A 124,218-nucleotide genomic window follows, 5' to 3' on the forward strand; every position below is an offset into this window, starting at 1 on the left:
ATAAAATGCACATTCAACTTTTTGTCTTTGTTATGCTATGAATTTCAACATCAAAGGTGCCTGCCTAATTTTGTAATTCAAGAAAATAATTCAAATTGGATTAATTTTAGATAAATAAATTCTTCAATTTTTTTTTCAAGATTCAAATTTTGGCAATGAGATATTTTGAAAGTCATGTAATTGCCCTTTCTCATACGAAAAACTCGGTACCCAATGTCCCAATGTATATATATATATATATATATTTCGAGTGGCAGGCATGATTATATACAAGAAAACGCAGCGCGGCACACACAGAAGTAAGAAAAGGGAAAAAAAGCGGTCAAACAGATGATCACTAGCCTTATATAACATTGGATTTCCGGCCAGGCGCCAATTCAATACACGTGTGACCTTTGACACCTTTTGAAGGGTAAAAGTATCACTTTCATTTAATACGTAGTACTGATGGCGCATTATTTTTACAAAGGGATTCATTAAACCGAAAGTGGAATTGGATCACGGAATAAGAGAATATTTTAGAATGAAGTTACTATGGGCTAAATTAAGATAAAATCTTGGAAATTAATTAAATTAAAATATCATTACATATATATATATATATGATTACTTTTTATGATATTCATTATCACTTTCACTTTAATTTTAACAAGTGATGTGTTCATCTTTCATTATCTTCACCATCAATCAACATGATCAGAATAATTTTATAAAGAAACATCCAGCCAAAAAAAAAAAAAAAAGAAAAAGAAAAATAGACAGAAGGAAGTTCTAGATCAGTGTTAAAGAGAAAGTAAAAATGCATCTCTTTAGACAAACTTAAATGAAAGGGAAATTGACGATGACTCATTTTCCGCTTTTTTGTATACCAATAAACAAACATTCAAAACTCTATCTTCTTCTTTTGTCTAAAATTTCCATATTTGGTGACATCCCTATCAGATTAATAGTTCATAATCACAATATATAAGGTTGATTCTTCAGTGACTGTGCAATGCATCGTTTTTGGACAGCCAAATTCAACATTCCTAATCTCACGTAAGGAAAATGAAGTCCATCGGTTTTATTCCGATTCTGACTGTGTTCTGTTTAATATTCGTTTTCGGTAAGATATTTTCTTACTTATTTTATTCATTTTGTATTGTATTAATATTGCACTGTATTTATTTTTGTACATGCATGTATTTATTTTTGTACATGCATGTATTTATTTTTTAATGGCTTCTTCTTTTTTGTATTAAACTCAACAGCTTTAAAATCTCTGAGACGATTTCAAAATATATTATTATATTAATTCTGCTAGTTTTCATGACGTTTGTCTTCAGTGAAGTATTTTATTTTATTACATCATCGAATTTTGTATTTAATAAGCGAATTTCGAACTGTCAGATTATGTAATTATTATTTTGATTTTAGTTAAAGTAATAAAGATTCCTTCACTTCAATTTGAAGCATTTTTGCAACTCCGTATCTAATTTTGAACATTATTTTACTTAAAAAGAGATTTTTTGCAAGCCAGAATATATTTAAAATAATGAATTGCATTATAAAATATTGAATTAAAAGTGAAAAAAAATGGCATTTATGTTTGAAGATTTGAGTGATAAGAATAAATATTAAAGTTACATGTTATTAAATTTGGTGAATATTTTAAGAATTGGCAATTAATTCAGCTAATATTTACCGATTGAGCTTTTTCTATGAAAAAGACGTTGGTAGAATTAACAAGAGTTTAAAATAAAATTCAAGAAATTAATCATAGTTGATGGAGTAGAACAGATTTTTTCTACGAAAACTACTATTCTAACGATCAACTACTATCGGTAGTTGATCGTCGTTTTGAGGATCATTATTTTCAATCAAAATAATTTAAGATATGAATGCATTAATCTGGGGCATTCTTCTTGACGTTTATTTTCAGTAAGAGTTCAATTTTGTCTCTACTGAATTTTTAAAAAAATTGTATTTCTGAGTTTCAAATCTCGCAGACGTTTTCTTAACTCATTATCATTGAGTGAATTTTAGCACTTTGCTGTTAAATATCCTCAGGTGATTTTCAGACATTATAATTACATTAAGATATGGTAAAACATTCATTACTGAGTTTATGATGATGTCGAGTCCGCGTTACCACTGAAAGGGGGTGCAGTAGCTTCTGAGGGTAAATACACCTGAGCACTCGAGAGCAGAAGTCTGACTTCTAGCTCATAGGAAGATGAAACTCACACACATTCGCAAACACAACCCCTTTTTACAGGGGGCACATTCACACACAGAACAGATAAAGAACAGCCATGCCCGAACCGGGACTCGAACCCAGGACGTCCAGATCAACTGGAAGACGCGGTACCCCTAAGCCAGGACGCCGGCGTACTGAGTTTATAAATTTTTGGATAAAATGTAAGTAATATTTAATAGCTTTAGATTGTTTATTTCAAATAATATTTTAAATATTCATTAATTCTTCGTAAGGCAATGCAATCACTTAGATTTCATGCTGTTTTAATTTATTTACAGCGTCTTGCTTGATTTAGATATTTATTTGTTTGAATTCCGACCAATGCACTTTTCCTTAACCTGAGTGTGAAATAAAGCTTTGTGAAAATTTTGGAAATTTAGCTAAAAAAGAGTTTAAATTCTGTAGAAACCTTTTAGAATTCATTCATAAAAGTCCCAGTCTTCTCAGAAAGCATATTTCAGCAATATTATTCCACAAATAAAATTTATTTTCAGACCTTTTTTTACAACTTAAAAAAAAAAATAACAATTTTTAAAACTTTAATTCACAAATTAATTATTCACTGAAATGGACATTTTAAGATTTAATTTCATGACTATTTGATTTTTGATGACTTACCGTCATTGTAAGGAAATTACTTCTGTGTTAATCGCGCTTATAATTTCGATGAAATTTGCTATTTTTCTGTAAACATTTGATGAATCCTTAGATTAAAAATGTTTACAAATCCAGTGCTATCTATCTTGATCAAGGTCCAAATTTTAGAACCGTTAGTAAAAAAAAAGGATCACATCGTTATTAAAGAGCATGCAAAAGACCACTCTCTCTAATTTTTTTTTTTTTTTTTTTCATATTTGTTAGCGAAGAATTTTTAGGGTCTAAAAGTAAAATAATAAGAATGAAAATAAAATTATAGTATATCTGTACAAATCGGAATTATTTGAATATTAAATTTTGTATACTAAATGTACTGTTAGAAAAATATTTGCTTATTATTTGTCTAAGTCGATTCATGAGAATTTGCATAATTTGCTTCTGTTTAAATTTGCGATAAGCCACTTTCTGTTTAGAAATGAAAATATATCAGCAAATTTTGTAGATAGAAGATGAAATTTTATGTGTTTGAGTGCATGAAGAACATTTTAGGAAAGTACAAATATTTGTTTTAAATTTTTATTATCAACTTTCAAAAAGCCAAGCTGCTTTCAGAAAATTGTCCAAATTATTTAATGAAGCTATGTAAACAAGGCATCTATATTTAAGGAAATAAATGCTTGTTCTATTTTGTGTAAGAGTTTTCTGTACACATTTAATTGAATTTTCATTTTTTTTATTTGATTACAGTGCTTTCTTTCTTTTTTTCACAGATTCATGCCAAGGAAAAGCTATTAATGTGAGTAAAATAAAAACTTTATATATATATATTATTTCTTTTAAAAAAGGAGTTTAGATGAGCTAAAATAAAAATGATTTCATTATTAAATAGTGTTTTACATAAAAAAGACATTACTGGAGCAAGCAAATCAAAATATTTGTTTTAAATGTTTCTTTTTCTTCTTCTTCTTCTTCTTCAGAATTTAACTCTGACTTTCCTAAAAATGACTTTTTGCGAGAAAATTTTTAAATATTTTATAATTTTCAGTTTCTTTGATGTGAGTGGCAACACTGGCAAATGACTAAAAACATTCCTTAAAATATGAGCTTAAATTGCCTAATTTTGAAATTTTTTTCCTATCTGTTTCTCTTAATGCTAATCGACACTTTTGTAAAATTTTATAAACTATTTTTTTTCAAAAAAAAAAAAAAAAAGATATATTTAAATAATTTTTTAAAATGAAAAACATTTTCAATCTTTTCAAATATCATCAATGTAATTGCATTTGGTCATTTCTAACTTTGATGACCTGAATAAAAAAATTAGTTCTTCAATTTGTAGTACAGTAAATAAATGAGAATAATTAAATTTATCTTTTATTCATGCTCACGCTTGCAAAATATTAAATTTAAAATCATTGTGAATTAATGGGACTGTAAAATTATAAATTTGTAAAATTGTTCCTCACGCTAACATTAATAGTTTTTTTAATAAAGTGTAATCATTGTAAAATCAATAAAAATTTATGTCTTAAAAAATTTATTTGCTAAATTGAGCAAATTTTTTTTTCAGCCAAACTCTCTGTTCAGAGGGAATGAAGCTCCGAATGTAAACAAACCGTTGAGTCTTCTTCCTGATCTGGATTTGGGCAATATGAAAAAAGATCCATGGGTAAATCTTTCGATTATTGTAAATGTTGCCACCCAGCGTGGAATTTTTATGAATTTGTTCGAAAAAACGTATTTCAGACATTAGTGTTTTTAAATATCATGAAAGACATTGAATGCCATTTTTTTTATATCATCATGTGAGAACGTGATGTTGTTTTGGTTTGAGATTTTTGAAGCCACAAAATGCACGAGCAGAAAATTGACAATTTATCGCTTTTAGCATTATTAGAAAATGATAAAGAAGGTTGTCACATTTGGTGACTTATCGTCAACAAAAAGTTACAACTTGACGTGAAAGTCCGCCATGTGCCCGATTCGCCTGTCTGGCCAATAAAGGGCACGGTTGTAAGAAGTTATCGCTCGAAGAAGCACGGAGAAAAAAGTGGGAATGGATGCAAAACAGCGAGATTTTTAATAAACAACGAATTACATAATTTTAAATCCAACAATTGTACAATAAAACTTCGAAATGAGTAATGCAATTTGATCCAACATGTATAAAGCTTTCAATAAGGCATTTTTTTATTGCTTTTTTTTTATTGATTATAGTGTATAACAATGAAATCCTTCAGTGCATTAAGAGCTGTAGAAAATAATGTCTTATGATCTGCGAGAGCATATGGTTCGTACATATTTAATGAAATAAAAAAGTTCAGAAATAAAAACATTTTTTTATAAATTTCAATTTTTACTTCGAATTTATCAAAATAATTTCGAATATGAACAATATTTTGATATTATGTAAATAAGAAATTCAAGTAAGTTGCGGAAAAAATCGAATCATATTCAAAATTTAAGAATATAAAGAAAAAATCTTTTCAGAACCCCAAAAATCAAATTAGTGTTATGCAAGTTTTTAAAAATCCTTTCTAGTTTAAACACAAATTAAAATCAGCTTGAATGTTCTAAACACAATTTTCTCGCATTCTTTTTAATAACAGTGATATCCACCTCTCCTCCCCACATAAAAACAGAACACATACCAAATTGCATCTGTCCAGCTTAAAGCGGTCTTGAACTATCGAGTTTAGAGACATAATTCCAAATATCTATTTTCAGGATTCACAGAGGTCTTAAAGATGGGGACTCGCCGACTTTTTCGATAATTACCATCTATTCTCTTTGTCTATTTTGTATTCGAAAAAATAAAAATATTTTTTTTCTTTTTAGACCTTGGATTGACAATATTTTGTGATCGAATTTCTCCATACATACTTTAGCCATAAATACTTAGTTTGCAAGAAACTTAAAAATAGAAGATACATGCATCTAATGACTATCTTTTTTGTAATTTTGTCTTTCAGCCCAACAAGGTTGATCTAAATGTAGGACACAACTCCCTTAAAGGGATCATTGGTGGCACAATCTGGGAGGACAAAAACAAAGGCTTAAGTCTGGATCTAGATCTGAAGCCTGGCGTTAGATTTGAGGGTCGAAATTCAGCGCCAGTTCCTAACTTCAACGCATTAGGCACTCTCAAGTGGGGATTCTGGTAATGCTGCAAGCATTAGAAAGAAAATATTTCTTTTATGGTGTATATTGTATGTATTTCAGAAAGCATATTTCTGTTAATGTATTTCTCTTCAGTGCCAAGGTTCTTTTAATGATAAATAAAGAGATTTATATCCTATTTGTGATGTCATCAATGAACCAATTTTGAATGCTATTATTATTATTACGGAAAATTTATATTAAATGCTCACTAAGGAGAAAACTCAATTTATAGAATGCATTACAAAATAAACATTAAACACACACAAAATAAAAGTTGCATGTAGCGATCGATAAGAAAATAAATACACATAATGAAACATAATAGTATGTAATATGTGTATAGAGTCGAGCCAAAACTGTTAAAAATCAGACTTAAAATTAAAAAAAGCTGTAAAGTAAATTAAAAGTTGTTAGGCCTAGAACTGTTACGAATTTAAGAAAATTATTATATTTTTTTTCTCAAATGAAAGTTTTCAGAATATTTTTTAAAAATGTTTCTGTTTAAATCTGAGAGAATGTATCGAACCTGATCTTAGGTCTTGTTTAAGGATACAAGATCAGTTTTTAAAAATTTAAATTCAAATTGATTATCTGATTATTAATAAATTGAAAAGGCCAAAGTTATGTATGAACAAATTACATTAAAAATGAAAAGAAAAAAAAAGTCAGGATATATTTAAATATATATATATATATATATATATAAATAGATACACCAAAATAAGATTTCATTTCGTGTGATTTTTCTTTACTAGACATTGACGTTTTTTGTTTTTTTCTTCTTCTTTTTTAATTTTTTTTAATTTGTTCCTAATTTGAAACATGGTAAAAAAAAAAGTTGTGCAAGTTGTCTAGAAACCAGAGCAGCTAATAATGTTTCCATATGGGCCCGTGACTCATAAGGCCAACTCTGGCCTTCAGAAGTAATATAATTTCGTGTAGTGATTCCTCCTACAAACAACACGGGTATTTAGCAGGATCCAATTTTGGGCAGCGATATTTTCATAAATTATCACGAAGAAATGCTATAATCTCGCTAGTTTATTATTTAATATTTCAAAAAAAAAATTGCTTTAAATTGCTTATAGTATAGATGTAAACTATGTAAGTAATTCACATTCATAAGCTGCATTATGATTGAGGTTTCAGTGAAATTAAATTCATTTATGCTCTACCATAATGTCCAAATCTTGGAAGTTTTGAAACAGCTTATTTACTTACAGTTCATTGATTTTTCAGACATCTGTAGAACCACTAACGATGCTCACAATGAATTTAATTAAAATTTCTTTGCTGTTTAATAAATATCAAATGTTGTTCTTTTATCAACGCTTGAATTAGTTCATATAATAATAATAATAATAATGCGTAATAAGGTAAATATTGATATCATAGCTTAATTGATAATAGAAATTGTCTTAGATTTTGTGTAGTTTTAGACTTTTATTTAATTTGACTTGTTTCGTTTTATAAAGAGGGAATTTTGTAATTTATTTTTCACTCATTTTCTGATGAATATTAAAATTAAGTATTAAAATTTTGAGTATTTATATATTCTTGATGACACTATTTTAATATTTGCAGTATTTAATATTTCAATTGATTAATTTTATTTTTATATGTGGCGTCACCTAATATTACGTATTCGAAAGAAAAAAAAAGATTTTAAGATACTATGATAAGTATAATAATGAATTATAAATTAAAGACTAAAATGGAAAAAAAAAATAATTAAGAAACGATGTTTTTTTTTTATTACTTTAATAAAAGCGTTTAAAAAACTTTTTCTAAAATTTATTTGAAATATTAATAAATAAGCATTTGTAGAAAGATCACATAAATTCCCTAAATAGATAATAGCGTTAGATGTATATACACATCAATCTAGCTTCATTTTGAGGCGATTGATATGTAATTTTTTATCTATTAAAATTAAAATCTTATTCACTTTGTTAAGATTTTCTGCAAAATTTATTGAGCTCCCATTGTATTGCGTTCGGCGTTTATATTTACGCTTGACTTTAAAAAATAAACTTCTTAATTAACTGAAGAAAAAAAAAAATTCATGAAATGATATATTTTGGGAAGAAAAAAAAATTCCTCCCCGGCGGGGAATCGAACCCCGGTCTCCCGCGTGACAGTCGAGGATACTTACCACTATACTACCGAGGATAGGAGTGCTTGCCGAAACCCGGGATCGAACCAGGGACCTTTAGATCTTCAGTCTAACGCTCTCCCAACTGAGCTATTTCGGCACGTCTTGCAATTCTAAGATAAGTTTCAACTACACAAAGCTCCTTTTTCAGGATTGATAATTATAGTTTGAACGCGAGGAAGTTGATTTTCAGATATGGACCTTTCCACATTCTAATATATCAATGCTAGTAAATAAAAATCAAAAGATGATAATTTTCTTTTTAATTTTTTAATTCTTAACAGCAAGTTTTAGAATGATGAACTGCTTAAAAATTCATTGTATGAATATTCATATACATTATTGATTATTTATTAATTTAATATCCTTTTATTCATTTGAATTGTTTTTACTATTAAAAAATATATTGAAATTTAAAAACAGTATTGTAAAAAAAAATCAGGTGTGAATTAATTTCTTAAATAATATTTAACTTCATTATTGAAAATAATATAATAGTAAGAATGCAAAATGTGTTTCTAAAAATGATTAAGTGAATATTGAAGACTCTTAGAGGTGAATCCATGGATTTGCGGAAAACATCACACATATAAAATACAATTTAACTTATTAGTCATCACACTTCAAAATTATATAATTCATTCAACATTTGTATGCCTGTAATTCATTAATCATTGTAATAATATTTTTATTAATAACTAGCTTATATACACATTGTTGATCAAAAGTGAAATATTTTCATGTTTAATATTTTTAATGTACAAGCTATTTTTCTGTAATATTAATATACAAAACTTCTTTATTGCCTGAAATGATTTTTTTACAGTTAAAATGAGAATATCAATTGAACCAAACGATTTTTGAAAACAACCAATAGTTAATTTTCTCCGTAAGTTATTAATATTTATTATATCAGTATTTCAAATTTGGATCACAAGTACCACCTACATGTGACAAATACTGAAATATAAGAATTCGTTTTAAAGCAGTTAATTAGGTAGATATTTTTTCATTAATAAAAAAACATGAAAAATACCAGTTACATTAAAATACCAGTTGTGCCTGATAAAAGCAGATGATTAGCAGAAGAATTGTTTTAAAACCCTTAATTAGGTAGATATTTTTTCATTAATAAGAAAACATGAAAATTACCAGTTACATTAAAATACCAGTTGTGCCTGATAAAAGCAGATGATTAGCAGTTTTTATGAGGCACAACTGGCATTTTAATTAATTTTTGTGTTTTTTTATTAATGAAAAATTACCTACCTAATCGCTTGCTTTTAAACTTTCGTTTTCTTTAATTATTACTTCAGATTTCTCACTACAGGAAGTAATTTTTTTAAGTAATTAAATAAAGAGTTAAATTTTTACCAAAAACCATTAAAAATCTTTGTCAAACAAATCAACTAAAAAAAAATAACTTTTATATTAAAAAATAAATTGAACAAAAATGTCAAAAATAGAGTAGTTGAAAAGTCTCGTTACTTAACAGAAGAGTATCTGTAAATTTATTCATAATCGTGTGCCTTTATGCAATTATTAAACCTTTTAAAACTATTGATAATTGCACAAAAAATTAGTTTAATTAAAAAAGAATTTTGACATGGTATAAAAATATTTGTTGCGGGATAATTGGAAAAAATTGAACGATTTTTTCTGTTGTTTTAACTAATAAATATAAAAATTTTCCTAAATTCGCCCCAGTTAGTTTGAATATACGGAATAGATAAACGGCCACAATGATTTTTATTTATGCTAATTTTAATTTATTATTGCGTATTATTTATTTTTTATGAAATTAATTATTTTTTTTACTAACTGATATGCTTTAATTTCAGTAATTCAATCAGTTTATCTGAATTCACAGCAAAAATATTTACATAAGAATTATCGGAAGAAATCAGAATTCGTTCTAAAAGAATGCAATTGTAATTTCCCTAATTATTACTATCGAACGAATGACTATTACATTCTACATAATCAATCACTAAAACTGACTGATTTATGAAAATTTGAATATCCCTATTCAATAAAATCGGGTGATTTTACACTATTCATAAAACGTCTCAAAGATCAGTGTCCAGGGTTTCTCACGATTGATTAACCTAAGCTTATGGAAATGTTGGTTGTTCTAAACTATTCTATTCAAAACTTCACAAATTGATCAGATTCGATAGTAGAAGATAGAAACGTTAATTTTTTATTTATTTAAAAGTTAAAGTGTCAAGAATCGCAGAATATGATTCCTTAGGACCAAAAAGACTGCATAAAATTTAGACTTCATAATTTTTTGAAGCATGTTTATTGACCGAAACAAAATAAAATATTATTATTGAAGTCATTTAAATCCTATAGAAAGGTAAAACTAAAAACTGAATTTTATAATGAATAAGAGAAATTTTTGTTGAATAATTCTTTGAGATATTACATAAATTATGAAAGATATTTTGTAGATATTTACAAAAATATTGAAAGATGTTTTGCACATAAGATTTAAATACTGAAAACGCTGTTTTCAGTATTCATTTAAAAAAATGCTTGGGCTCAGGAAAAAGTGTGTTTTTTTAAATATTAATTGCAGTTCGATCATTTCCACTTTAATTTGAAATTTTGCAGGAGCTGACAGAAATTAAGAGAGATACATAGCACGAGGAAGGGAATGGTTTAAGATTTTTATGATAGTATGAAAGAGTTATATGACTTTCAAAATTTGAAACTCAAAAATATTTTTCTGAAGAAGCTATTAGGAGGCCAAATTATATAAAATATTTAATTGAAAATTTTAGCGAGCATTAATGCTAAAATTGTTAATCTGTGTCAAATTAATACCAGGAATTACATACCAAATTTTATCCATCTATTTCGTTATACAGTTTTGAATGATTTTATTTAGATATTGAAAGAAAGGCAGATCGTCTTATTTCCTGATTGGTTTCTAACATCTGATAAAATCTCCATGCTTGCTATAAAGACCACTTATCAAATTACAGTCTTCTGGCTTGATGAGTTTTTTAGTTATTCTATTGATATACATAAGAAGAAACAGTGACTGATAGATTTCATTTTATTGATTATTTTGCTAAAACATACATATGGAGAAAGAGAGCCTGACAGTTTTCATTTTATTATTTTGCTAAAACTATGAGAGAAGATTATGATAGACTACATTTACACATACCAAATTTCTGCCTTATAACTGGCTGTATTTTGGAGTTATTTTTCAGATGTATCAGAAATGCATATAGGCGTTATTTTAAAAATATAGGTTTCAGGAGCAAATAGATTTAATATTCGAGGTTTCTTCAAAATTACGAGACAGATTTTTTTTTTTGACAGTTGAATTACTTTTTGTTTTTATACTTCATTTACATGAAAATAAATATATAGTGAGCTATAAAATACTTTTTTTTCAAATTAAACTATAATATTTTATCGAAAAGCGCATAATTGATGGCTTTAATAGAATGTTTTTCCTTCTTAATTCCACATTATTCATGAAATAAAAAAATCCCTTTTCCAACAAAAAAAATTATACAAACTTATTTTAAAAGAGAATAATAAATGACTGAGCACATTTCAAATGAAAAAAGTTAATTAATATATTAAATGAATATATTGACTAGAGATAAAATCATAATTTTAATATCAGGCGAACGCAATTTCTTTTTGGGTTGCGATTCTCATGTTATTAGAGTTCATATGGAATCTGATTTTGAAGCAAACCGTAGAAATGTAAATTTGTTTATAATTATTCTTATAATTGCCAAGATTATAAAAATGTAAATAATCATAATCACAAAATAAATTATTTCATTATTTTTATTCTGTCTTGAAAAGTTGATATTATTCCTCATTAAGTTCATTTGATTCCGATGTACAAATTTATTAGCCCGAAAAAAATTTACTGGAATATCCCAACTTAAACAATATGGCTTTATTTTTAAAATCTCAGCTAAATTCTTTGTTCTCCAAAACCTTTTGGTAATTCACCCATTCTTCTTAGAAAATGCATGCAACTTTAGAGTTTCACTTTCAAACAAGAAACATAAACAAAAGGAAATTCGACGACATTTTCAATCCATAAAGCTGAAAACAAACAATTAGGAATCATGAAATCCAAACAATACTTCAGCTGGTGGGACTGCCTACTGGGGAAAATCCCGTCTTTTCATAGGGAAGAACTAAAATTCCCCATTTGCCCTGTTGCCGCACAGCATCGAAAATGGGCGCTTTCTTTGAATTCACCTGTATAAAAGGAGCATCTGTTTCATTCGATGCATAAAGAGTTCTACAGTAGAATCTGTTGAAGTTTACAAATTCAATTTATCCGATCATGAAGGGCTTTGGTATCATCTGTCTGCTAGTTGTTTCTTCGGTGTTTGTCGTTGGTAAGTCATTTTAAATTTGTTTCAAGATTTACTAAAGAATTTTTTTCATCGAAATATAATTATAGTGACATGCAGCCTTATTATTTCGCGATATAAAGCTGGCAAAAAATATGATAAAGTCAATTAATGAATCTTCCTCTTTCTTTTGTACTTGTAATACGTGTTGATTAGTAAGAACATGGATGGGCTGTACTATCATTTCTGAGATGTCTTAATTGAAAATGGACAAAACAGGGAAAGGCCATTTTTCATCTTCGATCTCTTAAATTATTCGATAGACATTTGTATCAAAAACATTGTAAGCTAAAATTTAACATTTGTGTTAAGTAATTCTGTAAGACTTAATTACTACGAATACGAATCTTAAATGATTCTTACAGAATCAATTAATGTTCTTATAATTGTTAGACTTTTTCACCCTTTACATTTCTCTCTAAGCAGAAAAATTTAATTCTGCTTATTCGATATATATCAACTGGATAAAATTCATTTATTATTTTTATCTTAAATTAATTCTTTATTCGTTCTTATGGTCTCAGTCTAGTATTATTTGAGTTCGCCACATTTCGTTTCATAATATGATAATTTGAAAATACTTATAAGAAAATGGAAGATGTTTTATATGAGACAAAATCTCAATTGCAATTTAGAAAAATATTCTGAATCGTAAATTCCAATACCGTGAAGTATGTTTTAAAAAAGTGCTCTAGAAGTAATGATATCCAGCACATCGTAAGAGATAAATTTATGAGATGTGCGAAAACTTAATCGGGTCTTCTTAATAGTAGTCTTTTCACAAGGTAGATTTTTATGTTCAAAGATATTATCTTATGAATGAAGTAAAGGAATTAACTTAGTATGAAAATAAATTTTAATTATTTTGTCATTTAATAAATTCAATTCATTCATAAATTAATTTATTTAATAAATAATCACATTAGTTATATATATATATACATTGATCTTTTTACTTTCTGCTTCATTTACTTTGAAAATATCTGAAAAGAACAGAATCCAAGAATTCCATTTCTATAGCATATAATTTTCTACTTTTTCGTTGTATTTCCTTCTACCGAGTTACAATTAAATAATCGGCATATCTGATAAAAGCAGAAATGAAAAACTGTCATATAAATTATATGGTGATTGCAAAGTAATTTTACTTTTCTGCAAATTTTTTCAAGAATTAATAGAAAAAAAAAATATTTTTTTTTATTAAGAATTTTATGATTTTGTCGGCTATACTGTAGTAATTGTAGCTAAAGAACGAAACTGCGAATTTGAAAATAACTGTGCAACATTTCATCAGGTTTCTAAAGAACATCTTTCCAAAACGCTGTTATTAGCGCTATTTGTTGTGTAATTATTTCACCTAATACCCCGGCAACTTGCTTTTTGGGTTCTTAAAAGCAATTCTGAAATGAAAACCCTTAATTAATTTTCCTTCTAATTTCTTAGTTGGATAATCTTATAATTTCTTCAACAAAAAACTCAATTCTAAAATGATTCAATTTATGTATTTTCTGATATATTTTAAACGAATTTATTTAACATGTTTGTTTCATGTTTTTAAAAACAGAGTTTTATACTCGCTCATTTTCTGATGCTTTAAAGTTTTAAAATTTTGTAAACTTATAAATTTTTTACTAACAGTACCCATTTCAATATTTATAGAGCTTAATTACTAGTTTACCTAATAATTTAATTAAATTTTGATTGCACATAAGTGGAGCCACCTGAGTGATAATTTTTAGAAAAATTAGTTCCCAGAATTCCCAACGTTTATAAAAATAAATTACAAATAGAAGGCTAAAAAATAGAAAATTAAAATAAAATACATTATTAAACTTTTTGGTACACCGATAATGTTTTAGAAAGTTACAGTTTTAATTAAATTTGTTTAATGTTTAAACAAGCTTTAAAATATTCTCGATATTATAATTTTTATTTTAAGAAATAAATAATAAAGGAACTAAAAGTATAGTATTTATTTTTTCATTTTGTATATTTTCTTTTTAGTACAATGTGAAGAAAAGAAGCCAGAACCTAAAGTTGGTGAGGTAAGTAACAGACATAACGATTTTTCCACCCAAATACATTGTGTATGTATTATACATTTTGTCAGTCAGGGATCTGAAATTTCTAAATATAATGAAAAAAATTATTAAGATTTTTACACTAGTAACAAATTATCGTAAAATGAAATTTAATATAATTTTAATTCGTCTATTTTCTTACTGCAGCCACAATTCAGTTTAAATGCTGCTGGTGGTGGAAACAACGCTCGCAACTTCAACGCTGGATATAACGCAGGGGTCGGAACCAGGGTCTGGGAGAGCAAGAATAAGGACATGAGCCTGGACCTCGGGGTCAATTACGGACGAGGGTACGCGAGAGTCGACGGACACACCTTCAAGTCACCACCCCAGTACGGAATCGGAGGTACCTTCAGATGGGGAAGGAAGTGATGGAGAACACCTCTTTTGAAATGATTTCACTGAATGGTGCTATATTTATGTGTTGTAGTAAATAAATAAATTTTTATTGAATTATGAAGTTTTGTAATGTTTTTATTTCTGCTTTATAGAGTTGTTTTATACGATTAAGATCAATTTGTAGGTAATTAATAAGCTAATTCGGAAAGATGTTCTTTCTTTTACCAAGAAAATTGCAACTTACTTTTTGAGCGCATCGTTAAAAAAAAATGAAAATAAAGGTAAAGGTAATAATTTAAATGAATGATTATAAATATTTTTAATATAATCTTACAAAATATCATACCCATTATTATTTTTTTTTTAAAAAAATGATATTATATAAAAGTTGAGGTATACAAATTTTTAAAAATTTCTTTGCAGCTATTTCATTATTTATATCTTCCTTTAAATGTTCTTTAATATTAATGTGATAAATTAAGATCTGGCTACATTTCTAAAAGCAACCTTTTGCTATAAATTCGACATATTTAATAGTTACAACAATTCTAAATCATTATTTTATAATATTCTGAATGCAAACAAACTGTACTACAGTTAGTACTTTCACTCCTACATTCACATCAGTGGTGGATTTTAGATTAGACAAGTCTTTTTTTTTAAAAAAAAAGATGTTTTTTTTCATAGCACGAAATAAATAAATTCGTAAAAATGAAATAAATTCTTTGTATAAAATATTAGAAAAATATCAAGACCTTGCTGAGTATAATTGCTCAAGTTCTTATATGTTTCATTATATTCACTTACTTTTTATAATATTTATAGACGCCGAGTATCAGCTTAAATATAAATTTGTACAACGTAGACATCGAATAGTCATGAGTCAAAATAAGTAAATAAAAGTATATAAATTTTCACAAAGTTATACTAAAATAGAAAATAAATAGCCCAAAATAAATCATTAACATGTTGAATAAGTTTAAAATGTGAAACTAAATTTTTCCAATTTGTTGAATGAGGATTCTTCATATTGTACATTACTTAGAACTGCAAAATGACTAAATTTGTCACTAATTCACACCAAGCTTACTGGAAGTACTCAAGTAATGGAAATCTTGGCGCCACTTTTTTATTATTCTAAATCCTACACTAGATATTTTTTTTTATTGATTTTGATTTTCTATTAGAGTAATTTCATGCAGAAAATTCTGATAAATTGACAAAACATTTAACTATGGATTCCTTTTCAAAAGAATTGATTTCAGTATTTCGCATATAAAAAAATTCAAGATTCAATTTTTAAAAAAATTGGATATATTCTAAGTACTACCTAATTATAAAATTGAGTATTTTTTTAAATTAAAAGGCAACATATTCTTTTAGAGTTTTTAAATAACAAAATATAAAAACTCGGAAGACATGATTAATTAAATATTGAAGAAATGTTTTGACATTTAAACGTATGAGATTTGAATATGATTTATGAAAATTGGACATATTCTAGTACTACTTAATTACATAATTGAATATTTTTTAAATTAAAAAGCAACATATTCTTTCAGATTTTTTTTAAACAACAAAATATAAAACTAACAAAGAATAATTTATTAAATATTGGTATAATGTTCTGATATTTTAACGAACGTGATTTGAATATGAACCACTGCGAGTGCAAGTTCTCTGTAAATTAATGAAAACATGTAATTAATATACTCAAGAGCTTTCGCAAATAATATAACGAAATTTTGGGATCTTTAACGTTGCGGTACCCTCAGGCGATTGTTTACTTTGCCTGCTTCATAAACCGACCCTGATTTACACATAGGCAGAATCAACATTGGAAATATTCATAGTTGCCACCACTGCTTTATGTTCCTTCAGACATGTAAAGGAGGAAAATATGCAGATCTTGTTAATCTAGAGATTCAGGAAAAATTTATTTCTACTATTTGCAGATTGAAAACAAGGCATTGGAAATGATAGAAATAAAGTCAAATGTAGATGAAGCATACATATGAAAGCATTTTTATTTCAAAACTACCAATAATTTCTTCTTCTTTTCTTTACTTTTCTTTTTATTTTGTTAAATTCTGTTGCAGGGCTTTCACGGCATTTTTATCAAATCTGTTATAAAGGAATTAAAATGGTTGATAGATACCGAAACATATTTTGCCATTTTGTTAAATCAAATTACCACCGCTGATTAATAAAAGTACATTAAATAATCTCCCTATGGCGCACATGTAACTTTCATCCTTTATATAATTCGATATCACCTTTAATACAATTTTAATGAGTTATTGAAAGATTTTCTACCATCTTCGATATCATTTATCTCAATATTCATTCCTCGCTGTCATTCATGAATTACAGATTAAATCATTCTGCATATTCTCTAACATAACAAAGGTTTTAATCTCTTTCCTGGTCATAAAATTTTGGATACACTCATGAACGTCACGAGTGCTCAGATTTTTATTATCAGAGTCTCTCAAATAAGTGTTGGATGCCTCATAAGAAAATCTAATATGAATTTTGTATGTCTTTTTTTTTCGATTGAATAAAGTCAAAATTTGATACACAGTTATAATCTCAATAAGAAGATCACATACCAAATTTCATTTACCCTACGTAATGCATTTTCCAGTTAACGCATTTACATGAATAAGGATGTATATGCATAAGACAATAAATCCTTTGCTAGATATAATTTAAAATTTAATGAGGATATAAATTTGAGATACTAAGCTTTATATCAAATTTCATTCCCCAAAGTCATTGCCTTATTAAGTTATAGCGTTTACATGCATGCCAAAAAAAAAAAAAAAAAAGAAGGTCAGGAATCGGTGTAAAATTTGATAAGGGTCTATATTTACGGTGCTAAATCTGTATACCAAATTTTATTCATCAAGATCTTTACATTTTGTAATTATCGTGTTTTGCATGATATTTGCTTCAGGTAAGACATTTTATTTTGCAAATGCCTTGACATATTTTTTTCATAACAAATTTCTGTGTTTCCAGAATTCGGATAATTTAAAAAAAAATTATTTATATAAATTCTGGATGTTTGTTAACTATATATATATATATATTATTTTGATTAAAAATTTTTTTTTCATGAAATATAATAATTTTAAGGCTTCTCACGTGATTTTTTTTAAAAAAAACAATATTATTGCAAACTTTGACAATCTTTTTGGTTTTTATTTCAGTTATAACATTTTTTTTTTCTCTTCCAAAGCTTATTTCGCATTAAAAAAAAAATCACATTTTGGCATATGAATGTGCAATATTAAAAAAGTATTTTGACATATGAATGTGCAAATACTGAGTATATTAAAATATAAACTCAGTATCAGTATTTTGGCTTAATACTGAGTATAATAAAGAATGAATGAGCATACGAATGTGCAGACGACAAATAGCACCTTGTCAATAGGTAATGTTTAAAATGTGATACAGATCTATACTTTAGATGCTGAAACTGCGTACTAAATTTTATCTATCTTGTTACTGGTAATGATAAGACAGATGGACAAACTTCGCGGGACTGGATTTGTTTCAAAATTTGTAAAAACTTCACAAATTTCATGTAAAGAAAATGTACCAAATTTCACTCGTCTAATTCAAAGCCTTTTTTGAGCTATCGTATTCGCAGACGTACAAAAAGACAAATATTGGGTGAAACAAACTACTTTCAGTAAGTGGTTTCCATCATGAAGATATGTCAAAATTTCAAGGTCAGGTTTTTTGACAATTACAATACTCTCTCTCTTTACATACTTAATATACAAGAAAAAAAAAAGACAATATAACTAATTAAGTAATAAAATTTAATAAACTAATCTGATTTTCAATGATAAAAAAATTGTTTTGATGTGAAGTGGAATTAATAGGTAAATGTTGTTACTAATTAGAGCTCACTTATGTGATCATGACATATGCAATGAAACGTCTTCCGAACTGAAAAAGCAGTTTTAGAAGAATCATTTAATAAATTTATCTACATAAAACCATTTTGTGGCCTAACTTCTTTGCTAAATTGTTACTTGCATTGATTAATACATTTGTCCTTTACTTATTTTATGACAGTGATCAATTGAATACATCGGATGTAATTTTAGTAATCCTGTTTTGCATAACTATAAGGACCATTATTTGATTGACTCCGTAATTTTGGACTGTGGTCAGATGATAAGAAGATAACAGTTAAGCCGATATTCCCTTTTCCAAATTCCGAGGGATGAATGCCGAGATAAAACCAATTCCAAACTTTTATTTAAGTCATCGTTATTTAAGGGAAGCCATCTTATGCTAAAACGGCGATCTTTGTATTTTTGTTATTGACTTTCCCTCTCCAAAATACATGAAAATATAAAATACATTTTTTAATCTGTACATTATTACTCAATATTAGATATATTTATTGATAAGCAAATAGCTGGAAATGTAATTAAAAATAGACAAATTTTAAATGAAAGAATACGAAAATGAACTGGCATTATTTTACAGATACTTTTCTAAAAAGATGGTGGGAAAATTCTGTTCTTTAGATTATCATTTTTAAAGTTATTAGCAGTACACAGCAAATGAAAGCAGTATGAAATCAAAATGAGAAATTACAAACCATCAGAGGAAATAGTAATTTTGGCTATTTATAGAAAAATTTCAAGTATGCTATTTACAACATTTTATTAAATAATACATATTTACAATTTATCACAAAAGATTTCATTAAGTAAAAATATACAGAATTTATGAAAAAGTCTAGAGGAAAACATTTCTAAAATTGTAAACATAGTAATCAGCGAACGTTGTATTTAACGTAAGAAAATGCACAACCATTATTTGTTTGTAAAACAGTTCCAAGTCAATGTTAAATCATTTAACATAATTTTTTATTCCGGTCAGTGCAAAAACCATTAATTGTAAATTATTTTTAGATAGTTTATTTATTTTAAGAATTTCTAAAATTAACTTATCAAGTGCTTCATTTCATCTGCAGAAGAAATCATAGTAAAAAAACCTTTTATATTTTTTATACCAAGCATTTTATTTTTTATGTATAAAATTTAATATATGAATTGAAAAAATTAAGAACTATTTATATTGAATTTAATTTATAAAAGAACTAAAATCTAATAATAAAAGAATTACCTTGTTGGAATTCGAATCAAGAATCATACTCCCAAACTAGATATTTTTTATTCGTTTGGATAAACCTCTTCTTCAGTAAACTTTTAAAATATGGAATACGAAAACAAGGCTAACACTTCTTTAAAAAATGCACATTGATTTGAAGCTCTTGTAGAATTTCTTTTTATTTTAAAATAGAATTCTTCTTAAAGAATGAGAATAAATATATTTCATTTCAATATAGTATAAAATAATTAATCACCGAGCGCTAATAGAATCTAAACATTAAAATGAATAAGCTAAATTTGAATGAATGCTGTTAACTTGAGAATTAAAAATTAAACCAGACTGCTGATTTTTCGTAATTAAAAAACAAAACGATAATTAAACAATAAATAAACGATAAATAAACAAGACGATAATTAAAAAACAAAAACTGAATATTTCAATCCAAAAATAAATATCAGAGAAGAATAAACATTAAAAATAAAAAAGCGAAGTGAATAAAAAAGTGAAAAGTGAAGAAAAATTCGAATAGAAAATATTTTAGAATCATAAATTTAGTCTTAATTTAGTAGAAAAAAATTAGTCTTGTTGTGGCATTTAATCAAAAAGTTTGAAGTTATTAAGAATTCGTTTAGAAATCAAATAAATTATTGAATATATAATCATATACACCAGCAATAATTTTCAAGAAATTTTAGAAAAACATTACATCTTTTGAACAATTTTATGGAAAAGCCCAACCAAATATACTTTATATTTAAATTCAGCAGCACCTTGAAGAGGAAATTCATCCATCTTTCCCAGTAAATGAATGCAATTTTGTTTCAGTTTCGATTTCAGACAAGAATCATTAACAAAGAAAGAAGCCTTTGACATGTGAAATCTTCCATTCCACAAAAGGTTGAACAATATTTAAAAGTCATCAAATACAAACAATGCTTCAGCTAGACGAACGGTTTTTTGGGAAAAGCCAGCTGTTTGTTCTGCGAAAGGGAAAAAGAATTTCCCTCGTTTGTTATTACAACATGGCCTCGAAAATGCGCGCTTTTTTTGAAAATTACCTGTATATAAGAAGCGTTCGTTTTCAATTTAAGGACATGAGCGATTCTGTGATAGTTTTTACTTCGTCTTTCGAATTCGATTTTTGAAATCATGAATTGCTTTAGCTTCTCCAGTCTATTGATTGTTTAATTGGTCTTTGTTTCTGGTAAGTGCTTTCACTATGTTTATTATTTTTTGTATAGTTTTATCTTTTTCTGCAGTTTTAAAATTTTATTTTCATTAAAATAAAAAATTAGGATAGAAAATATTTCTTAAGTCTTGTTTGCTTTAAATTTTTGTAAAAGTGGAAAAAATTTAATTAAAAAACAATGGATTCTGCGATTTTGATGAATTGGAGTGCATTTATATATCTCTGAGTCAAAAGAAAAATATTTCTGAAATCCCTGATGTGTTTATCTCTCCATTTTGAATGCATAACAAGAAATTAGATAAGTGAAATTATGTATTTTATTCTTACGTCAATATTGCATTTCTTTCCAAATTTTTGATCCAAATCCATCAACCGAAGAGGTAGACATACACTTGAAATTACCTAAATACCTAACCGTTTTTCTTAACTGTTTTATAAAACTCCATTTAAGAACACTCTATTTAATAACTAGCTCTTTTTAACGACTAGCTTCTATGCCTTGATTATGAACTGGCTGTTATTTTATTCATATAGGGATGCATTAATTTAAAATTCAATTTTAATATTGATAAGGCGGAAAAATATATATTTAATGGCATCAGTTTACCACAAATAACTGCGCATGCTAATTAAAAAGTGTATATGCTACGAAATAAAAGCGAAAGTGAAAACGCTTCTCGGTTAATGTTTATATTAGATTCTTCTTAGACTTCTAAATAGATTTGCTTTAAATGAATGTTGTTATTCACGTTGAATGAAAAGTTATCAGAATTCTGTATTAATTTTAAATTAGTTTTATTCACTTCCATATTGCCAATCCTCTCAGAAAAAATAACATAGTCAAATATGATATTTACGCTAATAAAACCTGTCCATCAACCATTCAAAAGAAAAAAAGAAAAAATATTTATTTGTGTGAAAGTCATCACAGCTATTATATAATAAACTTTTTTTAAAAAAAATCATGGAAATTGTATAAAATTTCAATTAAACTGGTTTCATTGAATAGTTAATTTCTTAAATTTTAAAATACATAAAAATGGTTATCAAAATTTTTGTGGAAAGTAGAAATATAGCAAAATAAAAATAAAAAGGAATAAACTGTCAACATTTTTATTTTATTGTATTTTTATTATTATTATTATTATTTTTTGCAATTCTTTATAGGAATTTTATTGAAACTAAGCAAGACAATTGTGGTTCTAAATATTTATGTCGTTTTATTAAAAATTTATCATTCAATTATTCAAATGCACCGTGTGGCATTTTTAAAAAATTTATTTATCGTTTTGTTTTTTAGAAGAATTAAAAAAAATCTTCAGAAATTCATCCCTTATATGCTTATTAATTATTTAAAAAATTAATAAAAATTATTAATTCACTAAAAAGAAAGAATTCTTTATTTTGATTTTTTTTTCCTTTTCTTAATTTTTAATTTAGTATTATAAATATTATGAAATCTTGAAATAAATTTTTCTCTAATTCCTCACCAGGTTGCGCTACTGTTGTGGAATCAAAATTTGTTTCAAGTAATCAATTAGTTAATAGTTTCCTGATAATATTAAAATAGTTTAATGTTATGGAGGACGCACAATTTGCAAAATTTCGTAACTCTTGCTCATGATGAAATTGATGAAAAATAGAAATCCAAAATTCCATCTTTACAAACGTAAAGAAAGTTGAATTAAACTTTGTAAAAATAAAAACTAACAACTTTCATAAACTAATAATGTTCTGTGTTTATTTTTCAGTTCTTTGTGAAGAAAAGAAGCCAGAGCCAAAAGTAGGAGAGGTAAGTAAAATTTCATCATAACAATCATTATTTTTTATTTGCAAAAATTCAAAGTTTATAAATAGTCTTTGTCATGCTAATACATGAATAAATTGTCTTATAAGTAGTGTGATAGATTATATTATTACTTAACATTATCGAGTAACTGAGACTTTATTTATCGTTATGTTTACTCCCACGGGGGGGGCATCTCAGAAATGAAAATGAGAAGCTTTCAGCATAGTGGTTGGTTCTCACCACTCTGGTGGTTACAGAATTGGTGAGGGGCGGCTACCTCCTATCAAAGAATGGACGTTCTTCCTACGGGAAAATTTGTAACCTGACCGGTGATGTCCCTTAGGATTGGACCATAGTTCCGACCAGAGTTGCTGTCAGTTGGTGGTCCGGTCAATTACATTTAATTTGAATGCCTTTATTAGACGGGGTGCAGTAGCCAGTGTGGTTATCATAATGTTTATCTTAGAATTTTTAAAAACATTTTCGCTTACGTTATCATCTGAGCTAGAAAGTGATATATTTAACATCAAACTGAACTTAAATTAAATTCATGCAATAATTTCTTGCAGCCTCAGTTCAGCTTAGATGCTGCTGGCGGTGGAAACAACGCTCGCAACTTCAATGCTGGATTCAACGCAGGGGTCGGAACCAGGGTCTGGGAAAGCAAAAATAAAGACATGAGCTTGGACCTTGGGGTCAGTTACGGAAGAGGGTACCAGAGGGTCGACGGTCACACTTTCAAATCACCACCACAGTACGGAATCGGAGGTACCTTCAGATGGGGAAGGAAGTGATGGAGAACACCTCTCTTGTACTGATTTCACTGAATGGTGCTATATTTCTGTGATGTTGTAAATAAATTGATTTTTTTTCCCTCAAGCTTGCTTTATACCGTTTTATTGTGTTGTTAAAAATTATTTTTATGTTAGTAATTTTCTTAATTATCATGCAGAACTTTGAATATGATATCTCCGTTAAAATACATTGAGAAAGGAAAATAGCACATATATAAAATTAACTCTTTAGTAATAATAAAAATAAAAGAAAAACTATAGATGTCTTAGAGAATTAATCATTTGAATTAAAATTAGCAAATTCGGTATTTGCATAGTTTGCTTATATATATATCTGGAAGTCAATTCATTACAAATATTAATTTAATTTTAATTATTTAAAAAATATATAAAAACAGGATTTTTTTCAAAGATTTTATAAAATGTATTCGCATTAACTTAATTAATAAAAGAAATATAGGATGAAAATGATCGTAAAATGCAGAAAATTATTTTTGGAACGAATACTGTGCTATGACGACTTGCATATTGCAACCATGACAGTATTGTAGCAATTTATCCTGCACTGAATATTTTAACATAAAATTAATTTTCCCTTTTTTAAAGATCAATTTTAAATTACAATTAGTTAAAAAAATTTAATTTAGATTTTTCACATATTATAGATACATTTTTCCTAAAGAAATATTGAAAAAGTAATTACTCATTTTCAGTTGATTGTAATTAAAAATTTAATTTTATAATAAATTTTCTGAATTATTTTCATTAAATTTCATACGTCCCTTTCAAAAGATTAGCATAACTTTAGCTAAAGAATTAAAAAAAATCTAAGATGTGTAAAGCTATATGAAAGAAATAATTTATATAATAACTAAATATTTAATAATAATATTTATAAGAAATAATGTATGGAATAAACATAACAAACATAACATAAACATAATGCAGCTTTTATTCATTGATGTCTTCAAATATGAACGCATTTATTGGTAAAATAGGTGATTATTTTAAAAGATTCAATTTCTGGCGAAAACATTGAATTTTTTTAATTTAAAATATTTTTAAATTCCTAATAGTTTACTTTATAAAAATGTTTGAATCTTGTTTTTATACGAAATTACACTCGTTTTTAAAATTGCATAATCATATTTTTGCTATTTTATACCTTCAAATGCTAATTTGACAAACTCTACATTTTTGTAAAATTTTCTTACAAAAACTTGCTAAATTAAAATACAACGCATATTTTTTGTGAAATTCGACATATAATTTCACAATATGTTCTGAAGAATAAGCAGTCTATCTATTTAAAAAGAATCTTTTTTGTACTTTCTCTTATTCGCAATTGTCAGAAAATTTGAACTCGAGATTTTGACGAATGCCCGTGTTTCAGATTTCCCCGAGAGACACTTTTTTGAAATTATGTCTGCCTGTTTGTGAACAAGAGAACTCAAAAACTCTTTGAACTAGACTGATGAAAATTGGTCTGTTCCCTTTACATCAAATTTGTAAGCATCTATCAAATTTCGAGCGAAATTCATTGAGAGTAAGTCTGTCTGGTCGGCTGTCCGAATTCAAGCGAATGTGATAATGGTAAAAAGTAAAAAAAAAAACAAACTATGTACACTAAATTTGGTACATAGATTTAGCATATAAAATATAGATCCTTATCGAATTTTTAATAAAATCCATCATGATTAAACTCTATTCTTTTTCACACGTGTAAATGTTATAATTCAAAAGTATAACAATTTATGTAAATGAAATTATATATGAGATATGATGATTGCAACTATAATTTTTTGTCAGATTTTTGCTTAAAAATGGTTGGAAAAAGTGCCCAGAATGTATATTTGATTTTCTGATACTTGTATATCAATCGCATCCTCGCAAATAATCGCCAAAAAAAATAATAATAAGATTGTAAGCAAATAAAATGCTAGGCTCACGCCTAAGATCTATAATTCGGAATTATTGTTCGATAGTGCCACGAGAGGAATATGTGACCAAAATTATATACTAAAAAGAAATAAATAATAAAAAAAAAATAATAAATATTGCATAAAATTGTACATCAAGGTCCACAATTTATGTGAAAGAAGGGAAATAATATCTTCATTAAAAAGTATGAGAAAAAATTCTGAAGAAACCACTCTGTCTGGTTTAACAAGAAAATGTTTACAGAATTAATACCAACTTCTAATCGCGCGTAAAAGTTATGTTGCAAACATTCAACCGGACAGACTATTGGATATATATTTATCAAATTTAGGATATAATAGTTTAGGTAGTAGGTGTTTAAGAAAAGGTCTATCAAAATTTTAATTACATTTTTTAATTAAAATTAACCAAAATTTTAATATCGTTACTCAAGAACTTCGGTGCATTTAATTTTTTCATCTTTATTTAGAATTTAAAAAATATTTTTCAATGGCATTAATTTCACTTTTTCTTTGATATGAATAAAACTTTCAAAATTCATTTAAAAAACAATTTAGCCCCAATGCATATGATAATGTGCAACAGATTAGCAAGATTGTGCAATAGCTGTTTTGCTAAGTAAAAAAAAAAAAAAAAAAAGTCACATTTTTTAATTTATTATTAATTTTTTAACATTTTACAAAATACAGAATGCTTTTTTTAAAACATGATAATGTCTTTAGATTTCCTTCTTTCTGGAAATTGAATGACATCGTAACATACTGAATGCAACTGCTGATGCAATCAGGAAAGAAGAATCAAACATTAGACATTTTAATACTATGAATATTCAAACTAGAAGTTCGATTCGCTGTCTTTTGGTATTATTTAAAAGAAAATTTGTTTGCCATACAAAATTGACTCTTAATTGGAGAGGTTCAATAATGATGACGGACCTTTTTTGTTTTTTTAAAGATTTTATTGTTTCTCCGCTTTCGGGAGTTTCTTTGAGCTTTGCCTTTCGGCATGCTGCTATGTCGATGATGTTACAAAGACTGACGGTTTTTTCCATATACCGCTAGAGGGCGTTACAAGTGAGAGGCGGGGCAACATGCTTACGTAACATTAATCATCAATTTTCAGCATTATTACACATCATTCTAATCTTTGGGGGGGGGGGCTAAGATTCAATAATTCATCTTGTACTAGTTTTCCCAAGTCAAAATCTACTGATTCTTTCTTATGGACCTAATTTAATACTTGCAGTTTAAATTATCTTTCGAATCTTTCTTTTGTCTATATTATTTCAAATAAAATTTGATTGGCAAATAATTTTTTTTAATTAAATGATCTTTATCAATTTTCAATATTTCTGCACAACATTCTAATCCCTGGAAACAAGAATGCATTTATCCATCTTGAGTAGGTTTTCCCGGGTCGAAATCAATTATTTCAACTTTATGAAACTAATTAATATTTGCAACGTAAGATTAAAATTCCCAATTACATCATGAAATTCGGTCAAAGATTATGTAAATTTAACACATTGAACTCTGAAATACGATATTTATCTGTCTTTCTATTTTTCTCGGAACAAAGTTATTTATTGACTAGCAGACGATAATTCCATCTGATTAAAATACTGAATTCCAAAGAATCTATGAGGAAACGGAAAAACCAGCGCGATCGGTGAATTCCCTTCTTCCACAGAATGGGAATTTTTCGCCCTTATCTATGCAACATTTAGCAACGAAATTGGTTCTTCCTTTGTTTAAGTTTTGTATAAAACATCTGTGACATCTCAATGGAAACTCAAAAGAAGATTTGTTGTTTAATATATGTAGATTGGTTATTAAACGCACAATATCACCAGAAATGAAATATTTCGCTGTTGCATTAGCGTTGTTTCTTTTATTGGCCATCACATTCGGTAAGTTTCATTTTGGATATTTTAATTGTTTTCGACTTTTTAATGAAGTCAATTCTTTTGAAATTAAAAAAAAAATACGACAGATGCAACTCAATATTCCATCTGATATCTAATTCCAAATCGTTGCGCTGTGTTGTCTGTTATGGATTATTATAAATAAAAAATAAATTCTATAATTCAACTGATATGAAGTACTCGTCGTGTACCACGTGCCATTAGTGTTTAAAGAATAACAACATCTAAATAATAAATGAATTAATATGAATTTCCTGCCATCTAGCTATAGAGAAGGTGAGTTTAAAAATGGGTAAGCATATATAGCGTACATGCTTTTACAGTGATATATTTACACACAGTATGTAAAATTATTATGTTATATCAGAGTCGAATTATTAAATAGGCAAAGGGTGCAATTGCCTAGGAACCCCACAACTTTTTGGGACACCGAAACATTGATATTTTTTGAGATCTTTTATATTTTCTGATACTATAATTTTGTACTATGGCACTGCACTTGAGCTTATTAAAATAAAATATCATTTAAACGTTTGAGGATTATTCTAACAATGTTCCAAATTAATTTTTTTATAAAATTTATATTGCGTTGAGTAATATTTTTTTTTAATTATAAAAAAATATATTGCTTTATAATTAAAAAAAAATCCATATCTATATTTTAAAAAAACTTTTGCTTTTTTTTATGTTATACACTGAAATCAAATCTCTTGAAACAGATCCGAAGCTTAATATTTCCCTACTTCAATATGTCAACATTAGCTACTAAAAACTGATTTAAGTAGAAATTAAATTAAAATCAAGAAAATATATATTTGACTTTGGAAGTTTAGGGCAGGAAAAAGGAGGCTTCGAGACTTCTGTTTCCTAAGATCCCCTAGAGAATCTAATTTTGCCCTGTTTTATAAGCTACTAAACGAAAAAGAAGAATTCGGCCTCGAAATTTTGATGAAACTAAACTTCTCAGACCTTCTCAAGATCGAAAAGTATATTTTTGGAATTATATCTGCCTACTTGGCGGTGAAGACGATAATGCATAATGGCATTGATTTGGAGTGATAAATTTGGTATACATTCTGAGCATCCGACTTATAGACTTCTATCAAAAATTGGACGAAATCAATAGAAGAAAAGTCTGTCTGTCTGTATATATGTGAACTTGGTAAATAAAAAAACGTTAAGAACTTTAAGAATGAGATTCGATAAATAGATTTACTATCAAAATTATGCTTATTAAATTTTGGGTCAAACCTGTCAAAGGGTTTTACCAGCTATCTGTACATTTGTATGCATATTGTAGAAATCACTCAAAAACGTAACGACTGAGATAAATAAAATTTATATGCAATCTTGTAACAAAAGTTGTAGATCCAATTGATGAAGAAGATGCATCCAAAGTGAATACTCAGTTTTCTTTATTTTATGAAGCCCAAAACATATCATATTGCACAGCTATAAGCGGAGAAGGAGGTACTCACACTTGCGGTTTATAGTAACTTTCGAAGGTTTGCCTGCCTTCTCCCTTCACTGCCTCACCGTCATTACATGTTCAGGGAATGCAGAGTAGGAATAAGGAGAAAAGAAGACACTATATTGTCTAGATATATGATAAAGTCGATGGGAGACAATCCCACTCATTTACATATACAAAGATTTAAATTATATTTTTAAAAAAATAAAGGATCAGTCATCTTTATTCATAATGATTCTTTCCCTCTTTTCTTATAACTATGTGGTGAAAGCTTATAAGCCAGTTAACAGCTACGTTACCCGAACGATTGCTTTTGTATTGTGGTTATGTTACTGAGCTGCGAACCACAAGGTCCCAGGTTCTATCCTCGCTCATGTCAATTCGCTACAACTATATCAGAGCACGTGCTTAACAACAACAACAACATAAAAAAGGTATTGTATCAAACAATGAAATAATGGAACTGATTTGTAGCGAGTGATATTTTATGTTTAAAACACATTGGAAGATATATATAGACAAATTCTAAGCTCGATACTAATGCATTCAGCATTTTGAGGCCCGAAGCAGTACACATTTCAAGGTCATTAGTTTCCCTTTAAGTAACTTATTAATTAATTGCTCCAAAAAGTTAATATTTTATTTTAATTTAATTTTTTCATTTTTATTTTGTGAAATCATGTATGCTTTTATTTATTTAATAAGCATTTGATCAAAAACTGGCTAAACTAATTAAATGTTTGAAAAATTATTAATTATTAATTTTTCTACATACAAATAAAAGCATTAAATTATTATGATAGGTTATAAGGAAATAGTAAGCTTCAAATAAATATAATTTTAAAAATTATAATTTTACGGATTTGTAAAATGGAATATAATATAATTAGTAAAAGAATAATCAGTTTTCAGAAGTATTATATATAAGGAGTTAATTATACTTCCATTTATTTAAAAACGGTTTTAATAGTTCATTGTAAACATATTCTATAATCCTAACATTTTATAATTCTTGGAATTTTTCATTTATTTTTCAACTACACTAATATTCTTTTGTATTCGACTTGACTGTGGTTCCTCGCAATTCGGTTGCCATAGATACCAGCTTAATCGAAAGTCCACCATTGAATCAATTTTATTTATAAAATTCAAATACAAGTGGTAAAATGAAAAAAAAATTATTTTTTGAAGTATCTCTCACAAAGATGAAGAAATAACTTTGACTATTTTGATGGAAACTTTGTTCAAATGAATACATTTTCTTTTACTCACATTTAAAACTAAAATTTCTTTCTTTTCAGTTGACTGCCAAAACAAATCTCCGCAAGTTGGCAAGGTAAGTGAAATTTTTGTACAAAACTATCTAATTAAAGCATAGAACTAAAAATTGTGATTGAATCCATTGTCATAATAATAAAAATATATAAATACTAAATAAACTTTCAGATTAAAGGTCAGATGAAATTTCAAATATCCTCTTGAAACAGAGATTTTGACAAAGAAACAGAAAAGTGCTCCTCTTATTTTCAAATCATTTGGAGAATGTTTTCGTCCGCTCGTGGCAATGAAAAGCGAAGTTTTTTTAAAAAGCTAGACCCCTTTGAGGAACAGTTGGTTCGCCGGGAATTTCGATTGTTTGTATTTTCAATGAAATGTCTTATATATGTAGTGACGAGCGCCTGTTGGCGAGCGCCATCTGCTGGTTGTTAGACAGAGTTGACGCTGGTTAGACGGAGAGCAGATCAGACGGATCTGGACGAGAGTGAAGACGTGTCAGATCAGACGGATCTGGACGAGAGAAAAGACGTAGCAGATCAGACGGATCTGGACGAGAGAAAAGACGTGGCAGATCAGACGGATCTGGACCAGAGAAAAGACGTGGCAGATCAGACGGATCTGGACGAGAGTAAAGACGTGTCAGATCAGACGGATCTGGACGAAGTAAAGACGAGACGAGACGCGACGTATTCGACGAAATCTACTGAATGTTCAATTCTTTTATGTTAATGTATATATATCCTAAATGTCCTAATCGTCCTAAATGTAATTAAATGTGCGTTCTAAAATAGTAGTGATTTCTGAGTCCTACATATATAATTTAATATTCATGAATCCCTCACTATTTTTAAGCAGGAAATTGTAGCAGAAATTAAAGCCATACCTGCTATATTCATTGTGTATACTAGCTTTATTCATTTCGTACATAGTGGAGAGGTTCGATAATGATGACGGACCTTTTTTGTATTTTAAAGATTTTATTGTTTCTCCGCTTTCGGGAGTTGGATTGAGCCTTGCCTTTCGGCGTTGCTGCTTCGTCGATGATGTTACAAAGACTGATCGTTTTTTACATATACCGCTAGATGGCGTTACAAGTGAGAGGCGGGGCAACATGCTTACGTAACATACTCCCGCCTTGAAATTGCACAATTTCAATATTCAGACACTATATGAATTTCACACATAACAATAAATTCGACAGAATTATTACAAAAAATGAATAAATGTAAAAACAAATTAAAAAAATACTGAAATAATTCTTAAATATAAATTTACACAAAATAGTACTGAAATAATTCCTATATATACACATTTATACAAATGAGTTAAAGTCTCTATATATTATTTACAATCATATACACATATAAATCCAATTAATTTTTTGGAAGTAAACATATTTGACTAATACCTCTTTTAATAACACCATTCAAAACTCTTATTACAACAACTCTGACTAAACCATCTGAACCTTTTATTAATTCTTGAATTCTACCCAGTCTCCATTTATATGGAAGCAAATCTGGATCTTTGATTACAACTATATCATTAAGATTTACATTATTCTTAGCAAACTGCCATTTGTTTCTAAGATGCAAATTATTCAAATAATCAAGTTTCCAATTTTTCCAAACTTGTTGTACTAATTTAGTTAAATTTGCCATTTTGACAAATAATTAATTTCCTCTGAAAATTCAGAAGGTTGCACCTTGCTTACCATGAAGTTGGATGCTGCTTCAATTTCCATTATTATTATTATTATCTTACCTTTTTTACATTTTAGAAGAACACTTCAAATGATTAATAAATCTGAAAAGATAACTTACAATTTTAGTACAGTTGTTACTTAAATTTAAAATATTACAAATAAAATTATTAGAAATATTAGTTAGTAAAATCAATTCACAAGGAGTTTTAAATTCTTTCATAAAGTCATTGTTGATTGCACACACTCGCGATTTGCTGCACAAGACTTGTTTTCACTTCACAGGATTTATCAGTCACTTTAATCGTGAAAATGTCTGTGGGACGCCACTGCATTCCGAGCGTTTTCACTGTTGTTAAGTCTGGAAATTCAAAATTTACGTTATGATTATTCCCTAATAATCCAGGGTGGTTTGAAACCCATTTGTGAAGTTGCATGCCTCCTTTACTTAAAAGTTCTATTAACTGCTGTTGTAAAGCCTTGATTTTTGGTAAGTTAATTGAACCAGTTAAAATGTCAACATAAACACCAGTAAGAAGTGCTGCAGATGCTTGAGGAAATTCACTTTTTTCTTTCTCAGCTAATGCCTTGAGTGTTCTGGTGGCTAAAAATGGAGCACATTTTGTTCCATATGTCACAGTCCGTAGTCTGTATGTTTCCACAGGAGCAAATCTATTAGATTTCCACAGAATTTTTTGCGGGTCTCCATCTGCTTCTGCAACCAAAATTTGGCGATACATTTTCTTTATATCTGCACTAAATGCAAACTGATATGTTCGGAATCTTGGAATGATGCAAAATAGTTCCTGTTGAACTGTACCGCCGTTCAATAAAATGGAATTAAGTGAAACACCATTGCTAGAATTTGCAGATGCATCAAAAACGACACGCAAGGGATGTGCTTTCTGGGCGAAATACGGCATGATGAGGAATATGATATTCACTATTGGCAATTTCAGGAGAATCTAAAATTCCTTCCATATGATTTAACTGGAAATATTCATCCATGAAAGCCTTGTATTGTATTGCCATTGTTTTATTTTTATCTAATCTTTTCCAAAGTAAATTTAAACGTCTTTCCGCCATTTCTTTTGAATCACCTAGAGTAGAACGTTTTTCTTCAATTATTGGTAATTTAACATTTCTTCCGGTACTATCTCTCTTATGAGTGGAAAGAAAATGTTCCTCACAGTAAGTTTCTTCATATGTTTTTGATTCGACTGAATCATCTGTATTATCACCAGGAAAAGATTCTAAGTTAAAGAAATTTTTAACAGAATTCTCCAGATTATCATTTTTAAAAATTAATCCAGAAAAGAAATGAGAATTTCTGCCGTTGATTGTTCCCGTTACTAAATATCCAAACACACTATTTTGTAAGAAGAGTGAATTATCATATGATCTAAATTTTTCTGCCTTCAATAAATCAAAGAACAACTCACATCCGAGTAATGCATTAATTTCACTAGGAATATGAAAAGTCTCATCCGCAAGTTTTATCTCACTTGGGAAGTTAACTTTTGAGATATCAATTTCATTAGAAGGAGTTAAATGCGTTATTTTAGGCATAATTAAAAATGCTACAGTTCTGGAAAAATCATTGCTTTCATTAAAAATGGCAGTGGTTATTTTATTTTTAACGAAGAATTCTCCTCCGTTAATACCAGAGATGGATGCATTAACTTTTTCCCGCTTCAAATCTAAAGAATTGGCCAAATCTGCAGTTATTATGTTTACCGAACTTCCAGAATCCAACAGGGCTTTTATTTTTATTTTTTGACCAAATGCGTCTTCAATAAATAACTGTGCGGTGCATAGAAGGTTTGAAGATAGTTTCGAGTTACTTGCAAGCGCTGACTCAGCCTCAGGGGTCAGTTTTTGGGGGAACCTCGACGAGCCAGACGGTTCATTGTTTACATAAAGTTGCTCCCCCGCGTCTGGGGGCGTTACCTCTGCAAGGCGCGTACTTTTAGGATCCAGATGTATCAAAGAATTATGGCCTGATTTTTGACAGCTTCGGCAGAGGAATGTGGATTTGCAGGGTGGCTTATGCAATTTCAAACAGTTCTTGCAAATGTTATATTTTTCTAAAAGCTCGATTCTTTTAGTAACACTCAATTTTAAAAATTCAGAGCATCTTTGTAAAGGATGTTCAAATTTACATAAATACATGGCTTTGCATTTCTTAGTTTATTCGCATTAAGAAGAAAGTTTTTTGGCTTATTTATTGCGCCTTGAAATTCCTTGTGGTACTTGCTACTTGTAGGGTATTTCCCTAATTGATCGAGTACCATCGCTCTTGATTCTAAAAATTGCAAGAGCTCCTTCAATGAAGGTATTTGTTTCGATTGTATGGACATTTCATATGCCTTTCTACTCTCTTTGTCAAGTCTTTCTAATATTATATTTACTAATATAGCATTTGTTAAGTCATTACATTCTAAATTCAAACTTTTTAAACCTCTCAGACTTTTATTTATTGTGTCTGTGATATTTCGTAAGCCTTTTGCAGACTCAAAATTTAATTTTTCTAGTTTTAGCATGTTTCGAATGTGAATATCAACAACTGCTCGCTTATTTTCAAAGCGTTCTTCGAGAGCAGCAAACAGTGACTCAAATGTATCGTCACTTGTTTCTATAAATTTAGCTTCACCACGGAGGGCAGCTTTTAAATAAAATAACTTTTGATCATTCGTTAATTCGATATTATCGTTTATTAGACACATAAATTGATTTTTGAAATTACTGAATTCTTCCATTTTTCCGTAAAATAACGATAAGGGAATTTCCGGAAGTTTCGTTTTTAATTGAATATGATTGATATAAGCGTTCAAATTTGAATTTTGATCATTTATATTATGAATTACATTTTCGTTAACATTATAATTAGAGAGTAAGCATTTCAAACTTACCTCTAATTCGTTTCTTTCTTCTTCGATATCCAATATTTCTTGATCGCACTTCTGGCTTAACGTTTCATCTTCGTCGATTTCTAAATACTCCTTGAATAAAATTTCTAATTCATTTTTTATTTCTTCCACAATTGCCAGCTTTTGTTGACAGCTTAATATGAATTTATTTTCTTCTTCAACCGTTGAACTACTTTCAACAAACTTTTTAACACTTGTTAGTTTCGCCTTTATCCTTCCACGGATTCTATTTAACTCTTTGGCTTTTTGAGTTTTATTTTTCTCCATAGTTTCGCTAATTCGTCTCCGGATCGCTAGGACCAGAATGGAGAGGTTCGATAATGATGACGGACCTTTTTTGTATTTTAAAGATTTTATTGTTTCTCCGCTTTCGGGAGTTGGATTGAGCCTTGCCTTTCGGCGTTGCTGCTTCGTCGATGATGTTACAAAGACTGATCGTTTTTTACATATACCGCTAGATGGCGTTACAAGTGAGAGGCGGGGCAACATGCTTACGTAACACATAGACCATTTTAACAGAGTCAACTCCCATGACGTCAAAACGTATAATTATTTCATCTCTTTTTGAATTTTCGAGGTAATGTAACTTCATTTTTTTTATTGTAAGCTACGTGGTTATTAAACAAATCCTACTTCTTAGATTCAACAAAGGTAGAAAATCATGCTATGAATATTTGATGAACAAAATCGTGCCATTTTGGCATCAAAATCATATCATTTTAATAGCTTTACCCTCGTTCTATCCATTTTGTATATGAACTGTCGCAATAGAATCAAGTCATATGACATCATAGTGGTATAAAAAATGGTTCATGCATCTTTCCACTTTGAAGTTTCTTTAATATAAACAACACAAATCTCTACTAATAATAAATTGGAATGTTGGTGATCTACAGACTAGACCGTTTGACATAAAGCTTTATCAAAATTCGCACATGTAAACCTTGGATAGTGAAAAGGCGTATCTTTAAAAAAAATTTTTTTTTTGAAATTTTAGTTAAATAAAAATTAAATTGGATTTCGGATTGTTTCCAGCGATAATGACCTAAAATATTATTTTACAAAAATTACTTTTACGCCGTTTCAAAATAAAATTTTATTTGATAATATTAATTTAACAGTGGAACAAAGTTTATTTGAATGTTGGTGATTTTTAAAAAAATAATTGTGGCTTAATTTTAAATACTAGATTGTATTGTTGCTTTAACTTCAAATCATTTCTTCGTTAAATATTTAATCGCGTAATTTTATTAAATTGTGAAAATTTAAAGATTTTATTTAATATCTATATAGTTGAATGAAAAGTGAATTTGTTATACCGCCAAAGTTAAAAAATGGTTTAACCAGATAGTTAATGATTTAATGTTTATATATTATATACAGCGATATATATGTTTATTAATTTTTATTGCAACTCTAAAAACTCTTTATCATTATTTATTGCAGACATCCAGAATAGTGAACTTTTGGCGAGTTTACGGACGGTTGGCACGATTTTGTTGTGCTTAGCGAGAAACCTGATATTAGTTTTTTTAAGTCCTTTCGAAAATAAGATACTACATATTAAAAAATCGTAATATATAATGGTTAAATCAAAAGGTCGATAGTTCTATCATTTATGAAAAACGCAAACGAGTCGTTTGTTGAATATTTATGATTTTGGGGAAGATAAAAAAAAGTAACTAGAATAGAAATTTCTAATCTATATATATAAAAAAATGTATCAAAAAAACGCAAATGCGTGCTTTAATTTACCAATAATAAAGGGTGTCTTAAAATTAATGCAAGATTTGAATTTGCCATCATTCGTGCAGTAAAGTATTGGCAACAATATTAATAAAAACCATCTGACAGCTGATAGTTTAGGATTAAATAAAATGGAACAACGTGTTAACGCAGGATTTGAATTAAATAAAAAACACAGTTTTTTTCCTTTCAACTGTTATATTTTTATTGAATCGTTAAGTACACAAGATAGGGTTATGTATGGAATAAAACATAGGGCAAATGGCTTCCGCGGGTTTTCTGCACATACGCACTCTTTTGTCGAAACTTTACGTGACCATTTTGCATAAATGTGACTGAATTTCGTTGATGCAGCATTGAATTTCCACCTTCAATGCACCCGTGCTTGTGGGCTTGTTGGAATAGCCTTTTGACTTGAAATAATTCCATAAAAAGAATTCCAATGGTGTTAAATCACACGATCTAGTGGGCCAATCCCCACATTTTCGGACTGTAGCCAACAGACTTTCATTATTTTTGAAATATTATTCAAAAATGAAAACATGCTGGTCTATCGTGTAACGCTCCATTTTTACTAGCTTTAAACTATCAGCTGTCAAATAATGTTTTAAATAGGGTTGCCAACACCTTACTGCACGAATGGTGGCAAATTCAAATCTTGCGTTAATTTTGGGACACTCTTTAGATGGACATACTATATAAAAAAAATCAAAATGAAAAATGTTCGGCAAATTAATTATTATTTTCTTCAGCCCCAGTTTAGTTTACAAGGCGGCGGAGGAGGAAAAAATCATCGCAATTTTCAAGCTGGATTCAATGCAGGAGTTGGAACAAGAGTATGGCAGAGTAAAAAGAAGGATATGAGTCTGGATGTTGGCGCCAATTATGGAAGAGGATACGCACGAATGGACGGACACACATTCAAATCTAAACCTCAATATGGTGTGGGAGCCTCCTTCAAATGGGGAAAGAAATAACATGGAGTAGACAAGTTCATTGATTGTTTCTTACAGTGCAATATTCTGTAAATATATTGTTATGGATTAAAGATTATTTTTGTAATAAACGTTGAAAGTCGATGGAAGTGATTCATCATTCAACTGCAAGATATTTTATTACAATGTTATCAAATGCAAAAGTCATCTAAATTTTCTTATAATGCATTTAAAAGTAGTTGATACATTTCAACACATTTAAAAACAACAATAACCCCTATTCTGCAATGGAATTACATAATTAAAATAAAAATTGCCAAGTTAAAAAAGTTTATATCTAGTTTCCTATTTGGGAAATTTTTTGACCTCAAGCAGTGCATATTTTGAGACTGCTCTTTCAATAACTGACTAATTTTAACTTCATATTCAAATATTCTTTAGATTAATCATTATTCTAGTTATTTATTTTTTAATAAACAAGCCATAAAAAATGAAATTCTTGAAAAATTAAGCACAATTTTAAATTCCTTACTTACAAATAAAGTTATTTAATTATAATGACAAATTATAAGAAAATAATGCACTTCCAAGCAAATATAATATTAAAAGTTATTATTTCATACGACCTATTAAATGAATCTAATATAACCAATTAAATGAATAATTAATATTCCAATTTCTTATTAATAAGTAATTGATTATATTTTAAACTTATCTCTGGTGACTAGCTGGTTTGTTGGGAATATTGGTTATAGTTAATTTTAGATAAATCGCTTAAATATAATTTCAAGCCAATGATCTGCCAAATGAAAAGGCATTATAAGCATGTTTCTTTAGTTATCTTGCTTAAGTTTTGTTTATGGTGTATGTGAACTTTTCTAAAGGAGAACAAACTCGTTAATCATAACATTATTAAAAACAAAAATGCTAAGTTCATCTAGCTTCTGAATTTCACAGTACTGTAACTACACTTTTTTAAAAAATTTATTTTACAGACCACCCAGATATCTACAAAATTCTTCTTCTTTAGCTTCCAACGATAGAAGAAAATGATGTGATCAAAGATTTGATAGAACAATAAAAAACAGTTTGAATTTCAGGGTTACAATGTAATTTGTTGTTGGAAATTATGATTTTTTAAAAAATTTTGCACAATTATTTAATTGGTATAATTAGAAAGATAATTTCTTAATTTTTTGAAACAATGTATAAAATTTATTTTTGTGCAATAATATTTTTAAAAAATATCGCAAAAAAAAAAACCCCTGAAAAAATTCAGTTTTATTTTTAATTAATTAAAGTCTCAAAAAAAATCTATTTGCAGTGCAAACTCTCACTCTTTAACATATGTGTCAAATTCGGTAGATGCAGGTCAGGTAGTCTAGCCTGTAGAGTGCCTACATACATTCATCTTTATTGTTAGAAGAGATTACTTAACAGTGACATTAATGATTCAGAGTAAACATACATTATTATCTTAATATTTTATAATTCATATCTTTAATTCACAAAATTTATATTCTTTATAAATTTGTTTATTCAGCAATAATATCTTTTAATCAATTTATCTACACACCCCTCTACTCAGGACCTTAGTCAGCTGCCTAATTGAAAATCCGCCATCGATTATACCTCAAAGACAAAAAGAAACATGTAAACGGTATGTATGGGCATCTAATAACGTGATCGCTTGTAATTTTTTTATATCATATGTTATGTAATGATTATATCAAACAATGCCCATTATTTGGGAGCGGGGGGGGAGCTAAACAGTTATCTACAACAAAAAAGTTTAATATCAGTTAATGAGTTCTTTAATAAAAATAAAAACTTCAATATGCTTCAAAGAAATTTTAAAAAATTAAAATGAAACGAAATGGACATGTAAGATTAACAAAATTTCATGAGATTTTATTACTTAACCATCTGTAATTTAATATGCTCTCAGCTGACAAAAACAAACAAGTTTACACTTTGTTTATCAAGAGGATTTAATTAATTTAAGATCAAAAACTTGTCGAATACTACAAAAATAGTCAGTTTATTTTCTGCAGGGGATGATTTGGTAAACTTTTTGAATGTTCATCACATTAATGTTAAACTTTTTAAACCTTTGCAATTTTGGTGCAAACTTTTGTTTGTATTTGAAATACAGGAGGATCAAGTATCATAATCATTAAGAAGTTCGACTACGAAATTTTGACGAAACCTCACTTTTCAGAACTCCCCAAGTCTGACATAGATTTTTGACATTATATTTCTCTTTTTCTGAACACAGTGATGTAAGAATATAAAGAGCTGGACAGATAAAATTTTGTATGCAATCTTTACACCAAAATACAGAACTTCTAATTTGGTGCGAAATATTTTTCAGAATTTCTGTTACTCCAATTGCAACATCGTAATTCAAAAATGTAGAGAAATGAATAGAAAAAATTTTACATTACCAGAATTGTAGAACTATATCAAGTTTTATCCTAATTCCAATAAGTTGACCATCTGCCTATTTCTCTGTTAGCTTATATATGAACACCACGATTCAAAATAGTAACATGCAAGCAAAATGAATTATGATATGTAGGTTTGATATCAGAATTATAGACTTGTTATAAATTTTTGATCCAAACATGAGTTGGAAATGGTTCAAAGTGCATACTCAATTATCTATCCCATACTACAAAGATACATATAAAATGCATTCTTTTTATTTTCTCATTTGCAGAAAAGAAACAATAGTGATACTCAAAAAATAAAAACTCGAAATTTTAATAAATTTCCTTAAAAAACATATTTTTGGAATTATATCTCTATGAGTGTCTGTCAGTCAACATAACTCAAAACTATTTTGAGCTACATGGATGAAGTCTGGTATGGTATATTAAATTTGTAGATTTCTATGAAATGCATTCACAGGAAGTCTAGCTGTCCATGAACGAACATAACACAAAAGCAAGAAGAATTAACTTGTTACTCTGTTTCATAATCTAAACAGCAAATCCTACTCAAATTTTGTATAAATCCGTAAAAGAGATGACTAATCGTTGGTCTGTAGGTACACATTCATATAAATGCAATATCTCAAAATTGCAATGACTTAAACAAATGAAATTTACAGTAATCATTTTACTGAAATTATAATTCTATATCAAATTTTGCTTTCAAATGATCAGCAAAAAGTTTTAGAGAATGCATACTCGATACTTCTTCCTTATACTATAAACAACAAAATTCTCATATGTGATATTGTGAAAATAAAAATCTGAGTACTTATGGCATTGACGGTGCTTCACTCAAAGTCCACAATTTTATGGGAGGGTGGAGGGTAACATTTTTAGCCAAAAATATGCGGAAAATTTTTGGGAAAACCAGTTATAGTAATTTTGTTGGAATATGAAAAAATTGAGTGGAAACATTTATTCGTTTTTATCAAATGTAATAAATCAAATTTAGGTATAATTCTAATGGTAGGCACACAATGTAAGTCTAAAAAATTATCATGTGTAACAGTTATTAATTAATAAATAGTTGTTAAAATGTGATTAAAAGATATTAAATAAATGGAGATATATATACAAAAACACAAAATTAAGTAAGAGAGACATTAGTACAAAATTTAATGTCCAATATCTGATACAAAAATATGGCAAATATAAATACAAGAAACAATACATTTTGCCTTCACATTACAATCAAAGTGAAAAGTATACTTGGAATATGATTCCACATTTTATGTCTTCAGACTGCTAAAAATTTTTTTTCATGGTTTGATTATTTTTAAAAAAAGTCTCCATAAAAAACTATATTTTAAAGTATTTGTCTATAAAAATTTACAATATTTACACAACACATATTTACATTTAAGTAAAACCAAGTAGTCCAAAACATTTTTTTCGTCTTAAAAGAATTAACAAAATTATATTCAATAAAAATATAACTGAAGAGTGGTTAAACTATATTTATTAATTTACAATGTAAAGCAAAAACTAAAATCACAGTGATAAAAATTAACATAATAAAAATAAGAAATAAAATTTATATCCTTATTCATAAAATTTTAATGAAAATTTATTTCTTATGCTGAAAAGCAGTTAATTAATTTTTCTTTGTATTTAAGATTGTTACCAACTTATTAAAACAATAAAAAAGCAAACAATTTAATTCTTGAAACATCAAATGATATAAACTTGCATAGCATGTGAAAATTATGTCTTTTCATGAGACATTTGTTTACATAATACATAAAGGAATTTTAAATTTCATCACAGATTGAATATATTGAACTAAATATTTTAGGTTTAAAAAAACAACCCTTATTGGAGAAAGTTTCATTAGTTAATTGTTTATCAAAATGAGAATAGTTTTGCAATCATGTAGACAAGCACCAGTATGAAATTTGTATTTGGAAATTGCTAAAGAAATAAATATTGAAGCATTGTAATTAGAGGTAGTGTATTAGAAGTAATATCTTCCATATATCTTTATTACAGAGTATTATCCTACTTTTATCAAACTTAACAAGAGAGTAGTTTGAACATGCTCAATCTGTACAGGAAAAGTGGGCATTGCACTTGTAAAAGCATGTAATTTACCAAATTACTGATGTAGAACATAAAAGTTCTTCATTCAATGTATTTCGGTGGGAAAAAAAGGGGGGGGGACCATGCATTATACACATCCGAAGTCAAGATGTAAATTGCCCACAAAAAAGCCTATACATGCTCAATTAATCAAATGTCGCATTTGAAAAATGCATTGTTTAATTTCATTAGCAAAAGAAAAAAAATGAACTTTATGCCAATGTCACATGATGAACAAAGAGAATTACAAGTTACTCACTAAAATAATATGCATTTCCCATAGAAGCTATGAAAAAACATGCCACAAAGAAAGCAGTGAGATAAACAGTTTGATTCTTAAGCATTTGAAATAATAATTTAAATAACAGATTGAATCATGCACTGGTAAAAGCAAGTATAAGATATAATTAACAGTTTGGACAAAACTGTCTTTTAAATTACCTAGCAGTAATTAAAGTTGTTACACAAAATTAATTACAATTCGTAAACTAAATCAATGATAATTTGAAGTAAAAGATTGTAAAACAGAATTGTATCCTATCATTATAAATAACTCTAAGAGATAGTACTGAAACTTTGTAAGACTTTAGGTAATATTAAAGAGGTGGGGTCACAACAACAGCATATAATTTATAAAATTTTTTGCAATGTTCATTCATATCACATAATTAGATCATGTAATAAGAAAAAAATTAAAATTATATTATGTATTACTGTAACTTAATATGGAATGTTCATTTATGAATAACAAATTCATAGAAATAGAATTTGACTTTAAACATCATTAGGCAATTGAGATAAAAAAAAATCATGCAATCATTTGTGTGAATTTTTTAAACACAAAAAAAGAAAAAGAATAATAATATATAATGCTTAAAACCAAATATTAGAATTAAGGAAAAATATCTTCTAATCATTTTTAAATATTTTTTTTTTTCTTGAATAGATAGGTAAAAAGATTTCATTAATTTTATTTGTTTTGATGTAGATTTTTAGTTATTTCATCAAATTTTAACAATAATGGATTTACTTTTATAACAAAACATAACAAAGACAATTTAACAAACTTTCTTAAATAAAAACCCCCATCAGAATAGTGAATGGACAGTAAAAAAAATACACAACCACAAAAGAAGTACTGTTCATCAAATGGTCACAAACATGAATATCTTTCACCGTAAAAAAATATTTCTAATACACTAATTTCGTTAAATGCACCAAGAATTTGGTATTCATGATTTTAACGATGATCTCAGATGATTATTATTCAGCTTGCAATCTGTCTTCATGCTAGTTAGCACTTCAGAGATCCTAAAATAATGTAGAAATATAAAATTATTACAAAATATCAAATTAAATTATAACTGTGATCAGTAACAAGTTTAGGTATTTTCTGTCTTTAAGTGGCTCTTCTTTTTAGTCAATATAAGTTTCACTATTAACTCATTTTTACCTTCTTAATGATTTATTTCAGGTTAAAATTTTTTATATTATTAGGTTTGTGAATATACATATGTTTTTATGTATCTAATATGATACCAGACAGAATAAAATTCATGTTTTTCCACAATATTATAGAAAAAAAATTATAAATGAAAATTTATAAATTTATAAATGAATTGTTTTCTTTATTTTTTTCAATTAATGTTTCTGAGCATTTAGAAAGAGAGACAAATGTAAAGGAATAACAAACTAGAATATGAAAAAAAAAAAAAAAAGTGGATAAAAATTTTCTATGTTAACCCAGGTAGCATTGACTGTTTAACACAGAATATTTATTTTTAAAATAGTAAAAATATACCAGAATTGTTTTATTTTCTAGCATAATTAAATTTATCAATTTATTTTAACAGCAATAATAATATCTGTGAATGATTTATAAATATTTTTAGTTTACATTTACTAATGTTGCCACTGTTATATCAACAAAAACAATTAATCGTATTGAAGCTTACTTTTCAATTAGAGCATTGTTTTCTTCTGCTGTTTCCCGCAAACTTGAATGTTCTTGTTTTAAACTTTGTAACCTATTAAAAGTATAATAGCACAATAATTAATGTAAAATTTAATAAAAACACACACGCAAAAAAAAATCTTAAGTACAGGAGATGCATAAGATGATATATAAATATTTACAAACCAAATCTTGTTTTTTCAACAAAATATCAATTAATACTAATTCAAATATGTTAATTTTTAAAACATAATTAAGTAATTCTGTATTATATTTTTAGTATCATATAAATACACTTTAAAATTTGTAAAATAATAACTATTCAAAATAAAAAAAAAAGCATTTTTAAATCAATGTTAGTAAGATAATAAATATACCAAGAGGAAAAAAAAAAAAAAAAAAAAAAAAAGTAAAGTAGTGCAAAAGGAAATGGACAGCTTGGCATACTTTCCACAAAGAATCCTAGTAAGTATAAATGTCAAAGGTATTATTAAAAGTTTCTAAATTTATTCAAAGTGAAAGTCTTTCCCTCGGTCAGCAATAATAAAAAATCTAGGATTAAAAAAAAATTGGGTCACAGAGAATATATTTGATTAAAATTGGTATATTAGTATTGATTACAGTATAGAGATAATATAAAAATTGTTAGCTTGAATTTCACTATTCACATTTTATTGCTTTGTTTCTATTTAATGGTACTATGTTCTGTGCATTTGCAAAAGATGGTTTATACTTCCCCAATATTTTGAAACATCATCAATATATTTATTGAAGTAATTGGCAATTATTCTTGATTTTAAGTTTCTCTCTCTCTTTTTCCATTGAGAGTTGGAAAAATGAAATTATTATTTTAACAGATGAATTAGGGTTAATTTCAGAACCAAATTTTGAAGTCATCAATTAATTTAATATATGACAATAATGAAGATGATAATTAAAAAGAATAATTCTCATGACTTTGCTTAGAATAATGAACAAAAAATGAGCTAAAGCAATTATAATTTAATTTAAAACTAACTGCTGAAAGACACCCTGTTCCTGAAATTGTGAAAAAAATTTATTGAAGTTAAAAATTTCTTTTGATTTCAAAATACAGATTTTTGCCATTATTTGATAGGTAAACTAGAATTGATGTTTATAAAAAAGACTGCTTCCATTAGAAATTATAAAGACAGTCATCACAAAAAGCCCCAGCCAGTATTAATAAAATTGCTATCTTGCGAAATTTTTACTAAAATGTTTTCGCTAAGTTCTGAGTAGTTCAAACAGAAATTTGTCTCGCAAGAAACAATCTTCTACCTATTGCATGATTTTATTCTTTAATAAAATTTCACTGAAGAATGGGGAAATGATAAATACTTTTTGAGGATTTGAAAGAGCTTTTGGTCACAGATCAACTAAAAAGAAGATACCTCTCGATACATGAGATCACCTACAAATAATATACTGAAAAAACCCTTAGACAGAGTTTTAAAAAAGAAATTAAATAATATATTCCTGTTTTTGGAAATACAAAAGGGTTAAACTAAAAACCAAACATAATTGTATGAAACATGAAAATATATAAAGCAAATTCATCGCTTTAATAGTTTGTTTTTTTTTGGTGAAAACTTAACTCTGAAGTAGAAAAACCATACGTTTATATTTAAGAGAAATAATCTTTCATAAATGTATGTAATATAATTTTGCAGATGTATAGTTGAAAAAAGAATACAATGGGAATTACTTTTAATTTATTTTTCTTTGGAACAGCATGATTTGTATATAGAGAGAAGCAACAGAACACATCTGTCTACATCAAGACTAAAGAAGAACATGCGAGAAATTTTTTTCCTTAGTGCCATTACAACAAGATTCTTTTAAGGATTTCTTTGACATATGACAATTCAGGAACAGGAACCTTAGATATTTTTTGAGGAATGCATGGGCACAAGGGACTTTAATCCCTTTGCTTGTAGCATGAGAATTCAGAACTCAGCAATTTTATAGAGCACATGTTAAGAATAATTAAATAAAAAAGTGGAATTTGGATCAAGAAATAAAAGAAATTTACAGAATTAAGGTAATATGGTCCAATTTAAGTTTAAAAAAAACAACAAGAAATTAATTAGGATTTACACTAGATTAAGATATATCATTACATGGATATTATTTAATACCATTTATGAATGAAATTTTACTTACAGATAAAGTAAACTTGTATCTGAAGAACATTTAAGCTTTTGAGGAACTCTACCATTTTGTACTTTTGGTATTTCAGGTTCTAATATAGGTGCTGATGAATAATTTTGAAGTTTTAAACTAGGTTCAGGTCCTTCCACTGACTTCAAGTTAGAGATAATTTGCTTACTGATTTCAAATGCTTGACATTCTGCCTAAAAGTATATAAATGCCATGGCCAATCTTTAATTATGTACAAAAAAAAAAAAAAAGATTAAACAGAAAACACTTACACAGTATCATTTGAACATTAAATGAATTCATTTGTTTCGTATTAATAAAAATAATTTTCAAGAAGATATTAAATTTTTTTTGATAGAAAAAAATACCTCTTGTAAAGCAGATGTATAACTTTTAAGGAGTGCACTGGCTATTGATAAGTCCTCTTTCAAGCACTGGCACTGAACCATAGTAGCTTGCATTCCACTGAAAAAAAAAAAACATTTTTTAAAATGCAAAATACAGAATTTAAAATATAAAAATAATGCAAATGGTTAAGTAAAGAACCAAAAACAGAGGGTAATTTATGAAAATTTCAATAAAATTTTTAACACACAAATTTTAATTATATTTACATACAATTGAATCTCTATAGTAAATAAAATGTAGGAGGCTTTTGGAAAAAAAAAATTGTTATATAGAAATTTCAATAAACAAAAAGATATATCGCAAAGGTTTATCATTTGCATATTAAACAATATTTCTTAATAAATTTTATAGAGAAAATTTTAAAGAAAAAAATGAACTATCAAATAAAAAAATTTATAATATATAAAAAATTTGCAACCTGGTAGCAATATACTATGAAAAATATATTTTCATATATAAGAAAAGTAAACTAAAACTTTATTTCTTTTAAAATTTATGGGCAAAACAGTGTTTAACATAATTTAAACAATAATTTTTTATCGAAACCAATTTAAAATAGTATTCACTTCAGCAACAGATAGCCTGGAATATTTCTATTTTTTTAATATGATTTTTAAGTGAATAATATTTGTTCGCAGCTTTTGGATTTCATTATTTTTGGATTTATCTTGGTCAAAGCAATAATTTAATATGAACTGAAGAGGTTAAGTGGGTATTCAGTCACAATTAAATTATAACCCATGTGCAAAAACTGCGGAAATTCAATATCATTATTTACTATCAATATTAAACTATAATTTATTCCATTAAATATTTATAATGTCATTTTGAATATTTTTTTTCCTTTCAATAACATAGAAATTTAAACTGATGTACAAAAACTAATTTCCTAATGAAAATACAAGTTTTCTGAAAGAGATTCAATATTGATACTTTGGAAGTTTGACTGTATTTTTTATTACTTATAATTGTGAAGAAACCTTATACATTATACAACATCAGAAAAGGTAAATATGTTTTTTTCTAAAGATAAATAATACTGACAATTTTTTTTTAAAAGTGTGTCTAAACTTAGAAAATCAAAAAAAGCTTGTCGTATAATAGACAAATCATGCTATATTAAGAAAAATTAGCAAACATAACATATTATATATGCTTATAATTATGATTTTTAATATATGTATTAAAATAAAAAAATTCAAGCTACATTACAATCAGAAAAAAAATGACTATACATACCTATACCATTCATCTAATTTATTTGATGCTTGAATGCAAGATTTTGAACACCTATCTTGCAGGAGAGATTCTAATTTTTTGCTGGTATGCTGAATTTTAACTCTGCAAATAATTAAAAAACATAACTATCATTTTTATTTTATTATTTAATAAAAATATTTATTCATGGAATTTATACACTATTTCAAAATCATATTTTTGATACAATACCATCTATAAAAGTATTTTCAAATTTTATTCTTATCACAATTTTGAAGCACAACTAATCAGTGAAATTACGACTTACTTTTCCAGATTGTGGAATTTTTCATCATGATTTGAAAGAGCTAAAAAAAAAATAATAAAACAACAAAGTTAATGAAAATGGATTAAATTATCCATATTGCAGTAAATACTACTACTAATAACAAAAATCAATAAACTCCAAGCTAATTATTTCAACAAGAAGATTGTTGCTTTAATTTTTAAAGCTAAAGGAAAAATAAAACAAATGGAAGAAAATAAAATGTATTTAATGTATACATTCAAAACAAACAGACCTCTAGAATTTTTATCCCTCACAAATGACTGCCAGCTACCTCGAATGGTTTTAACATAAGTATCAGCAGTTTCAACACTGAAGTGAAGAGAAAAATTTAGCATGACAAGAATTAAAAAAAAAAAAAAAAAATTACAGACACACACACAAAAAAATATTTATGTAACATTTCCTTAAACTTTAAAAATAATTAAGGATTACAGAAATTTTCATTTACATTTTATAAATAAATTTTCGAAAATAATTTAATCAAAAATAATTTTCATGCCTTTTAACACTGGAGTTCAAAAACTATAACATTGACTAAATAATTATAGGAAGTGATTTGCTTCAAACAGCAAAATTCAAAATTATTCACCTGAAATTTGAAATCAGTTACAGAATTAAAATAATTTTTCAAACTGTATGTTATATTTTGTAGATCTTGTAAATTTTTAACTCTGATACATAAATTGTTTTTACAGAATAGGTATTTATTTTAATAGTTCAAGTAACAGTATTAAGTTGAAACATCCTTCTTTGTTGATTTCAGTCAAAATTTTATGTTTTTCAACCAAGTTATATAATTTTATACAAATAAATGTAAAAATGCAGGCAAATGTATAAAAATAATTAAGTTAATTAAAACTTGTCCATTGAAACCTACATCACTTTAAATCAAAATTATAGCCAGTAAGTAATTTCATTAAAAAATTACTAAAATTATTTAACATTAATAGAAAAAAAAGTAATACGATAGGTAATATTCGAATCACAATTCACTGGAAAATGTAGAATTAAATAATTATTAGTCACAATGAATTAATCATTTCATACCATTGAGAATTACAAAGTAAATTTCTTTATTTTATGTAATATTAATGCAAATAAGTAAATAATAATTATTTCTGACAAATATTTCACTAGCCAATTAATTTATTAAATTAAATCATAGAAGAAAATTCTTTAACTGCCTGAATAATTTTTAGAAAATTAATTTAAGTTTATTTGCATTTAAAAGCAAACTGAAATACGTATTTTATACAAAAGTCTTTTGAGTTAAAACACATGCTTTTTACCATCCAACAAGATCTGTACATTCAGATGCTGCTTGCTCCCATTCTGTTTGCAAGTGCATTGACACAAGCACTTTCTGCTTTAAAATATGAATGGCAGAATAAAGAGGCATGACTTTTTGCTTTACCTTAAAAAACAGAAATGACTTTAGAAATCAGGCAGATTAGATAACTGTGGAACACAACAAAATAAAAACTATAAAAAAATAAAAGAAAGAAAGAAAGAAATGCTTTTACCTGTTCTTTTAACTGCTTTTTTTCAGACACAAGAAGCGACAGTTTTTGAAATTCACTATCATAGTCACTCTTATTAGGCCAAAATGATAAAAACTCTGACACCAACGTGAAACTATGGAAAAACAAATTGTAAATAACTTATAAGCCAAAATAACCTTTTCTTTAAAATATTTAGTTTAAATATAGCTAATTAGATATCAATATTTTTATTAGATTCTTTTTGCATCTGTCTAAAAGGCCATTTTGATAATAATGATCAAATATTGATTTGATCTCTCCCAGTTTTTATTTTGAAAAAAAAAAGTTTAGGAAAAAACGCTTTTTATACCAAAAATATTTTAATTGTTTGAAATATTCGTAATATGCTATTCTTATAAAACAAAATGGAAAATCAAGTACAACATTATATTATATAAAAGTGATGAAGTATTCTAACTTTACAATGAAATTTGTAAAAGCAATTACTTATAAATAAAATTAAAATACAATGATTATCACTGATTGTCTGTTAAATACTACAGATCTTCACTAATTCTAAGTTAACTGCAAAAAAAAAAAAAAAAAAAAAAAAAAAAAAAAAAATTCAAAATAAGAAAAACAGAGTTTAAATTTGTCATTGCATTTTTGATTGAGGTACTACCTAAAACAAACATGATGAATACAAGGTAAGCACATATTTAATAAAATATATTTGGTTTCGAATTTGTGTAAATAAAAATAAATTCAAAACTATAGATAATATATCATTACTACAGATACCACATAATACCAAAGGGATAAAAAAAGATAAATAAATTAAGAAATTACTAAAATTTTAAAAATTTCTACAGGGATCAAGTTTTTTTGTTCATTCAACCCATAAGCTTTTCTAGAGTCAATATAAATATATAATTAGTCACATAGAAGCATTAATTAAAACAGATATAATAATACTTAAGTTACTTTTCAGCATATTCACTAATTAATTTGATACACTCTCTATACTCATGGAAATCAACACAACATAAAACAAGTGCATCAGAAATTAGAATGATTTTCTGAAATCCTTTTTATTCCTAAACAATGTAAGTCTGCAACATGGCTTAGAGATTAGTTTATCCACAGAGAGTGTGTGTTTGAGAGTTATGTTCCTCCACAGCCATCTGGTATACAACATTCAGGATGACAGTGCATAGCATAGCAGTCATAGAACAGAAAAAGTCCGAAATATTGTTGGAGACTGAAAACAGAATTCCATAATTTTTAATGCCTCACGAGCTCTGTATATACATTTAAAATAACAAGTTATCTTCTAGTTTCTGGTTATAAACACAGAATCTTTCATGAATCTTTAGCATAAGTATCTTGTTCATGACGTCTGTCCAAGTGCTAAAAAAATTAACATTAATTTCATCACTGCTATGTTTTGCATATTCAGAAGTTATCATATCTATTCTCACAATCTGAAGCAGAAAAAATAAGATATAACATTTACAGACACTGCAAATGTATTAATTCAAATTGCAAAGAAATGTTGATTGTTACAATAGTCACATCCTAAACTTCTTATTGTGCACAAATCATAAGATATTACCTGGGCATTTGAAATAAATCAATGGAAATTTATTTCTTTGGCAATTTTAGTATTTTGAATTTCCAAGTCTAGCAAACACAGTTATAATACAATAACTCAACAGTATTTTTTCTCAAATATATATACATATATAAAAAAAATTACTTTCTCTCCATCTGATCACACATATAATAGATGTCATCGGCCTTTTGTTTCAAGACATCACAGTTTGTACACAGCTTGGTAATATTCTCCACTGCCAAAGATCTAAAATGGAAAAAACTATTAGACAAGGAAATAATAAAAATAATATACCTTCAATTAATTCTAGAGTATATAATGATTTAATAAAATTCTCTTAAAATATCTGATCTAGTTAATGAAGAAATGGAAAAATGTTATCTTATTCATTGAAAAAATTCCTGCTTTTTAAATATTAAACCTGATTCACCCATATTCAAATGGATTTCATCAAAAAAATATATTAACACTCAGGTGCATGATAAAGGTAGCATATGAGATCTAAAAACTGCTAAACAATGTTTATAAATAAATTTTAATTAAATAACAAAAAGCATTTTTGTCTTAAATATAAGACTGGCCATTGAAGGTTTAATGGCTAAATTTAGCTATCTAAAATAATCAAGAAGGTAACATTTAAATAACAAGAAGGTACTCAGGTTAACATTTTTTTCCCTCATGAAAGTTGTTTACTATAAAATTAGAAGAGTGTATCAACTTTTAGAATAGTATTTATACATATATCTATATATATATATTAACAAATGTAATTGCTGAAAAAGAATATCAACCTAAAAAAAAAATTCCAAAATGATAATAATAATAATAATTAAAAGAAACAAATTTTCAAGACTTAAATAGCTAATAATTTTTATTAATTCATCTTAAAAATAATTTTTATTAATAATATTAAATACAAATTAATACAGATTCTATAATAACACATAAGTAAATACAGTGCAAAATAGTTTATTGCAAGAGAATCAATCAGCATTACAAATAAATTCTAACTGTTACTAACTGTTCATAACATATTTCAAAATTGGAGAGCAATATCTCAGCAAAACATGAAATGCATGTTTTAATAGCTAATATACTTTGCATAACTTGAGGTGAAAATGCTCTAGTCTATCCTTTATAAAAAATTAAGTATTTAATTAATTATTATGAAATTTAATTATTTACTAAATCATCCCTAATACTTATCTATGAGCAAAACTTATTATCTCCAATACATATTTGTGAGCAAAATTTGAAATTCTTACAGCATAAAAAATGTAAATTGTTACCATATATCAGATTAGTTGTTGATGACTACAATGTATAAATGATATAAACAAGAAATTAAATATATATTCAGTACAAGAATGTCAATCCACATTAAAAATTCATTATTTATAATAGTAAAAATACTTATAAAAATCAAAATCCTGCAATTGTCTGTAACTTCATTTTTAATTACAATAATAATATCAGCTGAAACAAACAGTTTCTAAATCTAGCAGCAACTTCTTCAAAAATTACAAAATCATACCAATTGTTTTTTAAAACCCTTGAAATGATTTATTTTTCCATAAGTTACAAACGGCTTTTAAAGAATAATTGAAGATTTAATATAACAATAAGAGTAGCAACTGAGAGAGAAAATAATTTTTCATTAATGAAAAACTTATTTGTTTTTATAACTGCAACAAAAACATTAATATTAATAGTATATAAGAACAAAAATTGAAGAAAATATTCAGAAATCATTATGTCTGTTAGTATTAAAATAAAAAAAATGCAATTATTAATGAACCATACCAAGTTTGAGTGCATTTTATAACTTTATAGACTGATGCAAAAGCTTCTCATATAATGGATCTTAAAATGTACACTGAAATAGTAAAATTAATTAAATTTCAAGGAAAACTGAAAACAATACTCACAACAATATTTCAGGAATCTTCAGAAGATGATCTCTAGATCTCGTTAACTTGACTATTATCCTCTTCACAGCATGTGCAACACTGCAACAAGTTTTAGCTAAAGCTGCATCATCAGAGAGGTTTATGGTAAGAGGGAAATTTGGAAAACAAGCGGATAAAGCACTTAATCGAGTCAAATCTTTGACATCTGTGTTTTCTGTGTGGACTAATACAATAGGATTTGTATGGCTTGTAGTGGGATATGTAGAAATTTCAGCTGAAGGATGAACATGTGATGTGAGAAGAGCTTTATTGAATAGTAATAGTTGATTTGCACAAGGTACATTGGTTTGGAGTGTTATTTGTTCCTTTAAATCTTGTAACCTAAAAAAATTGATAAATAATAAATGATTAGGAAAATTAATTAATTGTAAGGGCATACTAAATATATGAAAGTTATATAAATTCCATAAGTGAAATACATAGGGAAGACAGTTGTTCATTTGACTGATTATACCTTTGACCACTTGAGCCTGTGCAGGCAGAAGTAATTTGAAAGTTTTTGTATTTAATACACAGATTAATCACTAATTAGTTACTTAAAAAAATTAACAATATTGTTCTATTTTTAAATTAATGTTTTTCTAATTTCACTACAAAAAACAGATATTATAAGCATAACATTTTGTCTCATGGCATTTTTAAAAATACAATTAACAAATAATATCCGTGTATGTATATTATAGACAGGCTAATATCTTATTTGTGCAAATTTTACTTTACTTTTCTTTAGTAAAAATAAGTTATAAAGGTTTAAATGAGAAACTGCAAAATGCTGTATGTTTGACTATTATAATGTGTTGTTCCTTTGAATAGATTAGAAGTATTAAAGAAAACTATGCATATTTTATCCAAAATTATTTCCAGATAGTGAAGATCATAATTTGTGTATCTATCTCTAATCATATGGCTTGACAAAAGAGATTTACATTCCAATCTTAAAAATCATCATAATTGTAGTAATTAAATAAGTCTTTTGAATGCAAGGTAAATTTTCTTTTTCCATTTCCAAAATGTTGAAATTAAAAATTGTGGTCCTTTTAAATATTATATAATAAATGCAAAACTAAACAAAATGAAGATCACAAATGCAACAGAATTGTGAACTTGTATATAAAAGCTAACAAAAAAATTATAATTGAAAATTATAGTTGATATGATTACAGTTTTATTAACATACATTTTTTTATTGATCAAAATATACAGCTCTCATATTCAATTTTGTTTCCTCACATCTCAGTCAAGTTTATTAACAGATACCAGTTGTTTTCATAATGTTATTTGTGTAAACAATAAAAAAAAATATAGCAAAACAAAAAGAAAAGCTGAATGAAAACTCATAATCATTACCATTCCTTCTATATAACAAAAAACAGTTTACATAGAAATGGTTAATTTTTTTCAGTTACATTCTATGATCTGAATTTCATATCAAATACAAAAAAAGTATTATAGTAAAATGTAATTTTTATGTTTAAAATAAGATATATGATATTAAATCTTGTATATTTCCATAGATTTTATAATAAATTATGGATTAAATGAATATTTTTTTTGTTTAAAATATGAAAGAATGCAAAATTGATACCTAATTTTTGAAACAGCAAATTGGATAACTAATTTCTGATACATCAAAAATTTCTTACTCATAAATTTCTATCAGAAGGATTTATATATTTAAAAAATATCAACTAAAACTGTAGAAGTTAACACCTAAATAATATAAGATAGATTTTTTTCTTTGTCTGTTGATTAAGTATTACTTAGTTCTGATAAAGGTTTTTTTTTTTTATTAAATATATTCCAGAATTTCATTGATTTTTTCAATTTTGTTCAAAGAATATAAATCAATTCTAAATAAAATAACACAATAATTTGTAAAAAAATACAACAAATACATTTTAATATTCACAATTACTCACATTTTATTAGGCTGCATATATAAACATATCTCCTTTCCTTCATTCATGTAAAAAACATGGAAAACTTTTCTCGTTATTATATCTGTAGCACAATCGAAAAATTGTTCAAAAGTCCACATTCTTTCAGCATTACACTCAAGTATACCAGCAAGAAGAACAGTGACCAAATCTCTCAAGCCTCTGATAAAAAAAGTCAAATTAATAAAATTAATAGCAAAACTGAAACTAACCTAATTATAGAAACAAACTAAAATTGCTATGATAAAGAACTTATATGCAGGATGTCCTCAAAATTGGATACAAGATCAGGGGTGTTTGTGGGACCCCAAAAAATCCCCGGAAACTTTTACGGACTTACTACCGACATTTTGGAGTTTCGAGAAGGGGGGGGGGGAGAAATGAAAAATTACGATTATGAAGTATTGAATGACCTAATTATAAAAGTTCAATGAATTACTTTTTTTGCAAAATTAAGACCTTTGAACCCAGGTCACGTGATCGCACATCTGGTCGAACGAAGTCTCTCCCTTTTTTTTCTGCCGCGCCTACTTGCCGAAAAGAATCCAGAAGAGAATGTCCGAGAACCGGGGGAATGAGTCATAACTCGCAATAAGGAAAGAACAAAAAAGAAGTTTTTCCCCCTTTTCACGCATTATCACTGCCTTTGGAGAAAGAAAGGAAAAGTTTTCACCACACACACTGACCTTGCATTTTCTGCTTTCAAAGCAAACAAAATTACCCAGATCAAAATAAATAATTCATTATTATTCCTACTTCCTTTTGAACGACGATCCCCGGAATTTCCGGGTATCGAAGTTCAAAATCCCCGGAATTCCGGGGTTTCCCCGGAGCACAAACACCCCTGCAAGATGTCATTATATAATTTGAACTTTATCACACATGAAATTAAAAATATGCATTTAAGTTTCATATTAAATCAAGTAATAAGAGTGTAGAATTCTGGCATTATTGGAAAAGTTCAAAATATTGATATTACTGGCAAGCACTGTTCCTTATGCATTGCAATTACAAATGTCACTACATTTGTCCATTGTAGAGGAATTATGAAAATATGATCTGAATGAAAACTACCAGGAAATGAGCATGGGATTTTAGAGCTTCCTCTTTACCCTACCCATGTCTTCACCAAAACTTCATTAAAACAATCTAAGAAATTTGTAAGGCACTGTTACAGTCTGATGGAAGCAGGGAAGAATGATGTGAGAAAGAGGAAGCAAGGAGTTTGGAGGGACAGAGTTGTAACTATCAAAAACATGAAGATTTGGTATCTTATATTTGTTTATGCTATATTGTGCCATGACCAATTCAATAAATACTTAAAATACCAAAATCATCTTTGAACTAAAATCATCATTCCTTGTCCCTGTTTACACTTTTAAAAAACTATGGTATGTAAGAGAATCTTTTTATAAAATAGCTTGAGGAGTGTTTGATATTCAGTAATGCCATAACTGAAATTAATTAGTCCATTTATTTTTATGACAATTCATGTACTGACTTGCAAAATTTAGATGTAGATTATTAATTACTATGTAATAGTACTAAGTGCATACTTTTTGGGACATTCCAAAATAATTAAAAAGAAAAAAACCCATGAAAATTTAGTATATTGATGCATTTAACAAGAAAACAGTAATCAATCATTAAGACAATGAAAATAAAAGTATAAAAAAATTGGAAGCATTTCATGATTAAATTTCGAAGTAAAATATACAATCATAAGAAGAGGTAATAAGAAAGATTCTCACTGATTTAAGAGACATGTTTTGGGTAACTCTTTGCTCCATTCTATAGGACCTTTTTCACTATGTTGGACACCAGATATTACACCTGATGCTTTAGTTGTTATGATATAATGCCTGAAATGAAAAATCAAGTAAAAATATATATTTTAAATGCATTTATATGAGATTCACAAATTTTATCAGCAACATAAGCTATATAGGCAAAAAATTTCAGAAAAATCTAAAATAAATTTTAAACTGACTGAAAATTTTATACCTAAATTAGTCGGAACCAAAAACGTGTTCAGAATATTGACAGAATTTCTAAAGGGAAGTGTCATGATAGTCTATATCAGGTATTAATAAAGATTAGCTTTTACAAAACATATTGCAAAATTTTTTGAATCATTTATTCCTTTTTATATGGCAAGGGATTTTAGAATTATTCAAATTAAGAAATAAATTCACAAGTACTATTATTTTCAAATACAAATTTTATACCAAAAACAATAATTGTTGGATCTTCAACAAGAGATGATATTATTGATAATGCAATTGTAATCTTGTAATGCTTATAAAAGACTGAAATACAATCTATCTAATGCAGTTGTGTGCTATGCTCATATTCATTGCTCAGTGTCACTCTTTTCTTGTTCACATTTCCTTCTGGTTTTTAGCTATGTTGATCTTTCAATTTCTCATTGCTATTTTTATAAATCTTTTGTTCGCTTTATTGATTTTTTTAAAATTTCCCTGAATTAAATTTTAAATCATACAATAATTTCCCCAAAAATGCTACAAATAAATATACATACATAATTTCAGAAATATATAAATTATTTACTGATGGCATTAAGAAAAAAATTACATTGTTTCTCTATTTTTTCTTCCACCATATGGCCGGAAAGGCAGAGAACCAGTAGCAACATGATACAATGTTACACCAATGCTCCACAAATCCACTGTAGCTCGGAAAGGTTTGTTTGCAGGATGTCTTAAAACTGCTCTTTCATACATGTCAGGATGCTTAAATGGAGGAAAAAAAATTTATTATTTTGAATTGTCATTTATATGCACTGCTTTCAAATAAGTCTGAATGTTTTTCTAATCAATCGTATTTCTATAAAATTAAATCACAATTCATTAAAATTGATCTAAAAAACAGAAAAGGGGAGGGGGGAAAGAAGAATTGAGAAGTGTTTTCTAAAGTTAGCCCAAGATAAGAGAAACAAAAATGTAAGACATGGTACAGCATCTTATCCCCTTGATCTACAAATTTACTTAACTCCTAATTAAATGGTATATTCTACTTGGAATATTTATTGTTATTTCTATCCCTATAATAGCACAAAGGGCTTTAAAGATATTGAAGCGATTCCAAAGTGATTTTTGAATTTTCAGTTACTTAATACTTGCCCTTAATTGCAGATATACATATTAAAAATCCAGTAATTTGATAAATAAGATAGACTTGTCATCATAAGAGTTGGGGTTACAAATATTTAAAATAAATTTAATTTTCATTAATTATAAAACTGCATTAAAAAAGATGTCAAGTAGCAATTATATACTAATATATTAACATGATTTCTATTAAAGAACAGATGGCTATCATGACATTCCTATTCAATATATAATCTAAATTATATTACAGGTGAGATAAAGGGAAAAAGTATTATCAAAATATATTCAGAAGTAATGATTTGGACTTCAGTCAAATTCAGATGCTTAAAATTTTAAATTTTTCAAAGTATAAAAAAGTTAAATATATGTTAAAAATTGCGAATATTTTCAATTTTTAATATATTCCTCTAAACTTATCAATAGTTTACAAGTAAAAGAATACATATGAGGTTTTTAACTTTTATAAATAATGCAAGTTTACTCCTAAAGCAGAATTTTCAAATGAATAATTGATCAAAAGTTTCTTAATTTTTTATCAAAGACTTTTGTTTTTATTACACAATAAGAATAATTAGAATAAAATACAAAACAATTGGATACTAGTAAAAGAATACAATAGCAGATAAGGGGAAAATAAAAACAGATAAGGATGTCAAAAATGCCGTCTTTTATTTGATTGTTACCAATTACAACAAAATTCACAATTTCAAAGAATCGAAAAAAAAAAAAAGAAAAAAAGAGAATAACATTAAAGTTTTTAAAGATTATACAATTAAAACATAACATAATTACCAATATATAGAACATTATTCCGAAAGAAAAATTACATTTCATAAAACTATAATTATTTTTTAATATTGTATTTTTCATTTATGCAACATTCCTATCAGAAACTCATAAAATTCTTAATCCATAACATTTATGGTGTTTGCATCTTATATATTTGTCAATCTCTTCCAAAAAGTACTTTTATTCAAAGTAATATTTTTATAACAAGATACAAAATAGATTTTTTGATAATTTATTACAAAAATATCCAAACTTTTAATTACAAAATTAGAAGATAGTATTATGGATACATGATTTTTTAAAAAATCACACAAATATTAAGATTGTATTATTTATAAAAACTCATACCAAATATTCCTCAGTTCCATACAATGACATAAATTGTTGGTCATCTTCTAATTCCCTTGCAGCACCAAAGTCAGTCAATTTGTATATTGATCTGAAAACATTATACCATAAATTATTAAAACAAGATATGAAAATGCAATTCTAATGTTCTAGTTGTTTCAAAAACCAAAATAATTATAATAAGCAATTTGAAAAGCTTTAGCAGTAATTTATTTGTAGCAAATAAATTACTGGATTCGAAAGATAAAAATTTAATACACCATAACACCATATGCATTGTATAATAAACACATAACTCATTTTAATGAATTTATTCATGAACTGAGTGTTCATCTTTTTAATTTAATCTCTCAGGATTGCTAATCTGGAAAAAAAAATATCCTATGTTTTCCCTGTACGTATATTCTAGATACAAGGAAATGCGTGAATAGCACTTATGTGCTGTTATAATAGAATATAATTTTAAGGAGTGGAAAAAGCAAAGAAAGAAACCAACAATTAAATTATTTTTAAACTTCCTTTATATGATATTTTAAGGGCATTTTACAAAAGCAAATTTCATAATTGAAATCGTTTTCATTGTTGCTATTAATATTTCATCCTGGCTCTTTTTCTATTGTAGAAAATTCAACTAATGTTTCTATATTGAACAAGCTGCAATTTACTGATTTTTATCAAATAATTTCATGCAAGATTTTAATAAAATTTTTGATTTTTGTTGTACTTGTAAGTAAGGGTTAACTTCAGAACCAAGTAATGATTTTTTTTCCAATGAATCAGTTTTTAAACACTGCTGCTCTTCTATATGGTATAACTGTATGAAGATATAAGAGATAAAAAGGGAAACACATAGTACAATATACAGAATGGCACAATGCTTTTAAAATAGTATGAGTTACATGTATATAAAAATGTGAAGTTAAAAATTTTTATTGTGGAGGAAAAATTAAAACAAAGGTACACAAAACATTTAATTGAATTTAACACCTATTTATCCTGGTTAATTTAATAAAAGAAAAGGACACACTAGATAAAATGTACAATCCAGATTTAAGAAAAGACAAATTCACAATAGCACAACAAACCAGTAGTAAGAATAATAACATTTACTTTGCATTTAAAAAAAAAATCATATAACTATAATATTGGAATATTGAATATCTACAATGTACAAATCATGTGTTGTACATATATAATTTATCATATTTCTTTACTTCATTCATTGATAAATAACTCTGGAACCCTTGTGTTCTGTTGTAAAAATGGTGTGTTTTTCCATTCTGTCTTTACCATTAAAGTTTGTTCCATGATTTCTTAAAAATAAAAAAAGAAACTAATAACAAATTAAAATATTAAATCCATTGAATGGTACATACCTTCCATCAACAGAAATAAATTTCATTATATTACCAGGTTTTAGATCTCTGTGTATAATATTATTATCCCTTAAATACTTCATTCCTGCAGCTGTACAAAAGTAAAAGAAAAAAATTACTAAAAAATATAATTAATATAAGAATTTACTTGATACAAAATTAATGTAAAAAAACTTAAAATTTCTAAATTTTAGAGAGTTTAATTCAAAAGCATACCCAAATCTTTCAGTACACGCATGAATTCCTCCTCTTCCAAACCATAGCTATTTTCAGGATCATCCAAAATAGTGAAAAGGCTCCCAGCATCACAAAGTTCCATTACTATGACTTTCTTTTGACTTTCAATCTAAAATAAAAATTCAATGTAGAAAGAAACACATATTGAAAAGTGTTAAAAGAGATTATAAAATTTTAAATGTCAACAGAAAATTTTAATTGAATCAACATGTTAACTTCTTTCAAGATTCAAAAGGGAAATTGCTAATTAATATGGTATTTAAAACATATAATTGATCAAAATAAAATGACATGGCTGCAAATCGCAAATATCCACATGACTAGAAAAACATCTGAACAAGAAGTTAATCCTCTTTATTTAGGTGGAATAAGATATACCCTTGAATCCAAACTAGAATTATGTCAACATATCGGAAAATGGCAACTATGATATTCTATGAATTATTCAATTACTGAAGAACACAAATAAGCAAAATCAATAATAGTTAGAATGATAACAGTTAATGATGTAACTGCCCATCCTTTGATGATTACTGATGTATTAATACAGGATTAACTTTCCTAATTAAAAAAAAGGAAGATATTAGCTGTGGAAAAAAGTTAAAAGACCCAAACAAACAAAAATTAAATTTTTCTCAAATAAAAAAAAATAATTAAAAATTTTTTTAAAAAATCATTTGATCAGAAAAATTAAATTAGTGCATGCTTAAATAATTATTTTTCCTTCCAAAAATAAAATTCTCCAGAGTGACCAGCATTTCTAAACTGCTGATTCTTATGGAAAACAGAGTGATTGCTATAAAGAGGTTTTACTGCATAATTTTCATAGTAGTTCTCAAGATATTGTAATGTAACATTTAGATTGTAATGTAACATTTAGATTGTAATGTAACATTTAGATTGTAATGTAACAAGATATTGTCAAATGTAATATTTAGATAAACCAAATGAACCTATATTTTCAATATTCAAAATATTAAAAACAAAGCATAATTTTGAGATTTTTTTCCACATCACATACTTCTTCTTCGATAGCTAACATTTTAACAATGTTTTCATGGGCACATTTCTTCATAACTTCGAATTCTCGCATTTGCACTTCTAAAGGACGTAAATGACTTGTGTGATTAAATGTCTTCACAGCAACAGATTCACCAGTTTTCTATGAAAAATAATGGAAAAAAATAATCAGTATTTGTAAAATATATATTAAATTATATATTTTTGGTCTCATGAATACAATTTTTTGCCCATGCAAACTAAATTTATATTAGCTTTATAAAAACTTACATAAACAAAGAATTTAAACTTAATTTTTATATAAAGAATAATTTTTAATAAAATGATTTTTCAACTTACTTTATGCACACCTCTATACACTGAACCGGTTGCTCCTTTACCTAAAACATCTGTTGTGCTCCATGTATAATGTGCAGAGTTGCGTAAATAATTCATTTTGCAGCAATTTCAATACTATCCTGATACAATGAATTGGTTCTAAGAAATAGATAAAAGAAAGGTAGAAAAGAAAATTGTAAAAGTAGTTTATGAAAGAATTAGTATTAAAAGTTCATGAAATATTGATTTCACACACACAAAATGAAGAAGTTAGGAGGAATAAATACATAAATGATAATAATTTTTGAGATTCAAAAATATCTCTAAGGGTAACATATATTCATGTAAGTAAAAAATGTTCAGATAATGAATTATAGTATTATTAAAAAATAATAAAAAAAGCCTTTAAATTCTGATATGAGTAATTCAGCTATAATTCATTATTAATACATCCCCTAATATTTATTATAAGCTACAAGTACCCAATAAAGCTTAAAAATAAGATATAGTGAATTCTGATAAACTATCATCTCAATAAAAGGCATAAATTCTTAAATCAATAGAACAAGGAGTTATTAAGTTTTTCACGATCTAATACATTTTATCAAATATAAATTAAAAATGTAGAATGTTTCAAACGTAGAATGTAACATTTGTCAGTTACACAAAATGTCTCACTAAATTAGCATAACAGTAAATAATTAAGAGTAAGTCAATAGTATAATTTTCTAATCTGAAAAACTGATACATCATATGAATAAATATTTATCTATATCAAATTAAACTTTTTCAAATAAAAAATACCGATTAAACACCGATAATACCGAAAAATACCGATTAAATAAAAAATTTGTATCTAATTCTATAATATTTTACAGTTGTATTTAATAATAAATTAAGCATTGTGAAGAATTACAATATCTTGATTACAAACTTTTAAAGTCAACATAAAATTGCTAGTATTTTACTTACTAAGTAAAAACTTCTCTTGTCTGATTCGAAATAAAAAAACCTGTGATAGAGAAGCATTGTAACAATCCGATTTAAACACTTTCCTCGCAAATGATACACACAACAACAACATTGCATTTAGATATCTTGATTTTAAGAGAATAATCTTTGTGTTTTTAAGGTTAATAAATTGTTTTTTGTGTTAATAAATTTCATATAATTATTTTTATACATATAATTTTATTATATACTATTTAGTTTATTTTTATTCTGTATTTAAACGTAACAAATCTTTTTATAAATGCTACATATAATAAAAAATGCACTTGAAAAATGATTAACCCCTTGAATTGAAATGATAAACTTTCTTGAGAAAATTGGCAATGATGAGATGCACTCGTCCGAAATTATTGAAGATATATATATATATAAATAAATATTTTTTGATGGAAAAAAAATCTACAAGTTTCTATATCATTCCCTCTGATTAAAATTAAAAAAAAAATAGTAAAATAAAACTGTCTTTTTTGGCAAGTGCCGACAGGAAATATACTGCAGTCAAAGGGCTTAAGGACAAAAAGAAATATATATATATATATATATATATATATATATATTCATTTATTTTTTAATCAACATACAACAAATTACTAAACTATAATAATTTATCAATTGATAATATAAAATAAATCCAAAAATTAATCAATATCTAATTATTAAATTATTCATAGAAATAGAAGATCAGGTATTTGAATAAGAGGTTTCAAAACTTGTCTAAAACAAAGAAATTGACAATTTGTGGAAATTATCCTACAATTCCTTAAATTATTTTTCAAGAATATGCATAAATAAATGTAAAGATGACAGGGAAATGAATTTAATTTTGGTTTTAATTCTAGATAAAAGTTAAATAATCATTTAAAATTCCTTTCTTTCAGATCAAAAATAAATTATATTAAAATTTAATTTGAAATGAAAGAAAAAAGAGAAATGAAACAAAAAAATAAATTAGTACACAGCATTAGTATATACTTTTCATTATGAGTTTCTTTGAGAAATTTGCAAGATAAATCAAACTTTTTTGTAAAATTTGAACTTTTACAAATGAAAAAATGCAAATTCCTTTTTTCTTATAAAAAAAATAAATAATTTACTATGATTGAGAAAATGTTATAAATATAAAATACAAGAGATTTTTCATTTGCATATCAAACATTACTTCTTATTCCTTTCTCACCAATACATACATTTTCTCACAATAAATATTCTGCTGATAAAAAGCAGTATTCAAATAGAGTGTTATCATAATACCTCACATTAACTAAGTATACTTGGAAATGATAAATGCACAATGAAAGGCATTGAAATCATACACACATATTTTTCAACTATATTGAAAATATATAGTATAATTATAAATTAATACAATGCAGTGAGTTTGTAAAGTCATTGTAAAGTTTCTGACATTTGTAGCTTTCAAACAAATCACATCTATGGCACTTTCAATTTATGAAATAATAACACAAAAAGATTAGATAACGATGAATAAATTAAAGAATCACAGAAACTGTTCCATCTGATATGTGTTGTTATATATTGGAATAACTGGAATATTGATTATATGTGTGTTGAACATCAAATGGAAGCCTGCACTGAAGATGCTTGTAAATTTAATATACTGTGAATAATTCTGTATTTTTTTAAAGTTTCATGTAGAAGCAAACAGTCTTAAAACCTTACCAGACTTTATGCAGATACATTATTTTAAGATTTACAAATTTGAAAAACAGCTTAAAACTTTTATAACTAAGACACAGTCTGAAATATTTTTAATAAATATGTAGTCTTTTTAGAAGCAGAAACTTTCACACAATTGATTTGATTCTATTTTTCTATGTATAACAATAGATTAATTTGTGCTTTTGACACATTAAATAAAATTAAAGAAGTGAAAATAAACATTTAACATTAAATAATTACAAGATTAAAACATATTAAGAAAATCATGCTTATTCTAGGCATTAATGAAACGAATTTTCTCATCAACAAATAATTTTTTTCCAGGATAATCACACCTTTAATGAAGGTCATTAAAGAATTAACAAAGAAGTCTTACTTCTAGAAGTTCCAGGATAACATCCAAACAAAATAATATTTCTAAGATTTCATCACCTTAAGCAACAGTTTGTCATGATATGTAAACAGAAAAATCATATGCATGTGCAAAAACAGAATATTTACCGGATCAAATATTTGTAAAATATTAGAAAGTTGAAAAAAAAAATTACATGACACATTAATTAACATTTGATTCCGTCAAGTCCCGATCACATGGTAAACAGAAACAGCAATTCACAAATTGTTATCCAATCAAATTTCGTAGTTCAGTGTCATGACAAGTAAAGGCGCATTTTGATGACGCAAGCAGAAAGTTGATGATCTGTCTGCAAAGCAAAGTGGTTATAAAAATGTTTTAATTAGTTTTAATGGTCTTGATACCCTCTGCTGATGATTTACATGAAAATAGATAAATTGTTTAAAATATGAATCTTATATATAGAAAGATTCAACTTAATGATCTATAAACTATTTTGTTTTTAACATGAAGATATTATTTCAGATTGTAAAATGAAGATTTAACTTTTTGGAAAAGAAAAAAAATTGAATGTAAACTTAATTTTTTATTCAAAACGTTAGCAAAAACCTATTTTTTAAAATTTTATTTCAGATGAATAAAATTTAACAAATCTCTTTTGATCGGATTAGTAGAACTCGTTATTCATACAACCAGATTTGTTGTGATCGATTAGGTTAAATGAAAATAACCGCGATTATTGTTATTATTTGCGCCAATTGCTTTGTGTTAGTAAATGTCTCAATTTTCGTTTTCACATTATAAAATAGTTTAAGTGAAATAGTTTTGCATTTTAAATAAATAATGTGAGTGAAATTCTTTTGCCTCTTTGCATAATTAGTTACGGCATTTAAATTTTTGAAATACTCGTTTTATACTATCGTATATCATTAGAATTCTTAGATCAATTTTATTATATAGTGTTTGGAACAACACAATGCCGTCTGTTTCTGAAATGGCTACTAATGTATTTGTTTTGGATAATGGAGGCTATACTGTAAAAGCTGGATTCTCTACGGATTCTGAACCAAGGTTGTATATATTTTAAATTAAAATTATTTTTATTTTAAATATTTGTATCTAGTTCTTTTTATGGATGTTAAGAAATGAAATTTTTTTAATGAAATATTCACTGGAAATTTTTATTTGTTTTTCTTAATTTCATTTCTCAGCTTCAGCGCGCTAATTTAAGTGTTCGTATTTTTTTTATTTATTATCTTTACTATAAAATTAATTTACTTTTAAACTTTATTGACTGCCTCTTCAATTATTTTAAATTTGAATAATCCATCTTTTTTTTTGTTTAAAAGATTTTGATTTTTGTAATGGTACAACTTAATACTTATTAATAAAATATTTGTTATTACTTCATATTCAGATGAGAAATTTATAAGTATTATTTGATAAAGGATGTTTTATTATCAAATTAATTTTTTTTTTTTTTTTTTTTTTTGTATTTTCAGATTTATTCCTAATTGCATTACAAAAGCCAAAAGTGAAAGGAGAAGGCAGTTCATTGGCACTCAACTAGATGAATGCAAGGATTTTTCTGGATTATATTATTCATATGCATGTACTAGGGTGAGAATTATTGTTGTAAAAATATATATTGATGCTTTTTATCTTAAACCGTTTTTATAATCATTTAGTATTATTGTTGAGGGAAAAATGCTTTGAAAAAATTTAGGAAGAATCTATTTTCTTGTTTTAGAATTAGTATTTAACATCTCTATGGATACATCTATCAATTCCTGTTAATACATTTTATGTATTTGAAAAATTAAAGCAAATTAGTATTGTATCAATACCACTAATGTATTTTTTTTATTTATCAAAAAGATTTTTGCCTTTTAGAAATTTAACCATTTCTCTTCTATCAAGATACATAATGTCTTTAAAAGTCCTTAAAAATAACTTATTTTTATTACTAAGGTGCCTAAATTTTTCTAATCACCCCACAAAAAAAAAAAAAAAAAATTGTAACATTAGAACTACCTGATCATATAGAAACATATTCTTTGCAATATCTGAACTTTTATCCCACAACAGAAATGGTACGAATCTGGAAATTAACATTAAGCTGATATTAGCAACTCATTAAAATCATACATTGCAGAAAAATTGCATAACAGCAAATGTTTGTCCTGTCCAAACAAACACTTGCCATTGTTCACTTATTCATCAAATTCACAATCTTCTTTTAGCACATGTTAGATCATACAGAATTGACATTGCCGCTTTAACGTAAACCCACTTTAAATTTATATTATCATTTCATTAAATTTTTCAAGTAGAAAAAGAAGATTGTAGAAAGTATGGACTATAGCAGGTATTTGTTATGATGAAACAACCATTTGCTGCTGTGCAGTTTCTGTGCACATGTAATCTTACTGAACTGACAATATTGTCCTAATGTAAATCCTGCTTTTTTGTAAAAGAATTTTTCTTTTTTATTGAAAAGGATATATTTTTCTAAAAGGGTTATATACCTTTTCATTTATTTCTTTTTCATCTCCTTTTTCTTGTTTAGATGGGGATGATCACTATTTTCCATGAATAATTGATATTTATTTATTTTTACAGTCCGAGGATTTACTTGGCAATTTTCAGATGACACCAAGATCGGTAAGATGCCTTATACAAAACATGAAATCTTGACAGTGTTTATTTTGATTACTACACAATAAAATCAACATATCGTAAAAACATAAAGTACTAAGTATTTTTTATGCATTCAAAAAAATCACATGAAAAACGTTTTGGAAATATTCATTCTTTCACATGGCCAAGTGTTTGCTAGAAAAGGATTGAGCATTAATAGAAATATTGATATGGCAAATTTAAATTATCCTGAGACTTTCCACTACTAACCAAATCTAATATGAAAAAATAATAAGAAGAAATTGAGCGATTAAAAAAGTTAAATAACAAAATTTCTTAAAAAAAATATTTACATAATTAATAAAGTTGGCATAATTTTTATGTCCTAGATTTGTTTACTTAGATTCTTAAATCTTCTTTCTTTCAAGGAATTGAAATGCTGTTGAAGAGGTTGTGTAATATTCATATTGATACAGCTAATTGTTGTGTAGTAATGTGTGTTTTTGGTTTGCAATAAAAATGCTTTAGTAAGTTTTTTCTAAAAAAAAAAAGCGTGCAGAGAAAAATTATATAAGTTAGCTCTAATTTTTTGAAAAATGTTCAGAATTAATGGTGATATTCGTTTAAATTTGTATGAAATACTCTATTTTCTTGCTCAGCTTGTTTAATTTCATCATTCTGCTGTTCTCTCAGATCTGAAGATTAATTGACTTCATATTCTTTTCTTCCCTTTTTGCTTAGCATATTCTCTGTATTTATTTTATTTTTGTCTAAATCTTTGAAACATTTATTGTTGCAGTGTCAGACTTAACTAGATGAAATCTTTGAGAAATGTAGGGCTAAATTGATATTCATTTCTGACTATAGTTATAGTAAATTTATATATTTCAATAAATTGCTTTAAAATTTTTTAATGAACATACTTTTTCTTTTAGGGTTATGTTTTGAATTGGGATGTTGAGAAACAAATTTGGGATCATATCTTTGGACCAGATCATTTTAAAGTTAGTATTTATATTGCTGCATTATATTATGCTTTATGTAAGAATTTACTTTGTAATATTATTTTTCATATTCAAATTCCTCCTTAGGTTGATTTTAAGGAAACATGCCTTATTGTGACTGAGCCATATTTTAGTTTTCAGTCAATGCAAGAAGCCATGGTAGAAGTCGCTTTTGAAGATTACAAATTTCACTCTATGTATGCTGCTAATCGTAAGTATACTTTTAATTTCTGAGACTTGACATACTAAATGTGTGCAGTTTCAGACTGCATTTTTCAAATTTGTAAACAATCTTGCAATATTTTTTGTCCTTTTGCTATTTTTTCTTGTAAACAAAGTTGAGCAATAAAATCATAATTATTATATTTTTCTGAAATTTCCTCACGTTAATGTGTAAAACTAATGTGCACTAAATATTATTGATACTAATTTTTTTTATTTGTAAATTTTCAATTAATCTTCTTCCCATTTTTATTGATCACTTCCATAATATATAATTCACCTCTAGTATACTCTTTTATTTAGTTTTATTTGTTAAAAACTATGTTAAATTAATTCTTATATTTTCTTAAAAATCTTCAGATCACAGTGATTTATTTATCAAAAAATACGATTTGACCACTTTGAATGAGAATTTATTTCTCTGTGCTTAAAAGTATCATACCAAAATAATCTAGACCACCTGGAACTTGTTTTCAGGATATTTAGCCCTATAATTTAGATTACATTTTCATATTTAATGTATCTTGAAAATCTTTACAAATGAATATATTTCTTACTTTCAGCTGCAACACTTTCTGCTTACAAATCACAAAAAACTACAAATGAAATGTGTTGTTTAGTTGTTGATTCTGGATTCTCTTTCACACATATTGTCCCATGTATTAAAGGCAAAAGACTGAAAAATTCAACTAGGAGGTGAGCATATATTGTAAGTAAGAAGTATTTCAGAATGTCAGTCAGTTATATTTGGAATCTAGTAGTGTATTTTGTATTTCTTGAGCAATGTGATTTTATGTAAGCATCAAATGTTTGCTTTATTCAAAATATCTCAAAATGCTTTTTACATTTTTTGACTAACCAATGAACTTTCGGGAGAAAAAGTTTAGATTTAGATTTTAATCTTTCATGAAATAAAAATTGTATATATAATATGTAGATTTTATTTCAAAAATTTATCATCAAGCTGATTACAATATCAAAAGAAAATGTGAATTCTAACAGCTTTTAACAGTAAATTAATTTTTGAGGGAGGATTTATTTTCTCAGTAACTTAGATTTAATGTAAATTTCATGCAAAACAATATTTTTTCTTTTTAATATTAAGTTCTTATTTAATATTAAAAAGAATTTATATATTTTCTTTCTTAATTTTTTAGAATAACACAAAAGAGCCATTTAGCTATATAATTTCTTAATAGAAATTATATAGCTAAACTTAATCTTATATATTTACCTTATATATTGCATACACTAAGGTGAAAACATATATATTACCTTTCATTTGGCTAAAAATTGCTTTTCCCATTTGTTTAGTGATAACTTCTTTTAACTAAAGAAAGCATTTACTTTTAGTTTAAAATTAGTAGAATTGTACAAAGAATGATTTTAAATTCTCTTGCATTGTAAATATTAAGAGGGAAAAAATAATCTAGATTGCTTTTAAGCATTAAATTATAAAAGTAATTAAATAACAAGGAGCATACATAAAAATAATTAGGGAGTTAAAAAAATTAAAATATAAAAGTAGAGATTGAAAAGTATATAGATAAATGTTTATCTCAAGTACTTTATGATAGTCTTAGGACTTAAATCATGATTTTTGATTTCATAGAGACCATATTTGGTACAGAATATTTATAGAATAAAGATATTTTACCCTATTAATTTATTCATAAATTAATGAGTGAAGGGAATAATTAAATTGTAATGTGTTTTTACCAAGGTTTATATTTTTAAATTTAATTCTGTACATTGATAAACATAAAAAGTCTTTTTAGTAAATGTCAGATCAAGGCAGTCAGTTTGTGATAATTTGTTATAACATATAGTATAATATTGTAAAGTCATCAATTGTTTGCAGTAAATTTTTTTTTATTAAAAATGAAAAAAAAAAAAAAAAGAAATATTTACAGATAGTGGTAATTTAAAATTATCAAATTGAACTGAATTGTGATTTGTTATTTTTCTTCATGAATGTTTAAACAATAGCAATAATTTGAATGTAATGAGATAGTCATAGCATTCAAAATAATAATGGTTATTTACTCTGATTAAACAATATTCTTTTATATATTGTAATGCCTTAAAAAATTGAGTTTTTATGCAATTTTATTTTCTACCTTGATAATATAAACTGATTTCATAATATATCTGAAAATCCAGAAGGTTTCAAAAGATTTATTTTTATAGTTATCGCTTATATGTCAATTATCATAGAGACCTTAGTTCATTAATATACCAGCTTGTCTGCATTGGGCTATTGCCTTTCAGTGTTATGCTTTTTTCATTTGCTACTTATATGCAATGACACTATCTCTACAATGTTACAGATAAATATGTATGTATGTTGATGCTCTACAGGGTACACCATTTGACCTAGAGCAACAAAATTTGACACATATACACTTTATAGAGTAAAAATGTGCATTTTTGAGCAACTTTTTTCAAACTTTAATTCAGATTTTAATTAATTTAAAATGAAGCAAAGATTTGGTGTTTTTGTGTGAAAATTTTCAGAAATATTACCGCACAAAAATAATTTGTACATCATCTTAAATTTCAATTAATCTTCTCAAGGAATATTAATTCACTGTGGAAATTTTTCTAAATTGTGGCAGTTTTAAAAATATATTTATCTAATTTTCAATAATGCATTTCACTGTTTAACTAAAATTCATTGTTTCATCAAATTTAATAACTTGATTTCTTAGTTTTCCATTTTATTAAGGATGAAGTATTCATTTAAAATCTGTGTAGTTTTCACGAGAAATAAGAAAATGAAATTAGTGTTGCATGAAAATTATGAGAGAGTTTATCTTGAAAGCCTCATTTTTAGTAACAATTTGATATCTTGGGACTTAATTCTATTAGAATTATTCTTATTTCATTAAATAGAAGCAGATATAAAATTATTACATAATAGCTCTAATGTATATCATTAGTTAATGCTTAAAATTATTTTCTTGGGAAATCATGTAGCTAATTTATGCATGAGATGTAATTGACAGTAACACAAACAATATTCCTGGTAATCTAGCTAGTCACTAAAGGCAGCTAATAGGGCAATATGATTCAAATGAATTAATCTTTTATAAATTATCTCGCAAAATGACATAAAATAATAGAGTCTATGTTTTATGTAATATGCTGCATGAATTTTATTTTATTACTTATTAGACACCTTGTGTTAGTTGTTTGTAACATTATGTTAGAATGCAATGTAAAACACATAAATATATATGACAGCACAGTTGTATCAATTATGTGGTTCTTTGTACTTGTGAATTGACTCTATTAGAACAAAATTCTCATGATTTCCAATAGAAGAAATTTTTTTAATCAGTGTTTATGAATTTTATTCAATGGATAATTAAAATTTCTCTAGAATTGATGTTGGTGGAAAAGTCTTGACTAATCATTTGAAGGAAATCACTTCATATCGTCAGTTAAATGTGATGGATGAAACATATGTCATGAATCAAGTTAAAGAGGATGTGTGCTATATTTCATTGGATCCCGATAAAGATTTAAAAATAGCTGAGTGAGTTTGCTATTCTTATTGTTATCTTTATTCTTTTTTATTTGTATTTCTAGATCACTATTTTTGAAAATTAGTAATATTTCATAAATATAAATTAAAATTTAACCTTTGATGATTTATGTTATTGTAATTAAGCACATATTAATTAATTTATAAATTATAAATTAAATAATTTTCTTTTAATATATTAGAATTTTCTAATAATTTGATTATATCATTTTATCTTTTTCTTATGGATGATACAGATTCTACATCTGTATAATTTTTACCTTTGTTTGCAAGTTATTGCAATTGCTGTACCAATATAGGATTAAGTTTTCAGTAGATAGTAAATTTAAGTTTTTATCTCTTTTGTCCCTTTTTAATCATTCCATGCATTATTGATTGTTAATGAGGGAAGATAGGAATAAAAACTTCTTTGCTGATTGAAAAAAAAAAATCCAGCTGATTCGATCTTTAAATTATCTGAAAAGCCAGAAGAATTGGTCCTTTAAAAAAAATTTCTTAATATTAGGTTTTAGAATTTTTTTAGTCCATAAATTAAATATAACTGTGCATAGAAGTTGCATAATACTGTTGGGGGGGGTCAGTTAAGGAACAGAGTAAACAAAGAAATTCTTTCATATAAGTTTTTTAAAAATTTAACAATTAAACGAACAAAAAAACAAAAAAAGCAATCCTATATGTAAAATTTTTTTTGAAATGTATTTTACTATTATCATTGAAATTTCTATGAGAGAGATGAACAGATAAAAATAGATTATGGAGGAATGCAAGGTGGGAGTAACTATGGATTTGGTTAACATGTATATGAGAATGGAAATCACAAAAGAGAAAGTGAGAACATTTATATGTCTGCAAAAATTTTCTGAAATGTTAACATTTAATCAAAATAATTGTGATTTATTTTTGCTTTGTAAATATTTTGTTATGCTATTTTGAACTTCATAATTTTCAGAAGATTGGTATAATGTCACAGGCACAAAAATAATGTTAGAAGAGTGGGGGGGGGGGCATGTTTATTATGTTAGTATGCTTGAACTTTTAAAATATTATCATTTGTTAAACAGAGTGCAAAAAGTAATAATGAGTAATTAAAATTTTATTATTTTATTTATTGTTATTCCAAATACCTATCCTAAAATTTTTATGATTGCTATAAAACAATATAACTAATTTGACAGTAATATTTGTTGCTGAAATATTCTCATAACCTCAATTATGACAATTGTGGTATTCCAAGTTTAAAATCACTATGTTATAAAATGTGTTCATTTCAAACAGTAGTGATGAAATGCTACACAATACACAATATCGAGTGAATGCAATCAAGCTATGTATTATGCAGCTATTATCAAAATACATCTATATTATTGAAAGCACAGCCATTTTGTCAGTTAATATTTTATTTTATTAAATTTCTTTCTAAAAATCTTTCTGTAACATTTTTTTTCCTAGAAAAAGAGGGAAAGAAAATACGATTGTACGAGATTATGTCTTACCTGATTATACAGTTATTAAAAGAGGTTATGTCAGACCTCCTGAAGAAACTACAGGCAAACCGAAAGAAAATGAACAAGTTAGTGATTTTTTAAAAATCTGACAAATGGATTCTTTTTTCAGACTAGTGTTCAAATGCTTTTATTAGCTTATTGAATCAACTTTTAAGTATAATTCAGCAAATAATGTAAGAAGTTATTTGATTCATCAAATAAATTTATTAGATAGGTATTTATTTTACTTTGTGTCATAATGTTCTAAAATTATATAGTTTTAACTAGACTTCTACTTGCATATTAAATAGTAGATATAAAATATTACTGGATAATAAAAATTAAAAGAGAGATAGCACTTTTAAAGTAATTTTATTATTGAAAATGTATATAAATTTGTAATTTTTGTTTTTAACAAGTTCCCTTTGGTTACCAGATTGATGCATTGCAGATATTGGTTATCCTTAATTTCAGTTTAATCATTTAGATAAAGCTTCATGATAACAAAATTGTCTGACATTAAAAATATTTATATAATTGTCTGGCATCTTATTCCACTCATTTTGTACATGAAACTTTCTTATGGAGACTATAACCATAATAATATGGTACTATTGAAAATATAAATATGTAGTTTATCTATCTAATAAATTTTTCAGTATTGTAATTTCGCTTTTTTATGTTTCTCATAATTACCAATTAAACCAATACCAATATTAAATAAAATTCTATATTAACTTTCAGCAGTGGCAGAAAATCACTTGACTAGATGATGAAATAATGAAAATGGTTTAAATTTTAGTGCAATAATATATTCTATTATTTTAAATTAGGCAAAAAGATATATATATTTTTAAAAATGCAAAAATTCCCACAACTATTAAATTGGTATCATCAAAAAGATAATTTTTAAAAATTTGAGGCAGTGGGAAATTCTTTGTTTTATATTATATTTTCAGAAGTTGTCACCAAAAGCCAAACTTCAGCTTAGCTTTTAAATAAAATTTAAAAAAAAAAAAACATAACAAGGTGAACATTTACTTTCTCCTAGTTATATATATATGCCAAATTTGGTAACTGTAGATCATACATTCTGGCCTATCGAGTGCCAACTATTAAATTGGAACACTCGCACATATTCATCTTCATTTTTAATAGTAGAAATTTAACATCATATACTTTATACCAGTTAAATTGTTTGTTGTATTCTCAGAATTTCAGTCTATCATATTTTTTTAATTTAATTCTATTAAATAAAATGCTCTTAATTCTCTTTTTTTTATTATTGATATGAACTATTTTTTCCTCTTCAGTTGGTAAGAATGAACAATGAGAGATTTTTGGTACCAGAAATTCTTTTTCACCCTGGTTCTGTCCATATTCCAGAGATGGGGATCCCCGAGGCCATAATTTATTGTATTGAAACTTGTCCTGAAGGTGAGTTGTTATATTTGAATAACTAGTTGCCTTTGGCAACCAGACAGTTCACCAATTTTAATGTGCGTTAAAATTTTAATAATTAAATATTTTATGTAACTCCTTTTTTAATAGCTTCTCCATCAAAATATTTAAGAATTCAAATTTTGATAGTCATATAATTCACTCATAATATTATAAAGGCCTTCAGCCATAGCGTAATATGTATCTCTCTAATTTTCTGTTAGCACCCGTAGAATTTATGCTTTAAATTAAATTGGAAATGATTAAACTGCAATTTATATAATATTTTTTTACTGAAACAAAGCATTTTTTTTTAATAATATGATTACTGAAAACAGAGTCACTAAGCATTTAAACTTTATGGGCACTAAAGAATATCTTTCTTAATTTATGTAATATCTCAAGAATTTTTCAACAAAATTTTCTCGGATTCAGCATGAGGGATCGATTAATTAACAATGTTTAATTTTAAATGCATCAAACAGCAAGAAAATAAACAGAATCATTTAAAATAATCGGTCGAAAACAGGTTAAAACAAAACTACTTAATAAGACGATGTACTTAAAACTATAAGCATATACAAAAAATATATAACTAACATAAATACAATTTCATTAAAAAAGTACACAACTAACCTAAAAATAATTTAAATCAAGTCCAAATCCGTTGAAAATAGTTATCAACAATCAGAACAAAATGCGCATGCGTGAATTTTCTATGCCAGTTGGGATAATGCTATGCAGATTAGAAATTTTTAATTTCCTTTATTCTGTTTTATTTTAATTCAAAAGTACTTCAGAATGAATCTGAAAGATCAATTAATTAACAGTGTTTAATTTTAAATGCATCAAACATTAAGAAATTAACACAATCCTTTGAAATAATTGGTCGAAAACATGTTAAGCCTAATCTCATTAGCGTGGGGGGGGGGGAACAAGCCTTACTCACCTGGCGTTGGGAAATGAAGATTTTTTGTCAGAAAGTTAATTTTTAATTAATAATTAAAATTCTAATTAAAAATTCAAAAAAATCGACCCCAGGTGCTCATTCTCGATGTCCAAGGTATACATGTAACAAATTTGGTAACTGAACCAAAATAACTGCCCATCTGTAAATCTATCAGAAACAAAGGAATATTTAAATACTCTATAAATTAAACCTAATTACTACAATAAATATTAAAATAACAGTTCTGCAGAAAGAAAGAAAAAAAAAAACCCTGATTTTTGTATTTATGAAAATTTTATATAAAAAGTAAGTCAATCATTATTTATGATTTATATTTATTTTCTATGCTTGCAGAAATTCAACCTCATATGTACAAAAACATTCTATTAACTGGTGGTAATGCATGTTTTCCAGGTTTCAAGGATCGTGTGTAAGTATTAATTTTTTAAAATTTTTATTTATCTGAGTTAAATTTTTAATTTGGCTTTACTTTAAATACTATTGAACTTAATGTTCATCACTTTTAGGTTCCATGTAGTATCTTTTTAAATATTTCTTTTTTTATTTGTCATAATTGGAAAATTATCCTTGACATTGTTGTAAACATTTTTAAAACCAGAGTATAAAATAAGTAGGTTATTTAGGTTTTAAAACAAACTTCTGCATGCTTTTATTTGTTGTATTCGTAATATAAAAGGCCTTGTTGTCAATTGTACACAGTGACAATTTTGATCAATATAAATTTTCTGTAAAATATTCCATTCAGAAATACTGTTATTTATTTTAAATATTTTTGCTTTGATATCTGAAAATAAGCTCTCATTAAGAAATATTTATTTGAAAAAGAAAAAGTGCTTGTAGATTAATAAAAACATCAAAGTTAAAGTATGCAGAATATATATATTTTTTTTCTTTTCGAAATGGAATTTCTTTCTTTTGTAATTGTAATGCTGGTTATATATATATATATATATATATATATATATATATATATATATATATAAATTAATTGTAATAGGAAGTGCAAAATTATATAAACCAGAAAAAGATTTTTTTCAGTGCAGTTAAAATTTATTTTATACAAATAATATACTATTTGTACTATTTAGGTATTTTATTGCTTTTCTTTATTTCTTTCTTAATTTTAATTTATCTGGTTTTCATTGCTGTAGTGTATTTTTTGAAAGAAATAATTGTTTATATACATGCTGAATTCAATAATCGTCATTTTTTAAACAATTTTTTTAATAATAAAATCATGTTTTTACAAACTTTGCATTCACAGTTTTTTTTAATAATTTCAGATATCAAGATGTCCGTGCTGAAGCACATCATTTATATGATGTGAATGTAACATTACCAGACAAGTGAGTGTTATATCCACCTTTTTCTCCCCCCCCCCTTTTCGCATTTATATCTGTAAATTCATACTTGTTAATTTTAAGACTGAAAAATGTAAAAGGAACATATTTGTTTACTATTTGAACAATATTTTTAATGCCGATGGTTTTCATAAAGGATTTTTTTTTTTTAAATCTATATTCTAAATATAACTTAATCTTTCTTCCCACCCACAGCAAAACAGAGTATTTTTAAATTTAGAATATAATATATTTCATCTTTTAATTAAATATTTATTACCCACCTCTGAAATTAAATAAAGGAACTTCAGGTAGATGTCGAATTATTTTTCTGAGGTGTATATGTATCTTTATGATACACAGTGACATATTTCCAATTAAACAGCCTAGAAATATGAGTAACTAGAAATAAAAAATATTATTAGCCTATTTGTTAGAATTACATTTTTAAAAATAATAAAACATTAGGAACTTTATTGTGTGTGTGTGTTATATATATATAATATACAGTATAGGATTTTAGTACTATGAGGGCACATGCACAGAAATATTTTGAGCCCCGAGCCCCCCACAAGAAAGCAGCGTGACAAACTTATTTGAGTTTTTAACTTTTATCTTCATGCTTCATTTGTGTTATAAATATATAACTGAAAGGCAATTTCTAATGCATTTATAGCTTTTATTTTTTATTTGTACGGAATTATGTCTTTTATCTACACAATTTATATACTATATCATTTGTTTATTGTCTCTTGATCAATAATTATTAACCTTGGTGAGCATGGTGTAGTGTTCAAATAGGAAAGAGAGAATGTGAGAAAGTATTCTGAACTTATAAATTTTTAGAAAAGAATTTGCAGATGCAGCGTTTTTGTGTTCTGAGAGAATTTTACTTAACACTTTTATCAATGAATCAACACTTTTTCTTTAAAGTAAAAGGAGAAAATTCTGCGAATCGGACTAAAGAGGAAACTTGAACTATTAAATTTGTCGTAAGCTCAGCACTATGATATACATTCCAAATAGATTTCGAAGCCCCTATAGATCTCCAGGCACAAGGCAACTGCCTCCACCGCCAGCCTGTGCGGAAAACCACCACTACATATATAGAATTATTAAAAACTAATGAATGAACAATTACTTTTTAATAATATATTGGGATATCAGTTATTCATTAGCTTGTTTTTTTATAGTCAATGTTAACAAAGCCTGTAAAAAAAAATTTTTTTTTTTGAAGTTTAATATTTTTGTATAATCTATCATATTAAATACTTCTAATTGCAAGCTATGAAATCATTATATAACAATTGTGGTTATTTTTTATTTTATGGTTATTTTTTTATTACTTTAGTTATCTTTTCCTTGATGCACATATTAATAAAAAAATTAAATATGTACACTTTTACAAAAATTTTAAAATGAAGTATTGACTAAAATAAATCATTATCATATTGATTAGTTTAAGAATATATTGAAATGTGAAATAAATTGATTAAATTTAATTATTAAGGTGTATTTCATAATGTTCATTTTCTAAGGCCACAAAATATCTAAATCTGACACATTGAGTAATGTAATATATTGGACAATATAAATTTCCACACTTTAAATCACTCCTAAAATTGCCTTGGAAAAATTAAACATGAAATGTATTTAAATGCATACAGTTTTATAAAAAGATCTATTTGTATGTATTTTTAAATAAAGAAGATATTGTTAACAAACATATGTATAAAGAATAATGTAGTAAGTTTCATACTAGATATTGAAACACTAAAGATATCTCCATCTTGAAGTTTTTAAAAAATTCTGACTAATCAAATCTTTGACATTATTGAATTAGACCCATTTCTAAATTATCCTTTTCATCCTCCAGTCACACCATAAAAGAATGAAATCCATATCCTCTTGAAGGCAGATAAATTTTATGAAAAAATAACTAAGACTAAAAAAATTTATTTTATAGGTTTAAAATCACAACATGAGAGATATGCATTTTACGAATGTTATTATGATAAATCAGGCATCTATAAACTTTTAGCGTGTTCTTTAACCTCGTGTAAAATATGTGAAACATAAATCAAATTTATTTCTAGAAGAGATATTTTTTTAAGAAAAATATGCTGTATACGGGTCAGAATAAAATAGTTCTTTATAATAGAAAATATTTTGTGTTTTACTAATCTTAGATCAAGCTACTTTATTAGAAAAAGAATCTAGTTTTATGTAAGAAAGATTTGACTGCATATTATTATTACAATGCACTGGTAATTATTAGGGCTTGGAAATTATTGCTATACCCAATAATTATATTTTCCTGACTTAACATTTATTATCTATCATGTATTTCAAACACTACTAAAAATTTGAATTGAAAAATGAGAATTATCAATTCAATCTTTTTTTACTTTATCGTATAGAGCAAGTATTGTAAAAACTCGAGAGAAAAAAGTTTGAACTTGATGAATATCCACATTTTGGACTTCTCCAAGTTTGAAAAACATATTTTTATCATATTTTTTCCATTTGACTGCTGGTTGCATTTTTGTTTCAAAAATGCTGTGAGTTAGACTGGTGAAATTTGGTATTTTTTTTACATCAAATTAGTAAATTTCCTTTATATTCTGAGAGTAAAATCCACTCCAAGGAAGTCTGTCCAGCTGTTTGAATAATAAAATAACTACAAAGCAAAGGGAGGTGTATAAAATTTAATATGCAGATTTAACATCTAAGATGTTGATATGTATTACATTTAGAACCAAATTCATCAAGGTGTTGGCTTTCTGTTGGTTTGTACTTTCATAAACATGATAACTCTAAACTTAAATATATGAAATTTTGCACAGGATTCAATGATTATGATTCCAGTTCTGTGTCAAATGATTCAGTTGGTTGCAAACAACTCCTCTAAAACACAAATTCAATTACCAGGTGCCTTTTGCTAAATGTTAGGTTGTAATCAATAATCACATGATAGATTCAATAAAAAGGTAAAACTACTATAAATTTATATCAAGAATCCATATTTCATACTATTTTTTGCCAGTACTATGCAAGGCATTCGCAATCTTATCCAAAGTCCATAATTTTAAGAGGGAGGAGAGGAGAATAACATTTGTATATTGAGATTATGCGAGATTTTGAAGAGACAAGTCCTTCTTTATTTAATTTGATTTCATCTGTTTTTTAATAATCATATTATAAAACTTGTAGATTATTTAGAGGTGGATTTTTTTTTATTACTTTGCTTGAATGAAAAGATTATAATCTTTTGATATGATCTTGCATGACATATAAAGTTTACATATAAGATTTGCATTCTGCAGCTTTTTAAAAAATTTAAAATGGTCATTTTAATTTTTATATTAAAATTCAGTCTTTTCTGTCCTTTGTTTGGCAATCATTCCAGAATTTCTTTATTAATTTTATGAAGAAAGCTTGCACCATTTATGGGTCAAAATTTTTTAATAATTTTTTTTAAAAAAGCATACTTTATTTCAAAAGATATATAATTGTTAATAGTTATTTGACATCTGTTTTTTCCACTTTGCCCCCTCCTTTACTTTTTAATTACTCCTGCTTTTCATGTTTTGTTTTTTAAATGTATTTTCAACCATAAATTAAAAAAAATATTGGATGATGCACTGTGTATAAAATTATAATTAAAGACATTTAAAATAAGTATATTATGAATTCCCCACCATTCAATCAGTTTATTTATAGCTAATACTACTGATATTTTATAAAAATGTTTAAAATATAAATCATTATGTATTAAATAGAAAATGTATTTAAAATATGAAATCTGTATATCTGATACATTCTAAATTTAATGAATGTAATTTTTCATATTTTAAACTTGAAGTAGTGACTCACTAATTCATGATTATCACTAAGAATAATATAAAAATTATTTCCTCTATATCTCAGCCCTATAACTACTGCTTGGGAAGGAGGAACAATGATTCCTAGTGACCCAGAATTTCATAAGCTTATTGTGACTCGAAAACAGTATGAAGAAAATGGACCTCATTTTTGTGTAGAAAAGTTTGAAGTTTGATTATTTTAATAAAACCTTTTTATTTTTTATAAATACCTTTTTCTTTTTTCATTATACATCCATAAATAGTAAAGTTATTTCAGGAAATTTATTTTCATTCTACTATTTATGTCTTGCCCTCTTTTAGTTTTTTTAATGCAATTTTAGATTTTTTTATGCTTTATCTTCAAATTTGATTTATGGTAATTTTATTTACTTATTAAAAATTGGGAGATATAAATAACAAAGCTATTTTATAACAAATCAGAATAAAATTTGTAGAGTAATTTTGAAGACATAAAATTCTTTTACTGATATCTTGCAATTTAGTATGAAATACATGTGCATGGGAAAAAATAATTACAGAATTACTTGTGAAGTCACTGATTTCAAACTATGGTTTTAGTGTATCAAATCAAATTTTGTAAAAACGAAATTTTATCCCAGCCTGTTTTAGACACGTTTTAATAGATATAAAGGTGCTCCCACCCAGTCATTAATGACCATAAAGAATTCAATGTATTGGGGAGAATGAAATTGAAAAAGTATAAATATTCTGTTTTTCATACATACATTATCAGCAAAAAATCAAAAATAACATGCCATGTCTTTTAAAATTATAATGTAGTGATAATGTATGTTAAGATGGTATGCATGTGACATAACTCTGATATCATGTATTTATTCATATCAATATTACTAACTAAATTTTTATGTGATTTTCTGTATATATTCACAAACACACAGATTTGGTTTGTAATATAAAAATATTTATTCGGATTTGTTGCTTATGTACAATTATTTACAGTGTATAACAAATTTTTAGAAAGACAATCTTGAAATGCACCTCAGACCAAATGATTCAATGACATTATGAGATTCCAACTATAATATATTCATAATTATAACTTTTTGATAAAGATAATACATACTGTAACATATAATTTCAACATTTTAATAAACATTATTTACATGAACAGTTTTATTTTTCAGTTATTAGAATTTTTTGGGTTTTTTTTTTTTTTTTTTTTTTGCTTTTCAAAATGATTATCATAATTACAATTTCACATGATATTAATATCCATATTTTTCTTATATAATTTTAATAAAAAATTTGCAGCTTATATCTATGTGGAATGCAGAGTGTTTCATATCATTACAAATATAAAAATGCATTATAATTCATATAAATAATCTCGAACTAATAAATAAATGAAATGATGCAAACTGAAAAAAAAAAGGACTAGAAATATTCAAAATAAAAATATAAAAGACAAAAGCAAATGCAACACAAATAGTTAGTGTGATAATTGTAAAATAATAATAAATTAACATTCATTGACAATGTGAAAGATCTAGGTCAACAATAAACATGAACTTTGGTGTCAAAAAAATTTATATTCAGTTACATTCTCTTCATCTACAGATTACATGATTTTGTTTTGTTAAATAATGTCAATTATTTCAAGTATTTAAATTAAATATCTTTTAAAAATCTTTGTCTCACTTATAAATTCATTTGTATTAGAAATGAATTGATAAACTATGATAGTAGGAAAAAAATTGACACAGTAATAAAATTATATTTTTCATTGCTTAAAATAATAAAGTCCCAATTGTCAGCAATCTGTAATATGAATAAAACGTAACTATATAAAACTGATTTCATTAAAAGTAGAATTTGAAATAGAAAACAAATATAGATGATTTTTTCTTTCTCCTTTCTTTTAAAATATTACATCTTGCACATCGGTGGGTGCTTCTAGTTGATTTTGAACTCCATTTGCTGCCATTGAACAGTTCATCTTATTGCTTGCTGCCATATTTTTTGTCATGACTTGTTTCAGCTGTGCAATATTAGTGGTTATCAAATCTTCAACATCTGTTATACATGCTTGTAAGTATTTCTGTAAAAAAAAAGTGGAAAATTTAATTAAAATAATAATAAATGTGATTTTTTTAATTATTTTTTACAATAAAAATTAAATATAGACAATTTTTGTATCAATTAATTTCTTTATAGTGAAAGGCAAATGAATAAAGCACAATAGAGTTATCAACACTAATAGCATTTTGATTCTATTAAAATTATTTCAATTGAATAATTTTAAGATAATAGTTTAAGATATTTATTATTACTTTATTTACTATTATAAGATAATAGTAAACAAAGTATTTTTTTATGCAAGCTTTGTTTGAAATTTGAAAATATTTCGTTTCATAAACTGTGAAAAAGAATGTATATGTGCTTACAATATTTATATCCATTAGCTCTGTTAAACTTTCTAATAGTGCAGATAGTGATCCCCAAGGCTTTCGTAACCAAGTTATTCCATTGATAGCTACTGCAAGACAAGCTGAAGCTAACAGAGATGCTGAGTAGGAAGTGAATTTGTACTCTGAAAGAATATGGAATAGATTAAATTATATTAAATTACATAGACACATATTAAGAAATGTCACAGTTTAAATAAAAAATAATTAAAATAATTTCAAGCAGTAATATATGCTTTGCAATTAAAAATATTTAACTTAATTACGAAATTCAGTCACCTAAGGTACTAATTCTGGTTTAAAATTCAGTTAAGTTTGTAATATTTAATCTATTTAGTCTTCAACATTGTTTGTGTGTTGAAAATTACAAAGCTTAATTAAACACTGTCACCTCCAGTTATTAAAAAAAATGTGAGCTATAATGAATTTGCTTGTAATTTGAATTTAATTCATAAAAGTCTAAATTTAATTCATGAAAGTGTAATGAATTAAATTTATTATTCAGTTATTTCATAAGATGCTAATAAAGTTGATGATTAAGTGTTTTTGCTTATTTTTAAAGCTTTATTTGTGTATTAAAGTGCTTGTTTAGTTACATTTCAAGTGATAAAATTTATTTACTTAATTTTATAGGTTTAATATTAATAAAATTTCTGTACATAATCCAGCTTATTTAATTGTACATATGTATATATCAAAAAGCAATTTTATTTCATGAACTGTTGGGTGGTTTTGTAGGTTTCTTCTCAAAGGAATAAGACCTTAAAATCAGAATAAAATTAATTTTGTTATTTCATTTCTAGACATCAAAATCAATTCGGAAGCGTGCTCATAAAAAAAAACCAAACAGGAAGCCGCGTCCTTTAAAAATTTTACAACTTTTACGCTATGTCTGCAGCGCCATCTACAGGCATTCAGTACAATTTCAAATGACAATGCCTTTCTGACAAATTCTCTGATGTCATCTGCACTTCCTTTGAAAACATATGGTGGCCCAAAGAGGGGCTAGGTGAAGGAGGGGCACTCAGGACCAATCCTGGATAGAGACACATTTAAAAAGGGCTCCGTCAACTTCCTGTGGAACCCGCCAAATCGAACAAAGAACATCGAGCCCGCCAACACCTGCTCCCGCGCATGGTTGCCAATATCTTTTTTTTATACTCTCATTTCGTACTTTCGCCAGCTGATTCTTTTTCTCGCCAAGCATAAAGATAATTCGAAACTAGAAAAAGTTCGCACTGTTTAAGGATGTCATTCTCATAATTTAAAGGCTTAACGCGCTTCAAACAAGGAAAAAATAAAATCAAATTCTGATTGGACTTTTAAAAGTACCTGATAAAAAGATTACTTTTATAGAATTTCTTCATAACTTAAACGTGCATCAAGTTATTCGTGTTCCCTCCCCCTTTCGTTCAGGCTTAATTTTGTTTGTTTATCCAACAGAATTTTCAGTTATCAAATAGAATCTTATTTTATTATCAATAAAGTATTTAGAAATTTCAACAGTCGCTTTTTCTCACATATTTGATGATTTCAAAGTGATAAAAGTAGTATTTTGCATTCTTTCGAAACTGAACTCGTTTCGGTTATTTCTTATAAAATCGATCGTTATTGAGAAAAATAATTTTTTCCTGTTTTAAAAAATGGAACTATTCTTTATTAAAAAATAATAATAGATAATTTTTGTTGAATATGAAATTAACATTAAAAATTTTCTATAAATATAATTTGACATAATTATCATGAATGAATTATCTTAAAGTCTTATTATGAATTCTAAATCTTATCCCAAGTCTGTTGATGAGAAATGGATTGAATACAATTGTTAAGCTATTTTTTTCTGACAATGTATAAAAAATACATAAAAAAGAGCTATCGTATTGTGATACAATAATTAATTGTAAGTTAAGTATGTTTACCTCGATCTTAAACAAAATTTAATAAGAACATTGCACTGAATATTGCAATTAAATCTATATTTTTCTCTTTCATCAACAAACGGAATGCTCGCGTTTACTTTCTTTAAAATTTCAAAGCTTTTTCAATATTCAGCTACTTAGAATATTATATATTATAGAAAATCATATTTAGATACTGAGAGGTCGCTGACAACTCGCAAAGCAATTTTTAAAAAAATATATATTTCGCAGACATTAAATATGAAAATAATTTACTTCAAAGTCTGTGAAAATGAAATAATTTTTATTAAAGTTATTACCCAGTGAAATAGCCAAATAAGCAATAAAATCAAATCTTAGATCCCTATACATCGCCAAACTCGATTTAAAGGTCCCTAAGTTTCCGGTTTGTGATGACGCAAGCAACCAATCAGAAAAGCGTATTTTCAAATTCAAAAACAGCTGGCCCTCTTACAGGTTGGGGCTTGCACGTGGTGGCAACTTTACGAGCGCATAGCTCTGTAGTGGAAAAACTGAAACCTGTTGAATGTGTTGCTGGTTTTGAATTTATATTTTATAACACTTTATTTAAAATTAAATTATTCTTTAAAAATTTCTAAGATATTAAATTTTTTGAGTTTTTAAAAATGTACAAAAAAGTTTTTTCAACATTTTAAAGCAATTTTTAAAAAGTTACTTTAAAACTATGAAAATAATATTTTAATTAAATAAACTAACACTGAATGAAACAAATACATTTACCGCTGGTATTTTTAGTTTCAAAAAATTTTAAAATATATTTTTCATAGCTCGATTAATTAATATAAGCAAGAATAAAAATGCATAAGTGCTTAGTTTCTTAAAACTTTAAGAAAGAGCCAACATTTTTTTAGTTTTAATGATATATCATATATTATCTTCTCATCAAAAACATTTTTTTTATCTTCTTCAAGTAATTTATACTATCTGCATAATACCTAGATGATTTCCCTTAAATTATGGATTTCATCTATAAATAATAAAATTACAAACAAATTTTCATTTGATTTAAAATAAGCATATAAAAGTTAATAATAGAAATATTTTACTAAAAAAAATTCAAAGATAAAAAAAAAAAAGAAACTGTCATTCATTAAAAAACTTTTTTAATGGAGATTAAATATTTCTTGATTTCATTTGCAATTAATTTTATGATTTTTTTTTTATTTTACCCAAATTATTTATTATTATTACATTAAAAAAACATTATGGATTGTTAAATAGCATATCTAGTTGCAAATATCTAATTTTGTTAGAAATTTTCTTCGAAATAGCTTCATCGTTTTTCAAATGTTTTTTTATTAAATTAATACAAAATAACATCCACTTATTTTTTTTAATGAAAAATATTTTTATATAAAAGTGTTGCACAATTGCATTTAATAATTTTGCTCATTGTTAAACAATTTATAATGCAAGTTCGAAAATACAGAGGTTGATTCTATATCAAAAAAAGAAATAATTAAAATTATCTAAAATAATTAAAGAGATTTTTGGAATAAAGGTATATAAAAATTATTTAATATAATTCGGGTTTCATTTATTTATTTGTAAAAGCCCAAAAGAACAATAAAACAAATAGCTGAGTACTACTTGGAACTGTTAAAAATTCCAATAGAATACGAAGACTTCCTCAAATCGCGTGATTAACTGCACATCCATGGATATGTTTCAGCTGCTATAGAATTTTGTATCTTGTGTTCGAAATAGTAATTTAAGGTGCACACATCTGCTTCTGCGCAGCTTTGCTGACTGTACGCCTGTACTTTGTTTTCACCCTCGTTAACTGCAAAAAGTATCGTAAGAAATTCGCGTTAAGAGGGCTATAGTGTAAAGCACTCCAGAAAGGAGCATCACTGTCGTTATTTCCGGTAAAGTGATCACGCGACGCTTCCTGTCACGGCATTTAATGGCGATGATTATTAACTTGTATGCATCCGTTGTTTCTCATCCTATGGGAAAATTTGGATCTTTTGTGTTCGGACGATCGGTTTATCTGTTTCCCACCGTTTATATCATTTGGCGTGGCTATTGAAATGTATCAAACCACAGATCGTTCTTCCTGTCCATTTCTCTTCCTAGTTGGCTTTTTTTAATTGAATAGTATCTACCCCTCCGTTTATTTATAAACATTTAGTCTTTTTTTTTTTTTGGTATAATTGATAATTTTTATGCTATCAGCTGGATAAAAAGTCAAATATGATCAACTTGAAAAGGAAATTTAAATCAATTACTGAATTAACATATTTGAAATTATAATAATATCGTATTCATAATGGTAGCTATTATAATTTTAACGAGATAATTTTACTAGTTGAAATATTACAATCCGAATACAAGTGACAGTTTTAAATTTCCACCTTCTCTTACATTTAAAAAAAATTTAATTTTTAATAATTCATTCAAATTAAAATTTCTGCCTGGTTCTAGTTCACTTGTTAAGTGGCATGTACTAATTTATATTTTATGTATTATTTTCTTAAATTTAATTAACATTATGGTACACATTGAAGAATTTATTTACAACTTAAAAGTTTTGAATCTTGATGCATTTTGAGTTTGTACCTTTCCGCAAGAATTTCGAACAAGTGAAGGATTAAAATGAATTTTTTAGGGGCACAAATAGCGGGGATTGATTCTAAAATGTATTTTTCAAATGTTTATAAAAAAAATCCATCATTTTTTAAAGAAATTTCATGAAAAGATACCTATATCAATAAAATTTTCTTTTTCCTGAAGTCGAATTTAAAAAAAAACACTTTCTTAATAATATTGGAAATAACAATTAATTTATAATTATTTTGTAATGCAAATTTAGCTGAGTTTCTAATTTTCTTTCGAAATTTAATGAAGCCGGGCAAAAAATATATTGATTGCTATATTATCTATATATAAATTCGTTAGTAAAACGTTTAATTTTTACGAATAAAAAAAATTAATCTTAACGGACAATAAACAGCCATATAAAAAGTTTTTAGAAACAATCAGATAATCTATCAACCAATCTTCTGATAATCCTATAAGGGGAAAAAAAAAAAAAAAAAGTAGCTGCTCCCTTCGTTTTCTAAACGAGTTCGAACATTAATAAAACGCACGTGCCCGATTTCGGTAAAATCTTTAGGTGCGTAACTTCACATCTGCGCTGCGGTCCTTGTAGGAAAATTTAGTGAAAAAATATCCGCCCCTAAAAAAAAGACACCTGGATGATATGAAGAACCACGCGACCGGCTCGTGGTAAGGTCACCCCCTTTCTTCCACATCCCCCTTAAGGCTTTGAGTCATTTTTGGATCAACTAATGGCATCGGGAGGAAAAGCGGTAAAAACTTTTTTGGGTTTCCCCTCCCCTCCTGCAACCTTTGACTGAAAATTTAATAAAGGCGATTGTTGACGTACTACTTCTTGCCTCCCCGTAGAGGTCAAACATATTGACATGTGCCGTGCGCAATAAAAAACGGTATCTAAAATCGTGATAAGCTACTAGATTTAGCACAACACCATTAGTATGGGAGGAAACACATGCAGCATATTGCTTTTGTTGATAGTGCATTCTGAATAGCTGCATTTTGTTATACCATCTTTTGGAAACTAAGTACATTTTATGCAACTTTAGCATATAAAACAGCGTGATTACAGCAATATTATTCATTGCAAAATTTAAAATGCATTCTCCTTTGTATAATTATCATGAAATCAAATGCATATCGCACATAAAGATAGTAATTTTATGAATTAAATTAAACTTCGATAATCTGTGAAATATACGGACCAATGGTTGTGATGATATTTATTTAATGTTACATGTTAGACTCTTCAAAAGCTGACGATAAAAATGTAACCGTTTAATAATTTTATTACACTAAATTATAAGGAGAGTTAGAATGTTTTGATATCAATAATACAAGTACATTTATAAATAAAAAAATTCAAAATAATCTTTATTTAATTTTATGTCTTAGTTAATATGAATTATTAAAAAAAATTCATTTGCCATTTTTTGTATGATAATCATTTTTTGCAATGCTTAATTTTCTTTCATAAATATCAGCAAAATTCTATTTACTGAATGCTTTTACTTATAATTAGAGAAATAGCTCCATTATAATTTTTAATATAATTATTTTAAGAAATCTTTCTGTTTAATAACGTTAGTTTTTAATTAAATTTTTCAATATGAAAATATTTAACTTCCATCTTAAAATATATAATAAATATAAATTACAAAACTCTATACCTCTGATAATCTCTCTCTCTCTATATATAAAGATTGCCCTTTAATGTACATTGCTAAATTTAAATTATGAATTGCTATCATCATTAATTAAAATGAAAATTATTGTATGAATTATTAATAAAACCTTAAAAGAAAAGTGTAGTTTTGTTGCGCGTGTTAGTTTAATCATAAAATACAGATTTCATAAAGCAATAAAATTTAGTTTAAAATTTAAAATTGAATGGGGAACAGGAAAAAAATAATCTAGAATGTGACGTCTAATTCTGCATAAAACTGGAACATTTTCATTAAATTATCAAAATTTTGTTAAAATTCAAAATGAATTGTTTTAATTTCATTGCCAATTTTTTTTCTAAACATTACATTCTTAATATGTATTGGCAATGCTTCATTTTTTTTTCTTTCTAATGAGTTAAGAAAAATTTCCAATTCAAATTGAATCGATATGAAATAACTAAATATAACAATTGGAATTCAACTGTTAAATAAAAGGCAAGTAGTCTTTTTTTAGGTTATGATGTAAACAAAGTTTATGGGTTTCTTTGCCTAATAAACTATTAAGTTTTGTTGAAAAATATTTTCAATAATTAACAAAACAAATTAATTGTTCACTCTGCCAAGTTCCAGTATGGTAGAGAACATCTTACAGTTAATAGAAGATGATTTGGTACAATGACGCTCGCCTCTTAAAACAGCATAGCAAACGAATTAAAATTCGACTAGTATCTCTACTTGGCTATGTCCCAGGCCTTCACCTTTCAGCCCCATCACCTGGTAAGCAGAGGGTGGCTCTTGATGAGATCCATTTAATGACCCCAAAGTTTTCCCGGGGACAATACAAATGACGATACGTCTCCCACCTCATTGACTCGCGGTCCTTCAACCGAGACATTTATATACAGTCCAGGTGCGGAACAATTTTACCATTCCCCACGTAACATCTGCCGCCTGGGGGGCCCCATTCTGGTCAACTGCGGAACAAAAGGACCACGAGACCAGCACGCGACTCGGAACTTTTTTTGGAGGAAAGCGAAAACTTTACGCAAGCGGAGAAAACAGACCACTAGGATCTACCTAGCTGCATGACGTCGCACGAGATCGTGTTTGTTTTTTAAGCAGAAGCGGTTTCTATCTTAGAGGGTTGGGTTAGACCCCTAACGGGGCCCCTTGGCTCAACCCATTCTTGTCAGCTGTATTTTTCATCTGTTGTGCTGAAAGATGATAATAGAAGAGAGATGTTCCACCTTTCTTGCAATTAATTTTTTCTTGATTCTGAGCAACATATTATTTGCGGTTAGAGCCATGGCACTGCAAGGCATTTTGTAGACTTATTTGATAAAAAAAAATTAATAATAAATGAGGTATTATCTCGTTTCAAAAAGGTATAAGTTGCAAGTATAAGTAGTAGCAGTTAAAGGTATAAGAAGCAGGTATAAGTTGCTTTTACATCAACCTTGCTTACAGTATAACTTAGTTGCAATGCAGCTAGTAGTTGCAGTATAGCTGGTTGCCTTGCCGTATAAGCCAATAAAACTTCATGATACATGTGTAATAAATATTTTCACCACATCCCTCGTATTATCTATGTCATTCTTTCTCTCCTTTGATGGAAAAAAAATGCTCTAAAAGACTTATTTATTTATATATTAAATAATAATTTTGAGCTTCACAATTTATTAATAAAATATTTATTTGAAGATTAGCATCAAACTGAAGAATAAAGAGTTCGATATAAGTTTATTGAAATTATAGAGTATTAAGCTGATCTTTGAGCGCATTTATTAATGGTATTTAATGAATTGCAGAATATTTTATTTAACTTTTGTTGATCTAGGATTTCAAATATAATTATTTTGCTGTTTGGGAGCTATATAGTTCATTCATCAAAACTTTCCTGGATTTATTCCTCACCGATTCTAGAAATTCAGTGACTGGCGATATTTTACTTAATATTGTTGTTTATGAAAAACTCGATACTTTATTTATTCTAATATTTTACATGATGAACGATTTCAGTATTACTAAAATATTAACTCTTTCTACTCCACTGTAATGTCTGACTACCATCATCTAGGATGCATTTTTTTCATATTCTAGTTGGATAACGATTATTATAAAAGCCTGTGTAATAACAAAAACTTGCACATTAATTTTTAGGAATTATAAAAAAAACCCTACAATTATTTCTGAGATTTGTAGGCATAAAAAAAGAATTTTTATGCACACATGCATAATAATGCATCCTTACATTTCGGAGTGTAAAGGGTTAAGTAAGCTTTAAATTTAGTTTGAAATAACTTACAAAAGTTTTGAATTACATAAAAATATTTTTTTTAGCATTATAAAGAAAATAATTACAGTGATTCCAAATCCTTAATTATGAAACATAACATAATTAAAATGCAAGAATATCAACTCTCAGTCCATTTTATATTCTTCAATGGAATAATAATATGAATAAATCTTTAAAAAAAACAAAAAGAAAGTAATTAAATAGTTACATTATTTATATTCGATTAATAAAAAAACATAACCTTGTTTTTAGAAGTATAACGGAAGCACTTATTTGAAAATGAAAGGCTGAAGGAAAGATATCTGTCTATAACGCGTCAAAAATCAGTTATTCGTTGACACACTAAATATCCCAATTAAGTTCAATTACTCAAACGCAGGTGGAAAGTATGTCGACTTTTTTGTATACTCCTCTTGTCTACGTCTAGGGTCTTCTCGCGTGTAGCGGAAATTAAAGGCATCGTGGGCAGGTGAGAAAGAAAAAGAAGCAGCAAAAGCTACTAGACCAGGGGGTAGTCCCCAAACAGGTGGGATTGCACGGTCCGACTCATCTCCGCTTTGGGAAATTGGCAGATTTAATGAAGAAGCTAAGGTTTAATTGGACATTGAAAGCAAAAATGAAAAACGCCTCAATTCATTCCACTTCATTTTTGTGGGACTACATATCTTTTGGTCTGGTGTCTTTTGAGTCTTAACAAACAGATGCCTTGCGGTATCTCTGGCCTTTGCTAAGTTCATGGTCGTTTGTGGTCCCAATTAGCTGTGGACCTTGAGAAGAACTGGTGGTTTCTCTTCACTTAACGGTTCTCATTATGCAAGGTAGAGATCAACAGGTCATTATCGAGAAGGTATTCTGTCAGTGAGGTGACTGGGTTTGAGGATATTTGCTTTTCCTATTATGTTATAAAGACAATACTTTGTTATTTATATATTTTGATTTTCTGTCTTTTTACAATATTTTTCAATATCTCACCTTTTATAATTTCTTCGTATCCTCATTTTATTACCCACAAGAAAAAGATATCTTAAGCTGTCTTAACGATCAAGCAATTTATTCATTTATCTTAACCCTTCACATTGCCATTATCCTAAAATGAAAATTTATTTCAATTAAAAAAAAAACAGAAAGAGAAGAGGGGGGGGGAGGGTATATTTAATCAAATAAAAACTAAGATCCTATTTTCTTGCTGCATATAAAACCACACTTAGAGTAATTACAGTAAGATTTTGATTATTCGATTATTTCGATGACATTTAAAACAAAGTTTGGATGCGAGGAAAAATAAATAATAATAGATAAGACAAAAAAAGTAAATGTTTGTTCTAGTTCAGCCTCCCTACTGTTCGTTCTTAATTATTTTGCTTCAAGAACGAATTAATTGTCGATTCTTATTCTTAGAATAATATTCTTAAATTATACTTCAAAAGAGCGGAACTCTATTTAAACTTTAGTACTAAAAAAAAGTAATTATCCTCAATGGAAATAGATCTGATACACAAAAATGCAAACAAAAGAAGGGAAAAGAAACTCTTCTAGATATCTTTTATTAGTAAAATTTTAAAATCGGTACATAATGGAAAAAGACACCTTTTTTTCACCCGCAATCAAATGATTGTGTTTTTTGATCATACAATGCGCCTTTTAAAACAAAATTAAATTATTTTTAAAATTAATTGACAAATTAAAAAATATCAACATGCAACAACCGCAATGACATTAAAACTAAGTTGGCAGATCTGTCTTGTGTAATTTACCAAGCTGCTGCTCACCAGCTTTTCCCTCATTTTTCTTAATCCTGCGGTTTTACTAGATCCCTGAAACGCGATCCACAGAATATCTACAGTGGGTTTTGCAGCGGCACGCGCACGCGGTATTGTTCGAGCAACGGGGTTCTCCAAAAAGACAGACCAGGTGATAGCGACCGAGGGTGGAAAAAATGACAACACACTTTTATACCTGCAGATGCCCTCAGATACAATGCCGCACGCTGCGCGCCGGGTCGAACTTTAAATGGACCGCAGCTGCGATCAACCTAAATAATATTAGTCCCGGACCTCCCCCGCGTGCTTAATAAACACCAGGAGTCGAGGAACGAGTGCTTAATGGAGATTAAGCCCGGATGGGTGGTAATGCTATGGATATTGAATAACTTGAATGGGTTAGTTCGAAAAAGCAAGAAAAAAAAAGTTTTATATATATGACAGTTTTAAACATCGGTGTTAATATAATTATAAAAAGACTTTTTTTTTAAATTTTTTTTATAACATTTTGGTATACAAAGTGAAAACATTGAAACCATAAAAAATATTGAAAAAAAAAAAATCGAACTAGAGTTTTGATGACTAAATTTCAGACAGCCCCAAAAGCACATTTATGGAATTACATTTATCTATCTGCGGACATTGTAACTCAAAAATGCCTTGAGCTGGACAGATGAAATTTGATACGTGGTCTTTGCATCGAATTTGCAACTCTATCCAATTTTAAATGATGTTATTTTTAATGGATCATTCAGAGGAAATCTGGTTGTTCGAATACATGTAAACACGATAGCTGCAAAATTTAGAAAACTAGACAGATAAAAACTTATTACGTAGGTTTAATATCTGAAATATAGATCCGTAATAAAATATAGAGCCAAATCCATCAAAGTAGTTGACCGTATGTCGGTCTGTATTTTCTCAGGAAAACGTTTTATGTAAACACGTATGTACACAATGTAACAAATTAGTATATAAAATTTAGTACACGGCTTTAGCATCTAAATTGTCGATTCCCATCAAATTTTGAACTAAATTTATGAAAACAATACCAGTACGAATTTGAACCAGAATGTGTCAGTCTTTTTCGTATGCCTCCAAACACGATAATTCAAAAACACAATTAGATAAATGAAACCTAGTAAGTAATTTTGTGATAGTGTTCTGTATCCAATTTTGCTTCTATTAATCGTCGTACAAAATACATATTCGATTTTCTTTACTTCGATACTACGACGGGCTAAACGCTCAAATGTGGGGCTCTGAAAATAAAATTCTGAAAACTGGTGGCGATTATGGCCGTGCCCAACGTCCACAGGTTTATGCGGAAAAGGGAAGATACCATTTTAATTAAAAAGCGTTAGAGAATTTTTCAGGATGATTCCTCCTGCTGTTAACGATTATTTTTAAAATTTAATTTTTTTGATATAAAATTTCGACATTGTTTAAAACTTTCAAAATACTTGTGAGAAATTTGCCTGTAATGTGTAGTAATTCATTAGAAAAATTTATATTCAGTCTAAATTTCGGATCTGATTATTGAAATTCTGTAATTGAACCGAATTTGAGATTTGTTTTTATTTTGTCCCAGGATAAATTCAAAATATTTTTACATTTGTCAAAATTATTGCTATTAAGGTCTTCAATAAGCTGCAATAAGCAAAACAAGATTTATTACGAGCTATAAAAAAATGCCAAATTCAATAATTTAAACTAAAAAACATTGAGCAATTTACTAAAAGCATACTTTGAACAAAATTTTCAAAATCTTAATTTTTTAAAAAAAGTCAAAATTTAGTTTTGAATAAACCACCGCGCGCCATACGCTCACCTAAAATCGGTCATAAATATATATTTTATATATTTTTTTCAGCAAATTATAAATTAAATTCAAATATTTCAAATTTTGATCTGGAGGTGCAGAAATTAAATTTTCAAGTTATACTCCGCAATAGAACTATTGTTATTGGCCGAAACATCAAAAAAGCTCTACAAACGAGGAATTGTTATCATGATTTTTATGCTCTTTTTTTTAATTGTAAATATGATAAAAATGAATAAATTTAAAAAAAATAAGTGTTGGACTTTTCTATTAGCCGATAAAGCTGATTTTGATTATAGTTCTCTGAGATCTTTCATATATAAAACATTTACTTAAATTAAAATATCCGATTTTGAATCTCAGTGTGTTCCTGAACATTAAAATGCATCAAAAAGACTAAAAGTGTTCTAATCTATCTAATTTCAAGGCAGATTTTTACTTTATTATTATTATTACCAGATTATACTTCCATATTTTAGAAAATATTTAGAAATCATATTTAATTTTGTAGTTTAACTGACTGTAGCATGATTTATTAGACCATGGGATCCCATTTTAAATGGGTCCAGTATCACATTCTGTTCATACGCATACGCGCTCATAAAATCATAATAATGTATTCTTTTTTTTACGAAATTGATCCACTTTAGAAAGAATATTTTTTCAAAGATGTGTTTTAATTTGAATCATTTTATAAAAATTGTAACATAAAATCTAATTCTCTGTGTATCTATCATTAATTAGTACTTACAATAACATTTTGGCCATGTAAAAAAAATTAGATCTTACACACAGAATAAGAAATCATTTTATAGTCAAAGCAAATATACGACGATAAAAACAACAACAATTACCTGTTGCGCATAAGGCAATGAAGGTATGCGTATGCCTCCGAATAACGTCCTCCCTTTCAACATTCAGCCTACTCAATAAGGGATCGACGAAATCACTTGCGATCACAGATGCCATGTCCCATTTCAGGCTACTTAAAACCAACAACTCCCATGTCTGAAACAGGAAATATAAAAGCTTTAGTCTTGATTTTAATGTATAATTCGTTATAATAAACTGCAGCAAAATTTATTGGAATATGTTAATTTTTTAAACATTCGATTCTCTAAAATAGAAACGAAGAAAATGTAATGAATTTTTAATCAGTTTCCCCCCCTAAATGGTTAACATCATTTATTAATTTAAATATTAGGCACATAGGTTTGCGAGTTAATAGAATAAATGACTAATGGAATGTTCATTTACTGTGAAACATAATGACCTGATTACAACAATGTTACAATCAGGATTGTATTGAGATGTAACAAAAAGGTCTCAGTATAATTATAAATTCAGGGAGAGCGAAATATATATATCTTGAAATGCCACAAATATTCATAATAATTTGTTAAATTTAGTAATTAATATTTGCTCAAGATAGCACAATACAAAAAAGCATTCATAAAAAGCGCTATCAATCCATGAACAAGTGATACACATAAAATTCTGGGAGTTATATTTCATTATGAAAGCTATCTTGCATTTTGCTTTTTTTTACTTATAGTATTATTGTATTTTTGTAGAGTATTTTGCAAGACAATGTGCAGTTGGATGTTAGATGGCATTTGTGTTCTGACTGTGATTCCATATAAATTGTCTTCACTGGAATCAAGGATTCGATCAAAATCAAAATCTTGCTAGTTTCAGTTTTTACTGAGCAAGCATAGTAAATAAGGCCATTTATTAAAAAGGTGGATTGATAGGAGCTTAAATACTCAAACGCATATCTGCAACAGAATTTGCACAGAATATATATTCTAGCTGTGATTTAAAAAAAAAAAAAAAGTATTTTTCAGAATTAGGTATGTTGATACCATATATAAATTTTTATACAGCACAGACACAAGAAATTTCTTTTAATGCTTGTTCTTATTTTAGTGTTCTTATATTGCTAATTTTATACTCTTTTGATGCAAACTTTACAGTTATAACTTAGATATGCATAAATTCTATGAGAAACATTTTATTTTATTGAAAAAAAACAAACACATTTTTGAAACTGTTGTTCTTTAACCCTTTAAAGGGCCATTTTTTTCTAGTCATATTATGTTAAAATATTTTTAGGCTTGAAATTAGAATAAGAAAAGGGATTCATTTAGCTTATTAGATAAATTTAATTTGATTCATTAATTAATTGCGTTAATTAATAATTAAGTAACAAATCAAGACACATCATTTTGTGTGAAATAAAGAACTGATGCATCAAGTTTCTGTCTTTCTAAAAAAATCTGTCAGAACTTATGCCAACCTACATAATTTCATACAAATATTGATAAATTTGGTGGGAAGCATACTTCCCACGGCCCTAGAAAGGGTTAATTTGAAAAACCTAGTGAAAAATACTCACTGTAATATCTCTTGTTGTAACCGAGTAGTCTGTGTAGTATATGAGAGCATCCACTGTCAGGGATCTACACTGACGTAATTTGGATGCTATTAGGAGGCACACAGCGCCTAGAAGTTGGAGTTGTGTCTTACGTATCCTGACACAGGAAAGGAATCTATCCACATAAGATACAGCCAGAGGAAAGATGATGTCTTCAGTCCCTTGTTCCTCACAAACCTACAATTGTTTGTAGATTTTAATATGGACAGAAGTTTCAAATATAAGAATACATTCTTTTAATGGTACATTTATACATTAGACTTAAATCCGGTCGAAAATTATACTTATGAAATATTAGAAGCATTGTCAAAAAATAAATGACATATCCTTGAAAAAAATCAATATAAAAAATGTTCAACAATTAGGAATACCATTGGCTAAAAATTCATAACACAAATATGGAAGCAGTTAAAAAAAGATCAGGATCTGATTACTATTTTATTGACTATTATCGCAAATCCTATAAAATATGTCAAGAAAATTCGAAGTTTTCAATATGTTGTAGAAATGACTTATAATGTAGTCGCAAATATTTCATTAGCAGCAAATTCCTGATTGCATAATTGTGTCCGTATGTCTTGAAACAAATTATAACTTTTAATCTATAATCCATAATATTTTAAAAATAAGATAATTTATTTTGAGCAGGAATAAATAAATTTTCTTTAACATAAAGACAATAATTTACCAAAATTTGGATTACTCTAAAAAAAGTTAAAAATTCTCTCAAATAATAAATACCCAGTCCAATTATTTAAAAATTTTCCAAAATAAATTTTTATTTTTGAAATTAATATTCATTTTTAGAAAGAATATTATTTTGATAGTATAGCACAATACCTATAGAACTACATAGATAAAATGTGTATACACAGATTTAACATCTAAAGTGTAGATATGTATAAGGTTTGGAATCAAATCCATTCAAGAGTTGTCCGTCTTTTGGTCTGTAATTTCACAAGCATGCAAACACGATAAAATAAAAACGCAATGACAAATATTTGAAATTTGGCAAGCGATTCTGGGATTAAAATTTTAATCTTGTGTCAAATTTTGGTTTTAATTGGTCAGAAAAATAACGTCCGAAATATATATTCGAGTCTTTTTTTTTTTATATTTGTGTAGCATCTCAGCCATTAATCGTCAAAGAAGAAAGAATCTCTAAGAGGCCTTTCCATAATATTGATCACCAGTGGCCTATGGATAATAATATACAAATGTTTCGAAGAGACCACTTTTGCTGGTTTCTTCATAGTACAAATAAACAACTGAAAGAATGTTCAAATTAAGATTTAATTAAATATGTTTTTAAGAATTATTTAATTACGCATTTATTAGTAAGTTTCGGAAAAAGTTATACCTAAAAATTTATGTATAAAAAAATGAGAAAAAGCATAGATTCGAACTTGAATTAAGAGTAGAAATTTAATGAATAGAATGAATTAAGAACAGGAAATTAAAGTAATCAAAATTCAACTGTTTAAGAAAACTCATGAGGTGTGTAAGTGATATTAAGAAAAAATATTGCAGGAGGATAAAAAAAAAAAAATAGAAATAATATTTAAGATCATAAAAAATTGCATGCCCACGAAATCTAGGCTAATGAACTGCAGTCATGTTTGTACTGCCATAACAAAAAAAAAGTAAATAAAAAAGAACTCTGCGAAAGATAATAAAGAGAAAGATTAAATAAAAAGTGAGTAAGACTTCCTGGATGCGTGTTCCGCTCACGTCAAATAAGTCTCCTTGGGAGAAGTTGCAAAAGAAGGGGAGAAAAAGATCACAAAGGATCTAGAAGCGTGCTCAGGCAGATCCATTCAAGTACAAAAAAAAAAAAAAAAAAAAATGTCTTTTGTAAAATTAATATTGCAAACTTTCATTCTTCACCGTAAACAAATCGTTTGCTTTTTTCAGTTCGAATTTTAAAAATCGTTTTCATTTATTCTAGTATTTAATTATTCTGACAAACAAATATTATCCTATTTTCAAATATCATTGATTGTTATTCTTGTAACTAATATAGCTACATTTTTAAATACAACCATTACAGAGAATAAATTATGCTTATGTACAGAAAATTTTACAAAAAAAAAAAAAAAAAAGGTACCATTATTAACAAACTAGAAATGTTATTCAAATTCGAAAGAAATTAAGTTATGTATTGCGAATTGCATTTGTATAATTTCAGAAGTGATCAATTTAGAAACTACATTCGTAACAGAATTCATTTTTGAGAAATGATAAACACATTCAAGAACAATATATCAATTTAAAATATATTTGTCTTATCGCCTTCTTCGGTGTGTTCGCAGATCATAATCAATTGGCTGATTATCAAAATTCTTTTGGGGGAAAAATTCACTAAATAAAATTTTATTTTTGCTTGGTAAAATTTAGGAAGCTCTTCTTTAAAAAATCTATTCATTTCTTGAGTTACATATTCTCATATATTTAACACGAGAATATGTAATTCATGCATATATCTTTCTAAGATATATCAAATTTGTCAAATATAGATCGGCATCGTTCATTTCTTTTATAAAATGCAGGTCAATGCTTTTTATTTGTGGAAAAAAAAATAATATTCATAAAATCAATATGTTTTTTAAAATTGTTAGTGAATGTAAAATTTGAAATGTGCTTGATATTTAAAAATCAAATTGCACATCACGAATTTATTACAAGTCTATTAAAACAATAAAAATCATTCTGCTTTTGATGAAATAAATATGAAAGTTTTAGATTTCAATTTGTGACTATGGTGTTCAGTGGGTAAATTTTTTTTTGTGTATGCGTTTTTTAATTACATTGTCATAACTTTATAGTTCAAAATTGGAAAATTAGTATAATTATATATTAAACAAAATAACAATGAAATATAGTATCTTCAAATAAAAATATTATGATAAGTAGTTGATACATTAAATTTCTACAATAAGTGTATTCAGGAAATAATTATTAATTACAAAAGGAATAAATTAATTATTGCTTAATAATTATTATTACTTAAGCAAGGATTTAAATAATGGAAAATTCTTGCCCAACAAACTTATTGTTAAAAAAAAAAAACTTTTTCTTTGATTTTGAAAAATAATAATAAAATTGGAAAAAAATGCGTTAAAGAACAAAATAAATGAAAATGAAAGAAGAAAATTGACAACTCAACTCAAAAAACAAGCAGACGATAATTTAAAAAATCGTTTTCAAGCGTAAAATTCGAAACTACTTTCTAAAATACTTTTTTTTAAAAAAATGGAACAATAAAATTTATAATTCAAAAACTATTTCAATAATTTTAAATTTTTTTTTTGCTACAAATTATATTTTTAAAAAATAAGATAAAATTTTGGAGGAGTACAAAACAGAATTATCGAATAATAAAATGTAACAAAGACCAAATTGTTTTTAATTTCTTAAAGTTATGTACAAAATAAGTTATGCCAATAATTATGAGAATTAATGAAAGAGAGCGACGATGAAAAATGACGAATTCTCACCTCCATCATCCACTTCGTGAGCGTCCTCCTCATGAACGGCTGAACCTCCTCTTGAGCTTCTTTAAAATAACACCGCGTATTGATGTGTCTAAAATTCTTCCCATTTATTCTCTCCACTTTAATTAACTGCTGAAGAACTCGAGGATCACCATTCAGTACAGGATCTTCTTGAGAAACAGAAGAAACCATTTCACCACACCACAGAATCGAAGAATCCATGGCGTTGCTACTGAATATCGTGAAAATTCAATCGGCCTGTCGTCTCCCGTTTCACCTTTCCCCCGTGATACCGAAATCGTGACTGATGAACTCAGGTTGTTGTTGCTTCCGTTTTCGTTCGGGGAGCAGGGTTGTCGGTTTCTGTTTTTTTACGTAGAACGCGTCTCTTTTTCGGTTTCCGTCGGATGCAGACGATTCTACATGTTTGCCAAGAGGTGGTGGAGAATTCGCCAAATGGATTATAAAAAATATTGGTGATGAGAAAGTCACGTGCTTTTACGTAAATACGTTTATCTTCAGATTTTCACAGGAAGCAGATTTTCTCTTTCAGTTTTGCTTTTTAAGTTTTTATTTAAAATTGGATTTTAAAAAATCTAAACAAAAATATTTGAAACCTGATTTTAAAGTTAAACTTCTGATATTTATTATTAGATAATAATGAATTTCCTTTCATTGAATCGAAAACAATAAAAGTTAAATATTTGTATGTTTATATACAAGTTAAGGATTTGTTGTATAATCATACAAATCTAATATTAAACGTAGCATACAGTCAAGTATTTAGTATCTCAAATTTATTAAAAATAAATTCGACAAAAAGACTTTTAAAATTAAAGATAGCATTTCTTTAATTGTATTTTATTTATCTATTTGAATCAAAATCAATCACTGAAAAACGTAGAAAACTATATATTATTATATTTATAATATTTTTAATTTATTAAATGAACAAAAAAGTGTTGAGTTTCTTTAAAATAAACTTTCCCAAATTAAGTAATGCTTAATTTTTTATTTAATTTTTCAGTAATCAAGCTTTAATGCCAATTTTTTTAAAAAAATGCTGTAATTTCACAATAAATAATAATAATCTATACAATATTTTGCAGAATAAATGAAATGCAATATAAAGAAAAACAATATTATCTATTCTTTATTAATTTTGGTATTTTATTTCGGAACTATAATGCAAAAAAATGGTAGAAATTAAAAACAATATTAAAGAAAAAAAACCCCACACCAACATTTTCCCCAAGCACGGAGTCCTATTAAAACTGAGCGCGTTGGCGATTTGTAGCCAACTCTGGCATAATTCAAGTTCCAGCAGTGACACAAAGCGCAGAGCTATGTCATTGGTAGAAAGTTTGGGGGAGATGGCTCCACAACTGTTACGCTATTGGTTAAGGAATGTAAACAACAGAAAAGATGTTGGAAAAGGAAAGTTTTTTAGTCCTTAATATATTGCATCATCAGTATCAGTATTAAATAAGTAATTCCTAATGTAAAACAAATCTAAACAAGTGACTGAAGCATTTTTATTTATAATTATAAATAAAAATCAAATCCCTTGAGAATGTTCACCTCGGTAAAAGTTCACTAAATTTATATATTTGCTTTCAAGATGTCTAAATTTCTTTAAAATATGTTTATTAAGTATTTTTTTCATTGTCTCATAAATTAAATAAACATAAATTTAAATTTCGCCAAACGCATGTGTTGTTAAGCCCTATAACATCAAACTTAGCGCAATGTTTTTTTTCTTTTTTCTTTTTTGTAAAAAATTATAAAATAATTACTCCATAAAAGAAAAGTTTGTAAAAAGTACATTTTGCATGAAAAATGACAAATCAGATTCTTATGGAATTAAAAATATAATTAAATTTAAATTGCATCTCTCTAAATTTTACAATTATATTTTATTTAAAACAGTCGAGATAAAATTGCTTCCTGATTTTCTTATGTAATATTAGAAAGAATTTTTACAATAATAAACACTGAATAAGGTATAACATTTACTACAAGCTAAATTTGAAAATACATATATGCAAAGAAAATTACCAATTTTAAAAATGAAATTACAATTGCAAAATCAGTTTAGTTTTGTTATATCAGCGGTTCCCCCCCCCCTTTTCTTTCTTTTGTGGAATACATCTAATGGCAGTGCAATTTCATTATCATATTATATATATATATATATATATATATATATATATATATATATATTATTATTATTATTATTATTATTATTACTTCTGAAGACGTTGCGATATTATTCATTATGAAATTCCTTTTATTAACCTATTAGTCCACTTTTGATAAAAGAAACACGAAAAAAGTTTGTATTTTACACTTAATTTTTAATCATGGCGATACTTGAAATGAGGAACCCAATCTTCAGCACCAAATCAGAACGAATTTAGAGTGTAATGACTCTACTGGTGTTAAAAAAATTATTGAGATCTAAAAGATTTATTGTGCATTAGATCTGCAAACACGGTGGGTATATAGTGGGAATGGGTCTCGAAATGGTGACCCTCCGACTTGCCTAGCAAAATCGATCAGTCATGATCACTCCACGCCAAAACCGATCGTCAATTTGGAAACCGCACAGAATTGGCAAGACACGGAGCAGAAAGTCTAGCATGCTCTATCTGAACTAGCGCCATATGGAATGGGCGTTAGTTGAATTAGCTAGAGGGAGGTAAGCCTTGAGGTGGGTGGAATGTTTTTTGATGTATTCTAGCAAAACATTCACCGAGAGAGTTGAAGTTGGAACCGAGAATCTGTGAATGACCGAATGACCCCCCACCCCACCCCCAAAGGCCACGTAAAGCTTCCTTCATACCAACCACTTGAATGAATTTTTTGTTAAAATACAACACATGCCCCCTCCTCTCTCCCTTCCATGCGCCAGAGGCCACAACCTTTTCATTTGCATTTACTGAACTCCCTCTCCAAATGGCGAGGGTTAGTTAAGTTGTTATATTTATTCTAACTTTGAAGTAATACGAGGGTTATCTTATGATTAGATGAGGAGCACGACACATGAGGCGACAACTTATCTCCAATTTGCATGCCATACCAGCAGGGGGAAATTTAACCAGGCAAATTTAATGTGCATTCAGACTTTTTTTTTTTAATTAGATTTTGAAACTAGTGGTCACTGAAATAAGCCTGGTGAAATCTTATCACCAGGCCACCATGGTTACTCAAGATAGCATGGATATTAAACAATTCGCTCCACACCATGACAATTATGACTGGTTTCCCCATTCACGATCAATTTTGAAATAGAGTTACAGAATTTTGAATAGCATGGGGTTCTCATAAATAACGGCTTAACGTAAACAACACAATAAAATCATAACTAGATATGTTTATATAATTATTAATACATTTTATCAAAAGGTAATTATAAAATAATAATCAATTTTATTTAAATAGTTTTCAAATTTCAAATTTTGTAAAAAAAACAGCATTAGTATCTCTATATAAAGGATTATTGTAAGCCTTTTTCTAGTAAAGCAATAATTATCGCGTGTCACCAACAGGTTTAATTATTTTCCAACGAAATCTACGTAACGAAGATTTTCTCACCGTATTTAACAGCTTCATCTCCGATGTGCATCGATTCGTGCAGATTCCCACGCTAAAGCATGTGATGAGTATTGCATCGCACTCATTGATGCGAGAACACTGGAATCGCTTCGTTATCCGCACCAGTCCATAAATTACGATAAACGAGAGGGATTCCGCTGGAGGGGGAATTTTTAGTACACAATGTGTCTCTTTACTATCGCACATAAACATCAATTCCATTTATGCATTAAATAGAAATGATAAAGAGTGAATCATTTAGCTTTTATTGATATTCAGTGGATACAGTGATTAAAAATTGAAAATTTGTAAGGTTTTGTGTTGATTATTTCATAGCTGCCTCTATCGACCAGTTGGATCGAAGGAATGAATGCTTGCTAAAGATTTCAATTAAATATTTTATAAATTGTTTTAATGGCCTCATCGATAAAATATTTTTAAATTTCAAATTTTGATAAACATGGAATTCATATTATTTGAGATGCTTTACACCAATCCTATACTAAATAAGGGATAATGTATAATATATAATTTTTGATAATCTCACCCAAAATCTAAACTTTAATTTAGAAGGGAGCTTCTGCTACTTCTATATTAAAAAAAAAAATTCAAAAATTTTATTAAAAGCATGTTTTAAACAGAAACTTACCTGTTATATATTAACAAAACATTAACAGTCATATTAACAAAAATGAAAGAAAAATCCAGGACGAAATATTTAAAACAATGAAAACGATTCGACTGACACTGAATTTTATAACAACGGAATATACTGGTGCGAAGTTTGCTTAACATATTTTTAAAAATTAATTGGTAATGGAAAAACAAAGCACAGCAACCAATTTGGTATTATTGAAAACATAATTTTTTTTTTTTTTTTTTTTGAATTTTAAGGTAATGTGAAAATTATTTTCATGCTGTTGCATTTTTGATAGTTAGGGTGAAAAAAACACTTCGCTTAATTTTTAATTAATATTTCCAAAACAAAAATCGTTGGGAGGTGCACATTATAAATGACAATGTATATTTATATCAATTTTGGTAGCTCTAGGTCTCATGGGCCATCTTGCACAGCGTCAAGGTAAACATATACATTAATATTTATTATTAGTAGAGATAGAGATTACAGAGAGTGACAATTCAAATTGGCAGGACGGAGAAGTGGTTCATGGTATTGTATTATTAAGATCAATAAAATAATACTGCAGATTGTATATATAAGCGGAATTTATTTTTTAAACATCAGTTACAGATATTCAGTGTGATAAAACTCTAATACATAAAACGAAATCTATTCATTTTCACGGAGTTCTTTTAATATCCTTAAAATGCATAGGACAAGTATTACGTCATTCAATGTCCATCAAATTTTCCGAATTCTATCGACTTGAGTTGTCACTACTTGTTAAATGCACTAACAGAAAATATTTAGAAATAGAATGAATTTAAACAAAATTCTCAAATTTAAATACATACTCTACATACAAAAATCACGGGGAGTACAATTTTATAACTGGTGCAATTTACTGAAACAGATTTCGAATATTATATGATTAAAAGCACTTTCTTTGTGAACATTCTAATATAAGAAATAATTACGGCCTAGATTTGGTAGTTTTGCCTCAAAGGTCTGTCCTGTAAAACGTTGCATTTTGTGAATCATTAATAAATCTACCTGTATGATAAAAAAAAAAAGGAATAAGCTTAAATTATCATATTAAAAAAATTATCAACCTAAAATAACGATCAGTTTGTAAAACGACTAGCATTCTGCTTAAAAGTAAAAAGAATGGTGCATTTTAATATTCATTTAAATGCTTTTGATTAAAAAATATTTTAATGACTGTAGGATAATACTTAACATCTAAAGTAATATGCAAAAAAGAAATTATGAATAAGAAAAATTTAAATCATGTGAATGTAGAAAAAATGAAAAAAAATATTCTAAGGAGCCACTTAGAAGCTTAATTTCCAATATTGATTGGAAATGGCCTAATTGCATTCGAACTGCTTTTGAATTAAAAACAAACAGAAGAAAAAAGATTAGAAAATATAATATTATCCTGTTTCAGTATATGGATGGTATTATATATTGTTATATTTATGATCATGATATAAACAATACATACGATTCTTTGATGATAAATATTAACATAAAAGATTTAAACAATCTTGTTAGAAGTAAATTTAATTACAAAGAAAAAAATACTTTAAGTAAAATACTGCGCTGAATGCAGACGATTTTGAAAAGGTTTGAATTAATTACTTCATTACAAAGGAAAAAAAATACTTTAAATAAAATACTGTGGTAAAAGCAGACGATTTGAAAAGTTGAATTTAATTACTCAATTATTAAATATAGCAACTCATTAAAATCGTTTGCATAGATTTTTAAATTAAAAGCTATACAAATAATTAAATAACATTAAAAAATATTCTGATTTGCTTTTGTCCAAATTTTAATGTCAACTCTCATTTAAATATTCATATGGAATACTTTTATTAGTTCTTGATTACAATTGGACCGGAACTGAACAAGAATGTAATAAGTTTATATTCAGTGTATTTCCCGTTCAAAAGTTTGACGCTTCCCCAACAATCTTTTACAAATTTAAACTACTCAACAAAAGAATACCGCTAATATTTTAAATAAAATATTGTGCTGAATGCAGACGATTTTGAAAAGTATTTAATTATTAAATATAGCAATTTATTAAAATCGTTTGCCTAGATTTTTAAATTAAGAACTATACAATTTTAGTAAAAATAGAGAATATTTTGTTTTTGTTCAAATTTCAATATCAAAGCCAATTTAAACATTCCTATGGAATATTTTTTATCAGTTTTAGATTACAATAGGACCGGAACTGAATAAGAATGTAATAAGTTTATTTTCAGTGTACTTCCCGTTCAAAAGTTTGACGCTTCCCCAACAATCTTTCACAAACTTAAACCACTCAACAAAAGAATACCGCTGAAAGTGTTTACGAGAGCGTAAAAATTGAAGAGGCATGTTAACGATGATCCAAACATAAGTTTCCTATAAAAACGACGACATCCCAAACTTAAAGGATGGCATTTAGTACAAATAACTCGAGCAATTTGCTCCTATTTGGAAACTACAGGAAGCTAACCTCCCACATAGAAACTAATAATGGTTCGAGGGGTCAGATAAAAATAAAAATCAAGAAAATTTGCACCTTGCCTTATTCTTATATTTCCATTGATGGATTATTCATAGAGTATACTTATAAATTATTTTACTTATGCTACGTCATACGTTCTCGACTGGCATGAATATAAAATTTCTATAAATGGATTCGAATTACCATTTTCCTTTTTAAATTTTAATAAAAATAATCTGTAATTTTGGTTTAATGGTCAGTATTTTGCAAACTTATTCAAAGAAAACGTCCCTCCCCTTCCCCCCGCTATCTGAATATTAAACAAAATATTTTTCTAGCACGATTGTCGAACTATTTTTTTTTCTTCTGATTTTTCCTGAATCCTTTTCGACAGTTATTCTTAATCCTTCTGACAACAAACTTGCATGTAAATAAATATTTTTAAAATTTTTTACTGAACATAATGGATGAAAAATAAAGACTACAAAATGCAAGCAGCTAAATGCAGTATTTAAAACTGTACATAATATTCCCATTCGATGTAAACGAGAATACACATGTAAAAATAATTTTAAATTGTCTCAATTTTATTGCATGACTAGCCGCCTTTGGCGACCAGCTTTTTCACCCAGAATATAGGCTTTCATGGATGTTCAACTATTAACATGGAATGAATTTATTTAAAATTTCATTTTGTTTTTTGACAAAACTAAAAAATGTAAATTTAACAGAAGCAATTCTCTACAAATTTCTGATTGAATGATTTGATGAAACGTTGAAATTAATTTGAAATTCAACATCATCATGAAAACATTGCTATAGATTATAATTCAAATTAAGTTTTACAAAAATTATTAAAATTAGAGAAAAAAGTATATAGAAAGAAAATTGGTATCATTAGAAAGGTCATTTTTTTATTTTTTATTTTAACGGAGTGTATAAATTATTTTCGAGAGATAATATTTTTGGAAAATATAGCTGAGAAACATTAAATACATATGCATCAAATATTAGTTAAATTTTTAATTAACTTAATTTTAATTAATTCCTGGATTTTGAAAAGTGGGCAGCGATCTTTCTGTTGTCTTGAAGACCATGGTATCAATTTCTATCACGATCAGATGAACGACTGTAGATTTATATACAAGAATACAAAATACACAAGAAAATATTCACTTTTATACTGAGAATCAGACGTTTTTAGATGCAGGAAATCAGACATATGTGTGCAGATTCCGCCAAAAATTTGATTCTAATAAGCAGCCTTAGGCCAAATTTCATCCATCTTACTTCCACCATTATGAATCACCATTTTCACATAATAAACAGAAATACAATTACAAGAAAAAAATTATTTGGCATACAACAGTCAAATATAATAAAGAAACAAAACTTATTTAAACAACAGTTTATTTATTTATTTATTTGGACAAAAGAAGTCTAAAAGAAAAAAATTCATAAAAATTTCGAGGAATTTTTGTATTACTTGATAATTAAGTTTATATTTCACATAATAAACAGAAATACAATTACAAGAAAAAAAATTATTTGGCATAGAACAATCAAATATAATACTTATGTTCATTAACAAAACTTATTTAAACAGCAGTTTTTTTTTCTTTCTTTTTTTCTTTTTTCTTTTTGGACAAAAGAAGTCTTAAAAAAGAGATTCATCAAAATTTCGAGGAATTTTTGTATTACTTGATAATTAAATTGTTTCATTTATATCTTGTATACCAGGAAATAAAAATGTAAAATATCCGTGAAAGAGTGCCATAAAACAAATGATCAATAATACAAATTTGATGAAATGATCAAATAAGAAAAATTCATGATATCAAACTTGTACATGATGCTCGAAATTTAAATGTTTATGACAAGTATTTACAAAACAAATTATAGTTGATAATCTCAAAAATTTTATGCATTTTTATCAGTTTATAAGAACCAATAAGTTGTATAAATTGAAAGCAATGATTATATATAAATTATAATTTATATTAAAAATTTTTCAGTTATAAGAAATAGTTTTGTAAGCATTTCCAAGTCGAAGTTCTTTATTCCATAAAGTTATTCAGTATATTTATAATAAATGTAAAATCAAATTCTGACGAAATAAAATTAATTCATTTCTTGAATTTTTTAAAATAATAAAAAGTCATAATGATATAAGTACTTGAGTATGTTAATTAACATTTAATAGCAGGTTTTACTATGTTGAATTTTGATTTAATCCTACACTAAATTCAAGGTCCAAAAAGTAACACGATAAGGAAAATTCATGCTATCGATATATGTATTCGTCTTGTTTCATTGCAATATGTTAAATGATACACACATATTTAGTATTAGAATCAACAGATATTGTTTATAATTTTTGAATGGAAAAATTCTACAATTCAGGAGAATTTTTTTTTTCATGCCTAGAAATCACTAAACTATAGAAAAAATAAATTAAATCCAAATTTTAATGGTAAAAGTAATTTATTAACAGATGCAATAAAATTATTATATTAACTAAGCATTTAAAAAAATTAAAAACATGACAGAAATAGTAAAAATGTGTTTTAAAATCAACGAATTAAATTTATTTGTCGGTTAAAACACAGGAAATTTAATTTCGAGACTACAAAAAGAGTAAATAAATAAATGAAAAAAAATTAAAAAGATACAACAATATTTCAAATGTGAAAGTTATTGTTTCTTTAAATGTGATGAAACGTTTATTAAATAAATAAATAAACAAAGCACATATATTAGAAAATAAAAACTCAAACGAACAATTCTTAAGAATTCTGGGACAAATTCATAATATTGCCTTTTCACTTTTGACAAAACCCCCAAAATATTCTTCAAATCAGCCGCTTCTATTATACAAAAATCGTTTATTATTGTAAACATGCTGCTAAGAATGAAAAGGGGGGGGGGAGTTTTTTTTAAATGCCACTCTTTTCACTTTTTCTCCCCCACCTGTTAAGCACTGCAGTGTGGGAGCAAAAAGCGGGAGTCAATTTTCCCTTTTTCTATAAAAAGACCACGTAACGGGGATTATTATAGTCATACAAGGCCACCATAGAAGATGTCAATAAATAAAAAAAAGCGTGAGAAAAATGTCATCTGAAAGATCACATACTTCTAGTGTCTGGTGACGAATTGTATCTTGCACGCCTGCAATTAATTATGGTTAATGGAGTATTAGTTCTCATCAATATCGTAGACATTAAAGATTTATAGCAGAAATTTATAGAACATTTTATTTTACATTTTTCAAAATTTGTTTATCTATTCCAGTCAAAACTTGCGTAAGAAATGATCGAATGATATAATTCTTGTTATATGCGATGATTTTTTTAATGTGTAATTTATAAATTTTAACGAAATTGAGATAAAAGGAACAATTATGCTCACAACGAAGTTCTGAAAGTTATTTTAAGCATTAATGTTACAAATATTTATTCGGTTGAAAATGGAGAATCGTTCAAGTGAAGAGAACGATTAACAAAAAATAGTTTTTGAAACAGAAATTACAACATTAATTTATTAAAAACAGAAAATTCTAATTTTAAATGATTTTCGGAAGATATATGAAAAATTCCAAGATTTTATAACACAATCATGTTAACAATTATTGAATATAAATCGAAATATATAAAATACATAAATTAATAATCAAAATGTAAATCATATATCATTTATCTATATAAGGATATTTTAAAATCTAATTTAAATCTTAATTAATTTCCCAATTCTTATCTTAATCTAACCCATATTTAATTCTTAAGTGTTCTCTAATTTCCTGATCCAATTCCACCTTTTTTATTTAATTAATGCGAACTCCATAAAAATGCTTAAATCTGCACTTTCACATGCTCCGAGTGAAGGGACAAAAATCTGTCGATCTAAAAAAACTCTTTTAAAAGATACCTATGATTCCCTTACCTTAAATCGACATGTTTAAAGAAATCCCTAACAGAATCTTACAGTACATAATCATGCGGATAAATATTTCGTTCGCTCTTTACGCTCTTGTGTCGAGCTGTGGTTTGATGTGCCTCGTCGCTTCTGCTTGTACATAAATTATGCCTACCGGGATGGAATAAAGCAAAGTTTAAAATTCAAAAGTGTTTTCTCTGTCTTCGACCACGAAACTGCTAAAAATATGTGTTTTACATACATACATTATATATATAAAATTGCTTGTTATATACATAATAAGCAATTATAAAGGAGAAAGCATTATTTAATGTAAATTATTATGAAAAAAGTTTCTTTTTCGCAGCTGTAACCGCAGCTCCTCCTGTGTTTTAATTGTTCTATATGTATGTAAGAAAAAGCAAAACACAGTACTTCTAAGTCGTAGTATTTTTATATTCAAGCCATAAGTTATTAATTTAATTAATGGTACTTTGAGGAATCCAGATAAAAAACACTTCATGGTGTATATAAGTAAGTGGCATTTGGTGTATATAAGTAAACATTTCTTTGAGATCCTCTCAAGGATTTGGCTGCATATAATCACGCGAGAGAAACATGGGATTTCAAGATTCATAGCAGAGTTTTAAAATTTTAACTTAAATGACTAACAATATCAAGAGAAAACAGCTTAAAGACTCTATAGTCTAGATAATAGTAGTTTTTTAAATGTATTGGTTGGGATTTTTAAGTAAAAAGAATACCAAGAAATCAAAATAAATGCAGTACGTCAAAATTCTTCAGTGAACGAAAAAGAATTTGCAGATAACGCTTATTAAAAATTGATTTTTGGAGAAAAATTTTGGCAGACGATATTAATTTGTGATTACGATTATTACTTTCTTTAATTAAAAGTTAGTGTTTTTAAGTAAATAATAGATAGATGACTATGCTTTCATTCTTTCTAAAGAGAGATATTAGTATTTTGTTATTCAAGTTCGCATTAAAAGTCATGCATTCAGTATAACTAAAAGTATAATAAAGATAATTATTAATAATGAAGGAAAAACATGTGAAATAACACAATCAATTGATTTCCAAAGAATATATTTAAAAAAGGAGCAAACTTACGGACAGATTTCTTTTATTTAAAAATAAAATCTATCAACTCAATGAACTTTTAAAAATTATTAAATTGCATAATTTAAAATAATAATAAATAATTATTTGAATATTATTAACAAAAAGTATGCTTTCATCGCACATAACTTTAACTCGAATTTTATATGAAAAGCATTTACTAATTGAAAAATAGAAAAAAAATTACAGCATTTAAAAAAAATTTATCTGTTTACATTTGTTAAAGATGAGAAGAAAATTCGAAAACTTGGTTCAAAGAATGTAAGGGTACTTTTAAGGGGTTTTATAGATGGTGATGTTTTGCATTTTAAATAAAATAAAGAAACAATGCCGGATAAAGTCCTGTAGGGGTCTTTAGGCAATGCAAGTCATGAAGACCCCCTTTCTTTTTCTTTAAATTATTACATCAGATATATTTTTAAATGATTTTTAACCATTTGTATAAGCAGTTTTAAATAACAAATTTTGATAAACTAGCAAAATATATAGTTATGGGTCTCTTTTGAGAAAATCAGTTTCACTATTTCGTATATATATATAAAAAAAATTAGATTCAATTTGGAAGCAATTTTAAAAGAAATAGTTTTAAAAAATGCACATTCAAAATACTATTTAATTATAGAATTAATGATTTATTAAATTACAAAACAACCTAATTTTTTTAGAGTTTATATACATAATATAAAATTTGTTAAACGAAATTAATTAGGAATTTTAGAATACGGTTCTGACACTTAAGCAATACTTAATTTTGATTTGAATCATTTTGAGTCCGAAGCCACTATAAAATAATTAATATACTAAAAAAAATCGCTAATATTATATCGAAATTTTGGGTCCCCTTAATATTGGAGGGTGTCCTTAGGTAGTTGCATAATTTGCTATTTTGATGGTCTAGCCCTGCAAAGAGATGAAAAAAAAAATGTTTAAAAATCATATTTAACAAAATATTTTACTGTCAACAATTAGAGAAAAGAAAATATCAAATCTGTACTTACACACCCACATCAAAAGAACCGTATCAAACCAAAACAAGTAATCCAGCCAATTAAATCCAACATTTTTCGTATACGGACTATTAATCGTAAATCTAAAATTACTGACAGACTACGGAAAGCAGCGAGAAAAGGAAAAATTAGCTTTATTGATTATATATAAAAAAGCATTATTAAAAAAGAAATTAAAATGTAGAATGGTAGTTAAAAATAAAAGCAATTGTATAGACTATTTAAAATGCAAAAATTTTATGCGAAAATATTCTTTATATCATACAAAAAATGTTCAAAAAATGCACGTACGTCTTTTCAAAATGAAATATATAATTGAACTGTAAGACTTTAATTTACATGAAACCTAATCAACTGTATAATATAAAACATAAATGCATTTTAATTTTCAAAAATTCTCTTCTGTTTCAACTTTCTTCGAGCAAAAATTTATTTGTTCTTAAAATAATATAAGTGTTAGAAAGATTATGTTGGATTTCTCATAGATTGCAATTTTAGGCAACAAAAATTAACCTAAACTCTTCAAACTGTGGCTTACTACTAAAAAAAAAAAAAAAAAAAAAAAAAAATCTGAATTAACAGTATTTGCTGAACAATTTCCCTGCCGGCAACATTCATCCACTTCCTACTTGGAAAAACCTTGACCAGTATCAGCTCCTCAAGGCACGCTGTTCCATTCATCGAAAAACCGAACATTAAAAAAAAAAAAAAAAAAAAAAAAATCACAGCAGCAAGCGAAAGGATGTCCTTAGGAGCCCCCCTCCTCCCATTCTTCCAAGACGCCTGCCTGCTCCTCGACCCCCATTGAATCTCGAAAAGAAGAGAGTAGTGTCATTTCGGGAGTTAAACCCCTCTGTTCTATTAACTCGGTGAATCGATTTCCTATATCCGGCAGACGACCGGATGTGACGTAAGAAATAAAGTGATGTCATTCTGGCACACAGCATATGGGCAATTACTGCGATGGTCATTGCGCGTTTGCTCCATCATTATCTAGTTGATTGTTGGTTCTGCAAAAGTGAGGGGGATAGATTAAATCAAGGATACAGACTATGCTAGTACAGATTTAGACCAGGGTGCTTGTTGATGAAGTGGGAGGAATAAGTGGGGGGCTATTTGAGGTTGATCCATGCATTTATAGACGTTTCCTTATCTGGTCTTGTTAAGGACGAAAATTAAAATATGCTGCAGAATGAAAACATCATTGTGATATTCAGTTTTCTTTGGTATATGGGAGAGAATTGCTGCCTTGCACTTTTATTTAGAAACCAGAACGTATATGACAATTGAAATTTCAACTTTATTCATCATTTTTATTCTAAATCAAGACAGCGAGTATCGACATAAAGAAGAACCGTTATTTACTTTCTCAGATATAATAGAAAATAATATGTGACGTTTTTATTTAGAAAACCTGGACTCATATTTAATTTGGAATTTAAATCCCATACGTCATTTATCTTGTAAATTAGAGTTTCCTAACCCTTTCGCCGTATTTTCCTGTCCGTGAAAATGTTTTTCCTCTATTTTTCGCCGCATTAGAACGAACAAAAATAAATATTCAAACAAGTAAAAATTTACAAAATGCTTTAAATGTTTAAAATTTTTAAAATGAAGAAGAACGCTTGAAGCGCGTTACGGCCGCCCCGAAGAAGTTTCACTTGAACACGCTAGAAGCGTTATGGATGACGAAGAGGTTAAACTAAACGTCCAGATGCCAAGGTTTGGTTTGGTGGTGCTTATTGGTTCAAAAGCCATGTATGTCTATACTACGCCAACCTGATGCCAAGGTGAATAGCATACATAAATTTTGAGGAAACAGAAACACTGAAAGACAAAATTAGCATAAAAATTCAGCAAAATATGTATTTATTTGTAGCAAAATATTACATTGTGTTTTTATTTAGAAACCAGAATTCATATTTTCTTTGAAAGTTCATTTACATGTATGATTTTTCTCCTAAACTAAGACTTTTAAAACTACGTGTCCTGTCTCCAAAGGGAAGCGAATGCATGAATTTTGAGTTGCGAAAACACTGAAGACAATATATTTATAACACTTTTGCATATTATATAATTATCCGTAAAAAATTATTATCTTGTGTTTTTATACAGGAATCAGAATTCATATTTCCATTGAAGGTTCAGTTTCAAACATCCTTTCTTTCCTAAACTGGGATTTCTAAAACTTCATATCTTCATACCAAGGTAAATATCGTGCATGAATTTTGCGAAAACACTGATGGGTAACTTTTACATAAAACTTTTGCAAATTATATATTTGTTTGTAACAAAATATTAAGTATTGATTTTTTTCTCTTAGAAACCATCATCTGAAGTCTTAATTCTATACATAATTTCTGCTTTAAACCAAATCTTTTAAACTACAAGGGTCGTACTTAAGTTGGTTCGAATGCCTGAATTTTGGGTTACAGAGTTTGGTTTAGTTTAGTTTAGTTATATTAACGTCCCGTTTTAAAGCAACACTAGGGTTATTTTGGGACGGACCTCGTCATTTTGAACCGCGGTCAGATGACGAGGACGACACCTGAGCTGGCACCCCCCCCCTCTCCACACTACACCACACCAGTGGGAGGACGTTTGGTCATGACGGATTTAATGTGCAACAGACCCCCTTACACGACGGTTCTTCGGTGGAATCGGGTCAAGAACCTGATTTGGGTTACAGAAACAATGACAGATAACATTTATAACAAATGTTTCAATACCCATAAATATAAAACAAAATTGAAAAATGATTGAAACTGAAGTAAAAAGTAAGTTAAAGCAATGAATTAATGATTGAAACGACATGATATGTCCTGAAACGCATATTTTTACAAGGATGTTTGTATTAAAAGACATCCGGAATTTCAAAACAAATGAATAATAAACTGAGATTAGCATAATTATGTTAATTTTTGGATCGAAGGTGCATCTAAATTTCTTTAAGACCAGCCATACTATTTTGAGGCGAAATCAAACACGGTGCTTACATAGGCGAACTATATCTCCCTCCATACTTCCAAACGACACCAGCTCAAGGACGTTTGACATCAATGGATTGCATTTGCATCCACCCCGCATACGTGGTGTAGGTATCGAACTCGAAAAATCCCAGACTCAAGTCCGAGACTGCGTTAATACGCCATAAAAGATAAACTCAAAAATGAAAAAAGAACTGCTCGTCGATTTTGATGAAGGGAAAAAATAATTACAAAACTTGTTGTTAAACCTGGAACTAAATAATGACAAGACATATATTACTTTTTCTTAGAAAAAAAATATTGTATACAAAAAAAAAAAAATCTAATCCTTTCAGAACTTTGCGTTGGTTTATTATTCGATTTAACTGTTTAATAATTCTGTCATATAATATATATTTATTAAATACTAGCCGAAATATTTAGCTTGCTCGGGATAAAATTTTAATGTTTTTTACTAATAAAAAAACCGTTTAATTAATTATCACAAAAAAATTCATTTAACATTCCTCACACTTCAGCATTTGTGAGGAATATTTTGATTGTGCTTTGTATGGGAAAGGGTAATATTCTATTTAGTACCAGCCGTCTTTGGTGACCAGTTGAATAGCCGGGATTATTGGTTATGTAAGGTTCCAACTGAATCTTTTGTATGTAACTTAATATTAATGACTTCCTCCGCAAAATAGTGTTGAACTTCACATTTTGACAGTCATGTAATTAGTGCTTTTCGGGAACTTTAAGCTGTTCTACATTGTGTTATACATATCTCTAACTATCAGTTCACTCATCTAATACTTGATTAATTTTAAAGGGGGAGCGATGAAATACGAACTAATCAATTAACATGCTTGCGAAATCGAAGAACATTCGTAAAAAAAATCAGAATGTTAGAAAACGCTGAACGAATATCGATGATTGCGCCTTTTTATTTGCTTAAAGAGCATTTCTTATAAGACCTTTTACACGCCAACAGAATTTCTATATGTTACGTAACAGGTGCGTAGGTAATTTAGAAGCCTTGATTTTTTTTTTAAGATCAATTATTGTACACCGCCATAAGCTGAAACCCATTTCTGATATAACCATTTCTTTGATTACAAAGAGGAAAAATAACAATGATTAAAAGCAAATCAAGCAATAAGGCTGCATAGATTTGGAGAAACTAGATAAACCTTGACAAATTCAACAAAGAGTGATCTCTTGTGAGATGTTTATACTTTCGAGAAAAACGATAAGACGCCTCTGTGGCGAGGAGGTGATAGGTAATCAGGAATCAAGCACGAACAGAAAAAAATTATGGGTGGCAAGTAACCTCGGAAAGGAAGAAAAAAAAATAGCTGCTGTGTAATTTACTAGCAGTTCGAATGCAACAGGTTGTTCATTATAATTTATTCACCTTAAGGTAAGATACTGTAATTTTTAAAAGAAAGGAATCGTTTGATATATATTTTCAAGGAAAAAACACACCAAAAATGCTGGAGCTTTATGTATTAGTGGAATGTTCATCTGTGGTTTTTTGAAAGTATACTCAAAAATAGCAAAAATGTAAAAAAAATTTCTACGGAATTTAAATTATTTAAACTCGAGTTTTATAAACTTTTGATAAAAATAACATCACTATTTGTAAACATTGTTGAAAAATGCAGAAAGGAAGCACTTAAGTGGACGAGCTAAGTAAAAGCTAGTACAATTTTAATTTAATTTAATAGTATAATAATAGCAGAGTATTATGATTGGTTCGGTACAATTGTCAAATGATGGCAATAATTGATGAAGAAAATTGGCGAAATCTGTTCAGTTGATAAGTATGAGGGTTCAGTACTCTTTTTTTTTTCTTTCCCATATCTCTCGAAAATTGTTGTGCAAGGTATATATGATCCATAAATAAGAAATCGAGGCTTCAAGAGGTTTCTGTTCAAATAATTCTTTTGAAATTTCTCTTGAAAAAGGACGGTGGCTGAAAGATGGATACCAGAAATTTAATTTGAAATTCATGTGACCTTCATTATATGAAATAAGAATGGGCGTAATAAATACAAAGTTTTTTGTATTTTTTTAGGGGGAGATGATTATTTAGTTTTGTCAGTTATCTTAAATATACAGATGGAGAGGGAATAGTTGGCCCTAAATGCGGCTAGTAAAATATAATATTCTCAAGCGTACAAACAAAACAAAAAGGGCATGCAATCATAAGAGAAAAATATCAATTTATTTACTTGATAGTTATCACTGCCGGATACATTCGGTAAATAAATTAAATAACATTTTCACTGACTACTTCTATTGGCAACGACAAGCATTAGAGCTTCAAATTTATTTTTCATAATATTTACATATTCATATTTCAATTTTTTCATAATATTTTAGAAGCTAAAATCATGTATATGTATTACTTAAAAGCAACACTCGGCATTTGAAAGTTAACATCTCTTTGTATAATTAATTACTTATTTATAAATAGAAAATGGAGTAATTCGGCGCGTTTCATTCACAACTCTGATAAATAGTCAAAATTAGACAATAGTCAAGCCTTCGGTATCCAGGAAAATCAGACATTAACTACAGTTACTGATACCATTCAAGGACAAATATTTTACATTAAATAATTTCCACCATGTACAAGGGCTGCATTATAAATGCGAATCAAAATCAATTCCCCGTTATGATCGCCGCATCTGTTGCTGCTCGATTACGCAAATGCGTTATATAGCGCGGGCAGGTGCATTTTTCGTTTTCATGCCCATCGGGCAGCAATCTGGAATTTTGAATAGCGCCGCGAGGCACGCCAACATTCATTAGAGGCAGATGTTGAAATCGATAGCGTCAGAAGCCAGCACACAAATGAGCATTTTGATACAAGCACGAATCCAGTTTTAGTAGAATAAAACACAGCACAAGCTGGTGGATTATGGAGTATCTTTTTAATGTAGGACAATAGTGAAAAAAGATATTTTTTATAAACAGAATTTTAAATAAGTAAATAAAAAAATAAATCAAGAAGAGATATAACACAAGAGCTTTAACCCTTTCTAGGGCTGTGGGAAGTATGCTTCCCACCAAATTGATCAATATTTGTATGAATTTATGTAGGTTGGCATCAGTTCTGACAATTTTTTTTAGTAAGTCGGAAACTTAGATGCTTCAGTTCTTTATCCCAGACAAAATGATGCGTCTTGATTTGTTACTTAATTATTAATTAACCAAATTAATTAATCAATCAAATTAAATTTATCTAATAAGCTAAACGAATCCCTTTTCTTATTCTCATTTCAAGCCTAAAAATATTTTAACATAATATGACTAGAAAAAAAATGGCCCTTTAAAGGATTAAATGGAAGCATTTATGCGATTAAAACTGCATTTTAACCCTGTGAAAAACCATTTTTTTTCTTCTTATCATGGTATATTAAAATATTTTTAGGATTGTGATTGGCTAAGAAAAGTGATTCATTTAGCTTATTAGATAAATTTCTTTTGATTGATTAATTAAATTTGCTAATTAATAACTAAGTAGCAAATCAAGACACACCAGTTTGTGTGAGATGAGGAACTGAAGCATCTTAGTTTCTGTTTTATTGAAAGATTTCTCAGAACATCTGCCAACCTACATAATTTCCCACAAAGATTGATGAAATTGGTGGAAAGCATATTTCCCATGGCTCTAGAAAGGGTTACAAAACATCTGTTTTGTGTAAAAGAAAAAAAAAAATAATAATAATGCTGCATTTATCGAGATTTATTATACAATTATAAGTAGTCCACTGCGAAATATGAGAGTCACCCCCCCCCGAATTTACATTAAAAAAATAAACAAGAGTAGAGAACAAAATGAATTTATTAACAGAAGTTGGGCACAGACATAGTTACTTTATTACAAGCATTTAAGACACTAAAATGAATTTCTTTCAGACTTCAGAAGAGACAAAATAAAAGTAATGGAATCCTACAGCATATTACTGCAAGATTCTATATTTATAAGGTATTCTTGAAATAATCCAAGCAGTGGCGGGGTAAAAATAAATGGTACACCCAGCATTGCATTTATTTCCTCCCTATTTCGCTTACAAAAAACAAACGCACTAATATCCAATCTTTGTCATGCCTATTCACTCCAAAAGCAAGTGTTCAGAATATTCATATCTTCCTTGCCTTTCCTTTGCAATTTGGGCAAAACTTCCCTCAAGACAAGGATCCTTGCCATAGCCATCCCACTGACTGTAAGCAATTTCTTAACAATAGTTCCCTTTCCAAAGATAATGTCAATAGTATCTACACTCCGTTTACTTTCCCGTCGCTACGCCACTGACTATACTCGTAAATAACATTCTGAATATTTTAACTTTACAGAAAGCTTTTACTATAAGTTATGAAACGGAAAGGCTGTACAATCTTATTAAAAATCCAGTAATCATTATTTCAGCCAAATCACGGCCGATGTGACATCTATTTGCAAATAATGTGTGCATAAAAAGGTTCGCGATTGTATAATTATATATATATATATATATATATATATATATATATATATATATATATATATATATATATATATATATATATATGCAATGATATTTCAATTTAATTAATTTCCAAGATTTTATCTTAATTTAGACCATCGTAACTTCATTCTAAAATATTCTCTTATTTCGTGATCCAATTCCACTTTCGGTTTAATTAATTCCTTTGTAAAAATAATGCGCCATCAGTACTACGTATCAAATGAAAGTGATACTTTAGTTGCCCTTGTCAAAGGTCATCATATGTATTCCATCGGCGCGTGGCCAGAAATCACATGTTATATAAGGCTAGTGATCACTTGTTTCGTCCCTTTCTGCCTTCTTTCTTACTTCTGCTTTGGTGCCGCGCTGCGTCTGCTTGTAAAAACATTGTTTTCCCGAGATGGATATTAAAGAGAGAATAAAACGAAATTAAAAATACAACTTCTCGTCTATGTCTTCAAAACTACACTCTGCTTCAACCAAAATAATATGTTACATATATATATTAACAATCAATATACAAGTGTATCTTGTAGCAATCAATTTATAAGTGTTGGCGAACGTATAAGATGTGGATTAAGAAATTCAGGCGACTTCCGACATTTTTATACGCACTTGTACCAGAATCTAAAGTGGAAAGGTGTTTCGGTAATTTTTAATTGATTCAAATATTTGCATCACATGGGGTTTTCTCACTTTATCAAAGCAGGGTTTTTGGAAAGAGAAAAGAATGCAGATATGTTAAGATGATGGCACCATAAATGTGTATGCTTATGGAGGTCCACGATTTATTGCTTACCTTAAAGAATACCTACCAAAAAGCTTCCACCAACTCGATTTACCGGAACTAGTAGTTCATCACCGCGCAAAAAGGGCTTAAACTTTTAATTCGAGACCTGTTCAAGGATTGTTTACATGACTCGTATTGTCTGACAGCTTGTAGGATAGTAGATGCTTATAGAATATTTAGTGCTTTAGGCAATTAAAACAACTTACCTGCTTTGGGAGTTTCAGCAGTGGAGAAACGGTTTCGAATGCGTATGTGTATGTTTGATTATGTGCGTGTGACGAGGGCGATTCATCGAGGTGAAGAGCCTTTTCTTGAGGAGGTAGCTTCTGAGGTATACGTTCTCGTTTGAGATCTGTTGCTCGATAATTCTTCATAGACACCGGATGTGGAGGCTGGATGGTAGCTTACCTTTTTACTATCTTGTATATAAAGTATAGGGAAAATATCAAAATCGTCCAAAAAT

At 27.3% G+C, this 124,218-nt stretch overlaps 7 protein-coding genes and 1 non-coding gene across 11 annotated transcripts; 5 read left to right on the top strand and 3 right to left on the bottom strand.

Moving 5' to 3' along the window:
- The first annotated feature begins 919 nt into the window (after positions 1-919).
- LOC129981718 (uncharacterized) lies at positions 920-6,119 on the top strand. Its single transcript, XM_056092671.1, has 4 exons — positions 920-1,105; positions 3,607-3,632; positions 4,407-4,505; positions 5,809-6,119. Exons 1-4 carry the CDS (start codon positions 1,048-1,050, stop codon positions 5,998-6,000), a joined length of 375 nt encoding a protein of 124 aa, XP_055948646.1. The 5' UTR covers positions 920-1,047; the 3' UTR covers positions 6,001-6,119.
- Positions 6,120-8,180: 2,061 nt separating this feature from the next.
- Positions 8,181-8,253, bottom strand: Trnaf-gaa (transfer RNA phenylalanine (anticodon GAA)). Its single transcript has one exon. It is a non-coding gene; the product is annotated as a tRNA-Phe (tRNA).
- Positions 8,254-12,425: 4,172 nt separating this feature from the next.
- Positions 12,426-15,100, top strand: LOC129981619 (uncharacterized). The gene is made up of 3 exons (XM_056092531.1): positions 12,426-12,544; positions 14,564-14,604; positions 14,788-15,100. The coding sequence occupies exons 1-3, from the start codon at positions 12,490-12,492 to the stop codon at positions 15,010-15,012; spliced, it is 321 nt and encodes a 106-aa protein (XP_055948506.1). The 5' UTR covers positions 12,426-12,489; the 3' UTR covers positions 15,013-15,100.
- Positions 15,101-17,922: 2,822 nt separating this feature from the next.
- On the top strand, positions 17,923-23,984 carry LOC129980617 (uncharacterized). The gene is made up of 3 exons (XM_056090999.1): positions 17,923-17,938; positions 23,068-23,108; positions 23,675-23,984. Exons 1-3 carry the CDS (start codon positions 17,923-17,925, stop codon positions 23,897-23,899), a joined length of 282 nt encoding a protein of 93 aa, XP_055946974.1. The 3' UTR covers positions 23,900-23,984.
- A 3,606-nt stretch (positions 23,985-27,590) lies between these two features.
- LOC129980526 (uncharacterized) lies at positions 27,591-37,970 on the top strand. The gene is made up of 3 exons (XM_056090868.1): positions 27,591-27,749; positions 30,537-30,571; positions 37,644-37,970. Exons 1-3 carry the CDS (start codon positions 27,695-27,697, stop codon positions 37,866-37,868), a joined length of 315 nt encoding a protein of 104 aa, XP_055946843.1. The 5' UTR covers positions 27,591-27,694; the 3' UTR covers positions 37,869-37,970.
- Positions 37,971-41,427: 3,457 nt separating this feature from the next.
- LOC129980882 (serine/threonine-protein kinase TBK1-like) lies at positions 41,428-66,059 on the bottom strand. Of its 2 annotated transcripts, none has more exons than XM_056091334.1 (20): positions 65,954-66,059; positions 62,736-62,873; positions 62,398-62,538; positions 61,356-61,485; positions 61,140-61,230; positions 59,764-59,854; positions 58,091-58,248; positions 57,247-57,357; positions 55,478-55,657; positions 53,517-53,879; positions 51,733-51,834; positions 50,016-50,127; positions 49,782-49,906; positions 48,725-48,801; positions 48,472-48,511; positions 48,186-48,287; positions 46,907-47,003; positions 46,542-46,732; positions 44,359-44,430; positions 41,428-43,714 (listed from the first exon to the last, which is right to left on the bottom strand). In XM_056091334.1, the coding sequence occupies exons 2-20, from the start codon at positions 62,829-62,831 to the stop codon at positions 43,636-43,638; spliced, it is 2,358 nt and encodes a 785-aa protein (XP_055947309.1). In that variant the 5' UTR covers positions 62,832-62,873; positions 65,954-66,059; the 3' UTR covers positions 41,428-43,635. The 2 variants fall into 2 exon arrangements, with proteins under 2 accessions (XP_055947309.1, XP_055947308.1); XM_056091333.1 differs by having other exon boundaries at positions 65,782-66,045.
- A 330-nt stretch (positions 66,060-66,389) lies between these two features.
- On the top strand, positions 66,390-82,503 carry LOC129980884 (actin-related protein 6-like). Of its 3 annotated transcripts, XM_056091336.1 has the most exons (13): positions 66,390-66,605; positions 66,721-66,831; positions 67,263-67,380; positions 68,383-68,424; positions 69,336-69,404; positions 69,492-69,615; positions 70,190-70,322; positions 73,012-73,167; positions 74,626-74,746; positions 75,974-76,097; positions 77,404-77,479; positions 78,354-78,416; positions 82,341-82,503. In XM_056091336.1, exons 2-13 carry the CDS (start codon positions 66,737-66,739, stop codon positions 82,468-82,470), a joined length of 1,251 nt encoding a protein of 416 aa, XP_055947311.1. In that variant the 5' UTR covers positions 66,390-66,605; positions 66,721-66,736; the 3' UTR covers positions 82,471-82,503. The 3 variants fall into 3 exon arrangements, with proteins under 3 accessions (XP_055947311.1, XP_055947310.1, XP_055947312.1); XM_056091335.1 differs by having other exon boundaries at positions 66,390-66,831; XM_056091337.1 differs by lacking the exon at positions 68,383-68,424 and having other exon boundaries at positions 66,399-66,831.
- A 1,074-nt stretch (positions 82,504-83,577) lies between these two features.
- LOC129981501 (G1/S-specific cyclin-D3-like) lies at positions 83,578-103,181 on the bottom strand. Its single transcript, XM_056092358.1, has 5 exons — positions 102,702-103,181; positions 99,166-99,381; positions 97,622-97,775; positions 84,703-84,848; positions 83,578-84,356 (listed from the first exon to the last, which is right to left on the bottom strand). The coding sequence occupies exons 1-5, from the start codon at positions 102,918-102,920 to the stop codon at positions 84,177-84,179; spliced, it is 915 nt and encodes a 304-aa protein (XP_055948333.1). The 5' UTR covers positions 102,921-103,181; the 3' UTR covers positions 83,578-84,176.
- Between the last annotated feature and the right edge of the window lie 21,037 nt (positions 103,182-124,218).

This window comes from Argiope bruennichi, chromosome 8 (assembly GCF_947563725.1).
Source record: "Argiope bruennichi chromosome 8, qqArgBrue1.1, whole genome shotgun sequence".
Lineage (NCBI taxonomy): Eukaryota > Metazoa > Arthropoda > Arachnida > Araneae > Araneidae > Argiope > Argiope bruennichi.

What these genes read in the sequence shown, in the direction of transcription:
- LOC129981619 (XM_056092531.1), top strand. Translation starts at nt 12,490, where the DNA reads ATGAAGGGCTTTGGTATCATCTGTCTGCTAGTTGTTTCTTCGGTGTTT. An exon ending in TTCTTCGGTGTTTGTCGTTG is followed by an intron (nt 12,545 to 14,563) that starts GTAAGTCATTTT and finishes TTTTCTTTTTAG; the next exon opens with TACAATGTGAAGAAAAGAAG. An exon ending in CAGAACCTAAAGTTGGTGAG is followed by an intron (nt 14,605 to 14,787) that starts GTAAGTAACAGA and finishes TTCTTACTGCAG; the next exon opens with CCACAATTCAGTTTAAATGC.
- LOC129981718 (XM_056092671.1), top strand. Translation starts at nt 1,048, where the DNA reads ATGAAGTCCATCGGTTTTATTCCGATTCTGACTGTGTTCTGTTTAATA. An exon ending in CTGTTTAATATTCGTTTTCG is followed by an intron (nt 1,106 to 3,606) that starts GTAAGATATTTT and finishes TTTTTTTCACAG; the next exon opens with ATTCATGCCAAGGAAAAGCT. An exon ending in GCCAAGGAAAAGCTATTAAT is followed by an intron (nt 3,633 to 4,406) that starts GTGAGTAAAATA and finishes TTTTTTTTTCAG; the next exon opens with CCAAACTCTCTGTTCAGAGG.
- LOC129980882 (XM_056091334.1), bottom strand. Translation starts at nt 62,831, where the DNA reads ATGAATTATTTACGCAACTCTGCACATTATACATGGAGCACAACAGAT. An exon ending in TTTATTTCTGTTGATGGAAG is followed by an intron (nt 59,855 to 61,139) that starts GTATGTACCATT and finishes TAATGTTTTCAG; the next exon opens with ATCAATATACAAATTGACTG. An exon ending in AAAACATGTCTCTTAAATCA is followed by an intron (nt 55,658 to 57,246) that starts GTGAGAATCTTT and finishes TTTTTTTATCAG; the next exon opens with AGGCTTGAGAGATTTGGTCA.
- LOC129980884 (XM_056091335.1), top strand. Translation starts at nt 66,737, where the DNA reads ATGCCGTCTGTTTCTGAAATGGCTACTAATGTATTTGTTTTGGATAAT. An exon ending in CTCTATGTATGCTGCTAATC is followed by an intron (nt 69,616 to 70,189) that starts GTAAGTATACTT and finishes TCTTACTTTCAG; the next exon opens with CTGCAACACTTTCTGCTTAC. An exon ending in TATTGAAACTTGTCCTGAAG is followed by an intron (nt 76,098 to 77,403) that starts GTGAGTTGTTAT and finishes CTATGCTTGCAG; the next exon opens with AAATTCAACCTCATATGTAC.
- LOC129980617 (XM_056090999.1), top strand. An exon ending in CAGAGCCAAAAGTAGGAGAG is followed by an intron (nt 23,109 to 23,674) that starts GTAAGTAAAATT and finishes AATTTCTTGCAG; the next exon opens with CCTCAGTTCAGCTTAGATGC.
- LOC129980526 (XM_056090868.1), top strand. Translation starts at nt 27,695, where the DNA reads ATGAAATATTTCGCTGTTGCATTAGCGTTGTTTCTTTTATTGGCCATC. An exon ending in TTTATTGGCCATCACATTCG is followed by an intron (nt 27,750 to 30,536) that starts GTAAGTTTCATT and finishes CTTTCTTTTCAG; the next exon opens with TTGACTGCCAAAACAAATCT. An exon ending in AATCTCCGCAAGTTGGCAAG is followed by an intron (nt 30,572 to 37,643) that starts GTAAGTGAAATT and finishes TATTTTCTTCAG; the next exon opens with CCCCAGTTTAGTTTACAAGG.
- LOC129981501 (XM_056092358.1), bottom strand. Translation starts at nt 102,920, where the DNA reads ATGGATTCTTCGATTCTGTGGTGTGGTGAAATGGTTTCTTCTGTTTCT. An exon ending in TTACAACAAGAGATATTACA is followed by an intron (nt 97,776 to 99,165) that starts GTGAGTATTTTT and finishes TTCCTGTTTCAG; the next exon opens with ACATGGGAGTTGTTGGTTTT. An exon ending in CATTGCCTTATGCGCAACAG is followed by an intron (nt 84,849 to 97,621) that starts GTAATTGTTGTT and finishes ATATTCTTTCAG; the next exon opens with AGTACAAATTCACTTCCTAC.